At 46.7% G+C, this 121497-nt stretch overlaps 3 protein-coding genes across 10 annotated transcripts in view; 2 read left to right on the forward strand and 1 right to left on the reverse strand.

The window, feature by feature from the left end:
- LOC149325115 (prostaglandin reductase 3-like) overlaps positions 1 to 193 on the forward strand; it is a 7095-nt gene extending 6902 nt beyond the window's left edge. Inside the window, exon 2 of the mRNA XM_089563027.1 lies at positions 1 to 193. This exon is cut by the window's left edge and continues 3270 nt beyond it. The gene's annotated coding sequence lies outside the window, so the exon portion shown is untranslated.
- A 6233-nt stretch (positions 194 to 6426) lies between these two features.
- On the reverse strand, positions 6427 to 60644 carry LOC149325116 (solute carrier family 41 member 1-like). 7 transcript variants are annotated; one of them, XM_089563450.1, is made up of 12 exons: positions 60190 to 60630; positions 48090 to 48518; positions 43367 to 43474; positions 39648 to 39719; positions 36368 to 36659; positions 31201 to 31351; positions 25421 to 25494; positions 24367 to 24501; positions 17019 to 17167; positions 16628 to 16805; positions 12363 to 12422; positions 6427 to 11449 (listed from the first exon to the last, which is right to left on the reverse strand). In XM_089563450.1, exons 2-11 carry the CDS (start codon positions 48480 to 48482, stop codon positions 12391 to 12393), a joined length of 1584 nt encoding a protein of 527 aa, XP_089419576.1. In that variant the 5' UTR covers positions 48483 to 48518; positions 60190 to 60630; the 3' UTR covers positions 6427 to 11449; positions 12363 to 12390. The 7 variants fall into 7 exon arrangements, 6 of the variants coding, with proteins under 6 accessions (XP_089419576.1, XP_089419574.1, XP_089419573.1 ...); XR_016286279.1 differs by having other exon boundaries at positions 11376 to 11449; positions 16632 to 16805; XM_089563448.1 differs by lacking the exon at positions 12363 to 12422 and having other exon boundaries at positions 60493 to 60644.
- A 160-nt stretch (positions 60645 to 60804) lies between these two features.
- LOC149325117 (putative RNA-binding protein CG14230) lies at positions 60805 to 115221 on the forward strand. 2 transcript variants are annotated; one of them, XM_089563445.1, is made up of 14 exons: positions 60805 to 61198; positions 61291 to 61369; positions 64764 to 64824; positions 68233 to 68430; positions 71713 to 72033; positions 76428 to 76646; positions 79556 to 79655; positions 83908 to 84040; positions 89558 to 89635; positions 95628 to 95806; positions 97996 to 98182; positions 103852 to 103955; positions 112274 to 112356; positions 115070 to 115221. In XM_089563445.1, the coding sequence occupies exons 1-14, from the start codon at positions 61009 to 61011 to the stop codon at positions 115172 to 115174; spliced, it is 2037 nt and encodes a 678-aa protein (XP_089419571.1). In that variant the 5' UTR covers positions 60805 to 61008; the 3' UTR covers positions 115175 to 115221. The 2 variants fall into 2 exon arrangements, with proteins under 2 accessions (XP_089419571.1, XP_089419572.1); XM_089563446.1 differs by having other exon boundaries at positions 68236 to 68430.
- The last annotated feature ends 6276 nt before the right edge of the window (positions 115222 to 121497 follow it).

Raw genomic sequence — 121497 nt, forward strand, 5'->3', positions numbered from 1 at the left:
GCAGTAGTGGTAGGGTGGGAAATGCACTCCAGTACTCGTTTTTTTTTTTTGTCTTTTAAGTCCAGATTGTAGCACAGCATTACTCACTACTACAGTACTCATTTTGTGTTTCCAGATGAAATTGGAAAGTCTTTCCATGAAAAGAAAAAATGTGATCATTCACTGAACGAAATAAACAAATTTGTACAAATCCCTGCTGGACCATAGTTTCTCTGCTTTTAAAAATGGAGATCTAGAAGTTTTAATTTACTTTGCATCTGCTTTGAACTTGTGTAAATGCGGAACAGAATTGAGCAGTTATTTTAATAAATAAAAATATTCAGTTACGTAATTTCTGTCAGTCGATGCATAAGTTTGTTTAAATTGAGTATAAATTTTTCATGTATATGGGCAATGGGAATGGCCCCAGTTAAAAAATGAGTGACAGAATTTTTGCCTGAATTCTATAAACATGCGAAAGATGACGACGAAGACAGAGGATTGTCTGTCTGTGTCTTCGTGCCGCATATGGAGGTTGATGAAGAGAACGATGTGTGAGAGTGCGTTGCAGTCTACACGAGGCGTAATTGGCTGCAACGATAGCCCAGTGTTCTTGTGCACTAGCCAGCGAAGCTGATCTGTTCTCTCCACTGCAGGTTCGAATCCCAATTGCGGCAATATTTAATTTTATTTATTTCACTTGGCACAAAACCACGAACATCGCGAGACCTTGCTCAGGGTTTGCCGATCGGAATAGTGGCTTTGCACTCAAAAAGAAAAAAAAATTTCCAAATTTATGCAGAGAAATGACAGAAGGAAACTTTTGCTATCACCAAAGTATTGTTGCATCTACTTTCTGGCAACCTTTTCATATCTAGGCAAAAACGGCAGCCAGATGTGCTAAAAAACGAATCTGCAGAAGGTTTAATCCACATATGCCCAGCATCCTCATTGTAGGACGGCGCTTTTTTGTGCAGTAACTCTAAAAGTACATTGTGGCAAAGCTTGCACCCGCTAATGTAGGCTCAAGAGGGTTTGAACTTTTCCTCCTGTGCAAGGGTCGTGTTGTGTGCTATGCATGATGAGATCTCCCACTCTTCTCTGGATTCCATTTTTTTCTATTCGACTCCACCAACTACATTGTATATTCTGAAAGGAAACCACCACGCATGGTGGAAAATTCGATTTTAAAGTCGAATGTTTGAAGCTTTACCACATGTAACAGGTAGCGAGTTTTCCTAGTATCCTACATGGTAGGACGACTCAAAAGTGTGTTCAGAAAAATATTTCCACCAAGAAAAGGATGATTTTAATTTCTTCAAATTTCTGAAGTTTTGGCATACGAGGGGGTACCCAAAAGAAACCGGACTTATTTTCGTTTGAACTTATTTGTTCACATTTTAAGCACAGGCCTTCAATCTCCTTCAAAGTATTCCCCACTTGCAATGATACGCTTGTCGAATCTTTCATTCCATTTTTCAAAACATTATTTAAATTCATCTTTTGTGATGCTTGACAGTGCCTCCGTCGTTTTTTTCTTCACCTCGGCAACATCAGCGAAATGCTTTCCATTCACCTATTTTTTCATTCTAGGAAACAAAGAAAGTAGCACGGGGCAAAGTCGGGAGAGTATAAGGGTTGAGGAATAGGGGTCATGCCATTTTTGGTCCAAAATTGTCGTAGAGACAGGGCTGTGTGAGCAGGGGCATTGCCATGATGGAAAAACCAGTCACCCGACCGCCACAAATCTGGCCGCTTCCACCGCACACTGTTGCCCAATCTTTTCAAAACATCCAAGTAGAAAGCCTGGCTAACTGTCTGACCCTGCGGAACAAATTCTCAATGGACGACTCCTCTCACGTCGAAAAAACAAATCAGCATTGTTTTGAGGTTTGGTTTCACCTGACGAGCTTTCTTGAGGCGAGGTGAATTTGAAGTTTTCCATTGGCATGATTGTTGCTTTGATTCAGGATTCGATTCAGGAACAGTTGAGTTGTCCCCATAGCATCCTCCTTGTACGTCTTTCTTAATATTTCAAGAGTTTCCATTCAACTTTTTCCGAGCAAAAATCAGAATTTCACCGGCACACGCTGTTCACGAAAATCAGCCATTGCAAAAACGACATTCACACAAAACAGTCGTCACTCTAAAACTCTGTCTAAACTAGTCTGACCTCTTTCAACGATGGCACTCGGCTTACTGACTCTGGAATGTTCGTTCTATGCGCTCCTAGTGGCGAAACGCGGTACCACAGAAGCTTTGCTGACCAAAAAATTTAGTCCGGTTTCTTTTGGGTACCCCCTCGTATATGTGTCAAAGGTGCCGGCTCATGTAGAACAGTGGCTGCTGTGAAGTGAGGGTTCGCCTTTGGTTTGTAAGGAGGTGAAATATAAGAAATACAGGCATTTGGATTCGTTCATACCTGGTGTGAGCTTGGCAACTGTGCAAAGCAACATTCATCCATGTGCAAGGAGGTGGATACAAGCTTTGACGTGTGACGAGCAACACGGACCCTCTGCAGGTGGTCGTTCTTAAGGCTCGGGGAAGAGGTTTCCATGTGTGGGAGCCGAGCCGGAGGCCTTGTAGCCAGACACCAAGAGACTGACGATGACTGTTTCCACTTCAGCTGACACTGGAAAGGGATGCCTTCTTCTCTCTCAAAGAGTGTGTATGGCTGATGCAACCAGGGCATTTGCAAGGTTGGACAGTTTACGTGAATCAAAAAGTCATTTCTATGCACCTATACTCCGCTTCATACATAGCAGGCAACGCTGCCAAATCAAGCGTGCTTGTTCACACAGGCTTAGTCCGCGCACAAAAAGTACTTCGCCACACAACCAAAGCGAACACAAACATAATTCGCAGCGACAAATCTTAAGTGCCGTGACTGGCACCTCCTGGACTTTGTTTTACCTTGTGCCACTTTTTTGTCCTGCGACTCGTCGAGATTTCGAGAAGCAAAAAGTACACGTGGCGGTATGATACGCGGTTGGTAGGGCGAATCGCTTCTACTGAATCCGCGCCCATAGAGTAGTTCACTCTGCGCGAAAATTATGACCAGAGAGCCCGAACACTGAGCGCCTCACAGCTTCGAGCGTGATTTTCAATGCTACCACATCGTTTTTATACCGTTCTTTGTATTCGTCCAAACAATGACCGGAGTTTCAAGAAGAACGAATGATGCGTGGCGGAGTAATATAGTTTCGCGGACGCACTACTTCAGCAACCTCCGCAGCGCTGTGTGCTATGTATGAAACGGAGTATAGCACTATCCCTGCATGTCAGTTGAAGACGACCTCGAGTCGAGGTTATAAAAGGAACGAACTATCACTGCAGGCACACCTCAGTGGTGGGAATGGCTGAGAGCACTTTGTAGAGGGCGACAGTTTAGTTTGCAGCAGCTTCCTAGTGTTTTGCAGTAGGCACCGTATAGTGAGCCTGCCATGGTTTAAAAAATGAACACTCGCAGCACGGAGATTTGAGTGCTGCAAGGTTGTGGGCAGCAGTCTTGGCCAGCTCTGCATATCTTTTTTTAATGTGCGCAAATTCACCTATCGTGTAACAAATTAAAATGAACAAAAGTTTGCAGTGTTAACATTAGTGCAAATTTTTCTATACAAGACCTGCAAAGAATGTGAAGAAACGCCCATTTCAGCAGTTGCCTGTAATATTGCTTTCGAGTGTTTTTTTTTTTTCTATAAAGAGCTCGGGGAAAAAAATAGCCTATGAGATTTAAAAACAGGCACATGACTGCGCACTTACATTGTGACCGTAGCACTCCCACACATGTTCCATTTGAACGAACTTGGTTAGAGAACGACGGAATAAATAAAAAGGCCACCGCAGTCTCAGCAATCGTTACTAGAGTGAAACCACGCCAGTGCTGTTTTGTGATGTAGTGCAGGTGAGTGAGGAGGCTATGACAAGTTTCTTGCAGTCCAGCCTGACCGGCAACCATGGTGAGAACTGTGTATGCAGAAGTAACGAACCAGAAACCAATGCAGCACCATTCAAAAGAGCACAATGTTTTGTTGAATAATGCGGCTGTAATTTTGGTGCATGGCTTCAGGATTGTTGGAGTGCTTCCATGATAGTGTTACACCACGCTTGTGCCCTTTTCATTCAAGCATGCATTCAGACGTGCAAGTGCAAACAGCCAAGCACTCCTGAACATCTTCTGTGTCCTCTTTTCTGTCCGTCGTCCGTTTTTTGTACTCCTTCTTCTCAGCATGCATCACCAACTAGCCTGGCAGATTGCTCTCCTGAAGCTGCGAGGGCTGCTGCAGTTCTGTGGCACCACTTGTTGATGTGATTGCGACATACCATATCAATTTGAACTTTGCACCTAATGCACTGAAAGGAACGTGCACCCTAATAATACTTAGACCTTTCGAGAGAAAATGAAAACAAAAATTGCAATTAACTGCAGCCAGGCTGTGTATATACAGGCATATAGTCATGTACTGAAGTACAACGATAATACTAGTGCTTTAATGTAGAACATTCATCATTAAAGGTGCAGTGAAGAGGAATCTGAACTCTCCTTTTTGCTGCGGGAACTCGATCCACACGTTCCGAGCATTCTTAGAGACCTCGACTTATTGCCCTGTGTGGCCGATTTCCCTAACTAAATCGAATTAACGCACGGCTCCTGTTTTTTTTTTCATTTTCCCCGTACGGTGCGCGGAGTCGACCAACGCGTGGAGTGCCTTTCAGTCAGCTCCGTGGAGGCTTTGCTTTCGCTTTATTTTGTTTTTTTTTTAGGTTTCCGTGAATAAATAGTTTCATTTGCAGATAATATAGGCGCAAAATTAGCCCGCAGAAGTAAAAACACGCGCGGACTATTTGCTTCTATGGATTACTGCGTATTACTCCGCCGATGGCAGAGCGGCAAGCCTCCACGGAGCTGGCCGAAAGGCACACCACGCGTTGGCCGACTCTGCCCAACGTAAGGGGAGAATTAAAAAAAAAAATGGCGGGAGCCGGACGTTAATTCGATTTAATTAGGGAAATCGGCCACACAGTGCAATAAGTCGAAGTTTCTAAGAATGCTCAAGACGTGTAGATTGAGTTCCCGCAGCAAAAATACGAGTTCAGATTCCTCTTCACTGCACCTTTAAGTTTGATACAATTTTGTATGCAGAGCACAATTAGAATTCCTCATTTTAGCAGCAATATGCCCAGTTTTGTCAACACAAGGCTGGACCTTCACATTTTAAACCATTATCCTGTAACCTGCTGGCTGTCGCTGTCTTTTAAAAATTTAACGGTGCACTAAAGAGAAATCTGAACTCGTCTTTTTGCCGCGGGAACTCAATCTACCCTCCCAGAGCATTCTTAGAAACTGAATTATTGTCCTGTGCAGCCGATTTTCTTATTAAATCGAGTTAAATGCCAATCATACATGTTGACAACTAAGGGCTGTGTGATGATCCACACCAGAGAAAATGCCTCCACAGACAACCAAAGCCTCCTGCAGAAAGTCCTGAACTGCGTGTTAGGTGTCTGTTTATGTGAGCAGCGCACAGCTGAATGCCCCTGTGCAAACAGTCAGTACTGTAGCACGCAAAACCAAAGCAGCGGAAAAGGCACCACAGTTCCCAAATTCAAGCTGAAGCAAGGGACTGCATTGCATCAAGGTTCCTTGTTTGGGAAGTGTGTAGAACAGAAGCCTTTACTTGTATACAGTAAGCAAGAGGAATGCACTTAAAGGTTTGCACAAGCAACAGTTAAGGCAAAGCTGAGAGGCATTCATTTCAGGCAATTAAAGGTGCACTGAAGAGGAATCTGAACTCATCTTTTTGCCGAGGGAACTCAATCTACGCTCTCCGAGCATTCTTAGAAACTTCGATTTATTGCCGTGTGGCCGATTTCGCTAATTTAAATCGGATTAACGTCGAGCTCCCGCCTTTCTTTTTTGAATTCCCTGCATATGGTGGGAGGAGTCGACCAACGCGTGGAGAGCCTTTCAGGCAGTCACGTGGCGACTTGCCTTTCGCTCTTCTTTTGTTTCTTTTAGGTTTCCGTGAATAAATAGATCTAGTCAGAGACTATATATCTGCAGATTAGGCCCACGAAAATAAAAATATGCGTGGACTCTTTGCTTTCGCTGATCATTACGCCGATGGCAGAGTGGCAAGCCGCCACGGGATTGGGTGAAAGGTTGGTGCACTCCTCCTACCGTCTGCGGGGAATTAAAAAAAAAAAGGGGCGGGAGCTGGATGTTAATCCGATTTAAATTAGGGAAATCGGCCGCACAGGGCAATAAATCGAAGTTTCTAAGAATGCGGGGAACGTGTAGATCGAGTTCCAGAGGTAAAAATACGAGTTCAGACTCCTCTTCAGTGCACCTTTGATCTCGGCTTGCAGAGGAATAAGTAGGAGCACCAACTGTTTGTTTGCCATCGTGTGGCAGTGAGTCTCAACAGTCGCATTCAGACAACAGGACATGGGTGAACAGGAACGTTTACTGATTACTGCTCAGGCATTGTTCACACCTGAGTCGATGGGGTCACACTGATGAGGGCGCAGGAAAAAAACAAAAAAAGGTGGCAACGGAGGACAGAGAAGTTGTGGCACCACCAAGCTGGGAATGTGTTAACATGGCTTCGACCAGCCCATTTCCAAGGGTACAAAAATACACGCTCAACAACAACGGTACAAAAATATCTTTGAATCTGCTGTTCAGGAACACAGGTGGCATGGCGACATGCCTGCTGACTAGGCAGGGAGAGAAGCAGCGAATGTGACACGCATAACTGAAAAACTGATTGACACTGGACGAGAAAACAAGGAAGCACAGACCTACATGCACAGAGGTTCATGTATCCCAGCTTCGGGTGCAATAAACCAGCACATGTGAACACTGACCACTCAAAAATATTTGCGCACTGACCACTGTCCTTTTGTTGTGTGGAACACAAGTGTCAAGACTCGTTTGCAAAGTCTGCCGACAACACTGCTGCACAGTGGTGAGCACATTAATCGCAGCAGTGAAAGCATGCACACCTTGCCCTCTTGTGTTGTTTAAATTAGGGCTTTACCGCATGCATACAAAGAAGAAAGAACCAACGCACTGGCTAGGTCAACATGACACATTCTCAAGCGCAGCCAACTTGGGTGTTGAACAATGCCCATGGTGATAAAGAACAAGAATGATGCTTGACTAATACAAGTGATGTCTGCAGCGACTAACCATCAACCACCTGCATCCACCCTCTGACCTCATAACTGCATGTCAGTGCCCATGATCATCATCGTAACTGCTCCGACTTTTACGTGCGACCAATTTGAATCCTCAACTTGTATCCTAATCTCACTGCCTTGCTTTGGAGCCCCCAATCTTCTAATCGTTTTTTGCTAAAGTCTAACGCACATTCATTCACACAGCCTTTATTTTCTCTAAACCCTAGGGCTTCAGAGAGAGTGATGGCGCCTGCACAGACGTCTGGATGTTGGCATGTGTCAGCACCTTGGTTAAATTTCTTTTTGTAGCTGCATGTTCTATGACACCCTGATGTTGCTTCAAAGAGGGCGCTGCCTCTTGAGTTATCACAGGTTCATTCGTTCCTGATTTGCCTTTTCCATTTTCCATACAGGTCTAGAGTCTGCTCTGCTTTTTAAAGCTCTTTACTTCTCCGTCCTTGTGTCTTGCATACTTACTGGTTAGTTTCCTGCTTCTTTTCCAAGTCTGTAAGGCTATGCTCTTTCTGTCAAAGTATTTAAATATCTTTATATATATATATACCTATTATCATCCAATTTGCTCACGTGTTCGTCATATAATGCCTTACTCTGAGCTTCCCGTGCTTCAGCTGATGCCCAGCCCACGTCCCCCTGTACAGCCCCGTTTGTGGTTCTGCCGTGGGCACCTAGTGCTAATCCTCCAACAGCTCTCAGATTTATTTCCAGGCCTGACTGAACTTCTACTCTGAGGCACAAAACTGTGTTCCCAAAAGTAAACCCTGGCACCATTATTCTTTTCCAAATACCTCCAGATTTTCATCATCATCATCAGCCTCACTACGCCCACTGCAGGGCAAAGGCCTCTCCCATGTCTGTCCAACTAACCCTGTCCTTCGCCAGTTGCGGCCACCGTATCCCCGCAAACTTCTTAAACTCATCTGCCAGCCTAACTTTCTGCCGCCCCCTGCTACGCTTGCCTTCTCTTGGAATCCACTCCGTTACCCTTGAGGACCAGCGGTTATCTCAAACAGAACTCAAACCATTTGCTGCCTCCCCTGGGCATGTGTTAGCTTTTATGGCTGCGTTTCAAGATGCTTTTAAGCTAAAATTGCCATTAAAAAAAGCTGTCAGGCAAATCAGGGAAATAAAACCGGAAGTCGGGGCCCTGTACTTCTTGCGCAACTGCGGGGCAAAGGCCTCTCCCATATCCCTCCAATTAACCCTATCCTATGCCAGCTGCGGCCACCCTGTCCCCGCAAGCTTCCTAATCTCATCTGAACTGAGAGCTAAACAGTAGTCTTGAAAGCCAACCAACCTGTACATGCTGTGTGAAGCAACAATTTCGCAAGACCATGTGACCATCTTTTGTAGCTTTTTTACACAGTAGAACTTAACCCCTGCTACAATGACACACTTCCACTGGAAACAAGGCCGGGTGTTCTGTTCTGTTCAGTGTGTTATGGCCTCACGTGCGAACAGCACAACTCGGCTTCAACTACTGCTTCAGCTACTGCACATGAGGGCCAAGTACGTATGTAGTGTGATGACCAAACAGTGCCAGTCGCTCAATCCCGCAAGTTATTTTCTCCTGCACAGGGCTGCCGAGAGTAGCACGCACCACCACACCAGGCCTCAAGCAGGCTACAAGGGTGAACACTGCACACTGGGGCCTGGCACAAAGTGGGGCACATCCCAATGTTATCTCTGCTGCCGACTGCTTGTGTGACCTGAGAACAGCCAAGCGGAGTATGTGGTGTGCTGATTTTAGAAATGACCTGTCATCAAGTCTCTGAGGCAAGGACGGTGAGCACTAAGGATGGGAGAGGCACATGACAAATGTGTCTCTTTCAAAGCTGTCCCCAACTGATAATGGAACAATACAGGTGTGGCTTTAAATGCTTCTGCACACTCAGTATTCGTGAAATGATCAAAACAGTTGGCTGTTCCACAGCTGGCAGAGAGCACTGACTATACTCCATCTCACAAGCCATTTGCAGCACTGTGAAGGCCTAGCCAATTAGAACGGCGTGCGTTGCAAAATGTGTTCCTCCGTACCCCTCGACCTGTGACTGGTGGCTCCATCCCTAGGAAGGAAAGAGAACCATGTCCAGCGACTGCTCACAGGAGACTCGGCAGACTTGGCGGATGCCGTGTTTACGAATGGCGGCACACCACTGCACAGCAGACCTCTGCAGTGCTGGATTTGTACGGACTTTCTCTGCTAGATTAACCAGTGAATGAAATGCTCACTTTATATTAAAAACATGACTCTGAACTACCTTTTCTTTTACTGCAATAACTGTTTAAAAGATAGTCGCAACACTGCTCAAATATTTGAGGGACTAATTGTTGTCTTCCTTAGACCTGAACAGATGAAAAAGCTCTACTTTTCACACTGCTGCAAACGACTTGTGAGATGAAGTAAAGATGGCACACAACACGACACTAAGATCGAATCCAAGGAAAATAAAGCGTATATATGTTTTCACCTGCTTCATGTCTAGTCTGTTTGGTGTCTGGACATCCTGACATTTGTCATCTAGCCAGCACCTTTGCCATCCCTCTCTCAAGTCTAAAGTCCGATTTCATCAAAACAAGCACAAGCAAACTGTAGAAGATTGTTCCACCACCATTTTAGAACCAACAAAGAGACTGCAGAAATGTGCAGTGTACCACGTCTACAGTGGTAACCGGTGCGGTGAGCACTCAGCAGTTTTGCCAATCCCTGCCAAGCAAAGGTTTGTGCTTAGCAGACTCAAGGGTCCCATTGGGACTGTCTACTATGCAGGGCGGGGGTGCTCTGCTGACAACCGATTCAATTTGCTCAAAGAGACAATAGCATGTTTTTTACACTGCGAAACCTTATGACTTTGACAAGTAAAATTGCTACTCAACAAGGACAACTTGCGCAGCGGCAGCAGACAAAATTAACACTCCCTTGGCTTACACAGACCTTTTGCTTCAGATGGATCTCGCAACAATTCCGAAGTGAGGGACAAGCGTGTTTCAGCTCCTATTTTTTTTAGAACCTTAACGACATCATCACCATCACCCTGTCCTGTGCCAGCTGTGGCCAGCTTGCCTGTGCAAACTTCGTAGCCTCAGCTGACTCTCATTCACTGCACCTGCCTTCTCTTGGAGTCCACTCCATCACCATAATGGACCACCTGTTACCCTCCCTTCGCATAACAGTTCTTGTCCGAGCCCATTTCTTCTTCCTTACTAGGAGTTTGTTCCCCGACCAACTCTGCTCTCTTCCAAGTCTCTTAACCTAGCCAGAAGTGTGTCACGAGTTGTAGCCCTGAGCCATTGGTAAGACCGCCCTGGCTTTGGACCAGCCTGAAAAGGTCGTGCATATCAGAGCCCTGACTGCACCACAGCCTGTGCGACAGGTTCTTTCTCCGCACAACGCCAGACTGTGCTAGTCTTCTCAGCTATGTAGTCGCACACAGGCACTGACAGCAGTTAAGGCCTAAGGCATCCAAACATTCCCCACAGGCCAGAATTCAAACCTATGGCCACCGCTGTGCTGTCAGAAAACACTGCCTAGCAGTGGTTAAAAACTCGCATGCACATTCAGGGTAGTCTGTAAACCCCTCTCAAACTGTAGAGATTTCAACAGTAGCCTCCACTGTCACTGCTCCAAGAGGTCCGCTGCTTTGTGTGCTGAATGCAACATGTGAAGCAAGGAACTACTTGCCACTCTTGGTGCAGTCAGTGGCGACAAGCTCCGAGTGTGAGCAAACTTGGCTTACATGTCTGAAGCACACATCCAAGCCAGAAAAATTATCCGAATGGCTCAATAAAGCAGAGAACTTAACACATTCAGAGCAAGAACATCAAACGCGGAGCAAAGATATGGAAGCCAACATAAGAAAGAACCATGGCGAGAAATGATCAACAATCCTCCAAATCCGCACGACAAGAACTGATAACCTGCATCACTAGTGATGCGACAAACACACACTGATACGGCAGCAATGGTGCATAAAATATTAACAGGTGCATACGATCAGAACTCAGTGTGTTACAATAAGTTAGTGTAAATATTGCTGCTCTACAAAAAACGCAGTAAAGTCACTAATGCAGCAGATAACAAAACAAATCTGAGCACCAACGCTCGGCACTCCAACATAACTTGAGCAGTTAAAAGCACTCTTTCTGTTCATAAAACGAAGGTGAGAAGGGGGGGGAGTGCAAACAAATCACACTGAATAGAAATCAAGCGATGACCCCAGAGTCCAAAAGATAAAGCTCTTCCCAATCGCCAACTGCTCCCTTGCACCTGCAAGATAGGCTTAGTGTCAATGGCAGCAAAAAAAGGTTGGCCTTGAGGCCGGAGGCCGATTGCCTCTCGAAGGCTAATGATGCAAGTCTGCATGAACTAGCGTGTCAAGCTGTGTGTGTGCTCCCAGCCATGCAAAACCTCAAAGGAGGAGACCCAAGCCTACACTCCGTTTCACACATAGCAGGCAATGCTGCCAAAGCTAGCACGCCTGTTCGCGCAGGCTAAGTCCGCACGCAAAAAGTAGCTCGCCACACAACCAAAGCGAACACAAACCTATTTCGTAGCGGCAAATCTTAAGTGCCGTGACTGGCACCTCCCGGACTTCGTCTTACCTCTTGCCACATTTTTGTCCTGCGACTCGTCGAGATTTCGAGAAGCAAAAAGTACACGTTGCAGTATGATACGCGGTTGGTAGGGGGAATCGCTCCTACTAAATCCGCACCCAAAAAGTAGTTCACACTCCGTGAAAATTATGGCCAGGGAGCCCGAACACTGAGCACCTCACAGCTTCGACCATCATTTTCAATGCTACCACGTCGTTTTATACCGCTCTTTGTATTCGTCCAAACAATGACCAGAGTTTCGAGAAGAACGAATGATACGTGGCAGAGTAATATGGTTTCGCGGACGCACTACTTCAGCAACCTCCGCAGCGTTGCCTGCTATGTATGAAATGGAGTACAGCGCCCTTGGAAAGCACAAGTCAGCAGGAACAGCAGTATGCTGGACAGGTACAGCGTGATGTTGCACCACAAAGCTTACGAGGAGTCCCACAGGCAAGAGATCCGAGAAAGTGTACCTGACATGCACCACGAAAGGCAGCCTCCCTTCCACAGGGGCCCCACACACCCGGACTGGCCACAGTGCTCCACAAGACCACATAAGCATCCAGAAAAGCACTCGTACTCACAGCTTTGAGCACATCCTGTGAGGGAGCATCACATTAGTGACTGTGGTAACACTTTTATCACTAAAAAGAAAAGAAAAAAAAGAGGGAAGCAAGGCAGTGAGCAATGTGAGAGATGTTAAATAGCTTTGCACGCCATGGTGGTAAAAGCAGGAAGCAAGAAAGAAAGGAAAGGAGGAAGCAGCAGCACATGCGGTTAAAAACAAAATTAATGCAGACAGCGTGTGCCACTTTGAGACAGCTTTGGCTGTGAAAGAACAGCAAGGAAAACCACAACATGGGCGCATGTTGCGGCAGAAGCACAAAGTGGGAGCACCTTGCGCTTAGAAGTCAGTGACCACTTTCAAGCATTGCAATGGCTGCCCGGGCTACTTTCAAGAGTCGGAAGTAAAAGCAGATCGTCTAGAAATTCCTTGCACAACAGAAACCATAACTGGCACAACACCAAGCCCTTTTCACAGAGATTTCCTCCTTTTAAAAATGATTGACCAGCATGACAAAAAGAAGTAAAAAAAAAAATTGTAGGGCAGATCACACTCTCTCGTGTAAGATTGATGACACAGCAATGCTGTTTGAGCTTTGTTGAACTGCATTAACCGTGATTATACACATCATTTCTATCTGTTGTCATCTATAGTACCCCCCCCCTCCCCCAGATTAACAAACACTCAGTCATCAGTACATACAAGTGTTTACTTCAGTACCACCCACGGACGCCTGACACCCGCTATCGGAGCGGACAACTAATACAATAGTTGTCGTCCACTCCAACAGGGGGCGCCAGGCGTCTGTGGGCGACCTCATTACTGCGAACACAGTCACCGCTGCGCACGACTAATGGAACAGCCTCCTGCTTAAACAGCATTGCTGTTAAAACAAAAAAAAAAAGGTAGGGACGGCAGTAATCAAGCTCGGGGTTAAGAGCGCCACCATCCGCGCCATGCATGAGACAGCAGGAGCGAGTCCCATACTCTGCCACAGATGCAAAGTACAGAGTGCCATGGGAGAGAACAGCGTCCCCTGTGGGATTCAGGGTCGGGATTCAGATTCAGGAGAGCAGTTGCATCCTTCCGCACTGCCGGCACATAATGTGCCAGAAAACAAACTCAAACAAAAGGTGGGCCCTTGCAGAAGGCTCAATTGTAAACCCCCACAGCGTTAAGTACAGTGTGTTGACAGATCACAAATGGACCGTAGTGCACAGTACTAGCACCATTGGTTGCAAGAACTGGGGGGGCAAAAATGAATACACAGAATTGCCCAAGCAGCAGCAAGACAGCTGTAGGCAGAACTGGCTGTGCAAAGAAACACGGACCACTTGCATCACCAAGGGGCCACAATACCTCCACAACACAGGGTGCAACTACCAGAACTGCCCCAGCAAACCACAAACCTCTCAGAGACGTCCAGCTAGACGTCTCTGAGAGGTTTGTGGTTTGCTGGGGCAGTTCTGGTCACCACAGACAATAAGAATAATAATAATAACTTAAAAAATGGCTGGCGGTTTAGCATTGCAAAGCACGAAATATTGAAAAATCGGTTTTTGAGGAAAAGAAATGGGGCAGTAATTGTTTCCTGCAGTAAGGGAAGGGAGGAAGGTGGGTGAAAGAAGAGAGAAAAAGGTGCCCTAGAGGAGGGGGATCTTTAAGGTGCATTTACATCACAGCATTTTCTTTTTTCTTCTTTCACTCCCACCTCCCTCCCTTCCCTTTGGGTTCTGGTGTCCACTGAGATGTGAGACAATTACTGTGCCATTGCCATTCCTCAAAACCCAATTTTCACAGTTTTTTGCAGGTGGACACCACCCCCACATACCTCAAAACACAAAGGCGCATAACTGCCTCTACTTGTAGGTGGAGGCCACTCCCTCCTTCCAGCATGGTTGAGGTGTCTACTGAGCCATAGAGCCAGTTAACACTTGCTACTCAGAGACTTCACACGCACATACACAAACGCACACTGCTGAAACCCGAGGAGTGTTGCTATAAGTGCTACTGCACTAAAAACACACGCACAAGGAAAGCAGGCCAGAACACTGCCTTAGCATTTGCTGCAGTTTATGACAGTGACTCAGACGAGGACAGCCTGCTGTCTTGAAGAAGCCGAGTGACAGCTCCAGGTGCATGGAACTGCGGGTCTTTGTGTAGGCAGCCATGTGACGATGCAAAAAAGCAGAAGCGAGCAAAAACTGCAACAAGATGAAAGCGCGACAAGAAGCACACCCGGAGGCAGCACTCCCCGCACTGGCAGCTGCGACAGCACAGATCAATCCAGCGACGGCCACGAAGACAACAGGCTGCCTTGGAATTGGGGCCCTTCATTTGCCAGGAGGACTCTGATTATATCCAGGCTTGCGCACCCCGACAAATTCTTATGAAAATCAGCTAAGCCCAGCTTTTAGCCAAAACTCTTCCTGCTTGAAATGTACTTTTATACTGCAAACAGAGGCACCAAGTGGAATCCAAGAGCTGGAGTAGGCCTACATGAGAAAGGTCTCTGGAGTTGACCTCCGCTAAACTAAGTTTTGTCCATCCCATGTCAGCCAGTAACACCGAAAGGCCAGGCTTTACTTGCAGACCAGGTTTCAGTATGCCACTTGCAAGGCTGGCCCTCAGAACACACCTCCGCACCACCTAACAACGCATCCAACTACCAAAATCTACCTGTCCGCAGAGAATGCTGCTCTTCAGCTACTGCTATTCTGAATGGCAGCTGTGATACCAAAAGGATGTTCCCTGTGCCCGCAAGTCTGGAATAAACAAGGAAATACTAGGAATGCAGATAAAAATGAAAACACGGAAAAATAAAACCAGCGAAAAGAAAGGACAGCGGGGGAACATGTCCGGTGGTGAACACTTACTGTAGTATTTACTCGCGTAAGGGTCAACATGTTTTTTTTTCAAAATTGCGCTCTCCGAACTCGGGGGTCCACCAAAACACAAACTGCAGACACACCAAGGTGCAGATCTGGGCTCCAAACTTGCAAAAGGAATGAAGAATGGTGCTAGAGGAATAAAAAGACTCCTGCGTCCTAGCTGCCACCTAGCCTTCACACACCACAGCAGTTGTCGCGACCATTACTGTGCAAAGGTTTCACGTGCTCTTTCCTCTTCATGACAGCCATGCAAAAGATTCTCAGATAAGGCAGATATATAAAGCTAAGGAATGGAGTTTCACCCGGCCACCACCATGCCGGCAATGCAATTCAAAGGCCCCGTCGTAAAAACACAACTAGTCTCATTGTTGGCACCTTAATCAAGCTGGCGTCTGAAGCATGGAGGTATAAAAAAAAAAAGGAGGAAGCGCCAGGAGGTGGGTTTCAAAGTCATCAATAAGCTCCTCACATGCTGATGGAAAGCAGTTGCAGTGCCTCTCCAGTGACGAGTCTCTCACAGCGCTGCCACAGCTTCCGTTATGTGGTACGCTCATTGCCCTAATTGTACACAGGTGGCTTGGAACTTCCGCTGGTCGACCAATACGAGATTCAGACTTCTTTTCTATTCTTTGCTTGTTCCTTAAAGCTGGGAGTTAACCTATACGACGCACTGACCCATATGCGAGTAAACATGGCAGCCCTTGAGATGTCACTCCCATGGCTTCTTTGTGGCATTAAAGTATCCTGTGTCCTGCAACAGAACGAATGCCCCTAGTTACCTTCCTCCTTTGCCAGAAGAGAGGGAAGTCATGTGGAAAGGGGGAGGGGGTGGATTTCCCCCTCTCCCCAGAGCGGACATCTGTCGTGAGAGAAGTGGCACAGGTGGCGAAATACAAAACACACACGATCTAGGATGCACACATGGGTGCGATTAACCAACTTGAGTGTGTGGGTCCACTCTGTCACAACCTGCCTGCACACTTGCAGAAACAAAACAAGCCAATAGATGAAGAAATAGTGCCCTTTTTTGCAGAATGCTAACCACTCTGCTGAAGACCTGGGTGCATCAACTGGGCACAGCCTGGATGCTCCTCCACATGGAGGACAGCGATAGCGCGGCAGCAGACAACCAATTAAGAGGTGGATCTCAACAGGCACCAGCAGTGTGGGGCACAACCCACAACCAGAGGGGCTCAATCGCTGCCCCTGCAGTAGCAGTACAATGATGGGATGTGTCAAGGGACTGGTCTCCTGAGAGGTGGTACCAAGAACCGTGGGGAGGGGGCACCAGATGCCTCAATGCTATCGACCAATGCAAAGGAGGGCCCGAACTGCCAGTGCAACACAGACTTGACGCCACACAGGGCAGGGTACAGAGAAGGGGGTCAGTCACCCACGTCGGAGTCGCCGTCTCCGATGGCGTCCAGCAGCAGGAAGGAGAGGGCCAGCAGTGCGGTGCCGGCCAGGTCCCCCAGGGCGGTCAGGTAGGGGATGGCCGAGTTGTCCGGGTCCACGGCCCGGCTCCACATCCAGTGCACCATCACGTGCGCCACGTACAGCAGCAACAACACCTGCACACCATGGGCCTTTCCATTCAACTCCATACAGACAGCTCCAAAAGTTTACGGCAGCGAAAAAGAGGACGCTTCCTTTGTGGTCCCACCCTCTGCTGGTCCTGCTGTGCATCTCACGAATGTGGGGTATTTCCTGCACTTCACAAGCTTTTGCAGCTGGCTAGGCAGAAGAGGAGCAAGTGAGGATGCACCCCTCCACAGGGCACTCACCTGGAGCAGAGCAGCGGAGAGGTAGACCACAAGGAAGATGGGGGTGACTGACGTGTGGCCAGCCTTGAGCAGCCGGATGCCGTACGTGAACACCAGGTGTCCCGGCACTACCATCAGCAGCAGCACACGGGCTGTGCGCGCATGCACACCTGCACACACAGGGCAGCAGCTGTTTGTAATAACGACAGGACAACGGCCCGTGAAGAACACACAAACCCTTTATTACACACGTATATAGTAGCTTCTCCCCCCCCTCTCCCCCTATTAAACAACTTGCTTTCCAAACGTTCATGCGACCCACGGTGAAGTACACTAATGCTATTTTTGACCCATATCACGTTAACCTTACTAATGCCCTCATGTCAGGAGCAATTCGGTTCATTTTCTCCGATTATTCCTATGATTCCAGCATCTCAGCGCTAAACGCTCAAATAAACTTACCCTCTCTAGCCTCACGTAGTAGGATAGTGCACCTTAGCTTTTCATAAACTTTTGCATTCTTTGCCTTCCGATAACCAGTACCTAAATAGAGTACACAGCATCGCCCGCTCCAGCCATCCTAATGCAGTGTATTCCCAACAAGCCCACACTAGGACTTTTCGGCAGTCATTTTTTCCACACACAGCACAGGACTGGAATGGCCTGCCAGTCAAAATTGCCACTATCATTGACCACTATCATTCAAGCGCCTCATCAATAACAGTTCCATCATAATTTTTATTGTATTTGTTCGCCTTGTACTGCTCACTCTCTCATATAATGTCTCAACATGAGACCCTTGAAGAATCAAATAAACAATAAACAAGAGAACTGGACAATGGAGCAACTACGTTCAAGACGTCGTACTCTTATATACCAGTGTTTCGCTTGTTTCAGCACAGTGCACTGATGGCAGACATTTCCCAGGCAACACATCTGCTGCAAGTTCTTTGCCAAGAAAGTGTGATACTGTGAAGTCATAGTCGAAAACATGCATTCTCAACTCATCTCAACAAGTACTCTCATCCAAGACATTTAGTCGAGAAAAGCGGCACCAGTGGTTTGTGGTCTGTCTCGATGTGGAATAGTACTTGTCTCAGAATGTATGTGCAGAGATGTTCTCAAGCCCAAACATTTGTCAAAACCTCTCTCTCTACTTGAGCATATTTTTGCTCTGTAGGAGTTGTGGCTCGTGAAGCGTGTGCTACTAGATGGCTGCTTAAGTCGTCTTTCTTTTGCAGTAGAACCGCCTCAGTCCATAGGTTGATGTGTCTGCAGAGTCTCGCACAGGAGATCCTTGATCTGCTGGAATGCTTCCTCTTGAGGCTGGTCCCAAAGCCAGCTAGCATCTTCATGCAGTAGATGACAAATTGGTTTTGTTTTCTCTGCAATGTCAGCCAAGAACTACCCCAAGTTACTGGCCATTCCCAGGAAAGAGCGCAGCCCTGCCCTACTTCCTGGTGACATCTTGATGGTCACTTCTGCCTTTTTGGGGTGTGCTGTGATGCTTCTGTAGTCCATGATGTGGCCTACGAACGTGATGCCTCCCTTAGAAAATTCACATTTGCTAGGAGCTCAGTGTCACCCCTGCCTTCGCAAGTCGCTGCAGTGCCAGTTTGAGGTTTCGGTTGTACGCTTTGCTTCACCCGTGCCAAAATTGAGAATGTGGCATTCCTGACCTGGCACGTCTTCCAAGGTTCTTAGCATCTCTCGCTGGGAAAATTCAGGGGCTGAAGCAATGCTGAAAGGAAGTCCCTTAAACTGGAAGCACCCCAAAGGTAAGTGAATGTGGTTAGTTCTAGCCGCGACCACCGCAAGTAGTGAGCAGAAGCCGTGCAGCCGTAAAATAATCCCGTCATCTTAAACAGATCTGCGTGAATGCATTTCCCGTGCTTCAGCGTATGGATTTTGTTCGGTTCGGATTATATGTATTTCGAATGTGTGGGGACGTGCTTTACTCGTCCCCTGCGGTTCGCTTCCCCACAAAGCACCCTCCTTAGCCATGTTAGTTACTTTAACTAACAAAGGAGGGCACCGACATCGGAGCACCACGAGTGCCACCGATGGCGTGTTTGCTGCGCGTGCGCGGGGGAGACGGCCTTCTTCGGCTAGGGACTTGGGAAGCGCGCTTACATTCATGCGCAAGGCTCCGCTCTTCGCCAGCTGGCGCCTCGTGGTCGGAACATTGTTCCCTTCAGCTCGTCCCGTCCGGCCTCGGAGTTTCCCTCTAGCCCAGCCGTGGGCGAACGTTTGCTTGTAACCGTGCTGGTGAGTCGGACGTCCTCGATTCCTCAGCGTGTTTTGTTGCTAGGTGGCGTTATTGTTGTTGTAGCAACAAATGCCTTGTTCGTGTCAGCCAGTGTTGTTCCTTTGTTCCCTCAGAGCAAGGCCCGCCGTGGTTGGCTTGCGCTCGGTAGCGTACGTGACCATGGGGTGGGGTCTGGCGGTTTTGAACTGTGTCAGCCGCGATTAAACGGGGGCAAAGGTATTTATCCCTCCAATTAAAACCCCTACAAATGATACAAATATTTTTCGTGACCCCGTGAGACCTGTAACATCTAGGCTGCACTGTATTTAAGCTGTTTTCGGTTAGGGCGTACTGCTGTTTTGCATGTACTTTTTCTGCTGTCCCGCAAGGTACGCTTTAACGAGGCTTCACTGCATGTCTATGCCAGAGAGGTGCAGCAGGCTACCAGCTGAGCTTATTCTGGGCCAAGCCCCCAGCACAGGCCCTGCGCTTGCACAGAGAGAACCAGAAAACAGTGCTGCACCCCAGGAAAACAGTACCGCACCTTATGAAAACCTCTCAGTGAGGCATACAGCCACCTTAGGGCTGTTACCGTACCCCCATCAATTTGTTGCTACAGCAAACAGCAGCCCCACCCAACTAGGCACAGGTAATGACCACAAATAAGGTATAATTCATCATGTTAGTACTAGTAACAGCTCATTAAAGGTGCACTAAAGAGGAATCTGAACTCGTCTTTTTATCGTGGGAACTCGATCTACACGTTCTCAGCATTCTTAGAAACTTCGAATTATTGTCCTGTTTAGCCGATTTTCATAATCTGAATCGGACTGAACATCCCGGCTCGCGCCCCTGTTTTTGAACTTGCCGAGGAAGGTAGGAGGAGTCAGCCAACGTGTGGAGTGCCTTTCAGGCAGTCGCGTGGCGGCTTTGCTTTTGGTCTTATTTTGTTATTTAGATTTCCATGAATAAATAGATTCAGTCAGAGGCTACATAGCTGCAAACTAGGCCCACAGAAATAAAAATACGCGTGGACTCTTTGCTTTCCCCGTTCACTATGTATCACTCCGCCAATGGCAGAGCCGCAAGCCACCACGGGACTGGTTGAAAGGTTGGTTGACTCCTACCACCGTCTGCAGGGAATTAAAAAAAGGTAAACACGGGAGCTGGGACATTTAACCCGATTTAAATTATGGAAATCGGCCGCACAGGACAATAACTCGAAGTTTCTAAGAATGCTCGGAATGTGAAGATCGAGTTCCCGTGGTAAAAAGACGAGTTCAGGTTCCTCTTTAGTGCACCTTTAAGACGGGATGAAGGTTTTTAGGTGAAATTTTTTACTTTTTGGCATAGAGCGATGAAGTTCAGCACCCTTACTGGGAAGTGCACTAAACGAGTAAATATGGAGAATATAGAAAATATGGAGAATGTCACCGCATGAACCAGTGACATTCTCCATATTTTTATCATGCTGAGGTTTTTCCACACAGAACATTATGTAACAGTTAATGACCATGATTCTAATCTTTCTTCAGTAACATCGGGCGTTCCTCAAGGATCTGTTCTAGGACCTCTCCTTTTCCTAATCTACATTAATGATCTTCCAGATCTCATAACATCATCTATCAGGCTGTTCGCTGACGACTGTGTAATATACAGAGAAATTTCTAACCCATCTTATACCTTGGTTCTTCAATCTGACATTAATAATATTTCTGCTTGGTGCGACACTTGGCTAATGAAGCTTAATGTATCTAAATGTAAAGCAATGAAAGTAACACGAATACCTTACAAAGCTAACCCGCATCCATATATTCTAAATGGCTCCCCTTTAGCTTTTGTTTCTGCATATAAGTATCTTGGTGTATACATTACCAATGACCTCTCATGAAAAATGCATATCGAACACATAACTAACAATGCTAATCGAATGCTTGGTTTCCTTCGCCATAACTTTTCACTTGCTCCAGTTAGTTTAAAACTACTTCCGTACAAAACTGTAGTCCGATCTAAAATAGAATATGCGTCTTCCGTGTGGGACCCTAACATCAAGTCACTGATTAATGCTTTAGAATCAGTTCAGAATCGTTCGGCCCATTTTATCTTGACTAACTACTCGCGTTCATGTAGCATCACACTCATGAAGAGAACTCTAGACCTTCCAGATCTTTCACTGCGGTGTCATCTTTCTAGGCTTTTCACTTTCCACAAAATATATTACACAAATCAATCGCTAAAACACAGTATTTTCAATGCTCCAAGTTATGTATCATCTCATATTGATCACCGACTCGAAGTGAGTGCTCCAAGTTGCAGAACTAACCAGTACTTTTGTTCTTTCCTGCCCAAGACCAGCTCAGACTAGAACCACCTGCCCGCCAGCATCGTCTCCATTTCAGATTTCAGAACCAGAAGCTTTCAAATCTGCACTTCTTCATCACTTGTGTTAATTAAGTCTCCTTATTGTATTTGTTTTTGTATAAATATACTTACCTCTCCTATCTGTAACGCCTCAATGGCCCTGATAGTAATGAAATAAATAAATAATTAAATAAATACATGCTTACATAATACACTCATTACCGTCATTTCAAATTTGCCACAGAGTGAAAAAATGAGAAAGTAGGGAATTCAGAAATATAGGAACATCACTGCATGAAAAGATTTGCCAAGGAACACAATGCATCAGACCGCATGAAAATCCGTGAAGCCATTTGTCATGCTATACTTTCTGCAAGCAGGGCAGTCTGGTGAAAAAACGCTTTTTAGAAACCTGGCATTTGCATGGAGATCTCAGCCAGTTTTTTGCCACGTATGGTCACAAAAAATGTTTTTTAAAGTCACTTCAGGGCTGTTTTCAGGGAAAATCTTTCGGGATAAATTTAGAAAAAGACTTACTAAATTAGAAATCAGGTGTTTCCTAAAATTTTTTTTTTTTTCATAACTTTCGTGATTTGAAAGCCACGTCTCTCCTTAATTTGAATTTCAAGGGTCCAGAAAATATCTATGATTTATCCGAAGTTCCAAATCTCGATAGAAGTAAAAAGAACTGACAACAACTGCTTGCATCGTGGCAAATTTATGTGGTGAAAGATTGGGCAACTGTCGCGTGCTACTGAGGTGGGAACGGCACGGCAATAACTATTTTTCACATTTCGATCAATAACTTATTGCATGCGCAGTGCCGGGAGCGTCGGAGCAGAACTGCATGTAATACAAACAGAGAACAGCACATGACGAACGCACAGTTTTGTCGCAATGGCAGGAGGACGAACCACGCAGATGGAAGTGAGAGAGATGTGCAGCTGGGCTCGGTTGGTTTTCAGACAGATGAGCAGCCGATAGCTGCTGTCGCCGCGAAGTGACACGAAGCTCAGAAAAGCGAAACCGAAACTGCACGGTCGGACAACTCTCAGAGACGGGGCTGTTTGTTTATCGTCACGCCTGCCATTGCGGACGCATAAAAAGTACACGGGCGACTCTGCAGAATGCAAATAAGGCTTGAACGGGTACGTACTTGTGCGAAGAAGACGGGACACAACAAAGGAACACACACGACATGTACAGATCGCTCCATACAAGCGCTCCGTACAAGCGCTCCGTACATGTCGAGTGTGTTCCTTTGTTGCGTACCGTCTTCTTCGCACAAGTACGTGTACCTGTTCAAAGATGAACCAACTCGCCCAAACAAGAGTTTTACTTAAGTTAGGTTTCAGTAGTGAAATCTTGACAATCGCATCATTCCTAGTCGCGGCCTCCTTTCTGGAGCCGTTCGAATTATCTGGTGAAAACCCATAGCATCCGAATGAACAAGCGTCCAACGCCACAGACTTACGTGGGCGCTGGCTGGCCGTGAAGACTGTTCGAATTATCCGAATTTCCAAATTAACGGGGGTCGCATTAAAAAGCATTTACTGCAGTTTCAGAATGACCCCGCGGTAAATAAACGGCTAACAAAGCTTAAGTTAAGGACAACGCAGCGAGCTATGGAAAGAAAAATGATCGGTGTGACGTTAAGAGATCGGAAGCAGGCGGAGTGGGTGAGGGAACAAACGCGGGTTAACGACATCCTAGTCGAAATCAAGAGGAAGAAGTGGGCTTGGGCAGGGCATGTAATGCGAAGGCAAGATAACCGCTGGTCCTTAAGGGTAACGGAGTGGATTCCAAGAGAAGGCAAGCGTAGCGGGGGGCGGCAGAAAGTTAGGTGGGCGGATGAGATTAAGAAGTTTGCGGTGGCTGCCACTGGCAAAGGACAAGGTTACCGTATATACTCGTGTAAGGGCCACCCCCGTGTAAAAGCCGCACCCCCAACTTGGCCGTCGGCAATTCGAAAAAAAAAAAGTGAGCGAAAAACTGTTTCATGCGCGCATAATTCTGGCCGCGTAAAAATCGCTACGACCACGAACGCGTCGTCCCGCGCGGCGTGCTCGGCCTGGAACGCCGCACACGCGGTCTGTCATCGACGCTAGCTCGCTCGGCGTTCGCACCAGGAAGGATTGACAAAACGTTATGCTGTGCAAAAGCCAGGATGGGGTGCAGGTGTGTTGGGTGTGCCTCACCGTGCAAGAAAACGCGAGTGACGCGTTTTTGGGCGGTGACGCGCCGCTCAAAGCCGTCACAAGCGCCGCACCTTAGGATCACGTGAAATTTGCCAGTAAAGTAATACAGAGATCAAGCAACCGCTAGCAACCTGTCTTACTGCAGGTGGTAATCGCGCAGATCGCGCGGGCCCAATGCGCACTTTTAATGCATTGTGTATTCGAAAGATTCGTCGCGCCTGGGCTAATTCGTCATAAAAATGGGTATCGCCGCGTAAAAAACGGACGCGTAATCGGGGCTGTGCTGTAGCAGAAATTTTTACCAGAAAAACGCCGTTTCCATGTAAGGGCCGCATCCCGTGAGAACCGCGGAAAAAAAGTGCGGCCCTTGCACAAGTATATACGGTAATTGTAGAGACATGGGAGAGGCCTTTGCCCTGCAGTGGGCGTAGTCAGGCTGATGATGATGATGATGAAATAAATCGCAGCCCCAGTCCGCACGAGAAGTCTTTGACTGTACTAGCGGGCGATTGCACAACGAACACCTTCCCCTGTTCTGCCAGTGGGGGGGAAGAAGACTCACTCTTGCCAAAGAAGGCGGTGCACGGGTTGAGGCAGACGTCCGGGTCCGAGGCAGGCAGGAACCCCAGCGTTGCCCTCTGGTGCAGGAAGGTGGAGATGCGGCTCGCCTGCACTGCCACAAGGTTGCCGCCCACGCCTGCACACGCACAGGCTGGACTATCAGCCCAAGGCCCACCAACTAGCCCAGGCAAGGTTCACAGAGGGAGAACTCCCATGTAACACAACTACTGTCTGACAGCACTCAGTCGATTTTCACTGAGCTGCACACCCACATTTGTCCCAGCTAAGATTGTAACACACAACCTAAGCTGTCACAGCAACAGCAGCATGCCAGTAATGGTCTATGTGGTGGATTACGGTAAAGAGTGGCCAAGCTGCACCACAATATAGAATCTGTTCAAAATCGGTCAGCTTGCTTCATCCTTTCCAATTATTCTCGCACGGCTAGTGTTTCTTTAACGGAAACTAAACTTGGTCTGACTAATCTCACAGTTCGCAGAAATATTCACGCCTCAGTCTTTTCACAGCATTTTCTTTCATAACGACACACTAAAACAAATTTTTCTTCTATACCATTATACGTGTCATCACGTGTTGACCATCCGCATAAAGTTTCCATCCCAACTTGTAACACAAATGTGCTTTTTAATTCTTTCATACCGAAGACTAGCACTGAGTGGAACCACCTTCCACCCCATATCGCCTGCATTGAAGACACGTCATCTTTCAAGCCGCTTATCACCAAGCATATCATCGAACAAGCGTCTGCATCATGATTTTTTTTGCCTTTTGCCTGTACTTTTTACTATGTGAACTTCTTGCTGGGCTAGTTGGTAATTCATTGTAAAAGTAAAGGTGCCAAAAACCACTATGTATTTTTTTTTTTCCTTTTTTCACCCACCCCCTCTATAATGCCCTGCGGGCCCTGAGGGTAATGTAATAAATAAATAAATAAATAAATGCAAGAAGGCAAGCCAAAAGCACTTTCGAAGAGACACTCGGCGTACCACGCCACTGCAACCCCTGTTTGGAGACGGGGTGCACAGCATACGCACCGTTTATGACGGGCTGGAAGACAGCGATGCCATGGAAGCGTGTCACTGCAAAGTCAAGGATGCAGCCTCCCACACTGCACGCAAGAGAACACGAGAGGGGGCAAATGCAACTTCTGTCACCAACAGCTAAAGGCTTTCAACATGCTCTGGAACACACACATGTACCACATCACCCTTCGACTGACAGCTTCTTCAGCTCCTCTGATTGGTTCACTTGTTTCAACGTCCTCTCATGAGAGCACGGGTAGTGTAGCTGATGACCGGCACTACCTGACAAAGCAAGAGGGAATAAAGTGCCCACAATGTCTCATAGATGGCTCATCTGTTTTCTGCTATTTGCCAACTCCATTACTCTACTCGGCCCATGTTTCCAATGTAACAAAGCTGAAACATGTTGGCTCTCTATGCAGCTGAGTATGATCCGCAGTTGTAAACGTTTTCTCTTAATACAAATTACAACCACAACACTTCTTATAGCAGGCAGATTATCCTAAGAGAGCCGGAAATTTTTTAGCGCTCAAACAGTGGCTAAAATAGTTTTCTGCATACACACACTTGGCCTTCTTAAGCTCACATCTGTTACAGTAAAAGCTCGTTAATTCGACACTGACGGGACCACAAAAAATTGTCGAATTATCCGAATGTCGAATTATCGAATGAACACCAAAAAACAATGTTTGCCGCAACAGGATGTAACCTTTATTTGGCAAAGAAATCTGTTATCGTCGTCTGCTTTTTCGAGCGAATTTGAGCGACTACGATAGCTCTAACAGCTGCCAGGTGCTCCGCGGCACACGCACCATCAGGGATTTGTTCACAGAAGTCCTCCCGCACGGACAAGGCTTCTGCGGCTTCTTTAACCGTGCACTTCAGCATTTGGGACAACTGCTCACAATCGTCACCTTCCGACGAATCCGTCGTCAGCGCCTGTCACTTCAATTATTTCATCCTCGGTCCGCTGACAGGACACAAAGGCGAGGCGCGCAGGAACTGCGCGCTACCCATTCGAAAGCAGCGCGGGGAGGAGGGGAAGCCAGCGCGGCGTCGGCCGCTGATCTCTTTTTTCAGCCAGCGTCCGCCGAAGCGGACGCGGTTGTTGCTGCGACGCGCGTCTTATCTTTTCTCTTTATCTTTCCTCTGATCTTTTAACTCTCCTCTATCTGCACGCGGCAGCGGTGGTGGCTCGGCTGAGCCAGTAGGCAGGCCCGTGAAATTTCTTTTCCTCCTTCTCTCAGTCGCAACAAAACAGCAACAACAAGCAGCGCAGTAAACACGCTGACAAAGCGCGCAATTACCAAAAAAGGCGCCGCCTTATGGTTAAATAACTGCGATCGTAGCAGCAAGAACATGTGGAAACGACGACACACGCCAAAACGAAGGCCGCTTCGGCTGCCGCTAACCTCGCTTCCCTCGCTCTCTCTCACGCTGCTGACGATGATGACCGTACAGATGGCCTATCAGCGTACAGTAGCGCCGCTCGTGGCAGTGTTTTTTTCTTTTTGCTCTCGGCGCACCGGTTTGGCGGCGGCGGAGTGGAGTCGAATTAACAGACGCACGGCAAAATTTGTTCGAATTAACGAGAGTTTCGCCCCATAGACTCCTATGTATAATTGTAGGGACCTCGCGTGCGCGTCGAATTATCGGATTTTCCGAATTAACGGGGGTCGAATTAACGAGCTTTCACTGAACATCTGTCACAAGCTTTAAAGACTCCCGGCCCTTGCATGCAATATGCTGTTTGCTCTCTGCTTTGCGATGTGAAGTAAAAAGAAATGTTTTCACAAAATGACAATTACAAGACAGGTAATGCAACAGCAGTGCATAGTGTCAGCACAAACATGTGCATAAATCCCTCGAAATATGCACATAACGATGCAATGTAATCAGGCCATGCACTGCGCACCTTACTGCATTGACTTCATGCTGCTGCGGGCTCTTGGTGTACAGGCAAGCAATCTCTTATATTGTTGTACTCTTACTTCCCAAGATGTCCACTGCTACTAGTACAACCAAAGATGGCTGGAGCCCACATTCAGCACCAAGGCTCTGTTTCAAGTAGCAACAGAGCGACTTGAGCCAGTTCAGGACTCTTTGTGACATTAACGTATGTACAAATGTGGGTTTGGGTTTTAGGGGTTTAACGTCCCAAAGCAACCCAGGCTATGAGGGACGCCGTAGTGAAGGGCTCCGGAAATTTCCACCACCTGGGGTTCTTTAACCTGCACTGACATTGCACGGCACATGGGCCTCTAGAATTTCGCCTCCATTGAAATTCGACCGCCGCAGCCATGATCGAACCAGCAGCCGAGTCAGCTTTAGGGTCAGCAGCTGAGTGCCATAACCACTGTGCCACCACAATGGCTCTGTACACATGTGCATTATCAGCACATGTGTAATGTGTGCTACTCTGTGTTCACTTCAGTGACACAGCGATTGTGAATCCAAACTTTTGCCAGTAAGTTTTGGCTTTGTATTCAATGATTGGGAGCCAACTGTGCCGTGAGAGTTAGACTGGCAGCATCTCACCCTGAAGCAAAACACTAAGAGGTGGAAGTGGGACTGCGGTAGTCAAGCTCCATGTATAAGTGTGATGCAGAGGAGATGAAGTGCCTTGCATTACGGTCACTTTCATTGCACGGTGGCAATGCCACCCTGACCAATGGTGGCTCTCAATGGCCATCAGCTCACTGCTTTCATGCAAGGCAAAATGTTACCATGCATGCACTTTTCTATGTGCCAGCTGGTGCTTCTATAAAGGAAGAACAAATTCACCAATGTGATCAGTGAAAAATTCAGTCACTACTACTAGCACCCATTGGTTAGAAACACTGTGGTGTTTCCAAGTCTAGATGAACAGGAATTTTTCTGAATGTTTAGAACGTTCGAATACTTCAAACAGCAAAATGTACCAATCAAATCGAACAAACACCAAGTACTAAACAACCTAAGTAAAATATGGACCCACATATGATAAGTAGTAATTTAAAGAATTTAAAGTAATTTAAAGAAAGAATAATGAAGAACAAAAAAAAAAAACAGTTCTTATCCGCGTAAGATTTGAGTAAGGATTCAAAGCACACTGAAAGCATTTATCTGCCCTGCATTTCATGCTTCAAGCAGCAACTCCACGGAGACCTGCTAGGCATTCGCACCAGGTGCCTGCACGCCATGCGGAGGCCTGTGCCAGGCACCCTGTACTTGATTGGGGAATTGCACGCCATCAAAAAAAGAGCAGGAAGTAAGCTCGAAGACCTGTTCCAGATGTCATGAAAGTCGAGCGTCCTCCGAGTGAAGTACGCTAACGCGCAGGAAACGACGCATGCGCAAAGTGGGTAGCATGGGCGCCAAATATCTGGCTCGCATCCCGCTCATGTGCTCCAAAGCATGCTTGGAAATGTCCTTGGAGCCGGGGCTTCAGCTAATGATCATTGCCACCAAGGTGTACTGTCTTCTGCAGTATCAAGACTACCCCTGTAACAGTGAACGCACTCCCCTGGACGACACCAGACAGTCTGAGGTCCAAGCAGTGCTCACGAACCTGACAAGAAGCACAGCACATGGGGCAGACGGTGTAACATACAGGATGCTCCAGAACCTCGACGATGGCTCAATAACTGCTCTGACAGATTATTATAATGAAGCGTGGAGGACCAGCATACTTCCTCAAGAATGGCGCTATGCTGACATCAACCTAATTCCTAAACTAGGCAAACTGCTGGCTTTCCAAAACCTTTGTCCCATCTCCCTGACGTCGTGCGTTGGAAAACTGATTGTGCTCAACAGGCTCCACCCACACTTAGAAACTAACGTCTTCTTCCCTGACACCACGTTCAGGTTCTGGCTGCATCTTTTGACCCAAGATGTGCACCTTCAGCTGAGAGAAGAAGTGATAGATCACCCTGGTAGGACCCAGGCCAGTGCTGTGCTGGCCTCAGACCTGAAGGGGGCCTTCGACAATGTGTCGCATGATGCCATCTTGGTGGCCATAGCGAGATCACACTGTGGTCGGCGCATTTACGACTACGCGAGGGCCTTCCTCTCAGGTCGAACCGCTACCACCAATCCGCCTCACAGGTCGGAGCACCCCACAGGGCTCGGTTCTGTCGCTCACGTGGTAACGTTGCGATGGATGGCCTTCCCCTGCAGTTCTCTAGAATTCCTGATGTGCACCATGCCCTTTGTGCTGATGACATCACGATATGAATGATGACAGGCTTGTACAGCCACATCCAAGATAGCCATCAAGAAACCACTGAGGTGACACAAAACTATGCGACTGAGTGCGGGCTTATGTGCGCACCTGAGAAGTTGAAACTGCTCGTTATCTGTGTGCACTCAAGGACCAAAGCAGTCGACCCTGATATCAACCTCCACCTCAGCGACCTATACTGTACAGCTGCTCCAGAAGCAATTTGCGCAGGTGGCACACTTAGCAGGGGTAGCACGCCATCCCGCCCACACTCACAGCTAAGATCACAGTTGTGCCAGTTCCGAAGAACATGCACCCCGAGCTCCACAGCCAGAGAGTCAAGGCACTCATGTGGCAATACGGCTCTGACCAAAACGTCCTATATGTCGATGCGGCGAAATACCCGTCCGGCACAGGCGCTTTGGGAATAGTGGTTACAAATACCATTGACTCAGTTCAGATTACGGGCTCCGTTCAAGGCATGAGCTCGAGCATGGCGGCTGAGGAGACCGCCACAGCGGTAGCACTCGCTTCCGTACACCACATGGCCACACATAACGAACACCCCAATTTGCGAAGGGTACTTTACCTTTGTAGGCCGTGAGCATGCTACCACCGATCAATCCTGATATATTCCCTACCGTGAGCATTGTTTGGACCCCTGATCGTGCTTCCCTTAGCCGGCAATGAGAGTGCCCACGCACTCGCCCGAGCAGCAACCTTCCGGGCGCTGTCGACGGAAGAGGAGGAGGAAGCCCACACAAAGGGCGCCTCCATGGCTCTGCACACTTACACTCATATCACAGAATATTACCGCACACAAAGAAGAACACTGCCACCACCACACCGAACACTAACCAAGGCCGTAGTTGTGGCATAGCATCAACTTCAGACTCACAAGTATCCTAGCCTATATCACAGACACTTGTTCTTCCCCAACCTCTACCCGGACAAATGCCGACCTACACTGCACCATTCCCTTTGGGCCTGCCCAACACCACCCGTAAGCATCCCTCCCATAACCCTCCCCACCATTTCCTCTTGGGAAGGTAGATGCCCTGTCAAGCACGGAGTCGACCGACCAGCACCGGCTCACCGAGCGTGTTGCGAAAATAGAGGCGGCAATTGGGGTCATGGACTGAGAGACCACTCTGACCGGCACAAACCTGCAAGACCAGCGACAGCTGTTCTGGCGGGCCTGCAGGATAACACAGCGGCACATGGAGCCCTGGACTGAGGGCTCCCCTCAAGAAAAGACGCACAGCATAGTTTTCTAATAAAAGTTTTTCCTCCTCCTCCTCAGTTCCCAGCGGCTGCAGAGCAACTGACCAAGGTGGCAGTCTGACTTGTGACGCAGTGGACGGTGCTAAGAATCTCTGTCTCCAGACAGGCCACCATTGGAAATTGAGCTTGGCAATGTTTAACGCTAGACAGTCCCCCGGTGTGAGGCTAGTCTGCCCCCCTCGCAGCCACTTTTTTCCGGGATACCTAACACGGAAGTTATCTTCATACTGACGCTGACTGCGCGTAAAGTTCCAGCACCTGTTCCTCATCTGCCTGCTACAAAGCGGGCGATGTGAGGGGGGCCCACCTGGAGATGACCATGGCCGAGATGACGGGCGTCCAGCCCGTGTAGAGCACCTCCTGGGTGTGGGGGTTGGCACAGGCCAGCATGCCCCACAGGGGCAGCAGCAACACCATCGACACCAGCACCAGCACCACCAGCCACGTTCCGTGGGACTCTGCGCAGCATCCGTAATCACGTTCAGCAATCACACCTCACTGTTGAACTTTACCCCATACAAATGCAAACCGAGTTATTTGTGTTAACTATGTTGTGTTTATTTTCTTATGCTCAATGAAAAAATGACTCTGTGTGATGCATTTTGTCTTAATGTTTTTCTCTCACTGCTTTGTTTTGCTTTGGATCGTGACATCTGTGCTAAAAAAATTGCAACCATTTTTTACATGGAACGCTAATTCACTACAATACTCTGTATGCTGCTGCCTTGTACGAAACTGGTTGTGGTTGTAGTGTTTCCACGTTTTTTTGTTTTTTTTTAAGGTTGGCTCTCACTGACCAGGCTCTCACTCGCATAATAGGCGCACCCCTAGTTTGGGCGCGAAAAATCAGATTTTTTTTATTTCCGCGCATAAAAGGCGCACCCCGAACTTGGCACTGCGATCAATACTGTATTTACACGATTGCAAGCCGACACCTCGCCACCCCCGCTCCTCAATCTTTATTTTAAAAAAGTTTTTGCTGAACTGACTACTAGTCCTGCTGCGGATCCACAACACGTACAACGACATCGCGTAGAACAGCCACACACAGTTTTCAGGGATGCTCACTTTAAACGTCTGTTTGGAAAGCTTCATCTCCAGCCGGAAACGTTCCCGACTTAGGCCCGCGAAAACCTCGGCGCTTGGAGTCGCGTACGAAAATTTAGGGACGCCGCAGTCGCAACTGCCGCACTTCTCGGCCACGTCGTATTTTCCGACCTGCCGCACGCTTGCCGTGTTCGAGAGCAAACTCCCAGCCATGTTGGCCATCGAGCTAAAACAGCAACGTTCCGCGGCAAAGCCATAAACCACGATGAACTATCGCGCTACCGCAGATCCCGGCACTTGACAGCAACAACAAAAAAAAAAAAAAACAAAAAAAATACGAGCTGGAGATGCTGATGGCGATATGGATAGCGAAAGCTCACGGCGGAGGAAAACGATGATGATGATAAGCTCTACCTCGGGCGCCCTCCGTGGGTGGCGTCTGGAAGCTCCTGTGCGCGTGTGTGGCCTCCACGATCAAGCGCCCGTTGCGCGCAGCCGGAGCCGATCGCAGAGGCCTCGGCGCGTGCATTCCGAAGGCTATTCCCGCGTGGGTCGTGGAAAGTTTCGGTGCGGCCCTTACACGGATCTTTTTTTTTTATATTTTCTTCGGGAAAACGGGATGCGGCCTGTACACGAGTGCGTTTACGCGGTGTGTTCAATTTTGAGAGTCGAAAAATTTCCGGAAATTTTACCCCGCGTAATAGGAGCACCCCGAACTTTGAGCCGGATTTTCTGGAAAAAAAGTGTGCCTATTATGTGAGTAAATACGGTAATTGTTACAACCGACTGTGTGCTATGACAGCACTGCTATAAGCGGTTTATTTTACCACAGAACACAAGGTAAAGCTGATGGTGCCGCGACTGACCATTGCTATATCCGATATATTCTTAAAACGAGTATTGTTATAAGTGGGCTTGCCTGTGTATACACTGACGCCAGTCTACTTCAAGAGCTGGAGTGACAACAAACACATACTATCAGTAGTTACACTGTGGCTCTTTTACAAGTATATGCCACAGCCATCATTTGGTTGATGAAACCGAAACAGCATCAAGAAGAAATTCAATTTCGAATAATTTAGCGGTCATAGGCAATTACCACTGGGTGATCTATGCATACTTAGGTCTAGTGCGTCATTTTAAAGTAAAAAAAAATGCAAGCAAAGATTTGGTGTCTGTACTCCTTTCAAAAAACACTTCATCCATCGCAGGAATACCGGGAAGATGAGGCTTCATACTTGGCTTGGCTAGTGTTGGGCCAAAAACATGGATTCAGCTCCGGATACTGCAGCTGCGCTGCAATGCTCTCCTCTGTCAGCAGATTAAGTTGCTTCAATAGCGTGTTTTTCACTCCTTCAATAAATTTAATGCAAGGGAATGGTTGGTGTCAGGCCGCTACAAAAACTTTCACAACATCTCTTCGAAGTTCCCCTCACTGAATCCACGTTTCATGCTCAACAGTAGCCAAGCTAAGTAGTATAGACACGTGTAGGGGCCGCACTCGTGTATGGGCTGCACCCCGTTTTCCCAAAGGAAATGTTTTTGAAAAAATAAATCCGTGTAAGGGCCGCACCCGAACTTTCCATGACTCAGGCGGGAATAGCCTTCGAAATGCACGCACAGTGGCCCCGTGATCAGCTCCTGCTGCGAGCAAACGGTGCACTTGATCACGGACCACTTGATTGCAGAGGGCCCACACGTGCACAGGAGCTTCCAAGTGCCATCCATGGATGGTGCCCGAGGCCACGGTCATCATCATCGTCAACTTTTATCTTCACTGCGACCTCCCGCTTTCCACATTGGCATCAGTATCACCAGCTCCAGCCTTTTGTTGCTTTTGTGGCGTGTTAGCATGTTCACCGTAGTGGTGGTGGTTGTGGCTTTCGCGTGCTGCCGCCAAGCATTGCAGTTTTAGCCCAATGGGCAAGCACCTTAACAGCTACATGGCTGGGAGTTAGCTCTCGAACACAGCAAGCGTGCGGCGGGCAGGAAGGAAATTTGACGTGGCTGAGAAGTATGTCCGGTGATGGTGCAACCAAAAGGATGCATTGAGAAACACAAACTGCAAAAAGCGCATTTTTAAAGGCAAGCCATGCGAGTTTCTCGAACTGGAAGAAGAGCTGCTCTCTTATGTGATGGAAATGGGGAACAACGGCTACGCGTTGACAGCGGGCAATCTGCACGACTTCTTGTGGGATGAGTGTGCACCAGAGCACAGCACCAGCTCAGAGCCGAAATACTACTCTGCGAGTGACAACTGAGCGCAGAATAAATGCCGCTAATTCCCTGATTGGTGCATTTTTATTAAAAAAAAAAATTTGTCGCACATCGCGTGTATGGGCCGCACCCTGAACATTGGCCCTCAAATCAGGAAAAAAAAAGTGCGGCCCTTACATGCGTTTATATGGTATATAGAGCAACATATGGTAACACAGTGATGATGCCCACTGCCACTGAACTGTCACTGAACACAAACAGCTGCAGTAGCCAATGAGTGACTGGGCAGATTTGTGGCTGTGGGGAAGTGTAATCTGTGTCATGGTCTGGATCAGGGCCTCTGGGTGAATGCTGCAGCCCAAGTCAGCCTTTGCTGGAGAGTGGACACAGGGTAGAGTGGCCAAGCCCTCAAGCTGGCTTGCCTTGTGCATACATGCAGTAAAACCTCGTTAATTCCAACCTGAAGGGACTGGAACAAATGTTCAAATTATCCAGAGGTCTGATTAGAGAGATGGCAAAAAAAAAAAACTGTCTATTTGCGTATTTCGGCCAAATGCGAATTATGCGTGCTAGCACTAAGCAGCCATTGTTTTGCATTATTTATAGTGGTTATGCTTTGTTATTCGTGACATTGCTATGTGACTGAAGAGGTCTGTCAAATGTATTCTGTGTGCTGCGTTTGCTTGAATGGAATCGATAAAGCACAGTGGATGCATGACGCAATGGGTCTTTTCAATTTATCGTGCTCGGACTGGCTGCCAGAAAATTCTCTCTTGACAGGAAGGCACATAGGCTGGTGGCCACAGGAACCAGACACAGACTATCATGGTGGCTTGGCCAACCACGGATCACGGAGGACAGATGCCATCTGATGCTTCATGTGCTGCTGCGTCTTGTTGCTACGCACATGCACGGTAGAAATAGGCTCCAAGGCAGCGAAAGAAATTATGTGAAGTTACTGAGGCCAGCTGCAGATTGCAGAGCAAACAGCTGATCACGCCCACGAAAGCATACGTCGGCGACACTGACACGAGCGTGTGGCTTTCTATGTGTTGCGTGCTGTTTGCATGTAATTTTCAAGGAATCTTCAGGAGCATGCGATGAACAGTCGCGCTCTAGTGTCTTTCATTCAACAGCACATCGGAGAGAAAAATTACACTTGCATTGCTCATCGAGTGACACGCCATACTTTCAAATTATCGTGTGTTTAACTACGCAGTCAGTATGACTGCAGACAATTGACCCTGCTTGGTGACGGACTCTGCTGTGGTCGCTGCGATTTCTAGGATCGTGAATTGATTCCTGTGGGCTGTAAGCGGTTAAGAATCGGAATACGTTCCACTCAACTGTGGTCTGTCACCTGCCGGCCATTAATATTTCTGCCGGCAAGGAATGTATACATGGTCCCGAAAAACATGCATATCAGCTTTCTGAATGTGTTTCTCAAGGAAGCGTGTACAAATTTTGCTGCATATTGCATCTGCATGCTACTGCTTTACAGTAGAGAGCGAGCACTTGTATGATCCGGCCTTGCATGTTGGCTCGGTACTGCATGTGCACGCATGATGATCTGCACTGGGAAGTTGGCAAGTCTAATGAGAGGTGATGCATGCACATGGTAGTTCTCAGACATTTTGAGCACTTGTGGCAGAAGGCCTGAGCCCCAAGCTTCATGGCAGTCGGGAATCAGCACCCGCCTTGGCCGCCATGACAACTGTGGGGTCACAGATGCCCGTACAGATGCCTCGAGCTATGCGCACATGAGGGCTTTTAGTAAAGGATGTGTTTCAACCAATCAAGCATTTCTACTTGTCTACTAGAAGTGTATGGCCATAAATCTATAAACTGTCTACTGATGGTTTATGGTTTATGGGGGGTTTAACGTCCCAAAGCGACTCAGGCTATGAGGGACGCCGTAGTGGAGGGTTCCGGAAATTTCGACCACCTGGGGTTCTTTAACGTGCACCGACATCGCACAGCACACGGGCTTCTAGAATTTCGCCTCCATCGAAATTCGACCGCCGCGGCCGGAATCGAACTCACGTCTTTAGGGTCAGCAGCCAAGCACCATAACCACTGAGCCACCGTGGCGGCTGAGATTGTCTATAGAGTTTATTGACAAAAGTCTATGGACAGTTTTGAGACTATGTACAGTTTCCAGACCGTTAAAGAAAGGGCTGCCAGAGTGTGCCCACAGGAGGCCTACTCACCGAGGCAGGAGTGCAGGAAGCTGCCGACCAGTGCCAGCAGGGCCAGGGTGGTGAGGTCACCGAGGGAGGCAGCAATGGGTGTGGCCACGTTGTCCGGGTTGACGCTGCACTTGCGCGAGCCAATCACCACGCCAATCATGACCAGCCCCAGGGCCAGGCTGGCCACACTGGCCGTCAGCAGGCTGCTGGCGCACAGCAGCAGCGCGTGCTGCCACACGAACACGCCTTCGGGGATCCAGCCCATCACGACGGCAAAAAGGGACGCCAGGAAGCCCACGACCGTTGCCTGGCACTGCACGCACACACCACAACACATACAATGTCAGTGCACTGCTTACACTAACCACACCCTGCACTTGGCGTCCCTTGTAACTTGAGTCACTTTGGGACGTTAAACCCCACAAAAACCAAACCATTAGTGCAATGCTTGCGCCAACCACTATTGCACTGCCCGCACTAACCATACCCGTACCAGTAATAGGCACAGCTGCAAGAGCAGAACTGCTGATGACAGGGCAGCTTGGTGTGGCCACACATACTAGGCCCACAGCAAAACAGGAGGCCTGTGAGAATGTGCAGTGGCTCTCAGATGACCCTGATGGGTTTCAACAAACTTGAGCTGGAAATCAACACCCGCGTGTTTTTACTGAGTGCCTCGAGTGTTCACGATGTGCAGCCACAAAGTGCAATGCGACAGCAAACAAAAGAAAAAGTATGAAAGCATCAAACAGCCAGCATACTGAGATTCAGCACGGGTGCATCCACTTGCAAAAGGTGAATGCACCCAACAACCAAACTCTTCGACATGCACCGGATTATGTCACGGGCCGCTGTGAACAGAGACACAAAAAATTGCTGCCGGTTTAGCGCTGTAACCCCAAGAGGTACCGGGATCAATACCCAGCGCCTCCACCAAATATGTTGCAAGAAAGAATACATTTACAGTCATTTACACAAGCGAAGAGAACAGCTGCGAGTGCCGCCGAAGACTCAGCGAGAACTTCATTGTCTTCGTCTGCCTTCAGCCCATGCAGTCTCTCGTTGTCATCGTTTGCTCGCTGCAATATTTAGTGAACGCAGGCTTTTTCAGGTGGGCATGAACGCCACGTACCTTAAAGAGCGATTGAAAGAAAACGCATTTCTTTTTCTTTCATGACTTTGCACACAGATGCAAGTTGATGAAGATGACAACATGCAATGCACAGTGCCAGACTGTGTTGCAGTTTAATACGAGGCCTGATCGGCTGCGGCAATAGCACAGTGCTCTCGTGCAGTGGCCACTGAAGCTGACCTGTTCGTTCCACAGCAGGTTCGAAACCAAGACGCGGCGATATTTATTTTATTTCCCCAGGTTGGGCAAGGTCACCCTCCAAGAGTCTAGGTCAGGCTTTACACAAGGGTTTTGGTTAGAACCGCGTTAAGTAGCGCTTTCACACTAAAAAAAAAAAGGCCACACCTAGATAACAAATGCATAGCAAGGGTGGCTAAACAGCTGCAATAAAAGTACACAGTGTTCTTCGTACAAAAGAACACTTCGTACACAGTGTTCTGGTCATTTTGCCCGCCCGGAAAGATGCCAGCCATCTGTCCTCCTGTGCCCACCCCCTTTCCCATAGAGAGAGAGAGACAGAGGCATGCTTTAGACATAAGATATACCCCACTAGGTTATGCAATAGCACTGATTAAAACAGTAGCAGCCATATACTAGAAGTAGCATGCTGATGCTTCAGACAAAAGCTACATTCAAGCATTGGCAGGATGTATGTATACACAGGTGCACACATAGATTTGTACTCCTCCTATTAGAGGCAACACACGATGCAGGACTGTGGTCACTCTTGCAGAACTGATGGCTTATGCAAGAAATGCGCTGGCAAGGGCTGCATCAAAAGGCATCCTTGATTTGATTTTATCGTGGCAAGGTTCTTGGACTGCTGACCACATTGAAGCAATCTGCAAGACAGGTTACATAAAGTTTGGCTCTGTCCACCTTCCAGACCAGTCCAGCTGGACAGACATTACGGTGCACGCTTTGATCCAGTGTAGCAGTTTTCTCTACAAGTACAACTCTCCCTTGCACCTTCACTATGGCAACTGGACACGTGTTCTGCCTCACAGGGCGGCTACTTACGATGGCCCTCATCTTCTCATTGACACCTGAAGGCAAAAGCACAACCAGCTTCAGGAGTGGCACCACGCAAAAATTTAGTACCTCGTTCAAAGAGCTATCACCAAGCCACTTTACTGCTTACAAAGTGGCAAGCGTTAGCGTACTTCGATTCTCCCCCCCCCCCCCCCCGTCAAGAAGTGATACCGCCAGACACCTCGGGCGGTGAATTGCGATGGCTGATTGGACCTCTACGCACACTATCCGTGTCACCTCTGTACTCTCAAACCTTGGCTCTGTGTCCACCATTCAGCCTTTCTTTGCTGCGATGCAACTCTGTTGTTTTGCCTAAGGACAGTGATGCTCCACACTGTAATGAAAATTCTCTCAATTACATCCAAAGTTCCCTATTTCAGGCCCCTTTTCCTAGCATGACCCTGAAAGCTCAATCTAATTGGAAAAACTGACACAACTTCCAGCCTTAAAATTTCCTGATACTCGTGGAAATTTCCTTTCCAGAAAACTGTGCCCCTCAAGCTCCCTGAAAAAGAAAAGATTTTCGGAATGGAAACACCACAACCGGTAGGTCACATTTTTAGATGCCTGCTAGTATTTGACTGGAACGGTATACATCCCAGTAAGTGACCATCTTGGATATGACCTCTCTCGCAGGCTAACATACTCTGACAGTGGCCCCACCGTTTGATGCTCCACGCAGCACCTTAAGTCCACAGGCCTCAGCGATCACTTAGAGACTGAATGATGGGCATCCTGGGCTCCACTCTCTCCTCCTCCTCCTCTCCTCCCTCCCTGTCAGGATTGTAAACCCAAGCGGTCAAGTCGAGCCCTGCAGGCAGCATTTCAGAGCACATTCATAAATCACTTGTGCACACTGCATGCACAGATTTTCTTCAGGAAGGTGACCATTTCCTAGGGCTGGGTAGATGAAAACATCTCATGGGCATTTGCCGTTTGAAAATTCTTCAGGTGGTTCAGTCGGGATGTTGGCGACCGTCGACTTGGTCTGCACTGGACCATGCATTTCGGGAGACGCCAGTGCCAAGTTGCACTGCCGGAGCTGGCATGCACAGTTGTGGCACTGCCGCAGAACTCTACAGTACACAGAGTGCAGCCCCAATTGAACAGAGCCCCAGGGAGCAGCAGAGCGGGTACCTGAAGCAGGGCCAGGTTCCCTGTGGCCATCCTCCACTGCTCAACTGCCGTGTCCATCTTGCCCAGGTTGGCCTGCACAGGGAGAGCGGGGCACACGTTAAGGGCGAAGGCGAAGATGTCCAAGAGGAGATAAAATAACAAAAATCTAAAAAAGAAAAGAATGCAACTCCAAAAAACACCAGATTTGGCATCTACAAGGTCTTTTTACTTATATATCCCAAAAAATTTTCCCCGAGAACAGTCCAGGAGTGACTTCAAAAAGCGTTTTTGTGACCATAGGTATCGAAAACCTGGCTGAAATCCCCCAAAAAATGTCAGTTTCCTCAAGAGTTTAAGAGCGTACGTTGTTGGGTTAGTGGGTCAATCATGGTAAATAAAAGAGGGGTACTGCGAACAAAAAGACACGGACCAGGAGGTAACACAACACCCCTCGTATACCCTCACCCGAGGGCCCTTGAGGTATTTGTAATAAATAAATAAATAAATAAACAGTCGAGAGTCTGCGCTTGTTGTGTTACCTTCCCCCCTTACCCCCCTTTTATTTCCCTCAAAAGTGTTTTCTGACCTGACTGCCCTGCTTGCAGAAAGCAAGGCATGACGACGACTTTACAGATTTTCATGCAGTTTGTTCTATTATGTTCCTTAATAAATCTATCCTCAGTGACATTTCCACCTTCATGAATGAATTCATTTTTCCACTCTGTCACTAATCTGACATGACGATAATTAGTGCATTATGCAAGCGTGGATGCAACTTTTTGGGTAGAAAAGAATCAGGCTGCTAAAAATATCCCTTCGGGTGACTGCAGGCTTCTACCATGACGTTTTATTGTCATGCCAAGCCCTCTGCACATTTGCTATAGCGTAACAAGCATATAAAGATTTATAATGTCAAAACTACTTGAGATATTTCAGTGAATTTTGCACATAAGCACCCAGTGGACTTCCCAACAAGCATGCCAAATTTCATTGCTCTATGCCAAGCCATTTTGCCTCTGATTCCCACATCCCCCTTGTGCCTGTAAAAGGCATCCAGGACAGCCCTTACTAGCTCAACCTGAGCCCACTGATAGTTATTTATTTATTTATTTATTTATTCACGGTACCTACAGTGCCTTGAGAGGCATTATTGTAAGGGGGGTGAGTACATTAACAGTAAAATTCAATACAGCAAAAACGAACGAAACAGAAAAAAAAAAAGTTGCAGAAAAATGTCAAGAACATCCAATAAACACAACAGCATTCTGATTACACCCAAGACGCAGAACCAACACTGAGAACAGCATAATCAGATTATTGTATTGTCAATTGCGGCCTGGAAATTCTCACTCTCAAATACTTCATTAGGCAGCAGGTTCCAGTCATTTATTGTGTTGGGAAAAAAAGGAATATTTAAGTGTATTAATCCGGCAGTTATACCCTCTAGTTTTCATGGTATTGTCCCTTCTACTCGAAACGTAGTGAGGTTGGTTGGTTGGTTGGTTGGTTGGTTGTTTATGGGGTTTAACGTCCCAAAGCGACTAAGGCTATGAGGGACGCCGTAGTGGAGGGCTCCGGAAAGAAACGTAGTGAGGCTGCCTTAAATAGACGCTTTTATTAATTCCTGTTTTATTATTGCAAATCTTGTACAAAAACTTTATTCTGAAAACTTTTCTTCGGTGGGATAATAACTTCCAACCAACAGCTTCCCGAAGCTCAGAACTTCTAACCTTAAAATTATAGTTGCCAGTTACGAACCTTGCTGCCCACTTCTGAACTCGCTCTAGCTTGTCTTTTAAAATATTTGCGAACGGGTCACAACATACGCATCCATATTCGAGAATTGGCCTGACATTCGTAATGTACAATGTTTCTTTTAGGCATGGAGTTGTATGTTTAAAGTTTCTTTTAAAAAGGTTGAGAACGCAGGAAGCTTTGGCAGTTATCGTGTCGACGTGTGCGGTCCAATCCAACTTCGCTGTAAACGTGATACCGAGATACTTTACGCTGTCCTTTGTCTGTCCTGGGAAGAGGAAGCCAGCATGACCATGAGGTAGGGCAGCGCCAAAGAGTGCATGCAAGGTGGGGCTGATATGCCTCGTGGGATTAAAATTAAACACGAATTTGACTGGCAATCCTGAGGCACCTTTTTTTCTCCCCCTACTTTTGCTGTGCGGTCAAGAACACACGACTGTCTGAATGATTTGGGGCAAGCTTCCATGCTCCTTTCTTATTCGAATGATTGAAAGGTTGCTCACACAGAAATTCTTGATGTCCCTGTTGTTCTGTTAACTCTGTGAATTCCGCCGCATCCACTACGGATCTTTCACCCGACTCTGCTGGGTTCCTGCCCTGGCTTGATATTGATATGATTTGATATGATTTATTTCTGTCAAAGCGGATCACCGCGGATCACCGCAGTCACAGGCCCACCACCCTGGGGCCACGAGAAGCCTCATTCCCTTCGCCAGTGCAGGGTAGCCAACCGGAAACCTTTCTGGTTAACATTCCTGCCTTTCCCCCTCTCTTTATCTCTCTCTCTCTCTCTGTGAATTCTGTTGTATTTCTCATTCTAATGCACATCTAGTGTATAATTTAGTCACTGCAAAAGTATGCACCTTCCTTCTACTTTCTACCTTGTGTAAATATGTGTTTTTTTTGTATAATGAGAACGTATGAAGTTCTTGCTTCTTTTGCTGCTTGTACTGAGCCCTGTGTCGGGCGCTCAGGCCCCGTCAGGCAGAGTACATCTGCCTTTTGCCCGTGTATATCGGAGACCTTGTTGCCTGAAATAAAGAATATCAATCTATCTATGCCCCGATGCCAGATTAAAGGGATCGTTACACCATTTTTCAGACTCAAGCTGTCCACTGCATGTTGTTTGCTATGCATCTCGGAACAACTGGGCAAAACATGAGCGCATTTTTAAGCCTCCTGAACTGCATGTCAGTCAGGCAACACTAGCGCGCTCGCAATCCATGACAACATAAGCCGATGGTCCATGCGCTTGCTCACGACTGAACTGCGCACTGCGAGTATGAACGAAAGGGAGTTCGGGCTGGGGGTGCCAAGGGGTGAGGGGGGAAGTCACGACAGGGGGACAAAAAGTCAACAAAGGCCTGTGTCCTTCCCTTTTCTGTCTAGCTTCTTCCCGGACTCGGCAACTTCACCACAATGTGCCACGGCCAGATTTGAGTACGTGCGCGCTGTGCTCCGAACGGACTGTGCGCGTGCGTGGCAGTTTTGCAGCAGACAATGGGGCTGTGGGTCATGACGTCGCTCGGACTGCTTCAATATGGCCGCCGCTGCCAGGAAGAGGGACTCGGAGCCGATAACTTGGAACTTCAATTTCTAGCTTAATTGCACGTGTAGAGTCCTACTTCTTTTTTAGGTATACATAATAACATCATGGTTAGTAGCTGCAATGTAAAACCATGATTTGTCGGTAGACCGTGTCATGACCCCTCTTGAAGAAATTCACAGTAATTCAACCCGTAAAATGTGTTCTTGCTCAGGGAGCCCTGGAAAGCTGCTCCAAACTGACCAGTGAAAACTGTCCCATTTGCAGTGATCAGCACAGAGAGGAAGTCTCCGCGTAAAAATCTGAAATGCAATAACACTGATGTGGCTCGTACATCTGGTATGCTTGGCGGCATGGGGTAGTTAGCAGAGCAGAATAGCCCCTGCTTCTCCATAGCTACCACTGCACAAATCCGCCACGAAGATCAGCGGCACCCCACCTGAGTGGAGAGCCTCGATGCCAGTGTCATCTCCAGGTTGCCCTTAAGCCCCAGCAGTGCTGGCACTAGAATGAACAGCTCCGACACCTTCTTGAACACGGGCCAGTGCTGCGCAGGCGGAGAAGACAGAGGTTTGCAATACCCACAGTATGCAATACCCACAAGCACCCCCATTAGTCATCAATTGCTGCTGTCATCATTTTGAGTCCAAATCAGTGTCCTCAAGAAATTTCTGAAGAAGGTGGGATGCCTTTGCCCTAGTACCGTATTTTCCAGTGTATAAGACGCACACGCCATATATGCAGGCTCTCATTGAAAAATTCAAGACGCACCCCAATTTACCCAGTTAGGCTAGTGAGGTTAACTCGCGACCATCGCGAAATTCATCGTACCTGTAAGAAATTCTTAAGCAATGCTTGTATAGGACCCTTGTATAGGACGCACCAGCAAGTTTTTTGAAAGAAAAAAAAGCCGCGTCTTATACACAGGAAAATACGGTATATGTCCACTTTACGCAGGGGTAAATGATGTCTTGAAGGACACCGTGTGACACTCCTGCCCTCTAGAGGGACGCGGCTAGCACACACCTCTCCACGTTGCAATCTAGGCAGCACATAAAGTAATGACCTAGATCCCCGCACACACCACATGATATACACAGTGGTGATGTTGCCGGACCAGTCTTATGCATCCATGCTGAGGTGCCCTTGATGTGTGCCCTCAACAACACTGGCCGGTTACGACAGCTCCCACAAGGGCCTGCAGCCTCACAACGTCTCACACGAACTCATACAAGGACTGCAATTTCTTTTCCAGAGTTTGCAAGGCTATGGCACTTACACGATACAAGCATTTTTCCCAAATACTACACTGGAACCCAGCTTATGTGTAGTACCCTGTTTGTGCAGTGACACATACATTAAGATGAAATGGCATTGGCCTGTCAGGCCACTTATACGGACTACACACTGAAAGTCTGGATGATTCAATGACTAGCGAGAACCACTCGCAATAAAAAAAAGTGGAGCATAAGTTTATTAGATGACACCGCAACCCAAGATATTCCAAATGAAAATTAAGGCGGAGATGTGAGCCCATAGCAATGCAATATGGTCTTTACCGTAATGACTATTTGGATGATTGGTGGTTTGAAATCACACTTTACACACGAGACCTGTGGATTTAACAATACTGCAGATTGGGCGAGTTGGTTAACATACATCTTGAAAAATTTAGCGCGACACACAAGGACAGAAAGAGTAGACGACACGAGCGCTGACTAACAACTGGAAGTTTATTCGAAAACACATAGAATTATAAAGGAAGAAAGTGCGATAAAATCGTTGGTCAAAAACCAAAAGAAGAAAACTAAACACTACAGTCACCGCCAGCTCCTGCTATCAAGACGCAAAGCACTTGTCCAGATAAGCTACCTCTTTTTCCCGTATAGTAACGGACGGTTTGGCCACGCACGTGTTATGAGCCTTGGCGATACTATATGCCTCGTAAATTTCCCTACACAACACGTTGTCATTCTTGTACACAATCGTAGTGTTGTCAAGGTTCGGCGAGCACTTGCTGGTCCCGAGATCCTTGCACTCACGGCAGTGCAAAACAAGGTTCGAAGACACCGGTTTCCTGCAGTCCAGTGAATTCTTGTGCTCCTGCAGCCGCACATTGATGCACCTGCCCGTTTGGCCGTAATACACCTTCCCGCAGGCCAATGGCACCTTGTACACAACCCCCTTTTCGCAGGCAGTGAAATCGCTGGCATGACTGGCAGTACACTCCCTCGGGTATTTTCGAGGCAGTGTCTTGTCTAGCCTGTTCCGAACTGCCGCGCACACTCTCCCGACCTTGTTATCAGCTGAAAAGACCAGCTGCACATCATGCTTAGCTGCGATCTTCCGTAGTCGATGAGACAGCCCGTGTATGTATGGCATACATGCAACCTTCTGGCGTGGCCGGTCTGCTGGTTCCTGAACCGAGGGGAAAGCCTCGCGCTTCAGTTTTAGCAATAGTCGCTCCGTAAGCCGGGCAAGATGCTTTTGAGGGTAACCAGCTTCTTGTAGTCTGACCACTTGCCTCAAAAAACCTTCCTCAAGTCGGTGGGGACACGACTGCCTCAGGGCTGTGGTCATACCGGACATGGCTATGCCGTCCTTGACAAGTCTTGAATGCTGGGACTGGAAGTTTAGAAGGCGGGTTTAGAAGGCGGGTAAGCCCCTTCTAAACTTCCAGTCCCAGCATTCAAGACTTGTCAAGGACGGCATAGCCATGTCCGGTATGACCACAGCCCTGAGGCAGTCGTGTCCCCACCGACTTGAGGAAGGTTTTTTGAGGCAAGTGGTCAGACTACAAGAAGCTGGTTACCCTCAAAAGCATCTTGCCCGGCTTACGGAGCGACTATTGCTAAAACTGAAGCGCGAGGCTTTCCCCTCGGTTCAGGAACCAGCGGACCGGCCACGCCAGAAGGTTGCATGTATGCCATACATACACGGGCTGTCTCATCGACTACGGAAGATCGCAGCTAAGCATGATGTGCAGCTGGTCTTTTCAGCTGATAACAAGGTCGGGAGAGTGTGCGCGGCAGTTCGGAACAGGCTAGACAAGACACTGCCTCGAAAATACCCGAGGGAGTGTACTGCCAGTCATGCCAGCGATTTCACTGCCTGCGAAAAGGGGGTTGTGTACAAGGTGCCATTGGCCTGCGGGAAGGTGTATTACGGCCAAACGGGCAGGTGCATCAATGTGCGGCTGCAGGAGCACAAGAATTCACTGGACTGCAGGAAACCGGTGTCTTCGAACCTTGTTTTGCACTGCCGTGAGTCAAAGGTTCTCGGGACCAGCAAGTGCTCGCCGAACCTTGACAACACTACGATTGTGTACAAGAATGACAACGTGTTGTGTAGGGAAATTTACGAGGCATATAGTATCGCCAAGGCTCATAACACGTGCGTGGCCAAACCGTCCGTTACTATACGGGAAAAAGAGGTAGCTTATCTGGACAAGTGCTTTGCGTCTTGATAGCAGGAGCTGGCGGTGACTGTTGTGTTTAGTTTTCTTCTTTTGGTTTTTGACCAACGATTTTATCGCACTTTCTTCCTTTATAATTCTACGTGTTTTCGAATAAACTTCCAGTTGTTAGTCAGCGCTCGTGTCGTCTACTCTTTCTGTCCTTGTGTGTCGCGCTAAATTTTTCAAGACCTGTGGACTTTGGTGTGAAATGTTTCTATCCACGCTAGCTTTCCAGCCTTCTTCGCTGCCACGAGCTTTGCAGAAATGGGTCGTACCATCATGTTATTTCTAGGCTAGGCTATTCTGCTGTCGGTAGCCCCCCCTCCATCATTCACTGAAAGGTGCAGCTCATACAAGAATTAGAAGAAAACATATAAGCATATTTTTCTCTCAATTATCTAGTCCAAAACTGGGCGTGGCCCTACATCAGATTACATGGTACACACATGAGATGCCTTTGTTTTTTGTCACCTGTTTTTCCCCAAACTTGTGCGTGCCAAGTTGGGGTAGTGATCCGTACACAGGAGTATATGGTAGGTTAGTACCAGCATCAGTGTCATGTGCGTGTGCATGAAAGTGGTCTTGGCTAAAAAGCTATGACACCACTATTACTACTATACCTTTCCTGCTGCTCGAAAAATGCGGGAGTATTCACTGCAGAAACTGCTTGGTAAGGATACGTAGTGCCAGTCAAGCCACTATTTGGATTTCTGACAATGTTCCCTATCAGAAGTATACTCATGTTGAAAAAGAAACTCAAAGAGAGAGCTAGCTGAAAAATCAGGCATGCATTGGTTCTTTGCCAGCAAGAACTCTTAATGCAGGGATGTAACACAAATCAAATGACACCCTTGCCCTGGCATGGCCACATACCCCTTTGTATTTCTGCAGAGCACTGTTTGTTTGCTTTCATCTCTGATCTTTACTTGTGCGCTTTGTTTCTTGCCAGTAGCACCTGGGCTTATCACTTTCACTTCATGCCTCTGCTGGGCAAGAAGGGACTGGAATGTTCTCCAAAAATCACAATCCTGTGTTGCCATTTACACGCTGCTTGAGACGGCTGTCATTTGTCCGTACCCTTCATCTTTGTTTGATGCTGTCTTTAAAGTGAGTGTGGCTGAAAGTGGCAGAAATTCTTCTCTTTGCCAAGTATTTTCTGCTTGCGGGCACAAGATTGCCCAATAAACAGTGTTAAAGTTGGACCAAGTTTGCCAGCTTTCCTTCTCGACTGCCTACCATCACTACATGAAACCATCTGACAAGTTGGAAAGTGCTGGCACAACCTCTGCGAAGGCTTTGTGGATGCTCCAGTTTTATACGAATACAGGAACACAGAATTGGAAAAGAACAAGACGACAAGGCTTTACCCGGAATCCATTCATATCTAAACCACGTCACAGACACTAAACCGTAACGAAAGAAATCTACCCCCGATCTACATGCGCTGCTTACGTCACACCATGAAGCATTTAAAATGAGCCCTCACTTCATTCTCCCTTTCATTGCGAACAAGGCTCCCATAGCCGAGCCGAAACGTCGCTTTTTATTTTTGTTTGTGAGTAACGATTGGTCGGTGCTTGTTATTTCCCCCCATGACGAATACAGGAAGTGAGAGTTCATTCATAGCTTTCAGGCGGTCACATCAAATTCCACTCTGGTTTCCAAAAACCAACCAGCATGCTGCGCCAACTGTCCAAGGGCTTACCTGGATGACGTCCAGCACAAGTCCCGCTCCGACTGTGCCAAAGCCGGCGATGAGAAACGGCACAAACACCTGCACAGCGACTGACCAAAGGGGTTCGGGTGCATCTTCTGCACTGGCACCATCACCCTTGGCACTGCCTATGCTGGGCCGACGGGGCAGCAGGGGCTCCTTGTCCACCACCACCACTTCTTCGTCGGCCGTCCAGTCCCCCTCGCCCCCTGACTCGACATCAGCACCGCTGCGGAGGGCCGACGACGAGGCGGCCAGGTCCCCCAGTGGCTGGCCTTCCACGGCGGCCTTCTTGTCGCCCGTCAGCCTCGGCACCATCCTGTGCCTCAGTCCCCGTGCGCTAGGCTGTGGCACAGGGCCGGTCGTCGGGGAGACGGAGCCCATCGCCGCAGCGAGGGCATTGGCAGGCCTCTCCTCCTCCTGGGACAATCATGGCACAACAGTGAAGATTGGCGGAGCCACGCATGCAGCAAAGCCAGCACATGTGCAAGGCAGCATCAAAGGCTCACTGGTGCTACCTCACACATGTGATGAGCTTGAGCCATCACCATCACTCACTGGAAATAACACAGCAGCTATTGAGGACAACAGTTCACCATCATCATCATCATCAGCCTGACTACACCCACTGCAGGGCAAAGGCCTCTCCCATGTCTCTCCAATTAACACTGTCCTTTGCCAGCCGCAGCCACTGTACCCCCGCAAACCTCTTAATCTCATCCGCCCACCTAACTTTCTGCTGCCCCCTGCTACGCTTGCCTTCTCTTGGAATCAACTCTGTTACCCTTAAAGACCAGCGGTTACCTTGCCTTCGCATTACATGCCCTGCCCAAACCCATTTCTTCCTCTTGATTTCAACTAGGATATCATTAACGCGCGTTTGTTCTCTCACCCACTCCGCCTGCTTCCGATCTCTTAACGTTACACCTATCATTTTTCTTTCCATGGCTCGCTGCGTTGTCTTTAACTTAAGCTGAAAAGCTGAACCCCCTTTGTTAGCCTCCATGTTTCTGCCCCATAGGTGAGTACCGGTAATATATATATATATATATATATATATATATATATATATATATATGAGAGAGAGAAGCCAACAGCCACAGAAAACAAGGGACAGGGCGGATTTTTTAAAATTTATTTATTTATTTTGTGCTGTTGTTCGATTCAGAATATTACTGAAAGGTTATCGCTTAAAGCTAACTGATTAGAAAAGCAGAAGAAAAAACAACCACATGCCGCCGGTGGGATCCGAACCCACGACCTCCGAATTACGCGTCCGGTGCTCTACCGCTCAGCTACGGCGACGGCTGTCAAATCTGCTTTCGGGAGTATCTATGTTTACAAATAACCTAACCTTGAGAGTGTTCATCAGCGCCACCCACGTTCTTAAGCGGAGGACGTAGCACGTCCTGAGTTACCGCTGTTGTGACGTAGAACGTCATCGAACGGCGAGGGTGGTGGTGGTGGAACTTTATTTCCAGCGGATATAGAGGAGCGAGCAGAAGCTGTGTGAGAACCCTCTTATGCTTCCTATGGCGTCAAGGCTGCCAGAACCGAGGCCCTCGCTAATATTCTAAATCGAACAACAGCACAAAATAATTTTTTTTAAAATCCGCTCTGTCCCTTGGTTTCTGTGGCTGTTGGCTTCTCTCATATTTATAACGAGCCCCTCATTCCCCTTCCCTTGTTTGCTATATATATATATATATATATATATATATATATATATATATATATATATGTGTGTGTGTGTGAGGACAACATTTATGCCACTAGTAATGACACCAAACTGGCGGGCTGCCCCTCGACCAGATGAGAACAAAGGAAAGGGTTTTGCAGAGGCAGCCCTAAATATTTTGCCACTGGTCCTCTGGCCAACCGTCAGACAGTTGGCTCCAGTTCCTTTCAGGCATCGTCGATCCATGACCCTCCTTAGCATACTGTCACCTGCTTTACGCAGACTCCTTCAAGTGCGATGTTTTCAGTAGCCTTTCTGTTTCATTACACTACCTTCCATTTTCCAAAACAGAGGAGCTGGAAAACACATTTGGAGCCTACAAGGGCAGCATATAACAGCGAATCAGATATGTCAGTTGTCCTGTCTAATTTTCAAGTAAGTGGAGTATTAACGCTGCCTCATAATGAAAGAACACAGAAACAAGCTGCTCGACTTGTCTCTTGTGAGGCATACCAGTTGCACGGCTCTCCAGTGAAGTTGAACCCTTTGGGTGTTTAGGCCCAAGAGCCAAATCTGCTGAAGGAGTATAGACAATTTTTGGGTGCACGTTTTTTCTTTGTAATCATGCTTAAAGTATACATGGATTACCATGCTGTATTTGCCTAGGACCACTAGATAATTTATAATCACATTTCTCTCTCAGGCTATTTCAGTTTTGGTTTCAACGGCCGAACGATGACTGTGATGTAAGTTGCCTATTGGTCATGTGAGGCATGAAAAAATTGCAATATAATCACTTGCTTCATCATTTCAATGCATTAGAACACTAAAGCTAGCCTGCCTCAAGAGCTGAAATGACAACGAATATAGAAGCAGCAATTATACTGCTCTTTTTTCATGTCTCACATGACCTACACAGACCTCTGAAGTCACAGAGATTCTGAAACCGAAGCAGAAACAGCATTACAGAGAAATTTGATATAAATTATTTAGCAGACGCAAGTGAATACCACATGGTGATCCATGCATAGTAATGTTGGTCAAATGTTTAAGGAATCTCCAAAAATGGAGTAGATTTGGTTTGGTTTATGTTGGTTTAACATCCTGTAGCGACTCAGGCTGTGAGGGATGCCGCAGTGAAGGGCTCCGGAAATAATCAATCCGCCATCGCCCCCCCATATGCTAGCTGTACCGGTTTGCTCAGTTGGTAGAGCGCGACTGCTCCGGTGAGGCGGTGGTCCTGGGTTCAAACCCCGGATCAGAGTGAATTTTTCTTTAACTAAGCTGTACAGTCAGTCTATCGCTGTGCTTGGGTGGATGCCAATGAGTAATTACTCCCTTATTATGTATAGTAATGTCTTGCGCATCACTGCAAAGAAGAAAATATGCCACCAAAGTTAGGTGTCTATACTCCTTTAGGCTTGCTCAATTAAATTAAAATATTATGGACATCATCAGACGGGAACAACAGTGCATAGTAAAATAAAACGGGCTTTCATGCAGAGTAGTACAAGTTACCAACACCAACATACCAAGACCGTGACAAAGCAAGAACACACAGAGCATTTCGACAACTGGGTGGCAATCCAATCTTGCACAATTTCTGCACTGGAAGGTGCTTCAATGGATGTGCCTAAGCACGCTCTCTCATCTTGAAAGTAGTTCGGACGGCGCGAAAACAACAAAGACAAAGGAGACACGAACACAACAGGACGCTCTCTCAGGTGCAGAGAGAGTGCTGTAAATGCATATACGGCAGAATAATCGGCAATCGTGCTTGCTTGCTGCACCTCTGCCTTTACGCCACAAGAAAAAAAAGAGGTAAGGACCAAAACTGCCCATGCATGTGTGACGAGACGCACTGCACACAACAGCCACAAAGCTTGCTCTCACTTTCACCTTCCTGCCAGCTTAGGTGCACAAGCTGAAGGACGGGCGAACACATGCGACCAATTTGCTGTCGGAGGAGGCAACACTGAAAAGCTCCCATCAACGATAAGAATGCAATCTGTTTCTTGAGGTGTCTTTACACTCTGCTGCATTCCATTGGCATTATTCTCGCATCAGTTGAATTAAAAGCTTGAGCACTGCGGTGCTCCAAATACCACCGCAATGCAAGACACACTACAGCCAAGAGCAATGCAGACCGTGTGAAATTCTTCCCACACTAGCCAGAGCACAAGTGCTCCTGTCCTTCACTTCCCATTCCAAACGCCTGAGCAAGGCACCGTTCCCCTAAGACACCCCTCCCCCATCATGATTTATCTTCGAGGAACCTAGAACAGAGTAGGTGCTGCAATCATCATCATCATCAGCCTGACTATGCCCAATGCAGGGCAAAGGCCTCTCCCATGTCTCTCCAATTAACCCTGTCCTTCGCCAGTTGCCGCCACTGTATCCCCGCAGACTTCTTAATCTCATCTGCCCACCTAACTCTCTGCCGCCCCCTGCTACGCTTGCCTTCTCTTGGAATCCACTCCATTACCCTTGAGGACCAGCGGTTATCTTGCCTTCGCATTACATGCCCTGCCCAAGCCCACTTCTTCCTCTTCATTTCAACTAAGACATCATTAACCAGCGTTTGTTCCATCACCCACTCCGCCCTCTTCCGATCTCTTAACGTTACACCTATCATTTTTCTTCCCATAGCTCGCTGCATTGTGCCTAACTTAAGCTGAACCCTCTTTGTTAGCTGCAATACACAGCTTGAAGGCAGCTCCCGTCATGCTCAAAGTAGAGACTATACTGATGGCATACTATGATTAAGGCTGAATGTTAAGGTCTCATGAGCCACACCGTGTTTGCAGAAGTGTATCAGAGTAATGAAGTGCAGTTTACCAATACCCCTCAAAAGAAACATGTATTACCGCTAATCACCTACGAGGCAGAAACGTGGAGGCTAAAGAAAAAGGTTCAGCTTAAGTTAAGGACAATGTAGCGAGCTATGGAAAGAAAAATAATAGGAGCGACATGAAGAGACTGGAAGCGGGCAGAGTGGGTTAGCAATCAAATATGGGCTAATGACATCCTTACTGAAATCAAGAGGAAGAAATGGGCTTGGGCAGAGCATGTAATGTGAAGGCAAGATCACCGCTAGTCCTTAAGGGTAACGGAGTGGATTCCAAGAGAAGGCAAGCATAGCAGGGGGCGGCAGAAGGTTAGGTGGGCGAATGCGATTAAGAAGTTTGCGGGGATACGGCGGCCATAACTGGCAGAGGACAGGGTTGATTGGAGAGACATGGGAGAGGCCTTTGCCCTGCAGTGGGCGTAATCGGGCTGATGATGATTATGATGATGAACTTGTGGAAATGAAGCCCTCGACATAGGCAGCAAGTTGCAGCTAACTCTTCATTCCAAAGTAGCACACATTTTTATTCGCAAATCGATTGTAAATCACCAAAGCAGAATATGCAACAGTAAAAAAAATAACAGTGCACCAATGTAGCAAGCAATGGCAACTAGAGGGGACAAAAACAAAGAAGAGGGGTCATTTATTTCCAATTCATCATCTTGGGTTATGTTTTTACCTTAATGCATTCCACTCCCTTCTGTGATGCTCCCGGACCTTGAAAATATCTAAACAAATAAATTAATGGGTGGTAGCTGCGGTGGCCTTGCAGCTATCATGCACCTAAACTTGCTGCAACAAATTACAACAGCTAGAGTTTCTATCAAAAGGCAAGACCTAGCACAACTAGACCAGAAGCTCAGACACAACATTACTAAATGCCAAAGAAGCATTCAAACGAAAGGAAAAGGACCATGACTTGAAAGAGTTCTTGCCATGGGTATCCTTTGTGGCAATGAGACACAGATGTTCTGACTAGTTTGATTGCCCATAAATTCAGCTAGACAGGTGGGGCTGTCAGCTGCCATCCAATGAGACCACACTTTGTACTTCCACTGCAGCCATTTGTTCGATTTAACCAGCAACTCTCAATTTCGGAACTTTATCCCATACCAAACTTGGCCATGCAGTAACAGTGTGGAGAGAGTGCAAGCATTAATTTTATGCACCACAACATCTGGCATGACACATATCATATGTACGAGGGGGTACCCAAAAGAAACCGGACTAAATTTTTTGGTCGGCAAAGCTTCTGTGGTACCGCGTTTTGCTACTAGGAGCGCATAGAACGAACATTCCAGAGTCAGTAATCCGAGTGGCGTCGTTGACGGAGGTCAGACAAGTTTAGGCAGAGTTTTAGAGTGACGACTGTTTTGTGTGAGTGTCGTTTTTGCAATGGCTGATTTTCGTGAACAGCGTGCGCCGGTGAAATTCTGATTTTTGCTCGGAAAAAGTTGAATGGAAACTCTTGAAATATTAAGAAAGACGTACAACGACAATGCTATGGGGACAACTCAAGTGTTCCTGAATTGAATCCTGAATCAAAGCAACAATCATGCCAATGGAAAACTTCAAATTCACCTCGCCTCAAGAAAGCTCGTCAGGTGAAACCAAACCTCAAAACAATGCTGATTTGTTTTTGCGACGTGAGAGGAGTCGTCCATTGAGAATTTGTTCCGCAGGGTCAGACAGTTAGCCAGGCTTTCTACTTGGATGTTTTGAAAAGATTGGCCAACAGTGTGTGGTGGAAGCGGCCAGATTTGTGGCGGTCGGGTGACTGGTTTTTCCATCATGGCAATGCCCCTGCTCACACAGCCCTGCCTCTACGACAATTTTGAACCAAAAATGGCATGACCCCTATTCCTCAACCCTCATACTCTCCCGACCTTGCCCCGTGCTACTTTCTTTGTTTTCTAGAATGAAAAAAATAGGTGAATGAAAAGCGTTTTGTTGATGTTGCTGAGGTGAAGAAAAAAACGACGGAGGCACTGTCAAGCATCATAAAAGATGAATTTAAACAATGTTTTGAAAAATGGAATGAAAGATTCGACAAGCGTATCATTGCAAGTGGGGAATACTTTGAAGGAGATTGAAGGTCAGTGCTTAAAATGTGAACAAATAAGTTCAAACAAAAATAAGTCCGGTTTCTTTTGGGTACCCCCTCGTACGTGATGGACGCAGTAGGAGAGAGTGCCTGATGCATTAGAATGAAAGAGGAGTGACAACTTCCTGCACCCTAAACCAGCAGCTACGCTGCCTTTGCTTGAATGGCTGGCCATTTTTCTAGCAAGCAGGAAATGATGAAGTGCAACAAAAAACTGACGACCTCAGAGAGCACGGCTAAAGTGCAAATGGCTAAAAAAGAGGGAAGTTGATTTGTTTTTGGTTCATTGGCCTTTAACAGGTGACTGGAAGTGCTGAAAACTTGGATTTTTTTCATGCCGTAGTATTTTATGTCATTCATTATTTAACTTCTCATGCTCACTGCATACTTTTAATGTCATGACAATAGGATATTTCGCACCAATGTCAAGCCTCTGCAGTGTTACGGGGCATGCAATGAAGCCTGCATGAATGAAAATGTGACCCTGTTAGATATGACACTGTCTACATTCTTATGCTGTACGTTGCCTGCGCAATCCACCATTAGCATCTTGACTGCGTCAGCAAAGCACGGTGGCCAGTGCACATGCAGAGTTAAATTACAGACATGCAACGAGCAGGCGCATTCAGAGCTTCACTTGTGACGAGCCTAACAGCTCCAGATTACACCCAGCACAAAACGTAAATGTGTGTTGTAAATGCAGTTCTCCACAATGCACATGTGATGAACCCGGATGGATTCACTACAGGCAGAAACATTTTAATGCACAGTGTACACAGGAAGTAAGACAAGCACTGCCCAATGTGCCTAGTGTCATTGTAACATATACATGATAATTCCTGTTCTCCTGTAGTACAGTCAAGCCCAATTGCAGTTACAATGAACGCACATTTATTACGAACAAGGGTGGTGTTACTTTCAAAATATGTGTTAGAGAAATGGGATTGTGTCTCAGATGCAACAAACACCTCTTCCTTCCTGCGTTGGCAGTGACCAAATAGCGTCTTCCAGTCTGCGTGATGCACCCCCCCCCCCTTCTTTGGAAAGAACTCGACGACTCAAAAAAGTAGTAATAAAGGCGGAATGTGAACAATGCAGAAGAAAGTGTTTACAAGATGCGGCCGTCAAAATACATTACTTTGAAGGTGACGCTGCATTGGTATTGAGCATAGCAAGCATTGCATCACTGTGCGAATGATTATTGCGAACGAGCATGGACAGCAGCGACCGATGGCTGTCGTTTATCATTGGCAATTCTCACAGGCCAAGGTGCTTTGCAAGATACGCTCTCGTGCGCTACAGGCACAACACAAAGGCCTAAATGACAAGCGACGTTTGTTTATTTAACTAATGTGCCACTGGGCATTAGATCAGAACGGGGTGCAAATAACGCGTGACTGTTCACACAGTGGTTTATTCATTTCAAGCACTACATGGTGGGAAAAAAAAGGAAGTTTCTGCTCGTGCTCTGCAACTGTGTGGAGCACTACGTGCTATCCTCTCTGAATGCCCTGACCAAGCTCTTTTGTCACTAAATGCAATACAAGACTGGCCATCAACATGGGCATCGCTTATGCACTCTAGATGTCCTATCGGTGACATTTCACAGATTACGCTAAGGCTAACTGAAAAACCAGATGCTGGTGTTCTGGTTAGGATCTTGTATGTTCGCTGCCGTGAAAGTAAAAGACCATTAGGATGGAACTGACTGTGAAGTGCATCCCGAATCACTCCTGTAGGGTATAGATTTATCGACCCAGGAACGACGAAGAACACAGTAGAACACCCACGAGTTTAGACGCACTTGAAATTGTGTCAATCTGTCATTCATGCAAAGCTGGCACTGTACGAAGTCGTTTAGGATGACTTAGTTTGCATCGATAATGATGCCAAGATTACAGAGGGGCATCACAGTAATGATATATAAGCAGTCCTCGACTGCCAAGCATATCATGAAGAAGACGACGAGGAGGAGGCCGACCTACCACCAGCTCCCATGAACGCTTCCATCGTGACTAGTTATATCGAGTCCCCAAAGCAGCGTGTTAACAGCACGTCTCTCGGCGAGGACAACATGATCGTGCTGGCGAGTTTGGAAACCGCCGTGATGGAATATACACTGAAGAAGCAGATGCACAGAAATGAACGCCCCTTGCGTCTCACTTAGTATTTTTGGCTGTGATACGGGAAGTCCACTAGCTACGAACCACGGATAGAGTGAACATAATCTGCGCGACTGTCAAGTTCATTGGGCTCAACTGTAGTCGAGTGAGAAGTACACAGACGTCAACAGTGTATGCCCACACTGAAACCACCAGGCACCAGTGCCAAGTATTGCTATCTGCCAGTGCAACTGAGGCCACCGAACCTTTTTGGAACACAGGACCCCAGGTCAGGCAGTGTGGTTTGTGTTACCCAACAACTGTTTCTGTACACCAGTACCGTGCTTACGAACAAAGTGGAGGTTCGCGACAGGCGGATCAAACTGGGGGTGAAAAGCAGTCTTTCAAAGTTTTGCTGTCTGTCAAAAGTCTTTCACAGTACTGCTACAGTAGGTGTGCCGTGAGCCTCGACACTGTGCTCTGTGACGGCAGATGGCGCTGTAGTGCAGTTTTGCTTCGCTCCGCCACGCACCACAGATCCCACAGACTTTTGCAGCGGACAGTACCGGTAACGGTGAGTACCTAGAATGTTATCTTAGTACCATGAATGCTGATGAAGACAGAGCTTGCACTTCAGTGAGGAGGCGCCTCCAAGCTTCCTTGTGGAAGAAGGGCATGTTCCTTGATCAGCTGAGATGCATGGTGTACTCCAGCTGCCTGTGTGCACTTTCTTGTGAGGGCTCCATGATGGATTGGAGTCTTTTTTTCTTTTTTTGCCAAAGTTCTAGGCGAGCAGGCTCTGACGGAGCTTTAAAAAGTGAGACTTGGTCCGCACAGCTCTGTAGGCCAATCTGCAGTTGGGTACGAAGCTCCTCTTGCCCATAGTTGCATCTAGTCAGTTTCTGAACCCGGCTGGACCCCTCAGGTGTGCCACAGCAACAACCAACACATAACAGCCACGATGCACATAGGCGACGACGACCATCCACGGCGTCGGCCCGCGAAACCACGTGTGTTTGCATGACGATTACTGCAGCTGATCACAAACCGCGACACAAAAAGCTAGTTTTAGCAAACTTTGCTTTTGCACGGCGCCTACCACATTGTGGAAGCCGAGAACTTGAGGTCCACACCTTGTGATACACTCTGGCAGTGCGAAACACCGACAAACACAGCCTAAACCGGCACTAAAAGCTGTGCAAACCGCTCAGCCGCGTCCGCCACTCCGCAAGCGAGTGGCCACTACTCTGCAGCACCTCCGAGCCGCACCTCAAATAACCTTGTGTGCATGGTCCACTCGAGATGAGATGCACGAAGATCACGATGTAAGAATATTTTAGATGTTGACACTGACCGCCCGCCGCGGCAGAGCGCGCGCACAGCAAACATGATCTGTGCGCGCGCTCTGCCGCGGCGGGCGGTCAGTGTCAACATCTAAAATATTCTTACATCGTGATCTTCGTGCATCTCATCTCGAGTGGACCATGCACACAAGGTTATTTGAAATAGCACCATTCAGGACAAAAACACGCAGTGACTCCTTCATTCACTGAACCTCCAAAAACTGCAACCCCCTTCCTAGATCGATTGCCAGCATTGAAGACGTTCCTCATTTTTGAACCACATTAGCCAACGTTGTATATGTAGATCATTGACTCTTCTGCTTCGTGTTCTCTTGTTTCTATTTAATCTGTTCCAATCATCCGCTCCCCTCTGTAATGCCCCAGGCCTTGAGGGTAGAAATAAATAAAAAAACAGATAAACAGCATCAACAATTGGAAGCACTGCATGGCTAACTCCGCCAACAAGGGGTTGTGCCTGCTATGCTGTTTAGCAAATGTTGTGAGCTAAGGCGATTGGTGTGAAAAGATGTCGACAAAACGGCGCAAAGGCAAGGAGGTATGAAGAGAACATTCCAGTCTTTCGCTTCGCTCTGTCTCCCCTCCCTAACTAGTCCCCCACAAGCTTCTTATCCTTCCTTGAAATTCACAGCAGTCCTTGCTGTCATGTCCTGTTTCTTCCTTTTTTGCACAGTGACTGGTTTTACCCCCTTCCCACTTCGCTAATCTCTCTGCCATCTCCCACACAATGTTAGAGACCGTTTTCGTTATTCTGCCTGCTTCACAGCACATCTCCTTGCAGTGTGGAGCCAACTTCCCACAGCAGCTGTTTCGTGTCTGTAGTGTGTTCAGTTTGAAAGTTCCCTTTGACTGCATACTACTGCCAGTGTTGTGTGTGAACAGCAGTTATTCCTACTGATGCAGTAGTGAAACAGCATTTTACTGATCTCTGAGCATTTGTGTGTCCTCCAGTGTTCCCGTTTCCATGACACTTTTTGTCTTTCGTGTAAGTTCTCACCTTCCCTCTTATACTTTGCTACTGCCATGGTGGCTTTCGCTGCTGAACCTAGTAATTGCAGGACTGAATCCTGGCTGTATTTTGATGAAGGCAAAATATAAACAAACGTGCATGTTGTGCGAAGTCAGTGCATGTTAACCAAAGGCAGGTGGCTGGAATTCATCCGGGGCTGTCCACTACACTGTCGCTCATAACCAAAACGCACCCTTTGGACATTACGCCAAACATACACATGGTCACTGTGTCATAAGAGTAAGTCAGCACTCATACTGTGCCAGCCTCTTCCTGTGTCCTACCCCCATGCTATTTCCTTGGCATAAAATGCTCTGGAAGCTCAGCTGCTGGAGCGCTTAGCAGTTTGGCACAAGTTTATATGGCTTAAATTCCTGGCTCCACGAGCCATATTTTGACGCCATATCACGGATAGCATGGCACTGACATTCTGATGCACTGAGCCCAAGGTAATAAAATTAATCGTGCTTCATGGCCTCGGCCACATGGATTTATTAATGAACCGGATGTTTTGGCCCTCCGTTTCCATGCAGCAGCTACTCCAAAGATACAACGATCGCTTGAACAAACTGTTCATATACCAAGTGGTAATGCCGAAATTCACCAGCGCAGCAAGGTCTGACGCCTGATTTACTCGGCTGCAGTGGATGTGCTGCCAACGAAGGCAGATCAGCAGAGTCGAATTTCTCAGTTGGGGTTTCCCTTTGCAGTCCCCCCAGAAAAGCGACAACACATGAACGGGCCGTCGCGCTTGGATACCGGTAAGGGTGCACAGTGGGCAAAGCGAAAGCGACAGGCGCGCGCAGCAAGCGGAAGGCGCCACGGGCGTCTGTCGAAGGCCCGCATCGCGCCGACGCGGCGAAAAGCGCTCGACAGTGATCGCACAACAGCTGCCGACGAACGGTGGCCAAGGAACAACAACGTCGCTGCCACGCACACACCGAGACGAAAGCACACACACCAAGCAACCAAGGATCGCGGCTACTCACTTTGGCCGGGCATCGTTAGTATCGTCGAAAGGTGTCCTAGGCGTGCAGGGTGTTACGAAGGGCAAGTGCAGGCACCGGCAACGTTGCCACGGAATCGCACTGCGCTCGCTCAAGGTGCAGGAAACGCCTCAGAGGCTGCACGATCCACCACGGCCGCCTATTTGCAGCAAGGTGAAATATCCTCGCAGCGGAGACAGCTGCATAATGCACTTTCGAGCAACAACTGTTACGCGTTCACACCGTGGCACGGCGGCCGTGGCAATGTCTAAACCATATGGAGCAATGCGATTAGGTTCTCCTCACCTAGCACGACTGACGGATCACCTGTTGCTCGATCCCGATGTAATGACGCCAACAGCTCCCGACAAATCACTCGGCAAAGGACACCCGCCCGCCCACACCGCAAAAAAGCGGCTGCTGCTGCTGCTGAATGGCTGGATTGTCTTGTTTAGCTTTTGTTTATTCAAATGACGTCATTTATTATGGTTATCGCTCTTACACTAAATGATAACATTGTTGCGCTACTCAACAATAACAATGAAAATAATGAGCGTAAAATTAAGCAGAGAAATTTTGTTTTAAAAACTTGCAGCGTCGCCTAGCAACGTGTGCAACGCTAAGACGTCACGATTATCAACATGGCGCCTAACACGTGTTGACTAATTACGGAATTACGGTGTAGCGAACTCATCAGATGTGTTGCCTGTACTACATCGTTGTGAGCAGCGCTTCCGAGGCGCCGTCCTGAGCCTTTTAGCCCTCTAGAGCGCAGCGGGAATTCCGCCTGAAATTTTGTGCTACCCAGGCATTCCAGCAGCGATGATGAAGAAGCGCCTCTTCGTCGGTAACCTCGGGTCCACCGTGACAGATCGCGACCTTAAAGAGAAATTCGCAAGGTTCGGCGACGTCGACAACGTCGAATTGCACACGAAAAAGGACGAGTCCGGCAAGCCTTTTAAGACGTTCGCCTACGTGGACCTCAACACCGATCAAGAGAAACTCGTCAACTGTGAGTCGATCACACGTAGTGCTCGGCGAACAGTTCCCACAGCCAGCGCGTCATTTTAACCCCTTGCGTTTGTTTTATTTCTTCCTTATCAGGCATCAAAACTTACAACAACGCCAAATGGAAAGGCTACAATATGGTCGTGCAAGTAGCGAAAGAAAGCTACATCCAAAGGTGGGACCTCTAGTGCAGCTTCTGTTCTTTGGCCGCACACCACACCTTTCACTTTCGTTTTCGCCTTCCTGTAAAACACAACAGCGCAAAGCATACAAAGGCAACGAAGGGCACAACACCACTGTAGACTTTCCTGAAAGACTCTCCCACAAAGGTTTTAAGTTCTTCCGAAAAAAAAAAATACATCCATATAACAAAATACCTTCTACAAAAACAGCAAATTTTTGGCGCTGACAGCAACAAGAAGCCTTCGATCCTGACAGTAATGGCAGTTCTTAGTTAAAGTGATCAAAGGTGACGATGGTACAATCATAGTAACACTCCAAAATGTGCGAAATCTGTGCATCCACTCCAGAGGACTTTTCTGTGTGTAAATGCTGTAAATAAAATGCTATGTACTTAAAAAGGTGTCACATGAAAGAATTAATGGATTGCAGCCCTCTTTCCAAATAGACATAAGTTCATGACTTTTACTTGTGTCCATTTCACTTTTGGTTAATGTTAAGCTCTGTGCAGATGGCTGAGTTTTGTATGGAACGGTTGTACATTTCATCATCATGTGCAATTAAATAGTAACCTCATGAAAACGAGTGCTTAGTATGAACAATAGCAAATGCCCCTAAATTTTGGAAAAAGACTGTTTTATGAGAATTACGCTCTAGAAAAGTGCTCTTCATTTGTCTGTGGTGCAACAACATTTCATTGTCAGAGGTAACAGTGCAAATATCTGGGCCTATGGATAACTGGTAATCTTTCCTGGACAAAGTATGTTGATAACTTTGCGGCCAGTCAGCCCGGCCGCGGTGGCTCAGTGGTTACGGCGCTCGGCTGCTGACCCGAAGGACGCGGGTTCGATTCCGGCTGCGGCGGCTGAATTTCGATGAAGGCGAAATTCTAGAGGCCCGTGTACTGTGCGATGTCAGTGCACGTTAAAGAACCCCAGGTGGCCGGAATTTCCGGAGCCCTTCACTACGGCGTTCCTCATAGCCTGAGTCGCTTTGGGACGTTAAACCCCAATAAACCAAACCAAACTTTGCAGTCAGTTCTCTCCGTAAATTGTTTTTCTTGAGGCACTCATTGAAGTCCTCTACACCTAGTGTGCGTCTTCTATCGTGTGCCTTCTTCCTTATTGGCCCATTGCTGGAATAAGCTGTAATTATCTGGGGCCCATTCAAGTCAACCAGTATTAACAAAGTAGAGCAAGGTATTCAGTTTTACCTTTAATTAATATGGCTTTTATAGAGCTTTTGTTGGTTTTCTTTAAAGTGGTCAGCGATCATTATAACATTCATACTTCTCTTATTTTTGCTTACTCATCATGTTATGAGAGAAAGGCATGTTCTGAAAGTAACACCTTTAAAGACGCAAAGTAATGGTTTTAAATATTCTTTCTTGCTGAGAGTGACTGTTGACTGGAATGGCTTTAATGATGAGGCTGTTTACTAAAGTCTAGTGCTATTTGAAAAATGCCTGCAGGTCTGCATGTTAGGAAACAGTGTGGGCTAAGATGTACTCTGTAGTAAGATACAACTTAAAAGCAAGGTCTGAGACATCCTGGTATTACTCTGCTGGCAAATCGCAACAGTAAACAAAATCAGATTTTTAACGTTTCAGTACAGTGCTGTACATTGTCGAGACATTGACACCATATCAGTGCATAGTACTTGCCACGTGGTGGTGATGACAGACAGGCAGACTGGTGTAGATGTGAAATCAGCTATTTCTGCATTCGGAGTACAGTCCTCCCACTCAGAAAAGCCCCTTGCATATCGGGGCACCTTCCAGGCACCCACCCTCGAGAAGCCCACCCAGGAGCAGAATGAAAAACTGACAGTGAAATCAAATTCAAAGATGCAATGAGAAAGGAATCAATGTAAAAGTGAAATGCACAACCAGTACTGCTAACGCAAATTTGTTGCATCACATTGCATGATCACCAGTGCATTTTTTTGTTGGATGAATTTGTACACACAAGAATAAAAAGCAGTTCATTGCGGCTATGGAATCGGGATGATTGTTGCTCTCATTATCATCAGCCTCACTACGCCCATTACAGGGCAAAGACCTCTCCCATGTCCCTCCAATTAACCCTCTCCTTCGCCAGTTGCGGTCACTGTATTCCCGCAAACTTCTTAATCTTATCCACCCACCTAACTTTCTGCCGCCCCTGCTACACTTGCCTTCTCATTGAATCCACTCCATTACCCTTAAAGGTGCTCTGAAACATTTTCCGGAGAGAGCATATTAACTGCTCTGAAAAATTTTCTGGAGAGAGCATATTAACTTATCTTATTCTTCTAGTTATCTATCTTATTACCTATCTTATTCTTCTACTTATTTCGCTGTTGGGATTTTGATCTGTGGTCACTACCTGCCTCAAGTAGACATATTCTGTTACTACTTCCAGCACCTCGCCACCAAGTGTAAACTGCTGTTCCCTTCTGAGACTAATGAACATTACTTTAGTTTTCTGCATATTAATTTTTAGGCCCACGGTTCTCTGCCTGTCCAGCTCATTGATCATAAGTCACTTATAAGTTGGAAGTCATTGATCTGTCATTGATCGTCAGCCATTGAGCTAAATCAGTCTGGAGATTGTTGCTCTCAGCCGCACCTTATTTGGAGATGGCTTGAAACTTTCCAGGCAGTGTGCTTTAGGAAACAGTCTCATGCATCAAAGAGGCTGCCGTGCATGATCACAGTTTTTCCCAAATGACCTCGTTGCATATATTGAGCACACAGTTGATTATTTAACTTCTTTTGAAAACCAGAAAGTACTACCATAATTTCTGGACTATGGTCCACACCCGTTGTGTGGTTTGCAGGGCTCAGTTTTGGCTTAGAAAAGTTGTACATTTCTGTTATTCCACTGCGGTGGCTCAGTGGCTTTGCGTTTGATTGCTGATCTGAGGGTTGCAGGGATGAATCCCGTCTGTGGCAGCCGCATTTTCACAGAGGTGAAATGCAAAAATGCCATTCTTCTGTACGATGTCAGAGGAGGAGGAGGAAGAACATAATCTGAAGGGTTTGTGTGTGCAGCCTGAGCGTAAAGTACTGTACATAGGCAGCTTTCACGGGTGCGTTACTAAAAAGAAAGGCACCATTACTCATTACTGTTTTCCATTCACAAAGAAGAAAATCTCTGCACTTTTCCTATCTTCATCAAACTGCTTTGCTGTTGTCTGGGGCACATTCAACCAGCAGATAATATGGCAACTATTGATAGCATGGACCACCTGCTGTAGGCTGTGCCTGGTCATCTGTGCCCATGCTTGCAGTGCCATTTTGTAGGCTGTCCATTTGTGTGTTTTGTGTGCATATGCAAAGTTGATGGCTGAGAAGCTTCTAGAGAGACGTTTTTTGCCTTCGCTAACTGAAAAATTTTTGTTCACAGGATACAGCGTGAGGCCAAGGCCCGTGCAAGTCAGGACACAAAGAATGTGCTGCCCGGTTCTGTATCCTTGTTCTGAGCTTCATCCATCAGGGAAATTTTTCAGTAGTTTTTGCAATTGCTAGCAGAGTAGTAACTTGGGCTAGTTTGCTGGGGGTTCATTGTGCAGAAAGCCTTGCCAGACTGATCAGTAGAACGCTTCATTTGTTTTTCATTCTTGTGTTTTAAAAATTCAGGGGGCACTTGGTCTCTCTAAAGTGCTGCAAGGCGAAAGCCTTTCCTGGCGCACTGTTTGGCATTGACTGCCAGACTGTTTGTGCTTTACTAGTGCTTTATTTGAGTACACACTTTGGCCACACATTACAGCTACACACTTTGACTGCCGACTTTGCTTCTTTAGCACGACTTTCTCTCTGCTTCGATGAGTTCGGTTGTATCCATGGCTCTGTTCGAAGTAATGAGGTATCTATGCGGTCACCCACGGATGCCTTACGCCCCCTGTCGGAGCGGACAACAACTGTTTTTTATTAGTTCTCGTCTGCTCCAAAAGGTGCGTCAGGCATTCATGGGTGACCTCAAAACTTTGAATCCGCACACTCTGTCGTCATAACCATTTCGACCAACCAAAAAGCGTGACACCTCTGCTGACAACCTTCTGTCGACAACGATGAGGCATTAAAGGTTTTCACCTTAATAATCAGTACGGCACGGTTTTCTGTGCAATGTTTCTATGACAACGAGCACCTGTTTATATGAGGCACTGTTGAAGCATGCACTGCTTTCACACCTCAGGCATTTGAGGGAGGCCTTACTTGACACAGACGCTGAGCCTTTTGTGGTGTCACACGGAAATGGCACGTTTTGGGTGGCTTTGTTCTTCATGATTCATGCTGGTATGGTGGCAGTGAAGGCCCTTCGCAGTGAACCTAATTTTGGCTGGTAGGGGTAGCGGTGGCAACAAGTGGCACCAGCTGCAGAAGTGCTGTGGTGTACCTGTATACGTGTGTGTGTGTGTGTGTGTGTGTGTGTGTGTGTGTGTGTGTGTGTGTGTGTGTGTGTGTGTGTGTGTGTGTGTGTGTGTGTGTGTGTGTGTGTGTGTGTGTGTGTGTGTGTGTGTGTGTGTGTGTGTGTGTGTGTGTGTGTGTGTGTGTGTGTGTGTGTGTGTGTGTGTGTGTGTGTGTGTGTGTGTGTGTGTGTGTGTGTGTGTGTGTGTGTGTGTGTGTGTGTGTGTGTGTGTGTGTGTGTGTGTGTGTGTGTGTGTGTGTGTGTGTGTGTGTGTGTGTGTGTGTGTGTGTGTGTGTGTGTGTGTGTGTGTGTGTGTGTGTGTGTGTGTGTGTGTGTGTGTGTGTGTGTGTGTGTGTGTGTGTGTGTGTGTGTGTGTGTGTGTGTGTGTGTGTGTGTGTGTGTGTGTGTGTGTGTGTGTGTGTGTGTGTGTGTGTGTGTGTGTGTGTGTGTGTGTGTGTGTGTGTGTGTGTGTGTGTGTGTGTGTGTGTGTGTGTGTGTGTGTGTGTGTGTGTGTGTGTGTGCGCGCGCGCGCGCGCGCGCGCGCGCGCGCGCGCATATGCTCCAGCAAGAAGCGGAGCTGCATGTCTGTTTTCCATTTTTCCATGCTGCTGTCATGTGGCCTAGGCTTTCCCCTGCCTGTGCCATGGCCACAGCACCAGGCATTGAAAACAGGGGATGTCTGGACCCCAGCATATTGTGCATGCCAGAGCAAGCATCACAGCCGCCATGCACACGGTGTTGGTTGCAGTCATGGCATCCCTGGTGTCACTGCAGTGCTGTTCTTGGCCTGCCCACGTGTTCCATTGACATGGAATGCCTGCTTAGCACCGTATCAGCCCATACCGCAAACGGGGCCATGTTCGAATTTTGTTGAAAGTTAAAACATGCCGTTTCTCTTTATCGGATTGTAGTGCATACTTAAGGGGAGACGCGGCTTTTGGAGGTGAAATTGTTTATTTTTTTGCGTAATGAAATGAAATTTAAAATTTCACGGAAATATCTTGAACAGTTTGAAAATTATTTATTTTTATATGCTTCTTTGCTATACCAAACTTACACAAAGCCTGGTGTGACAAGAATATGTGGTAAGAGTCTGCAGTCACTCTTAAGTTTTACCCAAAGGAATGGTTGATGCTTTGACATTCTCAAAATACTTTTAGCAGCCTGATATTTTTCTACTCGGACTTCTATATCCACGCTTGCCTTATGCACTCATTTGCGTCATGAAAACTAGTGACTGAATAAAAAATTACATAGTAATTTTAAAATTTAGGAACGTCACTGCATAAAGAAGTTATCAAGGAACGCACTGTAACAAATCACATAAAAAATCTGTGAGGCCATTGTCGTGCACTAAGTTTTCTGCAGGCAGGGCTGTCAGGGCAAAAAAAACGCTTTTGAGAAAATTGGCATTTTCACAGTGATTTCAGCCAGTTTATTGCTACCTAAAATTACAGAAACATTTTTTGAAGTCGCTTCTGGGCTGTTTTCGGGGAAAGTTGATTAAAATATACCTTATGGATATGAACTCTGGTGTTTTCTAGAGTTCAGTTTTTTTTTTCGAGATTTTCAGGATTTGAAAGCCGCGTCCCCCTTTAACTTGTTCTGAAACAAATAAAATGTGCCGTCATAGTCAGCGAGGCCCCAAATGTTGCCTTTGAAGCTGAGAGAAGTTTTTCTCTCAGATTTTTTTTCCCTTATACTTAGCAAGGTTTCAAGCATTCATGCTGACATGCTCTTGTTGGGAGTCTGCGAAGTTCTTGGTTGAATGGCTTTAATGGCAAGAGGGACCATTGAAGAGGCCACCATCAGAGTGGGGGAATAGAAAGAGAAGGAACCTACACTGTCATATCGTGTGCGAAACCAGGACAAAACAAGCATGCGCATACACGTTCGTTCAGTCAGTCAGGAGAGGTTGAGCTGGAGGTGATGCACAAATAGGACAGTTTCCCAGCAAAAAAATTCATGAGCATCTTTCATCATTATCATCTTCATCATTTATTTTACCCTTAAAGACCTCTGTTGAAGCATTACATAAGGGGGGGGACAAAGCAAATACAACTGAGAATAACACGTTATTACAACACAATGCAATACAATAAAATGAAAAACGATACATTACAATACAACACTGGTCAATAATGAATGGTGAATGGCTGAATTAGGCGGTAACAACAACAACAACAAGAAAAAGAATAAGTGTAACTGGGTGAAGTTTGAGACAAATGGGCAGTCTTTTAGCAGCTTCTGGCTAAGATACGACAGGGCTGAAATGGGTTCTGCAGAGCTGCTGCTACGGAGAAATCCGATAAGTCTGTGTCTCTGCATTCACACCTGCCTTCTACCAACTGTGTTCTTTAGCATATACTGGAATTTAAATAAAAGAGCAAATACACTGCTGCGCACCGAAAGGTGGGAAGTGTTGTGCGATGATACCTGGAGGCTTCTTGACTGCACCCCATGACAGCAGGCTGAGCCGGCCCCTTTGAAGAAGGTAAAACAGGAGAAGGCCGACTGGACAGACCGGGTGCGCGTCAAGACCGAGAAGCCTGACTGGACGGAGGGCGTGCGAGTCAAGGTTGAAGAGCCTGACCGGCCTCCGAGGCAGACATGGCAGAGCGACTGGAGGACTTCTCAGGAACTGCCTTCAAGAGGGCAGCAACAGGTGCGCTGGTTTTATCAGGAAGGAGCTACCTTTCCCCTCTCCACATCTGCAGTTCAACCTGTATTGCCAGTAGAATTTAATTCTAAGAATGCTGGAGCGCTCGCTGGCATTGCACTCATTCATCTGCCATGGGAATTATGGGAAGTGCACGGACCTTAGCGAAGCTGGTTTGTATACGTATAGTGCTCCTTGTGATGCACAGCTCTAACACAGCTTGCTCCATGCATATACGACGAGTGCAGAATATAGTACTGCTATAAAGTGGGCATAAGAGATAGTGTATGCTTAAAAAAATAGCGTGCTTCGAAGTGAACATCTGTCAAATGCTATTTTTCAAATTGAGTCTTATCACACACTCACGTTATGTGCGCTATTTCGCGTATTTCGCTTTTGGGGCTCTTGTGTGTGTTAAAATATTGTTTCCGAAATGGCAGATCTCTGGATTCGTCATTGTTACTGCCACTTTCTGTACATTGGCAGGCCGTAAATGGGGCACCAGGCTTTCACTTTGTCTCATCTTGGCTATAACAAAATGTATAAGCAATAATTTTGCTTAATTTTTTTTATTTACACCAACAGTTCTGCCACTTCTAGGCTTAAAGAGGAGCGCTGGTTTGTCGACAGATGGTTCCCGTTTTAACAACCAGATGGCACTACTGGGCTGAGCTTATTGTTGCATCTCTGTTTGCATATCTTGAACCAGCTGTGCGAATGTGGCAAATGGTGTAACGTCCCTCAGAATGCTTACCTTTAATGTACAAAAGCGTGTATGCACTTGTGGTGTGTAGACAGTGCTGATTTATGCTTTTTTTTTTAATTGTATCTGTGTACACCCTGAGCAGACGGCATGCAGACAACAAGGCATGGAGGAACATGTTTAGTGCACTCTCTTGATTGGCTGAGGAAGTCTCTACCTTCCATAGTGCTGCAGAGAACTTAGGAGATGGTGTATAGGTTAATGAACTATCACGCAGTTTTGCTTACTAAATGGCTTTGAACTAACAATCTAGTTATGTTGCTAGGATTGAGGAATGATCTAACAGTGCCAGTAAAAAAAGGTTCTTTTCTTCTTTTTTGTGAAGCTCTGCAAGCAAGACAGCAATTCTGTGCCAAATGTGAACTGGGTGTGTTGTGGATGAGTGTACATGTCCGATTGCAAAAAGCCACAAAAACGAGGCAGAGGGAACCTGCCATAATGGCAGGGCTGAATGAGCTACCCCGGTGGTGGCTGACACCCAAGGCAAGGTCCTCTGCTCCAGTATTCTTTGTATGGAATAGTACAGTGCTGCGCAGTTTGGTGTGCAGTATCTGGGCACTTGTAACCTACTGCGAGGTTTTACAGCGCTTGTCTTGTTGTTGTCCCGCCTTTTTTGTGCTGTTCACCAGTATGAATGCATACCAACTCGCCCAGATCTCAGCCTTACTAAAAGGTTTTACATACTTGAATTTAGTAGAGCGTAAAATATACAGGCAGATGAGGTGCTTCTTCTGTGGGCGCACTAAACATGCCACATACTTTTGACACTAAATATATGAGGGACATGAGTTAAACTCTAACATTTTACCTTTACGTATTTTAATGTGACAGCTTTAAAGGTGCACTGAAGAGGAATCTGAACTTGTCTTTTTGCCGCGGGAACTCGATCTACACGTTCCTAGCATTCTTAGAAACTGTGACTTATTGCCCTGTATGGCCGATTTCCCAAATGAAATCGAATTAACGGCTGGTTCCCGCCCTTTTCTTTGAATTCTGCCTCGTACGGTGGGCGGAGTCGACCAACGCGTGGAGTGCCTTTCACCCAGTCCCGTGGCGGCTTGCCGCTCTGCCATCGGCGGAGTAATACGTTGTAGTCCGTAGTAGCAAATAGTCCGCGCGTATTTTTATTTCTTCGGGCTTATTTTGCAGCTATATTATCTGCGAATGAAACTATTTATTCATGGAAACCTCAAAAACAAAATAAAGCGAAAGCAAAGCCTCCACGGAGCTGGCTGAAAGGAACTTCACGCGTTGGTCGACTCCGCCCATCGTACGAGGCAGAATTTAAAAAAAAGGGCGGGAGCCGGACGTTAATTCGATTTAATTAGGGAAATCGGCCATACAGGGCAATAAGTTGCAGTTTCTAAAAATGCTAGGAACGTGTAGATCGAGTTCCCGCGGCAAAAAGACAAGTTCAGAATCCTCTTCAGTGCACCTTTAAGGGTCCCCGTCGTACAAACGCTGGCATCGTCTGCGTCAGCCATTAGCAGAAATTTCTGATGGAAGTGAAGAATTGAGATGCAGCGATGCAAGAGGACAGGGGTTTGAATCCCGGTGGCGTGCAATTCTCTACCTGGTTAAAAAGAAAACTCTGCGTGGCGATGGAATTGCATAACCAGTCCTGGCGTGCGGCCTGATCTCGGTGACCAGAACCGACAACGCACTCCCTCACCAGAGAAGGATTTGGCCACCCTGGTGTAGTACTTGGCCACAATGTTCTGTTAACAATCCAATTAAAATTCAGGAGGAGGTCAAAGAATGTTTGAATTGACGCCAAATTTCTCGGGAAGGTCCCTGCAACCAAAGGAAAGTAATTGAGCTGAAAACAGAATTGAGTTAATTTGGGTTTGGGCGGGAATTGAACCCAGAACCTTTGAATTGCAAGACGGGTACATTACCCATAGGCCACGAAGGTTTGTTGGTTCAAGCTGAATAAAGGTGGACCTAGTGAATGTGTTGTGGTTTTTGACTTATTGAGATGTGTACTGGTGCATACATGAGCAATTATGAGTATGCTAATTAGGAATGAGGTCATTATGGGAGTGTTGAGTAGACAATGCGAACGGGACTTGGTAATGAAAGAAATCAAGACGAAAACTCATCTGGTCAGGGTGAATTATAAAACGTGACATAGCAGACGCTGACCACAACATAGAAAAGAATAACAGAATAATAAGAATAACGTCCTTGTAATTCTTTTCTATGTTGTGGTCAGCGTCTGCTATGTCACGTGTTATGACTTGATAATGCTGTCACATTCTACTCTTAAAAATGAAGCTTAAGTATCCCCCAAATTTTTTTCCTTTCTTGCACTTTCTTCAACCACTAAGCAAAAATAGAATCGTGCACCTCCTGGCATGCAGATCTTCAGTTCATTTCCTCTCAAAGACTGCTCGTTCCTTGCGCATCTTGACTGAGTCACGCACCTTTCAGGTAGATGTGTCCAGCGATGTCGTGCTGGACTAGAGTGGCCCTTACAGCAGTCCACTGAGTGGGCACTTGTGTGAACTGAACACTTGTTGCAGGCGTCCTCCCCAGGCGAGTTTGCTGAAGAGAAGGCGTTTCTCTTTGACGATGAAGAGCGGCCCCGTGGCGGCATGCCTGTGCCCCAGTGCCAAGCAGACGTGGCACTCCTGAGGCATGCCTGGGGACAGCGGCTGGGCACTGCTTACGAGGACGCGTACGGGGACGATGACCTGGAGGTGGTGCCTGCCAGCAAGGACCCCGAGCAAGAACGGGAAGCCAAGCGGCAGGCGGCCAACGCCAAGCGGCTGGCATCGCTCAAGGAGCGCTTTGCCCAGAGCCACACTCAGCGGCGCCTGCTCCAGTCGGCGCTCAGCTCAGTGGTGAGTCTCCACAGCTCGACATTCGCATTGCTTTTCTTATGAGCACAGCTTTTCTTGCCGCACAGCAAGCTGTCTAGCATCTGTGTTCCATTGTTTGTTATTCTTCTTGCCATTCGCAACTGGAATCGTCAGCTCCCGGAAAGCGTGGCATCCGTCACTGACCACGTCACATTTGTCGACAGTCTGAAGTGCTTCCTGAGGCTGTGAATGTTGTACAAGCCGCATATATCTACCTGCAATGACGTATTTGCTTCATGTTCGAATTTTGTGTGCACTCGCCGGTTTTTGTATTTTCTGCGCGTTCTAAACTTTGATTGTACCCCCCCCCCCCCCCCCCATGTAATGCCCGCATGGGCCTTTAGGGTAACTGAATAAATAAATAAATTGGTACTTATATATTCTGGCATGTCAGCTATACCGCCGTCAAATGCAGAAAGATAAATACGGGAATAAAAAAATTTGTTGTTATTTAAAGTGGGAAAAGTTAACTTTTTATGTAATTAATCAATTCATGAACAATCCGATTAGCTGGCAGCTTCTGCAGGGGTACATCTTTGTCATCCTGCTGTTCATCTGTGCAAGGAAAAGAACATTTAATACAATTAATGTGTCGTTTCTGAGCAATGCACGTAGAGGAACAAATTTATTTATTTATTTCATTTTCAGTACACCCGGCAGAAGCTGGACCATTATAGGAGGAGAGTGGGTACAACAGTAAAGCGATCAGCAGTTAAATAAAATCACATGAAAAAAAAAAAAGAGAGGGAGGACAAAGGAGCGCATGTATCAAGGCTAGGGAAACAGAAAGGTAAACAAGAGTAGGAACAACGGTACATTCAGTCTACAATCTTTGGTTTGGAGGAACAGTGCAATCACAAATTAGAAGTGTGCCATGATGGCAACTGTGTTTAAAGTGCTTGAAGGTGTGGTTGTGGCTCACGTGTTCGTATCATCTGTGGTTGCGTGCCGGAGTGTTTGGAACTTCCGAAATTCTTCAAATTATACGCAATGCACTGCAGCCGGGGATTTTCGCGAATTTGCATTGTCCCAAAAATCATAACAACCGTGTTCATATAATTGAGATTCTTTGAGATTCTGCTGTATGTTCCTGCCAAGAGAGTCGAACAAGGAGGTGTTCTCAGTTCTGGAGGGCCTTGGTAGGCGCCTTCACCTTATATAATTTGATCGTGATAGCTGGTTTTACTCCTGGGCTGTGGCCTCTGGTGCGCTGGTGTCCTTTGAGAGTGAGAGTTTTTGAACCGTTTGCTCCCCATAAATGGGCCACTGGTGATGTAGTCCTCTGCTCTAATTTTCCGTCCAACCAGGACAGCGGAGCCCCACCCACTGCAGAGCCAAGCAGTCACAATGTGAGCCCTCTGCTCTCACGTGACCTCAGTTCATGGCTTCATAGAATGGAAAGTTGGGCTTGCTGGTTCAGTGAAATCTCGTTGAATCGAACTTCGGGGGAATGTAAAAAAATGTTCGAATTATCGAATCACCCTGAAAACAACTAACAAAAATACTTGCATCACAATAAATTTATTTGATGAGAGACCGGGCAATGGATGCATAGTTTTGAGATGTGAATGGCGCTGACTACCTTTAACGGTAGAGCTCCGCTGCTATTATGTTGCGCACTTCACAAGCAGCGCATCGTATGTGAGGATGCTTCACTGCATAAACTGCAAACGTGTGACAAGTGCACAGCTTCGGCACACTGGAAGAATGGAAGAATCATGTGGATGGAAACGCTTAACAGCACTGAAGCAATGAAGAAAAAAGGGGCTAGAAGAGACTATTAACTCGCGACAGATAGTGCCCAAAATGGCACACAGTTGGGCTCGGTTGGCTGGCTGATGTGAGCTGCCATGCAGCTCAGAAAAGCGAAACTAAAACTACGCGGCACAACTTAGATTTAGTGAGCATGCGATCCCATAGACTTACATTGGTGTTGGTGGGACCACATCAACAGTTCGAGTTATCTAGATTTTTTAATTAACAGAGTTTGAATTAATGAGCTTAACAGGTGCTGATTATCAGCTGGAAGAAAAAATATAGTAGAACTCTGTCATAGTAAAGTGACTCGGATTGGCAAAAATCTTCACTATATCAGTACTATATCAATTGTTGGTGAAGGCATGACTCTGATAATGATTGCGATTGAACGTAGAATAAATGCCGCTTCTTCCTTGATTGTTGCGTTGTTTTTAGTTGGAAAAAAAAAATTCTTTTTCACGCGTTGCGTGCATAGGCTGCACCCTAGAATTGGCTCTCGAATCTGGAAAAAAACTGCAGCCCTCACACGTGTTTATAGGGCACACTATGTACTCACAGTGTGCGCAGTGTGACTGATGATCCCAGTATCGGTTATGTACAGGCAGCAAGTACTTTGTGCTGGAAGGTGTGGTCGTGCCTCATGCATTTGTATCATTTGCAGTGGGGTGGGGGGTTGTTTGCAACATCCAATTTCAGCTCATTGTACACAGTGCACTCTAACTAGGGCATTTCATGAATTCGTCTCATTCCTAAATTTGTATGATTCAGGATCTTATTGAGATTGTACTACAAACACAAGTGTTAATGATGACAGTAGATATTTGTTCCTTTGAGACACCAGTTATCATTTCGGTTGAAAGGATAACTGGTATGTATGGTAAGTATGTAGTTTACCCTGGCCTCAAAAAAGCCACTTCGTTAGATCTCCAATGGAACCCACCAGTGGTTAATTTTTTTCCGGAATGTACAAAATTTCTTACAAACTGTCAGAGGAGTAGGAAACTAATATTAAAACACCCAGGATTTGTGTAATTGATACTCTAGGGGTCGTATATAATTTTGAGTTTCAAAGATGCAACTGATGTAAGAAATGTAAAAAAAAAATGACTTCAATACTGGTGGCAAAACCTGCCAACAAGAAAATGGCAGAGGCTGTGGTACCAAGCCCATTTTTTTGTGAAAAACTGTTTGCTGTGTTTGCTAGTTGGCATGGAAAAGCACTTTGTTTTGTATGACGAAGGATGCTAAATTCATTTGAAATGAAGAAATTGGTGCTAGATAAAGTGCGCTCTCAGGAAAAGCTATGGGTTTGCTGTGTACACAGTTATGTAGAAAGCACATTAAAGGGCCCCATAACAGTTCTGAAGGTGGCTACGAATGCATGCATTACGTAGAGTAAAGGCTATTGAGCATTCATGCTGCATACAACTCCTCAAAACCAAGCCAATAATTTACAAATAATTTTTTAAAATTCCAATTTCCCCTTCGTGCAGCTACCCACCGTCACGCACGAAAGTTAGCGAACCCTTTCCAGTGACTTTTTCATGCTCGCGCTCTCCTCCGTTTCATGCTTCTGCATAATTCTCTTCAGAGATGGCTATCGGTTAGATTCTTTCGAGTGTCACGCCGCTACCATGGCCACGGCCAGTCAGCAGCATTGTTCCGGCAGGTTACAAAGCTCCGCCCCCTGGGAGTTCCTGCGCATGTCGGCTGTGTGGCGGCCGTGTATAGCCGACCTTTCAGCGCGCAAAATGTGACGAGAGGAGAGGGAAGGATGCACAGATACTTAATTCCCAATTTTCACTGTAGATAACCCAGCTTTTACAAATTACGTAAAGAAAACTCGCGCTCTAGGATATTCATGGAGCGGCGTCTTTTAACATCCCAGGCATACGACAACTTTACTGAGAGCCCCTCTCAGAACTCCTTCAAGTGGTCACGCATAAGCATACAGAAGGGCAAATAATTAGCACAACAAAAATATTCACAAGACTGTCAAAAGGGGTATCAATGGCAAATACTCTGGTCAAAGCAGTATATGGCTTACCATTTAGCAATACAAAGAGGCTGAAAATAATGCCTGAAAATAATGCATGAAAATAATAAGTCGCGTCGCATCATCTCCCGTCTTTGCCTTCTGCACTGCTTCTTTTACCACCCTGCTTCCAGACACCCTTTGCTGCAACCACCGCTCAGAACGTCCAATCGCCTAAGCCTCAGCCTCTCCATAGCAGGTATCAGGAGCCGCACTTCAGCCATGAACAGTTAATTTTTCCCCGACACGATTACTCTCTGGAATGCCCTACCTAACGATATAGTTTTATGCGACGATCGCAAATCGTTTCGCACAAAACTTGCCAGTCGTTTCCACGATGTGTAAGCATTTCATCTGTGTTATCATCAATCATTCATTGACTTTCAACTTTGCTTGCCGCCGCACGTGCGTTTCTTGCTTTTTCCACACCATCCCACGAGTACCTTGATGCTCTTTATTTGTTTATTTTTCTTGTCTTTTATAATTTGTAGGGTTTGTGTTAATTGTGCCTGCCTTCATCATGCCTTCATCATGAAAATGAACTAGTACAAATTGAACTGAGAACACGTCTTCACTCCCCCAGGATGGCTCGGACCGCAAGCGGCGCATTGTCTTCAAGGACAGTGATGAGGAGGAGGAGGATGGCGGCAGAGCGGCCCCTGCGAGCCAGCACCCCCGCGGTGCAGGCCAGAGGAGGCTGGCGCTCTTTGATGAGGACGAAGGAGAAGAAGAGGGGGAGATGGAAGAGGACTTCCTGGATTTCCGACTGCGGCCGCAGTTTGAGGGACACAGGGGTCACAAGGTGGGTGGCTCCCCTCACCTCGTTGATGGTGGTTATGATGGATTTTGATGGCGTCTGTGGTGCCAGCCACAGGTCTGTGTGCTCACCCAATCTCTGGAGCATATGTGTGTCTGCATCTGGTGATTACGTGGCTGTATAGCATTCTGGTGAGACTTCATTGGTGGTGAAATTTCATTGTAGCAGCTTTGGAAAATTCTCCCACTTCAACCAGAGGCTCGTTTCAACAAGGGGAAGCTTTGGGCCAGTTGGTCTGACATGTTGAAGAGGAGGAATAATCGCGAACTTGGACGAGACTTAAGAACGAGAAGAAGACAGGGCAAGCGGTAACTAGCAGCTGAAGTTTATTGGGAAAAAGACATGCTGCAGCAAAGGTTGCATCTGCGCATAGCGTACATAACACTGTTACATTGCAAGAACTAAGATAATGACACGTGGAACACGTGAGATGGCTAAGGAAATAAATCGAAACAAACACAAAAAGAGCAATGAGATGCCCGTCACAGGTTTAACAGAAATCGGGTCTCTTTATCTAAAAGCACCACGGAAGGCTCACTAACACACATATCGAGCCCAAGTTTGCGCATGCGTGCCGCTTCTAAAATCTCCCTTTCAAGTCTCAACCTGCCCCTTCCCCGATCATAGTAGCTTTGTTCACCTGGGGGTTGTTTGTGGTTAAACCACGCACAGAGCTTGCATGTTGCAGTAACTTTTGTTTCATTTTAAGTTTGGTGATGCTAATAACCTGGGCCCGCTGCGGGGGCTCAGTGGTTATGGCGCTCGGCTGCTGACCCAAAAGATGCAGGTTTGATCCCGCCCACGGTGGTCGAATTTCGATGGAAGTGAAATTCTAGAGGCCCGTGTTCTGTGCTATGTCAGTTCACGTTAAAGAACCCCAGGTGGTCGAAATTTTTGGAGCTGTTCACTATCCCTCATAGCCTGTGTCACCTGATTTGGCTGCGCATGATGCAAACCCATAATCGTCTATGGTGGGGTCGACGAACTGAAAGTCGCCAGCTCTGGGTTGCTTCCGAAGGGCGGCTGTAGTGCCATCAAAGGACCCGTGCAGCTTGCAATGCTGGGCTTGGCATTTCTTGCGTTGTGGCACTTTCTCCTAGCAACGACAGATGGTGCTGTCTGCCCTTTGGTGGAAATAGCATTGGCAGTTTTTGCTCCCTCGATATTGTCGCAGATGATTCCGGTTTTGCATCATGTGTGGCTGAACCATGCAGGTATTGGTGCCAAACTTCAAACTTTGCATAAGACAAGAGTTACCTGAGTACGCAAGTTTTACGTGTGGTTTCACTGCAAACGATCCTCCAGTTGAGGTGGGACAGTTTTTCAAAGCTGCTTCGATAAAGTTACAGAACACTGTACAGCTTCACATTAATAGGCGTTGAAGTGTGAAAAATGCAGACTTCTTAAGAAGGCTGCCAGTCAATTCTTTGTAGGCCAAGACAAAACAGGTGTGGTAAACAGGCTTGTCACATTGGCCTTTGCATAATTCTAAACTTGCTCGCAAAAATTAATGCTGGCTGGTGCCTCGGATGCATGGTAGTGGGATACAGATTGTCAGGGTACTGTCGGCAGGAAAAGTAAGTAGACCATGAAACCACCTTTGAAAGTTTTATTGCAGGACAGTCAGAGGACAATGAGCGTTGCAATCGCTGTCTACCATGCTTAGTGTATGCTGACCGAGAGGAGTAGTGCTCGTGCTTTTGCATAGAGAAGTATAGTGCTACAAACACACTGCACCTTGCAGTATGCTTGTTGTGAGGATTACGCTGGAAAAACTGTTGTTTTCCTGCGCAACTCTGCCTGAATGTAGTTTTTAGGAGGTCTAAATAAGACGCACCAGTTCAGCAACTGAATAAAATTACGTCTGCTCACGTGTTTCACACTTTAGACAGACCTCGTAGGTGGATTTTTTTCAAACATACAAGCCCAATTATGTGCGCAGTGGTGTCACAAGCTTCAGTTTGTTGAGCCCCGTGGTGGGCCGTGAACTTTGCTTTGACTGCTTTGAGTTGAGTGGAGTCTGGGAACCTTAAAGTGGTCATGTGTACCGATAATAGAAAGTGCCTGTTTTACATTGATGAGCAGCCTGGACCAAGTGGTTTTGGCTGCACAGCTAAGAGCTGGGCGTGGTGTGCTTGTTGGCGCGCTGACTGTTGTAACGCTAAACACGCACCGTGAAATGCTTCTGTCGGTTGAACTGCTCGCACTGATGTATGATTTGCACTGATATTTGATGCAGAGATGGCATACAACAGTCTTTCTGTTTCAGTACCACGTTTGGACTATGCGCTTACCTGATTTGATCAGAATTCGAAATCCTCATTGTCTGCAGCATCGGCAATTCAAAACAAGCAGGTTTCGCATAGGTGAAACTGGTGGCGCCCTCTAGTGCCTTTCCAAGGAACCATTGCTTTATCATTAAAGTTTTACCATTGAAGCTGTGAAGGGGGTGGCTTAGCAGCTCATTTAAAGGTGCTTTCTCGTCTGGCTTAACAACATTGAGCAAAAGCAGTCAAGAAAGCCTCCTCGGATGGGGTGCTCATTCTTATTCTCCCCCCCTCCTCACATCACAGCATCAGTGGTAAAATGGTAAAACAATCGTTTCTTGGATAGGCACCAGATGGCGCCACCAGGGTCACCTGTGTAAAAACTTTGTTTGGGATCGCCGATGCTGTAGACGATACGGATTTCTGATTAATTCTGGTCAGATCAGGCAGGTACATTATCCAAAGGTATTGAAACAAAAAGACCGTCCTACGCCATCTCTGTGTCAGATTTCAGTTCAAATGGTTTAACAGAGAGATGCATTTTATGCTGTGCTTTTAGCGTTGCAGCAGTCAATATAAAATCCAGCAAGGTGCCCCATCACCTTTCTGCCTCTGACAATGGTCCAGGTCCTGGAGTTGCAGTCCAAGTTTGCATCGGACGACCGGTTCCGCCTGAGTGAACGCTTTCTGGAAAGCGATGATGAACAACCCAGTGGCGGCAACATAGGTGAGCTGGCCAGGGCCCAGCACACAGACAGCTTGTTCTGTGGGCGCATCTTTTGGTGCTGGCCTGTGGATGAATACCTCTGAAAGGGACTTTGAGCACAAATCTAAGTTGGTCTGTGTGGATAGAATACCTCATTTCAATCACACAAAAAGTACTTTCCTTGAGAATTGAGTTTTTTTAGGCTGGAAAAGATCAGAAAATAAAGCCGCCAGCTGTTTTCACTAGTACAGTAATAGCTTATTACTAATTTGAACTTCAAGGGATTGAGAAAAATGTTAGAATTATCGGAAGGTTGCATTATCGAATGACTCCCAAAAAACTGACGAGACCCGGGTACGTTGTGGTAAGTTTATATGGTGAAAGACTGTGCAATGGTTGCCTGCTTTTGAGATGAGAACAGTGCTACAGTGACTGTTTTACACATTTTCTTCAATGCTTTCTTGCAAGGAAGCCATTCGAATTGACTGTTGCAAAACACCTAGCATCCGAATTAGTGAGCGTCCAATTCTGTGGACTTGCATGGGACTGCACCAGCTGCTCTAATTATTAGTCGAATTAACGAGGTTTTACTGCAGACTGCTGTGCTGTGAAGGCATTTTTTTGTGTGCGGAACCCTGGCGCTAGGCTGCACTACCACTTGTTTTCAAAAGACAGTCACAGTCCTTCTGGACCTTGGGCCCCATGAGTTTTTGATTTGAATGCTAGAAAAAAATATGTGCTAGTCCACTTTTAAATGCGGCTTCTCTTGGCAATAAATGCATCTTTTGCTGCCGGGCAGACATCAACATGGCCAGAAAGAGCCACAGAGATTAAATTTATGTTCACAAGAAAAGCTGGATGGAGTTGCCCTCAGCAGCACAAAATGCTTAGCGATAGTGTTCTGCACATTTCAAAGAGCTAATTTAAACCAAACCGAAACAAGCAACATTCCTAATTTCAGTATCCCTCTGTTCCTGGCGTTGCCACAGTTGATTTGAAAGGAGTGGACCTAGTGTCTTAGACATATTTTTCTTATTTGTAGTCTAATCGTAAAGCGACTCGTCACCTCGCTTAATACCCCTGTCTCAAGGGCGTTTCGAAGGCGCTCGAATCGATAGTCTATTGACTCAAAGGCGATCGAGCGCTGCTACACGGGCGGTTTGGCCATCGAGTCAATAGCCTATCGAGTCAACGGAGCAGCGCGGAACTCTATCCTGATTTGGAGGGCCTTCGAGCATTGCCCAATGTTGCTAGCATTGCTTCGAACGGCGCCAACGCGCACTTTCATGCATGATACATAAGCATGAACAAACATTATTTTCTCAGACTTTAAGGGTGGACGAGGGTCTTTAAACTAACTTTTTTATTTATGGCTAGAATCTTATGAAATTTTGCACGCAGATGCATTTCTCTCTTCTGATTCCAAATATGTAGTCATAATTGAGCTGGTGGTCTTAAATCTTACAAAGTCTAGAATGTAATTAGGTAATTTCTTACGCAGTTTTAATGAACTTTCTCATTGCATTTTGTTGGTTTTAATCACATGAATTGATAGCCAGAGAGTTCCCATACCCAATGACATTCTTCGTTTTTCTCTAAAGGGATGTCATCGCGGTATATTACGTTGAGAGTAAAGGTCGCAGTATTTGACACTGCAGCTAGTTAAGCTAATTGTAAATTGCTATTTATACGTGGCCCAAACAAAAAAAGTATGTCATCGGGTATGGGAATTTGCTGGCTATCAATAATTCATGTAATTAAAGGCAACAAAATGCAGTGAGAAATTTCATTAAAGCTGCGTAAAAAATTACCCAATTACACTCTAGAATTCAAGATAACTTTTGATCTAAGACCACCAGCTCAATTATGAATGCATTTTTGGAATCTGTGTGCAAAGTTTCATGAGATTTTAGGCATAAATATAATGGTCAGTTTTAAGACCCTTGTCCGCCCTTAATGCAAGCAGTAAACTATTAGTCTGCACAATAATTTAAAAATTGTATCAGTCTGGTTTAAAGCGCTTTCTTTTTATGCTCTCCATCACAGACACAGAGGAAAAAAAAAACTGAGGAGGGAGCGTCCGGAGACAACCTTGAAGCCTAGTCTTATCAAGTAAAAATATAACAAAAAGGAGAGAGTCGGTCTCGCCCATTATCATGCCATGTGGTAGTGTGTGGTGAAATCTAGCCCCGCTGCGTTCGCACATGCGCGAACTAGCACGGCAAACTGACTGTAGACCAACCTCCTTGCTGTAACACCCCACGCCACGGGCCGCGCAGGCGCGAAAACATACCAGAACCAAAACATAAAGGACTGACTGACAGAGTGAGAAACGAGGGAGGGAGTGGCTTCACAAGCACTTGGCTTCCTGAGGCTGGCTGCTGGGCGTCGCGCTGCCTCCTCAGTTTTTTTTTCCTCCATGACCGCAGAAGCCGAAAACGTCAGCGTTGTCAGTGTTGCCAGAGCCTTACAAAATTTCGACACTGACTGGGGCGGACAGCCGCGCGGCGAGGCCAATCGGGCCAAACCGATTTCTGCCACGTGGTGACAAACATGGCGGTGCCCTTCAAAGCTGGACCCCTCGCTTCGGGCTGGATTCTCGTCATTGCTGCCTTTTTCAGCCCGTTCACTGGTCATAAATGGGGCACCGGTCTTTCGCTTCGTCTCACCTTGCATATAAGAAAGCGTATAAGTGATAAATTTGCTTTATTTTTTATTTAAGTCATTTTGGTCATGAATTTATAAAGTTCATAAACGCGAGTTTCCTGTGCACTCATAATTACAAATGCGCTTTTGGTCGGGATGATGATGTAGAGCAATTTCATTGTTTCTTGGTATGTCATTTTTGTGGCTGTTGCACTCTAGAACATTACTAAAAGGCGAGAAATGTTGATTGGTCACTGGGTTCAGATCATTCGTGAGTCAAAATGTGAGTGAATAAGTCCAGATGAGTGGTGAGTCCGAGTGAGTCATGAGTCAATATGGGTGGTTGACCCCGGATGGCAGGTGAGTCTGAGGGAGCCCAAGTAAGTTGTGAGCCTGAGTGAGCTTGAGTGAGCCCGGGCTTCTGTGAGTGTGCTTGTTGTTGTTGTTGTTGTTAGTGGCTGTTTATTGATAATAAGAAAATAAAAAATATGAAGGAAGAGATGTTGCTTACTGCGGCATCTGCCATCGAAGCCTGAAGCACCCGAGCTGCGGCTAGCGAGAATAAAATGACACGGAGAGGACAGGGAGAAAGAAAGAAAGTAGGGCGGCAATATACACTATGTACAAATACAGGGTATTGCAATAGTGCTTGTGTGAGCGCTTGTGATTTTGCCGAGGTATGTTTCTGAGTTATGTAGGTACCATCACACTTGATTTTGAAGCATAATTTACAATTTCACAAAATTGAAGCTCATTTGACGTGTCAGATGTCTTTGAAATTAATTTTTCCGTTTCTTTCTGAGCACCTTCCTGATCTGCCAACCGTAGCAATCACTAACTTCACTGACCGGTACCTGTGTATCTGCTGTGTAGCAGCTGCCGCTGTCTCCGCCGTGGATAGCACGATGCCACAACGTGTGGGCCGGGGAGAGCAGAAGAGGCGGGGGAGTAGGAAGCACTTTCCTATTTCCGCATGCTTGTCTCCTGTTTAAAAAAAAAAAAAAGTCTCTTGATCTGGCCGTTCACCGTAGCCCTTGGAAGCTGACCCTTCACCTCGCGTTCCTGGTGCTCTCCGTTGCCTTCACCCTCTGTGTGTTGCCTGTCGATGCCTGAATCGCGTGAGCAACTGAGCGATGGCAGTGGTCATGCACAGTTCATCCTGCATTTTCTTTGCTACGTCCTATTTCATGCTTTTGGACATAAACTGTTGTAGCTTCTTCATGTGACACTAAAGAAGTGAAAGCTGTGGAGTCTGCGTGTTTTCCACGGACGAGCGCCAATCATGCTGAGCTTGGTGCACTGTCAACTGCATTCACTTGTTGCAATCATGAACGTTCCTGTCATGCTGATTCGTATTTCATCGTCATAAAACATGGCTCGGCGGAATTTCAAGTAAAGCAACATCAGCTAAGGGATAGTTGATGTGGCAAGTTGGTTATATCAAGGTCGACCGCCGCAACACCTTTGTTACATGGAGTTCTCAAATACACGTTTCAGTGGGGGCGGTGTTAGCGAATTTAGAAACTTCTTGATATGGAGGAATTCACTTGGAGATTTGTTACTGCCAGGTTTAACCGTATTTCTTTTTGTTGGGGCGAATGAAGTCAGATCCTTGCGTACCTTCCAGGTGATGACCATGGTACCAGCACGGGTGATGCAGAGTCCCTGGACCCCGAAAAGGAGCGAGCACGCAACTTGGACATCCTCAGGGACGTCCTGGGTCCAGAGGGAACCCTGAGTCGCCCAAAGCCCATCTTCAAGTGAGTCTGACCACCCCCTCCAATGGGCAGGCCATTGTGAGGACACCTGGCCTGGGGTTAAGAATGTAAATAGAACTAATTAGTGCATCTTTACAATGGAAGGAACAATGTCAGCTGTTCAAAGAAACTGCATGAACTGGGGTAGAGTGTTAGCCTAAGCACATGACTATCCGCCGCTTTGTCAGCTCAGTGCTTCGTGGACAACTAGTGCTGGCTTGCAGGAAACACCCAAATGAGCAGCGGATGGTGGAGAGAGGAGGCGAGAGGGCAATCACGATACGGCACTGTCAGGAGAGCAGCTTCAGATTACATGAATGCCGAAATGAAGGCAGACGCTGCGACGCATATTGCTTATATCGATAACCATGTAATCCAGTTTCTTTAATTGAACTCCTTAAATTTGGAACTGTGTCTTTGTACGACGACTTCCGACTGACAACAGGCTTAGAACACAAGGGTGAAAGAATGAGGGCCAGTTGATGTGGGGAATCTTGGAAGTGTTTTGCGTCTGTCAGCCAGAGGTCTCCTCAATTTGGCTGCACTTTTAGCTTGAGTTCTCAAAAGTGCCATGCCAGTGCAGCAGCAGTTCTTACGGCATGAATGTAGCCTGACACTAGCGCTCTTGTTGCAATGGCCAAATTGATTGCAGAAGTGCAGAGACGTTCGTCTGCTGCAGCTGTGTGTTAGTGTGCGTCGTGTTTGTTCAACATGTGTGAAAGTGCACTAGCTGTATTGAATACTGTGCATTTGCTTTCAGGGGGGAAGCTGGTCTTAGAACAAAAATTTTCGTTAATGAAGTCACAATAATGGAATCTTCAAGAAACATGTATTTTTGCGTGCCAATTCCAAATATGTAATTTAATTTTATCTGAAACAAGTCCTTGTACACTTATATATAATATGTTATGCAGCTTTTTGTGGACAGCTCCCAATGAATTTTGTTGCAGGAAACTTGTTAGGACGCAGGCCATTGGCTTGTAATGACATCAAACTATGCAATAAGGGCAAAATTATTATCTTGCCTATCATAGAAGTTGAGTTACTGGGTTTTGAATTTGCCACTTCACAAACAGGAAGAAACCGATGGTTTCAAAATCCTATAATTCACCTTCTATAACAGGCAGGATGATAATTTTACTTTTATTGCATAGCTTGATGTGAAGAGAAACCAATGGCATGCAGTCTAACAAGTTCCCTGCAGTAGAATTTCTTTCAAACTCTCGGCAAAAGTCACCTAACATATTGCGTAAGTGCACAAGGAATTGTTGTACATAAAATTAAATTACATATTTGGAATCTGCATGCAAAAATGCATGTTCCCTGAAGATTTGATAGTTGTGACTTTATTAAAGGGACACTGAGGAGAAATTGAAGTTGGCTTGTATCGACAGAATACCAGCTCCTGATTACAAAACCCCACTCATAGTGACAACAAAGCTGTTGTAATGTAGAAAAGAGCAAGAACCAAAATACAGGTATCGCCGCCACAGGCCAAATTCGCAAGTACAAGCGTGATGACGTCATAGGACAAAACAGTGTTGCTAGAACCAATGGTTCTAGAAACACTAGAACACGAGAAGCCACGAATCACTGAGGCGCAGCTAATGCATGCGCAAATATTCTTGACGTCGCCAGATGGCGCCACGTACCCGGCAGCTATGCGTGCGCCTGCAGCATCGCGACATATCAGCGCCTGCTCACCGGTGATAGGCGGGCTCCCGGTATTCCGCTAACGGTAACAAGGTACACGGTATGCTAAAAGGTGTCTATTTGCTAGAACTTCGTTGACGACTTCGAGAACAGGATCCATCTTAACACCAGCAAAACACCGGTGCAAACGTAAACGAAGCGACGGTAGCGACGGCCACAATAGCCGATAGATGCCTTCAACGTGCGGCCGGTGGTAGCTTTCTTTTCGGCTGCTGCTAGGCCGCACTGCTGGCCGTCAGAAATCCCGGAGTCTGCGTTACGTCATGTGCACGTCGTGTTTCACGTCACTTAGACCTGTGTCGTCATAAGAGAATCCCAAGTTTGAATCAGAGCGGCGGGAAAAACTTTTTCAACTTTGAATCCAAATTTCTTAAAAATAAATGCATCTTTCGCTGCCGGCCAAGTGGCAACAAAGCCATGAAATGCCGAACTATCGGATTTCGCTGTAAAAAAAATATTAATAGAGCTCTCCTCACTGTCCCTTTAATAAAAATTTATTTCTAAGACCCTCTTCCCCCCTTAAGTGGCGCATCTCTTGACAGCAGCAGTGAAACTTGTCAGTTTCAGAAGAGATGAATTTGGCTCTGCATTTTCTATTCCATTGTGCAAAAGGGAGTAAGTTAGCCATTATTGCGTCAAGGAATACTTTTAACAGAAGTAAATTCAAGATGGTTCCTTCCTTTCTTCGGAAGGGCACAGGCCTCTCCAAACGTGATTATTCGGCGGCGATGCAGGAGGAGACGGTCAATGATGCAGGTGATGAAGACGAGACGAGGAAATATATTTACAGAAATTTACATGAATGTACAAGTTACAAGTCACAGAAGCAAAGTCACACGTACGAACTGAGCAAACTGCAACTTAAAGGAACTGATCTCAAACAGGGAAAACTCTCTACAAGACCTTACTTATCGACCGAAGGTCTCGGTTAAAGCCTAGATACTTATAGAAGCACGTGTGAAGCATGGAGCCTCTAGCTAGACTAGACAGGACTAAACAAGGCTAGGACTAGGACTAGGACTGCTGTCCAGTTGTTTTGCTTGCATTTTTATGTGCTTCACAAATAAAGAAGTTAGGGCGGTCATGTTTCAAGGCCTGCCCTAGACTGCGCTAACCAATGAAATTTTAATGTACAATAGCCACAGCCCCTGTAGGTTGGGCACAACCTTGGACCCAGGGCTTGGCAAAACGAAAAAAGAAACGTATAAAGAAAACATCCAGGACACCCTCTCCACGTGGGACTCCTTGTCCTCTCCGCGTGATTCTGTCCCCTTCTCCTTTCGCCACCACATCCACGTGTCGCCTCTCCAAGGATGACGAGTTGTAGCTGAACAGCAGGGCGAATTAATCGCTGACTCATTGTAGAAGTGTCGAATGGCAGAGGTCAGAAACGAGCCCCACGACGCTTCGGTGCTGGCAAGAATGCCAGCAAACGAAAGAGCCCTTCGAGAAACTCGGAGGCAGGTTCGCATATTTCCGCAAAAGAGGCACACGGATCCGCCGACATGCTTTGTTGGTGCCCCGGCGGTCAACAATGCTCAGGGTCAGCTGTCATAGCGACGCAGCTAAGTGGGCAGTGACTTCCGAGCTTTTGTGCATCTTTGCGGGGGACACGCAGGTGAGGAGCTCAGGGGTTTACTCAGAACTCCGCGTTGATCGAAGGCGCACAGCGACCTCACGGTGCTGTAATTAAAATAAACTAATGAGGCCTTACAAAGGGAGCGGAGAGTCTTGAAGTTAACGTTTATATGATTAAAGATATTGTAATGAAGTTAGGTATGGATATGTGTTTCTTCTTCCTGTTTTCAAAATGTAATTAGTTTCAGTATATCTCAGTTAGTTCCCATATTGTAGGAAAATAACTGAAGCCTAATTAGTTAAATTCTTACAGGTCATTAAGACATTTCCTTCCTACATTTCTTGGCTTCGATTGAAATGGAGCTATAGCCAGAGATCTGCCATCTGCAGCTATGCTAATTGTATTGTTGTTGAAGTACATCATCTTATATAAATGTTAAATTTTGTCCAAGCGCCATAATTATGAAGTATAGTTAGGTGACATTATGGCTCATAAAGTTTGAAATATTTGACTTAGCCAAACAAAAACAGCGTAGCTCTACAGTTTTGTTCTTTCTGAAGTCAGCACTGTAAGATTAGTTGAAATTGCACTATAAAAACATAATAAAAACTTCTGTGTGGCTAGTCGTGTTGGCAAAAAACGCGAAGCTGAGAAAATCGCATTTGAAGCGCGCGCGCCAGCCATTCGGGGGTCGTTGTCAAAGCCTCAAAAACTGCGGAATGCGGGCGTTCACAAAATATTTCGCAGTAGTTAGTAATACCAGGAAGGGAAGGGGCCCAGCTTTTAGACAAAACCAGGATGGCGGCCATTGGGGACGCAGTCGCGAGAGGCAACGGGCTTGAGGTCCTGCCACATTTCGCTCCGAAATCGCCATTTGTGGGCTTTGTAGACGCGAGATTTGTAGATATTTTAGTAGTTGGAGGTTGAATTTAGACCTTGAAACTTTTTAGGCAGGAACTTTTAAAGTGTTATTGATCCTAATAATGTCATTTTTGCAAAATAGAAATTTTCGCATTTTTTTATCATTTCAAGACCCGCATCTTCCCTTAAAAGGTAACAATGGAATACTTGGACTTTGAAGTCAAGAAGTTGTATCCACACTGTCAGTTTGTATGCGAGGCTCTGGCTGCTGCTGTTCTGTCGGGAAAAGCACCCCTGGTTGTCCGCAAATTACAGTATGCATTCCATATCTGCCTGCTGGGCGATGCCCACTTTCATGTACGTGCTCTGATGCACGTTTCAGCATGTTCTGCACTCAGCCTGATGTCACGAACCTCTCGACCAAGCAGGGAATTTCGTTACGGAGACACCCGGTGGTTTTTGTATGGCGATGAACTAGATGCTATTGCATTGCTACGGGTATCTTCGATTCATGGAGCTTGATAGGTCCTGACACTGCCATTTTATACAACAGGTGTATCTTACCAGTACTCACCTATGGGGCAGAAACGTGGAGGCTAACAAAGAGGGTTCAGCTTAAGTTGAGGACAATGCAGCGAGCTATGGATAGAAAAATGATGGGTGTAACATTAAGAGATCGGAAGCGGCCGGAGTGGGTGAGAGAACAAACGCGGGTTAATGCGGTTATATGCAGGTCATATGCCAGCTATGGTGGCTTCCTTGAACTGCAGCGGTGTCACGTAAAACATCAGTCACCAGAACGGAAGCTATCACAGTTTTCATCACCTCTGCTCCATGCCAGTCAGTGTGAGCAGAGGATGGCTGCTGGAAAGCTACAGCAACCGACCGTGTAGCTGGTTCCGGAACACCATCGACGGGTGCGAGAAGTGCAAATGGGTGCTGTCCGCCCAGCTACCAGCTATTCTCGCCGCTAGTATACGTTCTGTGGCACTGTTGGCAAATGCGAGATAAAGCGTGAACCGTAGTGCGAACGCTTGCCGCTGCACCATCAATCACCCGTGCAGTGACGCAAAGCCATTTGAACAGGCACAGCTTGGCACTCGGCAGTTCGATATACCTGTCTTGTGGCAAACTGCGTTTGATATGTAACGTAAGAAGTGCATCTGTTTGCTAAAAATACTTAGGAACAGTTTGATATGGCCAGTAATTCATAATGTCCGTGTTCATTGTAATCAGGTTTGCTGTATTCTTGGTGACCCTGTAATATTCATATCATCGAGATTGCACTGTATTGGTATTGTTCCTTCACTTCCAGAATTGCGTACTCTGGCTGCTGCCTAATGAGCGGGTTTGTCCCCACTTTCCAGGGATGCCACGCAGCTGCGCTTTGACCCAGCCAAGGACAGCGCCGCCAAGTTTGAGATCAAGCCCAAGCCCAGGCAAAAGTAAGTCGCTGAATGCACGCACTGCAGCTTCGCAGTTGCATCCTCAGGCCTGCAACCCTTAAAGAGACTCTGAAAGGCGCTCCTAATAAAGGTGCGGTATTTTTGATATGCTTAAGGATGCCGCTTCATGATTATCCTTCAGCATAGAATTTTTTTAAATCTTTCTCGTTGAAGCAGAATTATCTGTAGTCAGAATTTAAATTTCAGCGTCTTCGCATTTTTCCTTCTCCTGTTGTCCCTTTCTGAACACTTAAAGGGGGGACACTGGTCTTTGAGACCAAAAAATGACCAAAAAATCTATGTTCAAAAAATGACATTTGTGGAATCTACAGCTATTATTTTCCAACTGTACTTTTGCTTTCAAGAAATCAACATTTGGCCATATTATTAAATTCAGATCATTGTGTGGGCTGAATTTATGCAGCAGCAGACAATTTAATGGCACGAAAATTTTGGACATCTGGCTGCCTTAGTATGTCGATATCTCAACATCTAGGACAGATAGAGATGTCATATTGTTTGCTAAAGGAAGCTGAAGGCACCGTGTGTGCAATAAATGAAGCAGACTTATTCAATTCATATTCACACCTTGAACATTGATATTCCAAGTGCTGTAAAATTACTAATGAGGGTAAAATAGAAAAATGGTTTTGATTACTGCACTCTTAACTCACCATGCTATGTAGTCATGAATTGAAAATGATTTTTATTGAGCAGTTTTTTTTGCACCGAGGTACTAATGAATGGCTAATTAAAATTAGTTATCTTGGTAACTAATTAATGAGAAAGGTAATTTCATTGTTGAAATCTGTATAAAAACTGAACAAGGCAGTACAGTTTCATTAGGATTGGACTAAAAATAAGGAAAATAGGTCTGAGACCAGTGTCCCCCCTTAAAGGTCGGTGCTCTTCCATTGCTCCACTGCCGGTGGAGGAGAGCTTCCTCACCCTCCGGAGCGATGCTGCTGACCGGCCGTGGCCATGGTAGCTGCTTGGCGTCTGAAAAAATCTAACCAATAGCCATCTCTGAACAGAATTATGTAGAAGCGCGCGATGGAGGAGGGCGGGAGCATGACTCACAAACTTGTGCGCGTAATTGTGGGTTCTCTGCTGCATGTAGAAATGTGTGTTATTTGGAAGGGTAGAAACTTGGGCGAGTCGGTAACTGTGATTCATGGTATGTGAGGAGCGCAAAACGGGACAAGGGACAGAGAAAGACAAGCACAACACAGGCGCTAACTTCCGACTGACAGAAACCTAGGCGACCAAGACGAACGTGAACCGTGAAGCAAACAGGCACATGCGCCCAGAAAAAATAATGAAAATCAGGTGAACGAGGAACAACGGACAAACGACTCAGCGATTATTTAAGAAGGCCAGCTCTCTTTTGGACAGGGAGGTAGACGGCTTGCTGACACATTTATCATCCAAGGCAGCGATACGCGCTGCTTCAATAATTTCACAAGTTAACTGATCCCGGTGTCTGACCACGATCGGTTACTTATCTAAAAATGGCACACAACCACACTCCTTAGAGTGCAAAGCCAGATTGCTGCCAGTAGAAGTTTTCAAGTTGTTTTTGTGTTCACGAAGCCTATCATTCAAGCAACGACCAGATTGGCCAACATACCGCTTGCCACAGGAAAGTGGGATGTCATGAACAATGCCTTCAGTACATTTTAGGAGCTTTTTTCTATGATTAATGCTGCACTGCAGCTTTTGGGGACGTTTATCAGTGGGCAAGGTTTTCTTGGATAGTGCACTTAGTTTTTCAGGGGCTGAAAAAACCATGCGAACATTGCTTTAAAGTCCCAATTTTCTTGAAATTGTGGGACAGGCAATGAATGTAGGGAATCACGGCAATTTTGCCTTTCTTTCTCTCTGAAGGCACAGACGGTAGTTGCTCTTCGTGGCGCTTCTTCTTCAGTATGCCTTCAGTATTTCAGTATGCCTTCAGTATTTGGCTGAGGTGTTTGTGGTGAGAGATTTATGTACCGTATATACTCGCGTAATGAACCCACTCGCATAATGAATTTACTTTTTGCCTCGAAAAATGAGATTTTTTTTTTCTCGCGTAAAAGCTGCATGCCGATCTTCAGTGCCATATTAGGGCATGCTCGCGTTATCTCGGCGCGATTGGCTGGCACTGCTGACGATAACAAAGTCGACAGGTTGCGACGCGATGCAGCCAGCTTCTTTTAATGCGAGATATGCTGGCGGGGTAGCCCTTCACTACGGCTCTTCTTCCCTTCGCTCACAGCGCAGCTCGGGTGACCTCCTAGTGAGAGTGGCAATTGCCGCATCTTTCCTTTACTATAACCACATGATTATTATTGTCTAATGCGAGAGAAACACTGGAGACATGAGCGCAGGTGATGCGGAAACGAAACTTGGAGACCGCGCGCTTTTGCCGAGGATGACGATGATCTTAAATGATCTGGTTGCTTAGCGCCATCTGTAAAACGCAAAACAAAACCTTGCTCATAGCGCCGTTTGTGCGCAGCGGCAGCAAAACGAAGTAAAGACAACGCATTTGGACGTTAGCCACCCGCTATATTGCTGGAGCTGCGTGCGAGTGGTCTGTGTGCTTTGAGTTGTGCATTGTGGTGATAGGTCGTTACGCCAGCTACACGACGGGTTTCAAGGTAAAAGTCGTGGAGCATGCCTTGGAGTACGGCAACCGTGCGGCCGGGCGACTCTTCAATATCGACCAGGTGCGTGTGTGCTACTGGCGTAAACAAGAGGACGAACTGAGGGCTACCAAAAAGATCAGCGCGCATTTCGAGGACCCAAACAAGGGAAGTTCCCTCACATGGAGGAAGAAGTGCTGAACTACGTGAAGAGGCTGCGCAACGAAGGATGTGCTGTATCTCACGAGTTCATTCAGAACCACGCGCGGGCCACTGCAAGGAGTCACGGCATTTCTGTTCTCGAATTTAAAGCCAGCAGTGGTTGGACAACTCGTTTTATGCGTCGGAACGGGCTATGCCTGAGAAGGCATATGACGCTATGTCAGCGGCTGCCGGCCGACTGTGAGGACAGAGTGTGCGACTTTCATCGCTTTTTGATACGTATCCAGCAGGAGAAGAAGTTCCTGCTTTCATAGATTGGGAATGCCGACCAAACGGCGATAAACTTTGATATGCCGCGGAACAGCACTGTGGACCTGAAAGGTGCAAAAAGCGTGCACGTGAGGACAACGGGCGCCGAGAAACAGCGGTGCACCGTAATGCTTGCTGTAACGGTGGATGGCAGGAAACTGCCACCGTTCATTATATTTAGGAGGAAAACTCTTCCAAAAGGCACCTTTCCGGCTGGGATTCATATTCGTGCCCAAGAGAAAGGGTGGATGTCGGCACCACTGATTGTCGACTGGGGACAGTGACCAGGGGCTCTTCTTCTGCCGTCGCTCCTTGTCTTAGATAGTTTTCGTGTCCACCTAGACAAAGACGTCCGGCGCTGAATGAGCGAGCTGCTGCGAACAGACATCGCCGTAATTCCGGGTGCCCTAACCTCAGTGCTGCAGCCACTTGACGTCTCTGTCAACAAACTATTTAAGGACAACGTGCGACGGCTGTCCGCTAGTGAGTGGATGGCAGCGGGCAACGACGACCTGACACCGACTGGCAAGATACGAAGGCCAACCATCAACATGCTTTGCCAACGGATTTTGGAAGTGTGGAATTTAATTACCCCGAGGTGATCGTCCGCAGCTTCATGAAAACTGGAATCTCAAACTGCTTGGACGGCACAGAAGACGACGCGTTGTGGGACAATGACAACGACGACGGAGTTGCGAGCGACGCGAGCGAAAGCCTAGACTCGGAGAGCGAGGCCGAGTGATAATGCAAGACCGAGGCAAGCAGTGTGTGAAATAAATTTTTTTATTCACATCACATCCGTGGTTTTTCTACAGAGGTAAGGCTGCGATTGCATTTTTTTATCGATGTGATATGAAATTTAATCGCCCGAAAAATTTCGAAATTTTTCCCGCATTATGACATCCCCCCCCCCCCCCAACTTGAAGTCAATTTTTCGGGAAAAAAAGTGGGTTCATTACGCGAGTATATACGGTATTCACCTCAGAAGGTGTTTCAGAGCCCCTTTAAAAGGACACTGTGGACAGTTGCACCAAATTTTGCCTCTCAACGAAAATCAGTTCTCTAGTTCTTTCTGGCTATGTTTACGTTTGTCTGGCAGAAAAAGCCGCATTTGTTACTAAGAAAACCAGTTTTGAAAATGTTCTTGCCACTTGAGTCCGTCTCACAGCGTCCATACTAAAAATGACTCCGAGATTACTGTCTGAAAAATGGATGGGGGTGTGGCCTAGCCTCAGAGATCTGCGTGAAAACTGGTCACATTTTTTTTGTCACTTCAAGATACGTTTCGCGCCTAAAAGGGAAACATTAAGAAGAAAGAAGTTGCTGTATCATTATAGACTTGGGCATTTTGATCACACACCATTCTTACCGAAAACGGGGCAGTTTTTTATAACATCTCCAAAATACAGCTGTTGTCACTACTGGCTGATTTCACCAGTAAAGTGCGTGTGTCAACATCAAAATTTATGCGTAGATCTTGCTGTCTTAGTATGTTGATATCTCAACATCTAGGACAGCCAGAGATGTCATATTGTTTGCTAAGGGAAGCTGAAGGCGCAGTGTGTGCAATACATGAAGCAGGTTCATTCAATCATGCTTCAAAAATTTATAATTTCGCAAAGTTTATCGATGCATTACATTCACGCCTTGAATATTTGTATTCCAAGTGCTGTAAAATTACTAATGAGGGTAAAATGGAAAAGTTGTTTTGATTATTGCACTCTTTACTCAGCATACTATGTAGCCATGGATTAAAAATGATTTTTTATTGAGCAGTTTTTTTTGCACTGAGGTACTAATGAATGAATAATTAAAATTAATTATCTTGAGATTCGACTAATTTATGAGAAAGGTAATTTCATTGTTGAAATAAGTATAAAAAACTGAGCAAGGTGGTACAGTTTCATTAGGATTGGACTAAAAATAAGGAAAATAGGTTTAAGACCACTGTCCCCCTTAAAGCAGTGCAGCTCTTCTGAGGAAGGCTGTAGTGACGCAGACAGAGAGGGGTGACTTGAAACCAGTGTAGCCTCTGCTACTGTGAGTTGCACTGCAGTGGTGCACGCATGTAGAGCCTTTCTCAAAGATGTGTGGGACACTGGTGGCATTGAAGTGGTTTGGGCAAGCATTCCTGTGCCAGTCCAGAGATTTGGAACACTAGACAGTTTTAGCTGAACGTTTTTACGGCCAGCGGAGAGGAGCGGACGAGCGCAGACGCCACTGTGCATGCTCACGTCGCTGGGCTGGCCAGTGTTTTTATGGGGAGAAGCTTACGCCCGCTGGGAAGCCCTCTCCAGCAGAGCGATAGGCAGCGCACGAGCGTGTGTAAGAGCACTCAGGCGTGTATGGGTATTCAAGACGGCAGCCTCTTCTGTACGTCTAAAACGGAACACTTACCAAATAATTAACTAAAAACACAGAATCTACCTTTACTTAACAATTTCAACGCATTATTAGCAGGCTTAATTGATGTTTCAGCACATTATTAGCGGGCTTAATTGATATTTTTTCACTCTAACTTGAATTGTGACCGATAGGTGGAGCGGCAGAGGAAGCAACTCTACTCCGCTCGAGAAGAGGGGGCCATCTGCCCGGCTAAAACTCCATTCTCGCGCACCTCTCCGCTGGTGTATCCGCTTTTCCGCTCCACCCTGCTGGCTGAGCGGGGCTGGCCGTAAAAACGCTCAGCTAAAACTGTCTACTGGCAGTGTGGAATGAGCCTGACACTGCTGGCCTGGTGGGCTGTGTATTTCTGACAATGTAGCATGAGCTGCGGCTTCTGTGCCGAAAGGTCGCCATCATCTGTATACACTGCCTGTTGGTTTCTGAGTGCAGTGCTAGCCAAGACAGTTTTTGTCTGATGGCTGTCTTGCTGCTTGTTTGCAATGCAGGACAAAGAAGAAGCGGCAGCAGGAGGAAGCTGCTGCTGCTGCAGCAGTGCCCCAGGTGTCCAGTGAGCAGTTCTATGAGGTGACCGGCAGCCTGCACGACGCCCTGGCCAGCCGCTCGGGGGGCTTCAGCCTGGCACAGATGTTTGCCGGCCAACTCCAAGAGGAAGACCTGCAGGCTGGTGAGCGGGCCTTTGCTTGTTAGCGCAATAGCATTGGGGGTCGGTCAAATGTTTTAGGGGAATCCCCCAAGCTGGAGTAGATTTGTAATAAGGGAGTAATTACTCACTGACGTTTACTCGAGCGCGGCCATACAGCTACAGAGGAAAGCTATACAGCTTTCTCAGAAACTGCATAGTTCAAAAAAAATTTGTCCTGGTCCCGGGTTAGAAGGCGTACGCAATACACGCATCTTCACAAAAAGAAAAACAATACACCATAACCTCACATATTCATCAGGAACGTTTTGAAAGATTGCACTAAGTTTGTTTTCAGTTTAATATTATCAGGTATACCATTCCAAATCAAAACTCCACTGAACTCTATTAGTCTTTGCCCGTAACTATTGCGACACACTGGTAAGTTGAAATGTTTGGCACGTGAGTTGGGATACGAACAGTCGTGTTCATGGGTTGGTGGGGGCAGACTCTGTAGTGTTGTGAAGGGCATTTTTTCTAAAGTTTTGTCGTCTCTTGTCCTACATTTGAAACTGGGTTAAAAGAGAAGTAACGTTGTTTAAGGGGGGATGAGGGTCTAAAAACTTGTTTTTTATTTGTCGCCATAACTTGTTGAAACTTGGCGTGCGGGTGTCTCACAGAATGCTGATTTCAAACATGCATTTATATTTAAAATATCTCACCTGGAAGAAAAGTTGTCGCAAAATAATAACATCCCAATTAGGCAATTTCCGACAGGTCTTTATGGTAATTTATCAGTTTTAAAGAAAACTTTTTTAAGAATGTGCAGGCATTTCCGAGGGTCCATCGCACATCCTAAAGCTTTCTTTTTTTCCTTTAAACATGATATGTTAGCAATTAGGCCAAGTGGGAGCTCATTACTGTCACATCATTTTTTCTTTCCAACTTTGTTATTTATTTATGATCAACAAACTGACTTTACAGACATTTTGTTAGCTTTAGGATGTGCTTTGGGCCTTTGCAGATGTCTTCTTATTCTTAAAAAAGTTTTTCTTTAACTGATAAATTACTAACAAGGCCCTGCAAGAAATTACCTTATTAGGATATTTTATTTTGCCATATATTTCTTTACACAAGTAAAGCATGTAAATACACATATGTTCACTGGTAAATGTGTAGCTGTACAGTCTTTGTCAAAAGTAACCAGGCTGCATGGTTTGCTTCTAGCTCATACAGTGGAGCCCTTACAGCTTCGCTGACGCTGAAATGGTGGTTAAAGGTAAGGACTGGGAGTATTCTTACTTTCTAACACCTTTTGATCTTTAAACAAGCCACAAGGGCTCCTCTATACAAGCTAGAAGCAAACCATGCAGCCTGGTTACTTTTGACAGACGGTACATTTCTGAAACGTGGATAGGGGCGTGATTGCAACGATGTCATGTGGTGGGGGAAGGAGTGATGTGGCACACGTAGCAGTGTGCACACATCTTGCCAGACAACTTGAAGGAGGTGACCGATGGAACTTTCACTGTACATTCTCCGCAGTTTTCTGATCCTTTGTGGCACATTTAACCGTGCGATGGTGTTCTGTTTCTGTGCAAACGAATTTTAAAATTTCCTATTTCATGACCTTTAATTGGGAAGGGTTAATTGGAGAGATATGGGAGGGATCCCTGTCCTGAAGTAGGCATAGCCACAGGCTGCTGCTGATGATGGTGATGATGATGGGCAACTCTGCATGTGTGTGACGTCAGTGGATGCTCAGCCATCGATATTCGCTCTGTGTTGGCTGAAGGACAAAGTTTCGAGCTGGCTTTTGGTCATTTCTGACAAATATTGACCCACGCTCTCATTTACAGTCGCTAGTTTGGCTAGTCAATGCACATACTATGAGTGTCCGTGACATCATAGGATCGTCAGTCGTGACGAGATCGTTTGGTCGAAACCCAGTTTCGGCTTCGATTTCCTGGTTTTTGCTCATTTGTAATACTTATTTTGAAGATTGTTTTATTTTTTTGTACCGGAGCAAGGGGATTCTAAGCAGTGTTATGTGATTATGAACTCAAACTGTTCAGGAAACCACCAAACCACCGAGGTTGGCCTTTAAGGGAGCTGTGGGATGCAAACCTGCTTCTGCCATTGGCGCTTCCTCTGTTTGTGACGCCGTGGGCTTGCTGGAGGAATGTTGTGTCCGATTTCTCATCCGATGGCATGGACCCCTGGTCTCCCTGCAGAGCCCTTTGATGAGGGGAGCAGTGGGGGCGAGGCATCGGACGAGGAGCAGGCCGAGTACCGCAGCCGTGTGCGGGATGTGAGCCAGAAGAAAGCAGCCCCCCAGGAGTTCTTCCGCACGGATGCCTGCACCGGTGATGCTGGGGGCGATGCCCTGCCTGGGGCAGCCAGAGAGCCAGCCGACGATCAGTGAGTGCCACCCAGTCCTTTACTTGAGACAAGCCGGTCTTGTAGAGAGCACCATTAACGCGAAAGCATTAGGTGGCTCATCAACACGATCACGAATGGCAGTTTACCAGTATCCCTCTAGAGAAAAGTATACAACAGCTGTATCTTACCGGTGCTCACCTGTGGGGCAGAAATGTGGAGGCTAACAAAGAGGGTTCAGCTTAAGTTGAGGACAACGCAGCGAGCTGTGGAAAGGAAAATGATAGGTGTGACGTTAAGAGATCGGAGGCGGGCGGAGTGGGTGAGGGAACAAACGCGGGTTAATGACATCCTAGTCGAAATCAAGAGGAAGAAGTGGGCTTGGGCAGGGCATGTAATGCCAAGGCAAGATAACCGCTGGTTCTTAAGGGTAACGGAGTGGATTCCAAGAGAAGGCAAGCGTAGTAGGGGGCGGCAGAAAGTTAGATTAAGAAGTCTGCGGGGGTCGGGTGGCCACAGCAACTGGCAAAGGACAGGATTAATTGGAGAGGCATGGGAGAGGCCTTTGCCCTGCAGTGGGCGTAGTCAGGCTGATGATGATGATAATGAACACAAAAAGCCGGCATCACCCAAAAAGTGGTGGCGTTACAAAACTCATGATTGGTCAAGACGGTGTAATGTCATCAGAAGCGGGAAAATATGAAATGTCAGCCAGTAATAGTCTGTACAAGTACTCACAGCTGCACCAACTACAAAGGAATAAAACATGGTTAGAAGAGAGTTGGAATAAAATTGCAATGCTTTCGCATTACTCGCATGCAAGTTCCTGAAATGTCCCTGGTAATTTTCTTAATCCGGTCGTGTAGACAGTGCAGCACCTGCAAGAGGCAGCAGGCAAAAACCCAGATTCAGTTTGCATACAGGGTCCACAGGTTCAGTGTGCACAGCAGATGTGGATGAATGCAGCAACAAATGTGTCGGATGGTTATGTGCAAAATGGGGAGGGCAGTCAACCAGCGGAGAAAAATAAAGTGTGCAGAGGTGTGCACTGACTCCTGCATGTTTATTTTATTTCAGCATACAGTGGAATCTCATTATAGTGGACAGGTAAAAAAAAAATCTTGAAATACTTCAGTATGAACAAAATTCATGATCTAAATTTCGTAAAGAAAGTACGCAACTAGCAGACGATCTGAGCAATTGCACACTCCTAAATACACTTGCCGGCCAATTTTCCGACTCGAGGAAACCCAGAAAATGGTCCAAATATTCGAACAGCCTGAAAAGATTGTGAATGTCAAAAGGATATCGGTCTGCTGTGAGCCACCGGCTACAAAAATCACGCATTTCGCTGTCTCTCGCGTTTTGCACCACCTTATGTCGCCAGTGTCAGGGTGTGCGATGTGGCTGCGAGCCATGCCATGAATGCATCCGCGATGCACACCCTGCACAGTGCAAAGTGAGGACAGAGTGTGTCACGGGGTGGCAGTAGTTGCAAAGACCCGGAGAGGGAATCCAGTGGAAGAAGCGAAATGATTGTCCCCAATCTGCCCCGCACCATGTGCAACATCATCTGAGCACTGTGGCAGACCCTGCTGCTGTCCTGTGATCAAAGAGGCAAGTCTGTCTGAGCCAGTCCATCCGATTGCCTCTTAAATCCAAGATGGCGCCTTTAATGGCAGCGAAGGGCCGGCTGTGTGTGACGGTGGTCTTTGTGAGCATGCAGTCTAAACTTAAAAGCTCTACATGGACCCTATAATTAGCAAATAATTTTTAAAAATTGCTGCTCGCAGTAGCTCTCGACCGATTAGGGCAGCATCTCACTGTGAGTAGGAGCAAGGTTTGTAATTGCCGGTATTCTGGGGTTAAGGAAGCTAGCTTGAAAATTTTTGGGGTCCAGTGACGGCTGATGCAATACCAATTGCCCATGCTGTTTTCCAAACCTTAGTAAATATTTTATTTCATGGTCCCTTAAGCACCAGCTTGGATGGCTTCTCTGTATTACAGCAATGTTGCGTGAAATATGGCACGTCAGAATGGAAGCTATTGCCATTTTGACTACCTCCGTGAAAGTGGATGTGACTGCAGGATGGTTACCGAAAGGCTAAAACCATCCATGCCACTGCCCTGGAGCACCGTCAACAGATGCTCTAGTCGCAAACCATGGCATGGCCGCTTACAGCACCACTGCCAGTCAGGTCTGTAGTGCAGCAAAGTCTGCTGTCTGAGTGGACAACGCTTGACGCTGGGGAGTTTAATATACAGTCGAACCCGGATATATCGAACCCGCATATTTCGAATTATTGGCTATATCGAACACACAGATTACCCCCTTGAAAATACTATGTAAAAGTATAGGTCAGTTGCGTTGTATATCGAATTCCATTTTCGCCGGACATTGGATATATCGAACGCCGCGCCGCGCCGCGCCCCTGGAAGGTGCGCTTTCCCCAAAGACATTCCTGTCCGGTCCTCAGCCGCCTCAGCGGAGAACATTTCCGCAGTCAGCAGGCGCAGGGCCCCCTTTTTTTTTTTTGTTTCCCGTTTTTGCGCCCCACCGGCGCGAGCTTTCCCGCTCCTCCTCTCCTCCTGTACCGCCGGCGTGTGCTCCGTCAAGGTCATTGGAGATCAGCGAAGAGAGAGCGCCGCATGGAGACGCGCGGCGACCACGCTTCTTGGGGAAAGAGAGGGAGAGAAAACGGTCGCTCGTGGGCACATCGTGGGTCTGAGGAAAAGAGAGAGCTCAGAAAAAAAAAAAAAAAAAACGAAGCCCAGAGCGCCGATCTTTCTCCCTGCTCTTTCTTTTCCCTCTGTCGTTCCTTCGCAGCCGGGTTGACTGCCGCTCGCATAGGCTTCGCTCTTATCGCTCCATCTGCGCCTCGCGTGTTTTTTTTTGTGTGTGTGCCTGTGTTTCAACGCGCGACGTGAAGCAGGCCCCAGTAGCCAACTGTTCTGGCAAGGCAGGCCTTGAAGTGGCCGGAGATGAATGTCCGGAAGATTTAGATGACGATGAGTGCTTGGACGACGCGTTTCGCGACTTGTCCAATTTTCTCGGCGCCGTTCCATCCGAAGTGACTGTTGAGGACTTTAACGCTGACAGCGAAGTTCAAGCGGTAGCTGGCGTTCAAGACGCCGACTCCAGCGACGACGAGGGCAACTGTCTTGTCGAAGAAACGCGTCCGTGCGCAGCCACTGAACTGGCGTCAGCGTTAGCCTGATTCGGCGCTGTTGCGGCGAAATGGAAGGCACTGTGCTCTCGCACCTGGACAGTCTCGAGAAGATCGAGGCCAGTGTTTTGAACTTCGTTTCCCAGGGGAAAAAGCAGCCCAAAATTAGTGATTTTTTTCCCGCGAAATAAAGCGCTTTCACATTGCGCGCCCATGCTATGTTATTCGCGGCTGTTCCAAACGGTAAGCCACAATTTGTTATGATCGGGAGTGCAGTTTTAGCCTATATCTGTATATCGAATTTTCGCTATATCGAACTATTTTCCGATCCCCTTCGAATTCGATATATCCGGGTTCGACTGTACTACTAGCCGTCTTACGATAAGTTGGGTATATGAAGCAAAACTTGGATGTGTGTGCAAAAAATTGGGGGACACTTAAGTTCCGCCTTTAACAGCATTAACGGGTCCCATCAGCGGTTCCTCTTGCCCACGCAGACATAAACTCTGTTTGCTCTTTCACAATCACTATCATTTAAAAGACCACACGGCATACATATGAAGCCCCAATTTAACCAAGCCGTACAAACGTGCCCACATGGCCTAGCGGTAATGTGTCTGACTCACAGCCCAAGGGTCAGAGATTTGATTCCCAACCAATTAACCCAATGTTCTTCTCAACCCAGTTGCTTCTCATAGCGCATGCATTCGTTTGTGGCATGACTGCAGTTGCATAGCACTGTCTGGTATTGTGACGTGAGATGGTGCAGACATGGTGAAAGCATGACCGTGGCTCGATATACAGTCAAACCTCGTTACAACAAACACGGATGTTACAAATTACTGGCTATATCAAACTATTCTTAAATATTTTCAGCAAACAGATGCATTTCTTACTCTATAAATCGAACAGAGCTAGCCATAAAACGGATATATCGAACTGCCGAGCGTCAGTCTTTGCCTGGGCAGGTGGCAGGCTTTGCCTCACTACACGGATGACTGGTGGTGGAGCGGAAAGCATTCACGCTATACCTCCCTTTGCCAGCTGCGCCACAGAAGATATACTAGCGGCGAGAAAAAGCTGGCAGCGAGGCAGTCAGCACCCAGCCTCTCACAGCCAACGATAGAGCCCCGTAACCAGTAACATGGTAGGTTGTTGTAGCTTTCCAGCCGCTGTTCTCCGCCCGTAGCGGCTAGCACGGACGGAGGGGTCAAAACGGTGATAGCTTTCATCCTGGCATCCGATTTTTTATGTGACACCGCTGTAATGTGAGGTAGCCACCTTGGCTGGCGTTTGTCTTCCACCGCGTGTTGCGGTGCTCTGTGGCGAAGGCAACTTAACCAGTGCTTGCCGCTCGTTTTGTTGCCTCTGCAGTCTCCACGAGTGGCTTCGAAACAGTGAAATACGGAAAAGGTCTCTGCCAGTTGCCGTTCTTTCACTGATTAAATTCAGCTCCTCCATCGCGAGTTTTTTGGCGACGTTTTATATTACGAATTTCGGCTATATTGAACTATTTTACGATTTTTTACCACTTCACTATAACAAGGTTTCACTGTAGTCTGATGTTATCGCTTGCAAGTGTAACATGGGAGCGGTGAAGGTCACGAGCTGGTTTTTCATAGAAAAGTTATCTTTTCTGAAGTTCACGATTGTTTCAGACTGTTTGATTATTCAGACCATTTTCTGGAAAATAGGTCAGCGACTGCACCGAGTCGCTTGTTGCACAGCACTTCCATGGTGCTGGTGTGTGTGGGAAAATACTTAGATGCTTTGTGCATCCAGACTGACCATACAACTTGATGTCAGTGCACGTTAAAGAACCCCAGGTGGTCGAAATTTCCGGAGCCCTCCACTACGGCGTCTCTCATAGCCTTAGTCGCTTTGGGACGTTAAACCCCATAAAACCAAACCAAACCTTGTGGGGTTTTCTGGCTGTGTTTCTGCGCGTAGTATTATGCAAGCCACAATCTGTGTCAACCTGGAAATCTTAATGTTGCTGCATTTGTGAGGACTTGGGGTGCAAGACCCCTTGTCAATGCCTATTGCCATTGAGAGAGGCTGCTGGGCTATGAAGGTACGCAAGTGTGGTCTTATCTGCAGTGATTGGTGTGTTGCAGTTCAGTACTAACAGGCCTCCCAGTGGGATAGATGAAATTTTGCGCAGCAGCAATACTACATTGGGGGCACTCGGGGGTCGACTTGATTGTATCTGGTCTGCTTCGTACTTGTACACAGTGTCACACAGCCTCTTAGTTTGCATACTCTTGATGTGATATGGTTTGTGAGGCTTAACATCCTACTGCTGTGCGTGGACTATGAGAGGCCGTAGTGGAGGTCTCGTGATTGATTTCAACCACCTGGGGTTCTTTAATGTGCACTGATATCACACAGAACATGGGCTTGTTGCGCCCCCTTCGAAACACTACCGCCTTGGCTGGGGTTTGATCTGGCATTTTTGGGCACAGCAGCAGTATGACAAAGCGACCGCAGCAGGTGCATATTCTTGGCTGCGGGTGGCAGTGGGTGTCTGTGAATGTTGTGCAGGGGTGAAATGAGCGAGGTCTTCAAGAGGATGGACGACCACCGTTTCGCTGCCGTGGTTGACCGGCCCCTTTTCTTCTTTGTGGCCAACGATCGACGCCTCCTGGGTGAGTCTCCTGCTCAATGCACACGGCTAATGTGGTGGGGTGTCCAGAGGATGCATCTACTAATCTCAGGGATGCACTGAAGAAGAGCAGAAATGGTTGCTGCACCTTTTAACTGCTCTGGAGCCAAAGGGCAGCCCAAGATGCGAGAAAAAGGTGCAGCTAAGAGCTGCTTTCTGTAGGCCTAGAACATGCCACATTTTGGTGTAGTTGTGTTGAGTTCACTTTTGTTTTATTAGGTTGATATGCGACAGCAGGGCTTGTGGAGAAGGGAAAGGTGTGTATTTCAGTCCGACTGTTGGAACTAAGGATTACCCTTAGCAGGTAGGCTGCAAGTTCTGTCTGTCATGCTTAATTATAAAATACTAGTATCTCCACCTAGCAGATTTTGTGGCTTACTTTTGCTTTGCTACATAGTTTTTACAAGAGAAGGCTATTACATGGTGCAGTAAAGAAAATGCTTCAGGTAAAACAAAAACAGAAGCCTTCATGGGAGATATGGGACACATCTTTTCTTTTGAACTGATGTCTTTTTGTGATAGAATTAAATGTATGGTCTTGTTTATGGAAGAGCAAAATGGAGAGGGTGGTGGATTATAAAAAAAAAAAAAAAGAAAGAAGAGCTGGAGTGAAAATCATTTTGGAGACCAAAAGCTGCCCTCCCAAGGAGGAATGAGATGTGAAGTGAACAACTGAAAAGCAGAGCCGAGTGAGAAGATTGTGTAGCTCAGGGAGAGTAAATCATTTGGGTGCCTTGTTATCACTTAGACACTGCTGCAACCACTCTTCAGAAATGGCAGTGTACTCTGTTTTGTGTTTCTATTGTTTCTGTTACTAGTTTTGCGTCCAGGTTTCAGTTGTCCAGTTCATATTTTGTTTGTTCTCTATAGTTTGCCTCATGTTTTGCTGAGCATGATGTACTGGTCGCTGTCACCAGCTTATACTCGTATGTATCAGAAACATTTATCTTTCCAGCTGAGAAAGTGTTTTTTGTTATCCAAAAGGGGTTGCACCTGCACTGCAGGCAGGGTGGAGCCTGATTCTCCACTGCCTTCTTCCCTTGATCTGTGTCCCTTGCGTCTGTTGTTTGTCATTGTGTCGGACCAGCTGTGAGTTATGCCTCTCAGCTTGCGACAGTCGTCTTGGATGAATTTTAGTTCTACTCTGCAGCCATCTCATCCTCTTGGTGCACAGGTGAAGGAACTGAGACGAGATGAGATGAAGATGGAGCTGTAAAGTGCGAGGAGGGCTGTGTGTAGGCATGTGCGAATAGTGTTTTTATGATTCAAAACGAATGGTAATTGTCTTTAAATAATTTCGAATACTTCTGGCGCACAAAAAGGTTTGAACAGAACAGTAAGCATTTTCATAATCATGTGTTTTTTGAACACACAAAGGCATTACATGAAAAAAAGAGTGTGCATTGAAACCTTGTCACACTCATTCAAGCTGGGTCGACTTTCTGCAAAAATGGCGATCGGTAATTTGGGGAGCCGAGCTGCATGCAGTGCCGACGTATCTGTGTGGTGTGAGACCTATATGTGGGGCCTCCAACTGCTGCCCTTAATTGCGATTGCGCCGTTGTGCAGCTGTTGCTTTTAAGTGGTGACTGCATGACACCTTCTAGACGTACGCACTGCACGCCCATCCCATGTCGGGCATTGGAAAGGGGCACCCCTCTCCATGTGTCTCATGCTAGCTTGCTTATAAGACTTCACGCGAAGAAGAGCGGCTACAGCAGGTGCAATAAGCTCAGACTCATTACACCGACACCGTAGTCAAGAAACCCACGCATCCTTCGATTAAAAAGATTTAGCGCAACACAACTTGTTTCGCATGGAGCCACCGCACATGTGTAGACTGATCACCCTGAGGATGCCACAAAGCGCCAGGTGCAGTGCAGCTGCTTACACACCTGTTCTGATGACGCACAGTAGTGAATTGCGCCGTGCTAATTATCTTTATTGATGTACATCACCGTGCTGCTTACGGAGCGTGCGCACCACAGGTAGTGTGGCCATAGACAACTGGAAGGAACAGATCTGGACGCCGTGCTTCCACCTTCTCGCATCAGCATGCACAGACAAACTCCAGCATACACTCTTGGCCAAAATTTTGTCCCTTGGGAGCAGTAGCAGCTGTTGGTCCCCATGAGCAGTGCAAAAGGACCAACTGCGACCACTTACGTGCCGTGTGCAAATTTCACGGACCAAATAATTAGTCCTTCGCCTGAAAAGGACCAACTGAAGGACGACCGGTCGAATTTGTTCCCACTGCTTCACCGTTACTCCCCATACAAACTTGGTGGTGCCCTTCTAAACAGGACCCTTCTTTTCAGATTGATTTCATTGATGTTACTGCCCTTTTCAGCACAGTGAGTGGAGATAAATGGGGCACTGGTCTTTCATTTCGTCTCATCTTACCTATAACAAAACGCATGAGCGATCAAGTTGCTTTATTTTTCAATTAGAGTGACGATTCTGCCGCTTCTAGGCTTAAGAGGTGCATCACGTTGTCGGCAAAAATGGTTCCCATCCTAACAATCAGATGGCGCTATAAGGGCGAACTTATCGTTGCGTCTATGTTTGCACATGCAGAACTAAAAGAGGGATTGTGAACAGTGACGTAATGTCCAGCAAAATACTTGCGTTTAGCGTACATAAGTGCGAATATGCTTATTGTACGTCAACGGTGTCATTTAATACTCTTTTTCTGACCATATCTCTGTATGCCATGATCAGCGACGTAGTATTCGGGAAGTGTGAATGAGGCAGCACATTGCTGGCAGCGGATTTCGCTCACTCTCGCCGCTGATTGCCCAAGTGAAAATGAGCCATAAGGCAAGTAACAGCACTGCTGCTGTCCGTGCCGAAGCGGATACACTGTTTTGCATGAAAAAGAGGCTTCGTGGAACCGAAGCAACCAGCAGCTGAGAAAGTGCATAAGCAAGTACTACGAGCTTCAGTACGCGTCAAATGTGAATTGAAAGGCTTAGCGTCAAGCTAGTATAAGTAGTTGAATTTTGTTGGCGTTTGTTTACAAGCTTATGTGATGCTGTGTAAGTACCGGCCTCAGCGAAATGGTGAGTGGCAAACATTCCATTCCTCGTCACCACTGCCTGCCAGTAACAAAAAACGATGTGAACCACAGCCTTAAGAATAAGTAGTTGAATTTCGTTGGCGTTTGTTTACAAGCTTATGTGATGCTGTGTAAGTACCAGCGTCAGCGAAATGGTGAGTGGCAAACATTCAGTTCCTCGTCACCACTGCCTGCCAGTAACAAAAAACGATGTGAACCACAGCCTTAAGAATAATAATAATTGGTTATTGAGGAAAGGAAATGGTGCAGTGCAGTGTCTGGGTGGACATCTACAGTCTCAGTGGACACCTGAACTGCACCTAAAGGAAGGGAGGAAGGTGGGAGCCTTCTAACTTGTTTTCAGCCAGTTGCTACAAATTGCCAGTTGCTACAAATACTACCACTTTATCCCCCCCCCACCCCTCAAAAAAAAAAAGAAACGAGAAGAAAACGAAGATTTGTGGTTGTCAAGTACTGGCTGCAAAGTATGCACTATTCGACACTTGTGTTTGGGCCGAAAACACGTTTTAAACTGCCATGCGTATGGTTTAAGATTTACCATAACTTGTTGTGAAATCATATGACAGCAAAATCACCATACCTTGTTCCAAACATCATAAAACAATAAGCAGTAAACCAAAGCAATCTGTGTGCTTTGTATATAAGGTGTTTATTTTGAGCTCCGGACCGTCTGCTGTGGTGGCCTGGTCATATCTGTGCTCGGTTCCCAATCCAAAGGTTGCTGGTTTGAATCCTGGTATTTTCCTGTGTGTTTATTTCTGTTTTCTTTCTTGTTATATGTAACGAGTGCTGCCGCCCAAACTATTTCACTCTACATTACCCTGGAAATAACGCTTCGTTTGCGTTTTTCTTGAAACAGCTGCTCCTGGGCACCAACTGTTGCACCTTAGGAGGGTAGATGTGTAGGCCAGTTGGTGAGACATGAAGGAGCTAGACACTGCAGCGGACACGGGACAGAGAAAGAAGACGACACAGGGCGGTACTTGCAACTAAAAATTTTATTTGAAACTTCATGGCTTTATAAAGACAGAGGCACGTGTGATCTTGCAATCGGGTAAAAAAGGATGAATGAAAAGCAACAGATAACAACACCTAACTGACAACAATGCACAGGAAAGATATGCGAGTCACAATGTACAGAAATCAGACTTTAAAACGTTATGCAATGCTCATCATGCGAGTCACAATCTACATTACCAGAAGTGTTAAAAACCTTCGACCGCATGTGGAAGCATGAAAACCACAAGACAAAGGAAGAAAAAAGAACGTCAAAAGGAAGCCACCCAACCTGTTACCTGTCAAGGAAACCCAGTTCTTTTTGGAGGATGGAAACCGAAGGCGAACTAACGCATTCATCCGGTTGCGAGCGCAAGATTGCAATGGCCTCTACAATCTCTCTTTCAAGCTGCCCCTTCCTTCTTCCAACAATCTGGGTCTGGCTGAACTGAGGGCAACAACCCCGACACTTGCGGCAATGAACTGACAGATTCGAACCCCCCACCTCCCCCAAGGAACTTGCAGCAAGAAACATTTGGAAGAAAATAAGCGTGTCGCATGTGCAACAGGGGTAATCTACAAGATCCCCCTCAGTTGTGGGCGTTTTTATATTGGACAAACCGGTAGGTGCTTAAATGATCGCTTGAGAGAACATGCGCGTTCCTTGGGGGAGGCGGGGTGTTCGAATCTGCCTGTTCATTGCCGCAAGTGTCGGGGTTGTTGCCCTCAGTTCAGCCAGACCAAGATTGTTGGAAGAAGGAAGGGGCAGCTTGAAAGAGAGATTGTAGAGGCCATTGCCATCTTGCGCTCGCAACCGGATGAATGCGTTAGTTTGCCTTCGGTTTCCATCCTCCAAAAAGAACTGGGTTTCCTTGACAGGTAACAGGTTGGGTGGCTTCCTTTTGACGTTCTTTTTCTTCCTTTGTCTTGTGGTTTTCATGCTTCCACATGCGGTCGAAGGTTTTTAACACTTCTGGTAATGTAGATTGTGACTCGCATGATGAGCATTGCATAACGTTTTAAAGTCTGATTTCTGTGCATTGTGACTCGCATATCTTTCCTGTGCATTGTTGTCAGTTAGGTGTTGTTATCTGCTGCTTTTCATTCATCCTTTTTTACCCGATTGCAAGATCACACGTGCCTCTGTCTTTATAAAGCCATGAAGTTTCAAATAAAATTTTAGTTGCAAGTACCGCCCTGTGTCGTCTTCTTTCTCTGTCTCGTGTCTGCTGCGGTGTCTAGCTCCTTCATAACTGTTGCACCCCTTTTCTAGGGGAGCAACAGTTAGACCTCTTGCAGTTGGTCCCGTAAAGGACTAATGGTTGTGGCGAGTCAGTTAGTTTCCAAAAGACTAACCTCTTGCGCCATTTTGATCCCCTTTGGCTTAGAGTGTACTATGTGCGGGAGGGCGGGCACACAGTGCCGCGCCGTGGTACTACCCCCGGAGTAGTTACTCTGAACCAAAACCACATGCAGCAAGAGTTCCAGAAACGTTATTCGCTCGAGGCGAATACTTCATGATTTCGAATACCAAACATTCGGCTCGAATCGAATATCAAATGCTTTACTATTTGACCAAGTATTCGAAATTATAGATTATTCACACATGCTTAGCTGTGTGCGTTAATGTGTTCGCTTTAGGGTGCCCATTGTCTCAAAAAGTGTCTGGCAGTGGCAGTGGTGTGTGAAGCCTCGGTAGAAAGGAAGCAAAGCGGAGCGGTGAAGTCTCGCCCTACACTTTCAGGGGAGAGGAGGGTGGGAGACAGAAGGTAGGAGAGGGTGAGGTGAGAGGGAAACCATGTTCTCCATAGGGAGGAGAGAAATGAGGGGAGTGGGCTTGGCATGTCTCTGAGTGTTTGATGGACTGGGTCAAGCCACCCACTTGTATGGTCTGAAGCTGGGCATGCCAATACATACTCTGCCTCATGAATTGCGCTGATTGTGTTTGAATTTTTTCTCGTATCTTCCGTGGGGTGACATGCTGGAAGGCAGACAGAGAAGAACAAAAACTTAATTACAAGAGTGGAAACCACTATCGAGATATTGATAGTTGTGTAAAGTTTAACGTGTGCTCTGGCCTTTACTGGCAGTTGCTACTAGTTTGTGTCACCATTCTGCTACTGAGTTCTAGATTGTGTTAGCGAATATATTATAGCTTTTGTGATTTCTGTTAACTTCGGCTGATGGCTTTGTCCGGGCCTGATGCAGCTTAGTCACGTTAATCAGTACTGAATGCAGGAAAAGTAAGTGTACGCTTGGGTAAAGTTCGAGCCACCCAGCACTTGAGTGCGGCCAAAAGTTGCGTGCTGTCTTTTTTTTTTTTTTCCTGCCACTTTGAGGTGTGGTCCTGGCAATAGCATGCTTTTGGTGAAGCCAGGAAAGATGTTTTTAGGGGCATCACTGCTGCAGGGCTGAGTTGGGACGTGCTGGTTGAATCACCATGTAAGGTTGCTCTGCATTGCGGAATCTCTGTGAATACGTTGCAATGCTTCCAGTTCAGCTAGCTTCAGAAGTACAGGGAGCACAAATTAAACCAAAGTTGGCCTATTTAAAGCTAGAACAGACCAAAAGATGAAATACACATGTCGCTACCCCTGGCCGTCTTCACAAGAAAACTCCTGCCATACCTAGTTTTTTTGTGTGCAGTTCATTGAGGCTAAGTAACACGGTCATGCACTTCCATGCGGTAATCAGTTTTTGTTATTGACCTCATGGGTTTTTATTTTTATTTATGTACATACTGCAAACCATGGTTAGGTCCGGGTAGAAGAGCACATTCATAACAAGCAAAATCACAGCAACAAAAATGCAATACCGTAATATAGCAACAATAATGTGGCAGAAAAAAAAACATAATAGCAATATGAAATGGTTAAAGAACATGGGTTAGATTTTGACGGCTTATAGAGCTTGATTAATGAGTTCTAGTTGGTTATGGTGCGTGGCAAAGAAGCAAAACTTATGCAAATCTATCGGGCAAAATGTGGTGTTAGTAAAGCTTTGTGATAGTGTCACGTACTTCTTGTCATAATTGGGGAAATATAGGACGAAGGGTCAACTCTGAGCTTATTGTTAAGAAGTAATTTTAGAAAATCTAAGTGAGAATTTCGCCATCTCAGCTCCAGTTGTTCAATACCATGAACGTGCACCAATTCTGATGGGGAGCCAGTGGGTAGAAATTTTGAATATATAAATCTAACTGCTTTCCTTTACATTCTGTTGACAAAATACACAAGCATATTCGAACCTGGGTTTAATTAGAGTATTATATATAGCTTAAGTGGTTAATATCAGACTTAGCATTGTGAAGCTTACGGCTAGGTAAGAATGCTTACTTAATTGAATGGTAGGAAAAAAAAGTTTCATTATTAAAGTTCCGTTTTCTCACTGCGGGACAAACACCAGCACAGCCACAACGAGCCTAGATCAAAAATGGGCAGAGTTCTCTGTGTAGTTTTTAATGGTTTTAGCTGTAAGGGTGGTATTACAGCACCCAGGGCTTCCAGCTGCTGAAGCCTTGGTTTTTTGCATTCAGAAGGAGAAAGGGTCTGCTTATTGCTTCCTACAGTTTGGTATCTGCTTGTCCTGATGCAAAGTACCTTTCAGTATAGAATGTGTTGTGACTCTGCTTGTGTAGCAAGGACAGGGCATCCTGCCCTGAATCATATTGTGTTGTCGGGTGTGGGCAGCCTCAGTGACTTGCTGACAGATGCCGCATGTGACAGCATGCAGTGAACAGCCACACTAGAAGCCACAGGACGAGAAGGTTTTGCTCTTGCATTCACTGTATAGAAAACTCATAGAAAAAGACCTACTGCTGTACAGCATATTTAATGCTTTGGGGTTATCTGTTATTACAGCTTGCTTCCTAGCACCCATTGCAAGAAAGGGCACTGTTTTAGATCGCAGAGATATGGTTTTGGCATGCAGGTCTGGAGTGGCCATCCTTTTCTTTTTTTTACTGCCACAGCAGTTAAGGGCAGGTTTCCAGTTTGTGCGGCGACGGCCGCGTTGGCGAAATATGAAGAAGGAAGGAGAGGAGGAAATATTAGCAGCACTTCACAGATCCATGGCGCCCTCTGTGCGCAGTGGCGGGAATTAGTGCCTACGCCATTTTCACCATTGCCAATTGCTGTTGCTGAATGTCACATTTCATGGATGTGGTGACCGCTGGCAAGTTCTCTTTTTTCTTTCCCCCTATCAATGTGTTTTTTTTTTTCTTGCAGAGGGAGCCAAGTTCTTCCGGTGCCAGAGTGACCCTGAGACCATCAGGAACAACTTCTTTGATGGCAAGACCGCCCTTGTCAAGGTTAGAGTGGCCAATGGTGCAAGGCGTGTCTTTTAACAAAAGAAAGCGTTGTGCGGTCCTCATCCTTCTTCTCTTTGGCGCATATTTATAACTTACTTGTTGATCTACTGAGGCATGCTAGCTTTAAGTGCCCTACTTCAAGCATTAAGGAGAAGATTTACCGTATATTGCCGTGCATGAGTCGACGTTTCTTTTTTTGTTTAAATGTCCTTCCAAAGTTGTGGGGTCGACTTATAATCGGAGTCAACATATATGCGGAGTCTTAAAGTCGGCCTATATGCAGGGTCAAAAATAATTTCTACCAAGTTGCGGGTAATATCACGCCCCGTGCGCTCGTAATTGCATAATAGTTGTCAGACACGGTGCGAAGGTGGATCTGCTCAAAAGAACTTGAATTTAATTGAGATATGCACCAAAGGTTTGTTTTAATACGATAGCAACTTATCGACAAACCAGTGGCAGCAGTGGCTCATAAGATGATGACCGCGGCTGTGTCCTCACAAGTGACGATGAGTCAGAGATGTCTCGTGAACGAATAAATGTCTCTTTATGACTCGGCCTTCTCAAAAATTTTTTGGCGAGCTGGGACCGCAGGGTGTGGCAGTGTCGACCTAAATACGGAGTCTAACTCTTTTTGCCCAAAGGGGGCCGCGAGTTGGGGGGTCGACTTACAATCGGAGTCGACTTATAATCGGCAATATACGGTACTTTATTTGTTGCACACCCACCTGCTGGCCTTGCAGTTGTCAGCACTGGTGTAGTTTTTTGCTTTGGTGTTGTGTTGAGCTTTCCCTCCCCTAAAAAGACACTGCAATGTTTTTTCTACACCAAATAATGTGGTTAACTCTTTCCGGCAGCATTTTTTATTTTCATCGAAAACAATCATTTTTCCCACTCAAGTAGTATATTCAATTTTTCACCATTGAAAATTGAAAATTTTAAGTAGAGAAATTGTTAGTTTCCAAGATCGAAAGACCAGCGAGTAAATTTTTACAAGGATGTACAAAATTTCATACAGAGCCTCACGTTGGTAAGAAAAGTAACATCAAAATGCCCGGATTTAGCAAATAAGCACCTGAGGGATCGTGGAATCACTCTGTGTTTCACAGATGCACATTATGTCCGACACTGAGCAAAAAACAATCAATGTAATCACAGGTGGCAAAATCTATGCATAAAAATGGCAGACGATGTGATATCCAGCTCACTATTTTGTGTAATATTATTTACTGCGTTTGCTATATGGCACAAAAAACTAACTTTATGTGACATGGAAGATGTTAAATTCGACTGAAACAAAATCACTGCTAGGTGCAGCACACTTTCAGTAAGAGCTGTGAGAGTGCTGTGTACACAATTGTGCACAAACTGCCTGAAGGAGTTACAAGTTTCCTCATATGGTCTGGAAACAAGTGCAGAAATAATTACTGACATTGGAGCATGCAAATGAAGTTGTTCCACTTAGAAAATTCAAAATAAAAAATTATTTGAAAACCGCATTTAACTCACCAATTTCACTTGCCCAGTGCTGATTGAGATTGGCTGCCAGCAGTCAGAACTGTGCCTTGCCAGGGCAGCCCACAACCATGCATTTTAACATCTGTAGGCACCTTTACTCTCGCTACTGAACAAAGGAAGCTCCCCGATGTATTTTATTGCCTTCATCACCCCCCCCCCCCCCCCCCCCTAGACTTTGCCTGTTGTTCGGATTTTCTCTTCACCATTTTTTCAAGCTTGCCTCAAGGAAAGCGCTCTTGCGAGATTTTGGGCAAAGGTGCAGGGAAGCCACCTTGGGGGATGAGCATTTCTTAGTACTAGAAGCATGCTAGATATTTGTTTTTGCCTTGACAATGCTGCGTGAACACCCCGTGGATGTCGTTACCCAGGGTCTCCATGGTTAGTGTTGCTGCGAAAGTTCGCCTTAACCGAAAAATATGCAAAACAGTTCGCCTTAAAGGGATTTTTTCGCATGGAGTCCTATGAGAAACCAATCAAATCGTCTCACATTTTCACTTCATCCAAGAATTTGCCTTAACCAGGTTCATTTTAACGAGAGTCTACTGTATTGAGATTTCGGTGATCTCCTTGGGTGTTGAATGACTTTAGTTTGGGCTAGTTGGTGCATAGCTAACTGACGAAAACCGCAGCGTGTAAAGAATGAAGACAAGAAGGAATAAGTTGCAACAGGGCAGAAAGCTGAGCTAGTTGGCATACATTCATTATGAAAAATCCAGGCGCTAACAAACACTAACAGGCACTGTGTCCTCTCTGTGTCGTTTTTTGTTAGCGCCTGGATTTTTCATAAAGAAGGAATACACAAAACAGGATGGGCTGCAGTTTTCATGCTACAATTAGCTCCTGGGATGCTTAGGTATCACAATGTCTCATACTGTGCTTAAAAAAAAAATAATAAAAGCCACTTTTTTGATAACATCGCAGAGCCCCTTTAAGTGATCATGTTGGAAACTGTTTCACGAATGATGTGCTCTGCTTATTTGTGATACCGTATGTAGCTTGTGTTAAGCGATTTAAACCACCTCTCTCTTTCACACTTGGGGAACTTTTTAAATTGTACCGCATCCACTAAAGTAGTTTTAATGGGGGCACCAACCAGATAAGAAGCCTGTGCTCATCTTCTTATCTTTTCCATTAGATAATAGGTGAGGGTTTCAGCTTGTGCATTTGCTTGACTAGTGTCCCTGTTTGTGCGCAGCTGATGCTGTCCAAGCGCAAGATGGCCAAGCGGGCACTGGAGCGGAAGCACGGCAAGAAACTGGGCAGCCAGCAATGGAGGCTGGGCAAACTGCGCAAGAAGTGAGGGCCCACAATAAATGGGATGGGGCCGCTGGGACCACACTGCATTCACACCATCTCTCATGAATTATTTCTTTCGCGGTACAATGCTGTCTGCTTTCCCACTTGAGTGTTTTGGGGATGCAGCGTGACAAACTTTGCACCATTTAATACCATTTGCATACCTGCCAACTCTCCTGTATTGTCCGGGAGTCTCCAGAATTTTGATTACATCTCCCGATTGTACGGATGCGACCTCGGATATCCCAAAAAGTTAGTTAGCAGGAGCAGGTAGTGACCAGCATGTACCTTGAATTGAGGTAGTGGCCGCCGGCACCATCACGAACACGAGCAACCAACGGGCGCTGCCCTGTTGGATTTTCCGGATTGGCTCTTCTCAGGCTGGCTCTTGCATTTAGCAATCCAGTCGTTATATGATCGTGGGTGCGCTAGCCATGCTGCGCTTCAGTTGGAGAGTTGAAATCTGGGTTTTTTGGTACATACTTATGAAAAAAACCGGCCAAAAAGACGGGGACAAAGGAAAGACGAGGCACACACGACTGAACTAGCAACTGTGAATCATTGAAAAACAGCCAGTCTCCCAGGAAACCTAACAGAGCATGCACAGCTCAACGGCAACGCAAACCCAGCACAAAAGACCGCGATGCTTGCGAGATATAGTCAAGGCAGCAGTGTCAACGGGACGGGTAACCTATTTCCTTCTGCATCAACGTGATAGATGCCGTGCTAATACAGTTATCTCCTTGATTACTTATGTGATATGCTTCGAGGATTTCGCGCTCAACCTTACCCTTGCCTCTCCCGAGAAAGGTTGGCTTTCTCAGGTCGTCAGTTAGCTTTCTTAGGTCGTCGAGTGAAGTGCGGAACGCCAAACTACTCTTCGTGTTTCCCTGACTTGGAACGATCGATGGTGCTTTCAAAAGCCAAGAAGTACTTGAAAGTGTTTCGGAAATCGTACATGACTGAGTTTCCGTGCTTTGACAGTTCACGAAAAGGTGACAAGTATGGATTCTGTACCACATGCGCCTGTGATGTTAGTGTTTTGCACGGTGGCAAGAACGACATCAGGTTACACATCGCTTCACAAAAGCATAAGAACTATGTTCGTGCTGCAGAAGTGCAGGGCACCATCGGTACTTTCTTCCAAAACAACAGTGAAGACAGTGTGATCTGTGCCGAGTGCCTCTTCACAGGATTTCTTGTTGAACACAACCTGCCGCTAAGCATGATTTATCACGCAGGACCGTTATTTTGTAATATGTTCCCGAAATGTCCGAAACGCCACGGATCCGCGAAACGCCACGGATGGGGACGTACCAAAGCAAGTGCCATCGTTGGGGAAATGGCTGCAGACGCCGAAAGCTCAATGCTAGAGTCTCTGAAACGCCGTGCTTTAGCAACCGCTATGGGTGGAAGCAACAATAGCACATCGCAAATGTATCCCTTCGTAACAACTTACTACGTCGAGGAATCGCGGCATATCGAAAGTCATTTCCTTTTTTTGCTAGAACTCCATGGAGAAGCCACTGGATGGAAAATTAGAAACCTCGTTCTAGACTCGCTCAAGTTGGGCTGAAGCCATACACTCTTAAAAAAAAGTTAATGAAAAGGTGGTAAGTGCAGCAGTTACTAACTCTGACTTCGTTTGACTACTTTTTATCAGCTATTTACTACCCTCTTCAAGGTATAGTTTGTAAAAATAGCCCGTGCTACCTTTTTACTAACTATATGGTAGCAAGTTACTACCTAGTTAGTAACCGTTCCTTTAATCCTAAAATAAAGTCAAAAAATATAACTGACACAGACCGTTGTGCCAATAACTTGGTTTTGTAATTGGCTGTGGCTAGAGTTCCGTCCAGACGGAACTACAATTTGCGCTAGAGTTCCGTCCAGACGGAACTGCATGTAGCGATGGGGTTCCGTCCAGACGGAACTGTATCTGACACCATAGAGTTCCGTCCAGCATTATCTGCCACAAGAGTTATGTCGACGGAATTAAAGCTGGCGTTAAGGATTGGGAAACCAGTTTGCTTGCAGACTTTTGCATGTCCATTTAAAAAAGTGGCAATCCTGTTCCACCTAATGCGTGAGAGGATATTCTGCTGCATCATTTTATTTTCCAAGCAGTCAGTGAGAAAGGGCAATAGAGCGAGTTTTGGCTTGGGTTTGTTGGTGCATTTGCATAATGTGTGCTGACCGTTTGTGTACGTCTTAGTCTTTTTCGCGCTACGTTATCTTGCAGCACAAACAGCGACAGGGCTTCACATCACTTCGCGAAGAGTTTCTGCACTCTCCTTCTAACACTGTCATTTTCCCAATCCTGCATGCATGCATGGAAGTTATACCTTCGAGGATGCAACTAAACGCAGTACCCGGACAGATATTTTAGTGCCGTATACATGCGTAGAGAGAACATCTGGATACAGCTTTGTCAACTGGTTATTCCAGAGGCAAAAAAATGCTTCATGTGGGTAGAAATCACCCATTTTGTATATTATGGAGAGTACGGACATTACACAGTTTTTGTTTTACGTGCGTCGAACCTCCACGCACGTAACCGTGAGCAGTCTACGAAGCGTACGCTCGTGTCGCTTCGTGCAGTTTTAGCTACATGTACGGGACGTAAACTGTAGATCTGCCATAGAACCTAAAAGATGCGCTAGCATGTTATGCCACGCCATCTAGTACAGGTAAACAAAACTAATTTTGTTTAGTCGAGCTGCTTGGAGCGGAGCTAGGCCAAACCACTGTGCGGGCGGAAAATACTTTCCCCCTTTCTTCTGACAAACGTTGAGCGATTTAATTCCACCGAACTGGATGTTGCATGTTATCTTCGAAGGGATTGCATTCCCTCACGTCCCGCAGCATATTGAAATCATCGCTTTTCGAGAAGCGAAGGCGCGCTGGTGTCCCACACATGTTGACGACGTGTGCGTATGGATCTAAAACGTGCACCGTTTTGCTTTTCCCGCTGGCTGTGCCGAGGTTATCGCAATATCCCGCGAGGTTTTGAGCTACGCGTGCTCTCGCAAGACCGTCGGTACCGTAGGCACATTCGTTGCTATGACGACCACAAACGCTTCTTCGTCAGGCTTAGGAGCTGCTTAAACGTATTTCTGTCTGGAAAACAAAAGCTATAGTTCTCACCTAAAACTTCACGCGAGAGCAAGAATGGGCCAACTGGAGGTAAATACAGCAGTTTACAGCATGATACCACGTCGAGGGTTTAGCGACAAAGCTGTTATCGTTGTGAAGCGGGCGGGCAGGGCGCCGCCATCTTGCCAACGCCGCGAAGACCGCAACGCAAAGATCCGAATCTCACATACGTCTGCGCGACCCACATACGTTCTGCGCATGCGCAGTGGTGACCCGTAAGCGCTCTACTTTCGAATCTCACGTACGTCTGCGCGACCCACGCAGACACTTGACGTTCTGCGCATGCGCAGTGGTGACCCGTAACGAATCTCACGTACGTCTGCGCGACCCACGCAGACACTTGACGTTCTGCGCATGCGCAGTGGTGACCCGTAAGCGCTCTACTTTCGAATCTCACGTACGTCTGCGCGACCCACGCAGACACTTGACGTTCTGCGCATGCGCAGTGGTGACCCGTAAGCGCTCTACTTTCGAATCTCACGTACGTCTGCGCGACCCACGCAGACACTTGACGTTCTGCGCATGCGCAGTGGTGACCCGTAAGCGCTCTACTTTCGAATCTCACGTACGTCTGCGCGACCCACGCAGACACTTGACGTTCTGCGCATGCGCAGTGGTGACCCGTAAGCGCTCTACTTTCGAATCTCACGTACGTCTGCGCGACCCACGCAGACACTTGACGTTCTGCGCATGCGCAGTGGTGACCCGTAAGCGCTCTACTTTCGAATCTCACGTACGTCTGCGCGACCCACGCAGACACTTGACGTTCTGCGCATGCGCAGTGGTGACCCGTAAGCGCTCTACTTTCGAATCTCACGTACGTCTGCGCGACCCACGCAGACACTTGACGTTCTGCGCATGCGCAGTGGTGACCCGTAAGCGCTCTACTTTCGTGAAGCTTCTACGTACGTGAAACTAAAACTGTCTATTGTATGGACGGAACTCTAGTTGCAGTAAATATTCCGTCTGGACGGAATTGCAGCAGCAGCAAATGTTCCGTCTGGACGGAACGCTAGACACTCCGTTTGTAATTTAACATTTCTGCAGTGGCATATAGTTAGGTAGGCTAAGCTGTTTCTGCAATCTCATCTTCATAATTAACGCTGGTATCTTAGCTCAACCAGTACGAGCCACTAGCCCGTAAATGAGTGATTTACGGAGTATGTAAGACAGAAAGATTTACCTGTGCACGCGGGGTATCTGTTGTTTCAGCCAGCGTCTTCGCTTTGGCGGACGCGGTTGTTGCGACGCGCGTCACTTCTTTCACCCTTTCTTCTCATCTTTTAACTCTCCTCTATCTGCACGTGGCAGCGGTGGTGGCTCGGCTCAAGCCAGTAGGCAGGCCCGTGCATTTTCCTTTTCATCCTTCTCTCTGTCGCAACAACAACACAACCCAGCGTCTTTGCTTCAGCGGACGCGGTTGTTGGGACGCGCGGCTCTTGCACTCTCTTCTCTCTCAATTTTTAACTCTTTTCTCTCTGCACGTGGCAGCGGTAGTGGCTCGGCTCGAGCCAGTCGGCAGGCCCGTGCACTTTCCTTGTCATCCTTCTCCTAGTCGCAACAACAATCTGCACGCGCAGTGCGCGAGTGTGACTCTTTCTAATTTGTGCTTTTCCTGTTCTGAACCTTTGTGTGCACACGGTAAGGTTGTTGATGCCATCACCTGGCATAATTTGTACATGTAATACGCGATAACCCTAAAAATAAGTGTGATTTTCGACAACATCGGCCACAATGCCATTCTCACAGAACTCTCAGCAACAAACTGTGGGGAGAGGATCTTCGCATACGTAAAGGCCTTCCTGTCTAACAGAACAGCAACGATCGGCATCAACAACATTAGGTCAGAAAAGAAGACGACGCCAAACAGAGGGACGCCACAAGGATCCATCATCTCACCTTTGCTCTTTAACATAGCAATGATTGGATTAACTAGGAGACTGAAAAAGATCAAAGATGTAGAACATTCAATTTATGCGGACGACATCACAGTGTGGACGACAAAAGGATCGACGGGAAACAAGCAAGAAATACTGCAAAGAGCGGCGGATGAGATCGGTCAATTTGCTTTATTTAGCGGGATGCAGTGCTCCCCAGAAAAATCACAATTTATTAGACTTCACAAAAATAAAGAGGACAGGGGAACGATAGAATTAGAGATAGATGGACAACCCGTAAGAAGGACAAATAAGCTTCGCATCTTGGGAATTTGGCTGCAGGAAAAAGGCAAACGGGACCATACCATCCAGCCCTTGGAACACTCCACGAAACAGATATGCAGGATGTTAAGCCGGATTACGAACAAGAGAAAAGGGGTGAAGGAGCGAGATGCGTTACGGATCACTTCTGCGCTCATCATACCGAGGATGACGTACGCGCTTCCGTACCTACAAACTAACAAAGGGGAAAAGAACAAAATGGAAACATGCATCAGAAGGGCGTATAAGCAAGCCTTAGGCGTCATGACCTGCGCCTCGACAGAGAAGCTGATGAACATGGGGGTGTACGGCACTATGAGGAGCACAGCGAAACCATGCTCAGATTTCAAATGGAAAGACTTAAAAGAACAGCCGCTGGCCGCGCACTACTGATCAAGCTAGGATATCCGGCAGAAGACGAGGGCGAAGACAAGACTGACATTGACAGCCAAATTAGGAGCACTTTCTTGGTTAAACCAGTGCCCAGAAACATGGACCCGAAGAACCACGAAGGAAGACGGGCGGCGAGATCATTGGAGTTGGACAGGTTCCTAAAGAAGAAACAGATGGTTCTGTATGTTGACGCGTCCAAGTACAGAACGAAGGAAAACGCTAGGGCAGTAGCAGTAGTGAACGCCAATGGGAATATAGTTACTGGTGCATCAGTGCGCACATGGACAACACAAGCAGCGGAAGAGATCGCCATAGCTCTAGCCCTGACTGATTGGATTGGATTGGAGTAAACTTTATTTGTGCCTGCAGTTGGGCGCTCGCGCGCCCCGACGAGGGCCTACGTCGTCTACGAGGCTGCCGTTACTCGGCGCGGGTCTCCGCTCGCCGTTGCCGGCTCGCTGGGTCCCTGCCTTTCGAGCGCCCCGAGGACCTGCTGGACGGCCCATAGCTGTTGGTCATGGTCGTTGCTCTTCGCTGCTGCCTCCAGCCGCGGCGGGATTGTTCCTGATCTTGCTTCCTT

Source organism: Amblyomma mixtum, chromosome 10 (assembly GCF_055824585.1).
Source record: "Amblyomma mixtum isolate Tamu chromosome 10, ASM5582458v1, whole genome shotgun sequence".
NCBI lineage: Eukaryota > Metazoa > Arthropoda > Arachnida > Ixodida > Ixodidae > Amblyomma > Amblyomma mixtum.

Excerpts from the sequence above, each read along its gene's own strand:
- LOC149325117 (XM_089563445.1), top strand. The coding sequence starts at position 61,009 with ATGATGAAGAAGCGCCTCTTCGTCGGTAACCTCGGGTCCACCGTGACA. Across the intron at positions 61,199-61,290 it reads TCAAGAGAAACTCGTCAACT|GCATCAAAACTTACAACAAC; the intron begins GTGAGTCGATCA and ends CTTCCTTATCAG. Across the intron at positions 72,034-76,427 it reads AGTCGGCGCTCAGCTCAGTG|GATGGCTCGGACCGCAAGCG; the intron begins GTGAGTCTCCAC and ends TCACTCCCCCAG.
- LOC149325116 (XM_089563448.1), bottom strand. The coding sequence starts at position 48,482 with ATGGGCTCCGTCTCCCCGACGACCGGCCCTGTGCCACAGCCTAGCGCA. Across the intron at positions 24,502-25,420 it reads CTTCCAGCCCGTCATAAACG|GCGTGGGCGGCAACCTTGTG; the intron begins GTGCGTATGCTG and ends GTGCGTGTGCAG. Across the intron at positions 11,450-16,627 it reads AGACGGCGACTCCGACGTGG|GTGCAAGGGAGCAGTTGGCG; the intron begins GTGACTGACCCC and ends CCTATCTTGCAG.